General features: G+C 42.5%; 1 protein-coding gene across 1 annotated transcript; it reads left to right on the top strand.

The window, feature by feature from the left end:
• The first annotated feature begins 69,280 nt into the window (after window positions 1-69,280).
• ADTRP (androgen dependent TFPI regulating protein) lies at window positions 69,281-138,737 on the top strand. Its single transcript, XM_067755782.1, has 6 exons — window positions 69,281-69,448; window positions 79,033-79,167; window positions 80,712-80,813; window positions 112,384-112,499; window positions 122,806-122,957; window positions 137,798-138,737. Exons 1-6 carry the CDS (start codon window positions 69,296-69,298, stop codon window positions 137,830-137,832), a joined length of 693 nt encoding a protein of 230 aa, XP_067611883.1. The 5' UTR covers window positions 69,281-69,295; the 3' UTR covers window positions 137,833-138,737.
• The last annotated feature ends 5,442 nt before the right edge of the window (window positions 138,738-144,179 follow it).

The raw sequence follows: 144,179 nt of genomic DNA, 5'->3' as shown, positions 1-144,179 counted from the left end.
AGGCAAATTTCCAAACTTTGTAAGGAAGTATTTTCTGGCCAGTGGAGCTGTTGGTCAGTGGAACGGGTATCCCAAAAGTGGGATGCCTGACTGCAACAGATTTGTTCAGCTGGAGGCTGGGTAGCTGAAGATAGAGTTGGGGGTAGAGGTGAAATTTGGAAGCCTATTCCTGCTGTCACTCTCTCTGGGCCTCAGCTTTCCTACCAGGGGAGCTACCCACACAAGGGAAAACCACCAGAGGAAAGGAGGGATTGATTTGTTAATGGCTGAGCAAGGACACCATCATGCTCTAGGCAGAGTTGCTTTGACAAGTAATCTTAGACCATGAGGCATACAGTAAATGAAGCGGTCAGCTTTCCCTTCTCTTTTCCCCAGTAGATGACCGAGACTGTAGGGCAGGTGCAAAGCATTTAATTAACCAGCCCCACAAAGACCAGAATCGAGAGCACTTCTCTGGAGGCCAGAACCGGTAGGTCTACACATTGAAATGAGGGAAATATAGATCTACCTTATTCTTAACTGTTGCTGCTTAGTGTTCTGGTGTGTGGACGTTTAATCAATCTACAATTGATGAAAGTGCTTTTAAAATATTGAAACAGAATGAAGTAATATTTGCATATAGAAATAAAGCAAATTACAAAAGTGATCCAAAGGGAAATTCCAGATCTTTCATATGAATTTATTTATTGATCTTACTAGGTAATTAGGTAATATATTTACATAGTTCAAAAGGCATAATTTTGAGTAGTGTCACTCTTACCCCTGCACCTTTTACCCAGGCTCTATAGATAGCTATGTTTCATTGTGGTGAATATATGTAACATGGATTTACCATCCTAAGTGTGCAGTTCTGTGGCATTAAGCACATACACGTTGTTTTCAGTAGTGTCACTCTTAGCCCTGCATCTTTTACCCGGGCTCTATAGGTAGCTATGTTTTATCATGGTGAATATATGTAACACGAATTTACCATTCTAAGCGTGCAGGTCTGTGGCATTAAGCACATTCACGCTGTTTTGCGACCATCAGCACCATGTATCTCCAGAACTCTTTCATCACCTCAAACTGAAACTATTCATTAAACCATGAGTCCCCACCCCGCCCCCCGCCCTCAGGCCCTAGCAACTTTCTCAGTCCCTATTCTGCTTTGTGTCTCAATGAGTTTTTGACTATTTTAGGAACCTCGTCAAAGTGGACATGGAATCATGTCCCTTTGTGTCTGGCTTATTTCAGTTAGCATAATATTTTTAAGGTTCATTCAGGTTGCAGCTGTGTCAGAATTTCATTCCTTTTTAAGACTGAATAAATTTCTACTGTGAGAATATACCACATTTTATTTACCCATTTATCCATCAGTGGACTCTGGGTTGTTTCCACCTTTTGGCTACTGTGAATAAGGTTGCTGTGAGCACTGGTGCACAAATAACTGTTCGAGATCCTGCTTTTAATTCTTTAGGGTGTACGCCCAGAAGTGGAATTGCTAGGTCATATGGTAATTCTATGCTGAATTTATCCTCCTCACTGGCAATAAAAGAGTTTCTGTCATTTCACATAGTTACCACGGATTTCAGATTTTTGCTAATCTGCTAGATGAAAACTGATAACTCAGTATTGTTGGAATTTGCATTTCCCTTATTACTAGTGAGGCTAAGCAACGGTTCATGTTTAAAGGCTTTTTTATTTTTCTGCAAACTTCCTATTGATATCCTCTGGCCATTTTTCTACTGATTACTGGCTGTTTCCTTACAGCCATCTAGGAACTCCTTATATACGTGGGAGATTAGCTGTTTGTGAAATGATTTAGAAATGTTTGTCTCAGTTTGTCATTTGTCTTGTGACTTTGCTTACCATTTTTTACACTGAAAAAATACTGACTATTTTTAGAGTTGAAATTGTTTATCTTTTTTTTGGTGCCTGTATTTTGAGTCACAGTTAGAAAGGGCTTCTGAGTTCCAAGGTTATAAAGGATACTGTCTATATTTTCTTTTAGTACTTTAATGGATGATTCTTCTTTTTAACCTTTCACTTCTAGACCCCCTTTTTGGAGTTATCTGGAAAACAGTGAAAGATACAGATTCTCTGTATCATTTCAGATGGCTACTGAGTTGTCCCCAAAACATTTGTTAAAAAGTCCTCCCTTACTCCATCCATTTGAAATATCATCTTTACCGTGTACTAATTTTAGGATGCATTTTGGACTATGTATGAGTCTCTGTTCTTTTCATTTTGTCATTCCGTATTCACACCAGACCACCACACTGTTTTAATTATTGAAGTTTTATACGGTACTTTAATACTTAGCATGAACAATAACTGCTCTTCTTTATCAGAATTTTTCTGGCCGGATGTCATTTTTATTTGTATCATTTTATATCTGTAAATTAACTTTGGTGGAATTGACATCATGATGTTGAGTCTTCTAACTTAACACATTAAGTCTTTGTTTTCACTTTTGTATCCATCAGGAATTATTTAAATTTCCTCATAAAGATTATACATGTTTATAGTTAAGTTTCTTGGTAATTTGACTTGTTATTTTTATAAATATTTATACTTTACACTTTGTCATTTTTATATTTTATTAAGGCAATTTATTTCTGATATTTTCTACTAACTTACTGAGCTAATTTATTGTTTGCAATAGTTTTTTTTTTCTTAGAAGATTCTCTGGGGTTTTACAATTAGATAAACATGAGATCTACAAATACTGATAGTTCTTAGACCTCCTTTCCTATTTACACCTCTAATATATTTGTCATATCAAATTGCACTGTTTAATGCCTCCAGGAAAATATTAACAGTAATAGTTAAAGGGGATCTGTATCAAGTTCTGTAATTCTATATTTCTTGAATTACCTATTTCAGACAGTATCTATTGATTTCTATCATAAAAAATTAAGACTTTTGCTTAAACACACTATCTTGCTTCAATGTACTGTTTCATGACTATCTTTTGATTAGTCATGTTATCTTTTATTGCCAAATAGTAACCTTTAATTAAGTCTTACATACTTTGTTAGATATTTATTCTAAAAGAGCAAGTATTATGAGTATATAAATGCTATGCTATAAATGCTATAAATAGCATTTATAGCTACTATAAATGCTACTATATATAAAATAGCATTTATAGCTACTATAAATGCTATTATATAAATGCTAATAAATGTGCCACTAATTTTTGCTGCTCCAAAGAGAATGTCCAATTAACAACGACTTGATTCTTTTCAAATTTGCCTCCAGCCTCGTTCAACCTCTTCTAGGTCACACTTCATTGTTATTCTGTCTTATGGCTCATGTTATTCTCTTTTGAAAATTCCTTGATGTCTGAAGTAACCCCTCAGATAATATTTTCATATGGGATGTATGAGTAGTGTATTTTTTGTGTCATTGCATAATAGGAAATGTTTCTATTTTATCCTTGTGCTTTACTGATCATTTGGCTGGGTATATAATTCAAGGACCACAGTCAATTTCCATCAGAACTTTGAATGCTTTGCCACCTTGCCTTTTAGAGTTTCCTGTTGCTACTGTAAAATCTGATACCAATTTGATTTTCATCCCTTGGCATGTGGCCAGTTTTTCTTCCTCTCTTGGGAAGTTTTTAGACTTTTCTATTAGTTCTTTGGAATTCTGACATCGTTCATCAATTTGGATCCAGGTGTGGTTTTTGTTGTTGTTGTTCATCCACCTATTTAACCCTCAGCAGATAGTTTTGATATGAAGACTTCTAAATTTTTTCAACTCACAACAACTGTGTAAAGTATGATTATTATTCCCAATTTACAAATAAAGTTTAGAGAGATAAACCGATCTGTCCCAGGTCACTGCCTGGTTTCTCTACTGTGTTATACTCATAGTGACTTAAAATATACCTGAATGCCATACTTGAGATTACTCTTGGCACAAAGTATAAAACACTTTGGTTTTAGATTTAGAAAGCTGAATAGCTGTTGCCTTGAAATTTTGGTGTCCATGACAATAAATGATTAATAAATTGATAAGTTCATATTTGTAAATTCTATTTACTATCTTTAAAAATGAGAAATACTTGAATAGTTACATCCCCATGGGACCCTCCCCTGACTATACTTCAAGAAAATCACTTCTTCTGTAGGGCCTTAAACATGAGAAGGAAGTAGAAGTAGTAGAAATAGGATTTGCTGGAGAAAGCAATAGGATTAATAGAATTTGGGGTTTCTCTTCTAATCAAACCTTCCCTGTTGGTAGAGGGAAAAGGTAGGCTAAAATATATATTATATATGTCAAGAATTCATAGCTGATTTTTAAAAAATGAATTAGAACAAGAAACTGATAGAGGCAAGACCACGTGCTCTCAACATGTGACAGATCATCAAGAATTTATGAGTCATAATGTTTTCAAGCCAGGGAGCTCCCCAAGGTCATGGTGCAAACCAGTGGTAGAGTAAATAATAAGTATTTTTTCTTAAATATCAAATTCCTTTCCCATCATATCAACTGAAGACATTTCCTTGCCTCATTTCTCCATAGGCAGTCAGGAAAGTTGCCATGACTAATAAGGAAAGCACCAAATTCCCTTTCATCATACTGAGCTTTTTGAACCATAAGTAATATGAGCTAGAGTCTCCCACTCCAACTGGTGGTCAGCCCCCTGACTAGACACACGCAGAAAGAGGAGATGTTGTATACTCAGAGCAAAAGGATCATAAATCCAAAGACCACTGGTAGTCATTCTGGTATTATTATGGGCGGAATTCTCTATTGGATGGAATAAAACGTAGTGTCATGATACACAACCAAGATATTCTATACCAGGGTCCCTGAGTCTCGGCACTATTGAAATTTGGGGCCAGGTAATTCTGTTCTGTGGGAGGCTGTCCTGGGCATCGCAGAATGTTTTGCAACACCCCTGGCCTTTATTCACTAGATGACAGTGGTGAGAACGACAAACGTCTTTCAGATGTGCCAAATGTCCCCCCTGGTGGGAAAAACTGCCCCTGGTTGAGGACCACTCATATGCACAGATTCAACAGAAAACGTTTTTTAGTAAATAACTCTGGAAAATACATAATAAGTTCTCTAAAATACATTCTGCTTTTCACACTGAAGTCTTTGAAGAGTATGTGTTAAAACATAAACATTTCAGGCTCTGGAAAGAGGCAAAGAATCTTTATATAAATACAGTGAACTGTTGGGACCATAAGATTGCAATACTGAAATACACAAAATAAAATTCTGTGTGTGGCAGGCAGGAGAAATAATTTTCTGAGCAGATTATTAATCTCAGCCTGTGTTACTAATAACACAAACACGTGATTAATCTTTCTATTCATGCCTTTATGCTACATAATGTCTAAACATGATTTGAAAAAATATACTCTTACTTTGAAAATAGAACAACTATTTGTAAAGATGATTCAGTCAGCAGGATGCTCTGGTTGGCGCTCCCTAAATTCTATTTTTGTTGAGAGGAGCGGCTGCCTTAAAAAAGAGACACTGAACTTTAGAAAGCGTTAAACCAGTTTTGCTGCACATTTTTGCTTGAATAAATTTGCTTAATGGTCATAACTTATGCCCTGAAAAACAATCTTGTGCCAAATGTTTGGAAGGTGAATGAAGGAATTACTCAGTGGAACCAGGAGACTGAAATAGACAACTTCCAGAGAAGCATTTGAAGTTTTTGACTGTTGCCTAATACTGATATTGACAATGGAATGTTGCCTAGGATGCCTATAAAAGGAATTTTCTGTTATTTTAACACTGACCCAATCTATCTTTCCTAGATGGGAGCACAGGGGGGTGGGGTGGTGAGGAAGCAATAAAATGTAAAAGGTTCCTAGTGAAAGAAGGGGAATCTTTAAGTGAAAATGGCTATTTGTTAAGTTCAAAGCTACATCAAGCTTTCTAAGAGCATTAGTTCCTTACACATAAAAAAGTGGATGCATATGCATATAAAAGTATACACATATATAACATACATACATACATATATATATATACATACATATACACACACACGGGTGTGTATATATTTGATCCCTTTAACAATACCTAGTGCTGAAAAACCACCATTACAGAGCACCATGGAAGATGGACATCGTTTAATTTGTGGGGTAATGGGACTGTGAGTAAAACTGTTCTACCTGTTAATTAATACTTCGATAGCACTTCCGTAGTGCTATCTGCTAAGTCAGTGGGTCAGTCAATTCATCAGTCACCCAGTTGGCCTCAGAGGGCCTGCAGGTCTGTAGGAGAACAAGGCTCCTGAGCTTCCTGAAGGAATATGTGTCCAAAGCTTATTTGGGAAAAAAACCCACCAACCCAGGAATCAGGATTAAAAGTCTCTTCTTTGGCCAGCATTTCGGAACATTTATTAGAGACTCCTTTTTAGAGGAGGGATAAACAAGGAATATGTATATTCCCCAAGAGAATGGAGAAACACAAAAGGCACCTTTCTAATAGCAGGACAAAGAAGATGAGAAGCAAAAGTAAGGAAGAAAGCCAGCGCGAAATGAAAGGAAGGGGTGCCTGACAGAAGAAGTTCAAGGCTGTGATAAACTCCAAAGATTCCATTTTCAGTCCTCTGCCCTGCCTAACCTGTTAGAAAGGGAAAGGGCATCCTTTCCCTTCTCTCAGCTCAGAAAACAGAAAATTCAAAAGGAAACTTGAAATGTAGCAGCAGCAAAGGTTATACTCCTTCTTTCATAATATAGTAGCTTCAAGTGAAGCCTTGTGAAGGAAATCCAGAAATGTTCCTAAAAATAAATAAATAACATTTCCTTGAGATGCTATTGCACCAAGGAAAGTAGACAAAGGAAACAGTGTGTTTGATATTGGTCTTTCAAACTACAGCTGTCTGAGAACCCTTCAAGCTGTCTTCTGCAAGCCAGGAAGGGAGAGCACCTCACTTCCCCGCCCCCGGGAGGTGGAGGACAAGGGAGGAAGGTGATTCACCTTCATCTCTTAATCCTGCTCCCGCTTCTCGTTCACACCCACTCAGCACTGCTGCAGCAGAATGCAAGGAATTTGATTCTCTCTGGAAACCCCAACTAAAATGCATCTGTTGGGGCTTCCCTGGTGGCGCAGTGGTTGAGAGTCCGCCTGCCGATGCAGGGGACACGGGTTCGTGCCCCGGTCCGGGAAGATCCCACATGCCGCGGAGCGGCTGGGCCCGTGAGCCATGGCCACTGAGCCTGCACGTCCGGAGCCTGTGCTCCACAACGGGAGAGGCCACAACAGTGAGAGGCCCACGTACCGCAAAAAAAAAAAAAGCATCTGTTTTACACACCTCTAATATCCTAGGTGTGAAATGCTAACTATAAATGTATGAAGGAACGGATGTAAAATGTTTTTTAAACTAAAATGTGCTATGCAAAGTAGAGTTATTAATATCAGGAATAACCCACCTAAAAACCTGATAAATGAAAGTTTAAATCTGCCTCTTATCGTTAGTGGGAAATGCTTCTGAAAGAAACCCAAAGATGCAGCACATTTTCTATGTTCATGTCTTTGGTGATTGTTTTCAGTCATGCAGTCATCTGGATATTCAACCATGTAATCGATTATCCACATCTATAAATAACTTTAAAAAATCTTTAGGTCAACAGAATTCTCGCTGGTCCTCCCATACCTCCTACCATTCCCACCCCATCTCAACCCACCACTTTCTCTACACGATTAGGTTAAGAGTAGATTCCATCTTTGACTAAAAAGAGAACAATGCTCAGATTCCCTCTTGAAAATACTTTGTGAATCAAACAAACAAATATTTCAGGAAAAGCAGAGTATAGCCTATGACCTACCAGTTTTTTACTGTTATAAACCCTCCCCAAACTTAGCGGCTTAAAACAACAATCATTTATTAGCTGATGATTCTGACACAGCAATATGGACTGGGTTCAGCAGAGCAGTTCCGCTAGGCTCATCAGGGCTCACTCATTCACCTTTGGTCAGTGGGCAGGTGGTGTCGGGGCTGCTTGGTCTAGGATGGCCTGACTCACATGTTGCTTATTGGTGCTCACTGTAGGCTGGAGTGAGAAGCTCACTGGGTCAGATGTCTCCAGCAAGATAGCCTAGGCTCACGGCAATTTCTGGATTCCCAGGGCAGCAATAGAGAAAGCCCTGACAGGCAAGTACTCTTCAAGCCTCTACTTTGGTCAAAGGAAGTTCGGTAGCCAAGTCCACATTCAAGAGGTTGAGAAATAAACACTTAATAGGAGATGTTGACAAGTCATAGTGCAAAAGCATGTGCACAAGGAATGAGAAAAGATTTTGGCCATTTTCTGCAATTTACCACATATGGTTACTGGCGTATTTTTTTTAAATGGAGGATAGAAGGCCATTAGAAGTTCTTTCCGGCCAATCTCCCATCAAAAGATTGAATCAACAATATATCCTAAGTGGTGTTCCAATCATTGCTGTGATTATTGTAAATCCCTTACTTATAATAAAATGTGATTGTATCTACATAACGTCCAGCTATTTGTCTCAGTTCTACCTGTGAGACAAGACACGTGGACCAAGCAAGGTCTCACTTTCACATGACATCCCTTCTGACGGGAAAGATGGCTGCCTTGGCCCTTGGGCCATCCCTTTTACAGGCTGTTCATCTCAGGTCCTTCCACTGTTTTAAACTGGATATGGTTGTAACACCTTAAATACTCTACTTGCTCTCCTCCACCTTTGCCTCAGCTTGAAAATCGGATGCCCACCTAAGCCAAAGAAGTAGGCCAGATGTGATCCACCAGCATGCAGAAAAGGGGACTGTCCTTTTCTTCAACCCACATTCTTTACTTCCATTAAGGAAGCCTTCGATCACTCGTTCACTCAGATTGTACGGGCAGCCACAAGTTTCCCCAACCTATATACAGATACTGTTGTGGAAGAAGATACAGATCCGTATATTCTTGTTAAATTTCATTTGACTATATTGACCCCATTTTTCACTACTGCTGATTCCTTTCGGGATCCTTATAATGGCTTGCAAAGTATTTTGATGACACAGATGAAATCCATGAATTCAGTCAATGTGCTTTCTGGATTTTAATTCAAGTGTTGGATAAACTACTGAAGAGAACAGGGTTGAGGACAATATTCTAGGGGAGGCCACTAGGAACTTACTTTGCAACTAACCGGCGCCAAGACAATTGGTCTAATGGTGCCGCCATCTTTTGTCTACCTTTTATGTGTCTACCTCACTCCAGTGTGGAGCAGTGAACACTTTGTCAACTTCATCACTAAAATCTAGTTACATGGTGTCTATCTCATTCTTTCATTCACCAGACTAGTTAACTTGCCCCACAAGAAGTGAGATCAGTGTGATTCCTGGTGAAAACAACTTCTTTTTACCAAATCTCCGTAAGACAGTCCTAATTATTTCTGAGATTGACATTAATCTCACAAGTCTATATTAAAAACCATGGTACTTATCTGATTTCCTTGTACTCTTCCTGTGCTCCACAGTTTATTCCCCAAAGAACACTGACAATGGGTTCAGATGACTCTTCATTAAGCTGGCTCTCTATCTCCTGGGAAATATATTATTCTTCTATGCTAACAGACCCAGTTATTGCTCATTAGGCAGCTATATGTGCTCTTTGCTTAGCTCAGATATCAAAATGCACACACAAATTCATCACTCCATCCAAGTTGCATTTATTAAACACCTACTATGTCTTAGGCACTGGAGCCTTTAGCTAGGGGGCCATTTGTGAATGAGCATGCCTAGAAATAAAGCCAAAGAATTGCTTTTTATGCCATGCTTTGGCGTTTGGAATTCTATACAGAGTGGAGATCTGATGACTAATTTCAAAGTAGGAAAGTGAGATAATCAAATCTTTAGAGATCTTGAAATAGATCTCTCTAGAAAGAGTTCAGAGGATGATGTAAGGATGCAAGTGAGAGGACTCTTGTAGTAAACTAAGAGTCATATAGTGAAGAGCTGAATTAAAGCAGTGGCAGTGGAGACAAAAACGAGACCCATTCAGCAATGGAATACATTTAAGGATGGAAAGATCTTAGCAACTGATTGAATGAGAGTGAGAAACAAGGTTCTAGGATAACTGTCCTTAGCTTCTGGCTCAATTAATTGGATGGATGGTTGGACATTTACTAAGAAAGGGAATAGGTTATTGATTTTATGTTACCATGTTCCGGGTTACACATATTTTATTAAATTTGAATTATTTTGAGAATTTCCTAGGTAGTCACAATAATTTCCTACGTCTCTTTTTTTCTTACTACTTGGCACCTCTTGTGATTGTATAATCAGGTGAAAATATTCTAGAATATCCTAAAACTCTTGAATTATTTGCCCCTTTAGTATCTCACTTGGTTGATATAGCTTAATATTTTTCTTAGAAATTTTAAAGTCTTTCACTTGACCATCTTCTACCTTCCTCATCCTGGTTACCAAGAATTCACTTTCTCTTGAAGTTTCCATCACATTCACTTCACCAGTAGATTGCTCTAAATCTAAAGAAGATACAGATTACCTCCTTCCTAACTTTCTAGGACATGAAAAGCAGCCAGTCTGGAATTTCTCAGATGCTGTGCCTTTTTGCTGAATGAGGTTTAGAGCTGTGCTGATGCTTAAAAGTCCGTCATCACTTGCTTATGCTCCTTGCTTTTATGTCAATTTTATGATTTATTTCAAAAGCACATTATCCATTCCCTACACCTGGCCAAGAAGTCTGTGGGATACAATTCTATCACTTATATATCTGGGGGGAGACACTGGATCAGACTTTTAGAATTTCAGGCTGAGAAAGAACTGGAGATCCCACCTACTGCTCCCTTTGCAGTTAAGTAAACTAAAGTCCAGAAAGATTATGTGATTTGTGTAAGCCTGCACAACTGGTTAGTTAGGGGCATAGCCAGGGCTAGAACATATGTCTCCTGACGTTTAGCCAAAATATGTATTATGTTTTTCCCTTGGCAGAAAGTCAGACACTAGGACTTAAGTAAAGAATTTAGGGTATTCCACGTCCAGCACTGCAGGAGCCCAATGACACACTAAGAATATAACATAGAAGTGTATGATTGTGTGATGCTGTGAAGATGTCCTTATATAGTAATAGGTAGATTCTTGGGTACTGATGTAGCCAGCTACATTTTTCAGTCTAAGGAGCCCACAGCTCTTTGACCCAACAGCTTTCCTAGGGGTTCTCAGAGGTTGCACTGACCACTGGAGAGAACTATGTGAAAACCCATGGTAGCATCGAGAGCTGTGTCCACTCACTGCATCAGTGATCGTGTCCGTTTCTTTTGGCCCTGCTTTATCTGGTTCAGTAGTAAACTAAAAGAAAGTGAACCAAGCCAAGTTTTTATCCTTGTTCATATCTAAACTTGCACCAGTGCTTTGTGGTCAGGTCTGTTTCAGGGGAGTTCCGGAAAGTCCCCTTTTACAAGTGCTCCCTGGAAGCAAGGTACCAACTCTATCTAGCAAAAAAAGAAAAAATAGTAAAGTAAATAAATAAAAATAGCTCCAATAGAGAGAGGGGTCCCATAGAGCCTGTGCCTGGCAAGGCTTTGTGTAGAAGCCATGGAGCCTTCAGCAGGTGGGGGTGACCCACAAGGTGATCCACGTGCCATGCTCCGGCCTGTCACTGGTTGCACTATGAGTATTGCCAAACGAGCTGTCACACCCAACCAGGCTGCAAGGGTGGCTTCCAACCACTGTTCCTGAGGAGAAAGAGCTCCATCTAGAAGATACCAGCCCCCCTGCCTGAAGGAGATGTTGTAACTGACTCTGACAGGAGAGCTATGAGTTGGCCATGCCACTGGAGATCTCGGTCCCCAGAGGGCCAGGAAATAATGTCAGCATCCAGTATCAGGATGTGATGCCAGGAATCATACTGATTGCCCTCTGTTGAAGCTCCCTTGCTCTGGGACATTGGAGTATGCTTGTGGGACCAGGAAACACTATGGCATTTGCATGTGCCCTCTGCGAAACAGACAGCAGCCATTGAGTTTCCATCCTTTAAATGTTACTTCCCCATTAGGACAACTGGAATGAAACAAGCTTGGCTCTCTAATATGAAGAATTATCCAGATTTGGGAAGGGGGGAATGTGACACCTCCACCACTTCCCCCACCCTCATCCCGTCACCTAGGATGTTCTTGCTGTAAGCGATTTGGTATTAGAGCCAGTAATTTGAAAGTGAGAGTGGAAGTGGGAAGCTAGGGTCCTCAACTCTTACTTCCTGCTCTGCTGTTGGCTTATAGCCCCATCAAAGGTTCTCCGACAAAGACATCTGAATCCAGATGCCACAAGCCACCTGCACCATTGGTAAAGGGTTGCAATACAATATTTTTCCTTTTTAAAGTGAATACATCATTTTTTTAATGTTGAAGACGAGAGATAAATGTTTGTTACTCATCCTTCTACCTCACAATAGCGTTTTAGTTCTTTCAAAAGACACAATATGACAATACCATACACACTGCAAATTTATTTCTTCAAGCTTGTTTTAATCTCTAAGGAACTATTGACCACCTCAGGTTTACCAGTAGGCTGCTCCAGGTCTATGTCCACATAACCTGAACTTGTGAAAGTATTGTATTCTTTCATTCTTTCTCAACAGAACTGGTCCTGCCGTTCAAGTTCTTTGAGGCTGTAAGGACAACGCACCCATATATCACATAACTGTAAAATGAAAACTGATTTAGAATATCCACGGAAACATGAGACAGAAGGATAATTTTCCATCCATTGTCACTTTGGGCTTTAGTCCTTTTCATCCTGGGGTCTGCAGTATATTTTAGATTCTACCAAGATAGTATCTCAGGGTTGCTAGTGAAATCAACTTGAGCTCAAGTGGCCAGACCTTTCTTTGCTCACCTTGTACTTGAACTTTCCCCAAAATTAATCAGATTAGATGATCTCAGTGTCAAATACTTTTATTGGCTGGTTGATGCTGACCACCTACCTATAAAGTAGCAGATATCTCTCAAGGCTAGTGACTTTGGCAGCACACTAGTTCTCACCCAATTCTAATCAACTGTGTCCAGAGAACACATGTAACTGATTTTACTTCTCAAGCCAAGGATTTGTGCAAGTCAGAACCACTGAGACAGGACAAAGTATTTAGGGCCATTTGTTCTTAGAAGAGGGTGTGTCATGCAGGCACATCTGACTTCATGAGCTCTTCCATGGTGCATCCACTCTCCCTGCATCCCATGTGATCACCTGCGTCATTCAAGACCAGCTGCTATTTAAAATTCCCCTAAGCCTAGACTCCAGAAGTGATGTCTATGATTGCCAAGTCTGCTCTTGCTATACATTTTGAAAAGAAGGTCATCAAAGGATTTACCTTTTAGAGCACCTCTCTGAAGTCCTGCAGAGAAAGTTTCAAATGGGCTTGTGATTTTCCAGATGAAAGAGATAACAGAAGTGCAAATTATGGCATTAAATGGGAAAGAAGAACACCAGAAGATCAACTGTAGTTTGGGGGGAAATTAAAACTAAGAACAAAGGAAAGGAAATTAAATTCAGGTCTATTCCTTAAAAGGATGGGTTCTGATTTTGATCTTGAAAAAACAAGTTTTCGAGGAAAAGCTGTTTCCAGTACTATCCGTCTTCTCACCTTTTATAACATCTTTCATCTATCGAATGATTTCGAGGGAAAGAGGGAGTTGATGGTGATGCAGCAATCGTTAGACCTAATATTTAAGAATAACAAGCTTGTTTATATAAAATAATGGCAGTTCTACAAATCTAGGTCAGTGTGAACGAAGAGCAAGAAATATAACTTGCAGAAGTATAACGAAATAGCAGCAACAAATTTATCATTATTATTCTAATGTTACTCTTTTGCCTTTTATCTCCTGTCTAATGATATAATGTTTCAATTCAGGTAGAAGATATAAACTGTGTAGGCATCAGGAGCAGTGCTGTCATAACTGAATTATTTCAAGAATTATTCTGTGGCTCTCCCTCCTTTCCTCTTCTTTTCAGCCTCTCTGGGGAATTCCAGGAGGGACCCTGTCAGCCAGGTTGACAGTTATATGTAGTGGAGTGATAGTTTAGGCTGCAGGCTGGCTTTGCAAGAGCGTTAGGAGTCGATGCCCTCATTAATGAAAATCGAGACCATTTCCCTGAAAGCATTTGCCTAGGAAAAATAAAAAAAATTTTAAAAATTCAGGATTGGTCTTAACAAATGGAAGAAAAACACAGTTTGCCCTAGCGGTCAGAGCACAGGGTTGCGAGGCCGAAGACCTGCTCCCCTGCCTCTGTTTTCCCAACAGCAATGCAGATAATATCACCTGCCCCGGGTCTCTCCAAAGTGCAAAGAAATTAAATAAGGTAAAAAAAGTAATGATTCTCTGGAAAATTTTAATTAACATACAGTTAAGAAGGGTGAACAGCCATAAGACTTCTGTGTCTGTAAGACTGCAAGCGATCTGTGAGGAAGAAACCCATTCTGGATGCTGGAATGACTACAAGTGGCGCCAGCCTTAGGCCAAGTGGGAAGCAATGAGGCATTATTTTGGGTGTCACTTCTGGAAGGCCTCCTAGTGAGCGCCGCTCATTCCACTCTGCCCCGCCACACACAGATGCAGCAGAGTATCTCCCACTCATCGGCCACCACTTGTCCCTGTTGCCCTTTAAAGCTGTGTTTTTCTCATGACTCTTCAGAGCAATTTGAAGATGTCGTGATAATGGTTTCACATGTCATTCTCACCCGGCCCTTGTTTTGCATCTTAACATGGAACAGTGTCTTAATCCATAACAATGACTCTAATGACAGAGATCTTGGGTTCCTATTCATTCATTCATTACTGTGTTCTTCAAGTTTTTGATCATTGATTCAACAAATATTTATTGAGTGTTGACTATGTGGCCAGGTAATGTGCTAAAATCGGAAATGGGACTGAGAACGAGAGGAGCATGGTCCGGGCCCCCATTAAGCTGACTTGGAAATAGACGTCCAGATAGAGACGGTCCATCCGTGTGATGCAGGCTTTGCCAGGGCAGCCTGCAATGCTGTGGGAAGCTTCTAGGTCTCGGGACAGTCTGTTGTGGGAGACTCTGGGGGCATTGTGTAGGTTGGATGCCTACTACCTAGGACAGTGATGTATTCATCTATAAATAGGGCTGGTTTTGTTCAGAAGAAACTAACTGGGAAACGAGAAAAAGTAGTGGATTGGGAGTCCAATGCCCTAAGTGGAGTCTCAGTTCTGCTTGACCAATTATGTGTCTCTGGAGAATTCACTCAACTTTTCTGAGCCTCAGTTTCCTCCTCTGCAAAAAAACAAGGGCAGAATAGGTGACTTCTGTGGTCTTTATCAGTTTTATACTTTTACATCAAAGTATTTGTCTAATACCTCAGTTAACCCTTTCAAGTCTAAAGTCCAAAATGCAGTTTTCCCTGAATATTTCCAAAGGGTGAAGTTCATTGCCTACCTATTTTTTCCAGTAAATTTATTTCTTGGCCACTGGTCACTGCTGTACTTGTAATTTTCTTGGGAAATCTGATGTAAGGGCCTTGCTCGAGTGAATATAACCCTGGGTTCTCTGTTGCTGTCCCACAGGCACTGAAGAATAGGCTGATAACCAACCTGGGAAGCTTAACACAGCCAAGCTCTCCCTGTCAGATGTCTTATCATATCAGGATCCGAATGCCTAGGTCCATTGCACATGGCAAATTTAATGAACCTCGCCAAGGGGTGGGAACTGCGAAACATTAAAGGAAATAATTATTCTAAAACAGAAAACCACACTTTGTCATGCAAACTTTCCTTGTTATCCAGCTTTAAAAAACATGATCCTAATAGAACCAAATCCAAATGACAACTCCTCTCAGGCCTATCATTATAAAAAAGGAAAGGCACTTTAGATGTCCTTTGATCCAATGCCTACACTCCAGAGATGAGGAAATTGAGGCTCAGGTAGGATAAAATGTTTTGGCCAAGAACCCTCAGCTGGTTGGAAGCAGGCCAAGACCAGATTTCAGATTCTCTGATTCCCAGGCTCTGGGGCTCTCTGTCTCCATCACCTTGTTACCCACCCCAGATCGCACCATTTGTCTTTAAACTGTACATATTCCAAAGCGACCCCAGTCTCTCTTGCAGTCTGCTCTGGTTCCTCACTTCTGGAGAGGAAGGAGGATTTCCTTACTCATCCTTACATTTACCACCACGTCTTCAGGTCACTTAGCACTCACTCTGTGGGTGCCTCCCTTGCTGGACGGCCTCTGTTCCCGGTCCCTGGAAATCCCATTTCTTTTACTGTCTGGCTTTTTCTTTCTTTCTTTTTTTTTTTTTGGTCTAACAGTGTCCCTGCTTTCAACCAAATGCATCCAAGTTCAACACAAAGCAAGAGTGCTGAAGAACCAGTCAGTTAGGAAAGTTGTTTCCTCACCATAGGTTATTTTTTGTGTTTTCAGGCATCTCTTAAGATTTGGATGCCATCTCTGTGGAACAAATGTCAGAGCCATCAGTGGAGTCATGAAGGCCAGAGACAGTCCCCTGTGCTCAGCTGGTAATGCCTTTGGTTGAGTTGGGGCCTGGCCCAGCCCTTTTAATGTTTCCCTGCCCTTAAGAGGGCATGCTGAAGGCAGGCACGGAAGGTGACCAGCCTGCAGCCTGAGCTACAGCACCAGCTGCCTCCTCTAACAGTGAACGGTCCACCCACAAGAGGGTAAGTGAATGCTGCTCCACCTATCTTTTCCACGTACAAGGGGCACAGATTTTAATTAAAATGATTTCTGGAAAGTCACCCTCATTTTCTGAGAAAGAGAAAATGTGGCCCTGGTTTGCATTCTCTTAAGAAGATGAAGCAGCAAATACTTGGTACATACATTATGGAAAACAAGTCAATAAACTACAACAAGAAGGAGAGAAATGGATGACCATACTGATCCAAACAGAATAAAGACAGTTTCCACCCCCGCCCCCAAAACACGCTTACTTGCAGGAGTTTTTAACTAATTGGGATGCGGACGTTTCTTAAATACCTATTGAATGACGCTACACTAGCAGTTTTTGTGATATCTGAATTCCAAAATTAAGGTGATTTACAAGTAGAAAAATGTGGTGCTATCTAAGCAAGAAGAGAAAGCAAGCAGTAATGTATCCCATGCATGCTGTGACACAGTGTCTCCGAAGGCCAGGCCACCCACCTGTTGGTTATTTTAGGAAGGGGGATTCTGGCAGCAGCTGGGACTCTGCCATAAATAACCTGCACACCAATGTTCTAACATTGAGCCCTTCTCGTCACATCATTCTAAGAGACCTTGAATTTGGAAATGCCTCAGGTGACCATCCTCTCCAGAGCCAAAGAAAATGACGGAGGCTGCTTGGTGGCCACCAGCACTTTCTTCCCATTAGCCCTTGCCACTCACAAGCTGGCTATTGGCTTCAAAGGACTTTCTGCTGTTGGAGGGTCAGAAGAACAGCAACTGCACAAGAATAATCACTGTGACCATCGAGGTCATTTACATAACTCTATTAAACGATTAAACCCACCCACATTTCAAAAATCTTCCAATAGCTCCTCATTACCATTAATTTTAACCTCAAAACTCCTAATCTTGGTATCTGAAGCTCCACCAGAGTTCCCAGCCTCCAGCATCCTGAAGCGGCGTCGCCTCCTTCTTGACTGCACCTGACTCTTGGTCCACCGACCAATGGCTTTCTTATTACCAAGATGAGCTCAGCACTGCCTTCCTCCCCAAAGGCCTCCCTGTCACGCATACTGGAAGAATCTGAACCTGGATGTGCATTATACACCCATATGTTAGGTGTGTATATGTATGCATGTGTTTTCTACGCCATGGCCATTTGTAGGTAGGCTCACCTGCCCAGTGCTAGAGAAAACTCGAGTCATTCAAAACCATGACATGAATGAATCCACCCTTAAGACTAGCATTAAAACAGCAACACAAACACCCATATCCAAGTGAGAGCTTCAACTGCTGCCCCAATGACTTGCCCTGACAAGTCAGCAAAATAAGGTTCTTTCAGAAGGAGGCTCAAGTACCTTTTATTTATCTCTCTCTCTTTTTTTTTTTTTTTTTGCTGTACGCGGGCCTCTCACTGTTGTGGCCTCTCCCATTGCGGAGCACAGGCTCCGGACGCGCAGGCTCAGCGGCCATGGCTCACGGGCCCAGCCGCTCCGCGGCATGTGGGATCTTCCCAGACCGGGGCATGAACCCCTGTCCCCTGCATCGGCAGGCAGACTCTCAACCACTGCACCACCAGGGAAGCCCTATTTATCTGTTTTTTTTTGAGATATAATTGAAATATAACATTATATTAGTTTCAGGTATATAACATAATGATTTGATATTTGTATGTATTCCAAAATGATCACCACAGTAAGTCCAATTAGCATCCATCACCACACACACAGATGTTTTCCTTGTGATGAGAACTTTTAAGATCTACTATTTTAGTAACTTTCAACTACACAATATAGTATTAATAACTGAGTCACCATGATGCACACTGCATCCCCATGACTTACTTAATTTATAACTGGAAATTGGCACCTCTGACCACCTCCAACCATTTCACCCGCCCCGTCTCACACCGCCTGCCTCTGGCAGCCACCGCTTTGTTCCCTGTATCTGAGTTCTTTTTCTTTTTTTTCTTTTTCTTTTTTTTTTTTTATTCCACATATAAGTGAGATCATACGGTATTTGTCTTTCTCAGTCTGATTTATTTCACTTAGCATAATGCCCTCTATATTGTTTAACTCTCGGAGTTGGAAAACTTTGTTGCTAAAACCCTTTTCAGAAAAAGAAAAAATGTGACAGTGTACAACAATTTGGGGGCTTTGACTGGCATGTTTCTCCCAATATGGACATTTGCAGATAAGAAAACCAAAACACAGAAATGCCTTTACATATAAGCTCAGGTACCATTTATACCCCACTTCTGTGAATAAGATTTAATCACTATATATCAAATCTTCAATGAGATTCATATCATCTTTAAATTATCCTAGTACAGAGTCTTGTCCTTAAGAAGGTACTCAATAAATGTTTGTTGAAGCAGTCATGGAGAATTTAGCTCACAGGAAATCTAAGTGATTATCAACAAGCATAGCAGACCTTAGTGGGAACCGTTGCTTGCTATGCTATTTGATTTCCCAGTAGGAAATACAAATTCAACCTTACCTTGGCTTTCTTCTTCCACAGATTTCAGGAAGATCTTAATGGCTTTGGAGTTTCAGGTTCAGCCTTTTTTTAAATTGTTTTTCTTTTATGCTGGACATACATTTACAGCTTTAAAAGATACTAAGCATATTCACACTACCATTCTACTTGACTTTATATAAGAAGAGAATTATGGTCATGGAAGTGTTTTTCCTATTAACAAACTGCAAGGGAGGATTTTCTGATAATTGTCTGGTTAACCAAGGGTCAGTGAAACAGATTAACTGTGCCATTGACTCTTGATATCATAGAAACATGTATACTTCTGAACTGGGGTCCTACATCCTTTCTTTCTAGGAGCAAACAACTAATTTCCAAAACGATTTTTAAGTAGTATTTAACAGTGATAGTCATTATTTCTGGCAGAATTTTTGATGTTGTTTTGCTTTCAATTAGTTCAAATTAAGTGCATCTATTCCTTGAGTAGAAGATGAAAATCCATGAATAAGAGCAATTAGCGTCAGTTTAGTTTGAGCGTTTATGAGGCAATCAACTGAGAATCCCATGAAAATTTGTCATTAGACCGTGAGTACCATATCCCTTGTTTTCGTTATTCCAATGTCTCTTCTAGACACAGACACGTATGTTAATGGGCTTCTACACACCACTTATAGAACGGGATGGTTCCCATGGAGTGTTGGGCTTTCAGCAGTTAAGGAAGGTATAATGTAAATTGCCAGTTTGGCTGCACCAAGTTAACAGTTCTGAGTAGCTGCTATGAAGGTAGTGCAGACCCTCCAAGTACAGAGGAGGAGCTGGGGACCCCGACCACAGCCCTCTGTGACTTCCTGCCACCTGCAGGACTCTTAAGAGGCAGAGACTTCCAAGATACTTTCCCCTTTGTGGCAGCCACACCTGACCTTCACGGAGTAGAGGTCCTTGTCCTTGTGTCTACCTGGATGACAGATCGCCAGCAGGACCAGAGCAAGGGGTACTCAACTCAATGCAATTAAAGAGTCAGTTTACTGAAATGTCCAGATCACCAACTCACATTCTCACAGCACCGATTCTACTGAACTACACAAGGACAGTGTCTTGTCCAGGACAGTACTTTAGCACCCAGTACAATGTCCGCTGCAGACAGGCTCTCAGTAAACAGACTTCAACCGGATGACTTGCACGAGCTGTCGGGGTTAGGAGTAAAGAAACGCCAATATCTTATTTCCACAGCTGCTAAAGTTCCCAGCTGTCAGGTCCTTAAGCTCCAAGGTCAGCCCTGGAAGGGCAGCTGATGGAGGCTGCAGTGTTCACCCAGGCTTATGCTTAATCTTTGGCCATTCCCTCTAAGCCTGTCGCTGAATGGAGCACCTTCTAAAACCTTCCACAGATATCCGTGCACTTAGAATTGTCCAGTGCTTTCTGCTAAAGCTAGTGTTCCTTGGCTAACGCTGCAGCGTACTTTGGCTTGCACTGATGTCTATGCCTAATGTGGTAACATGGTTAAATGTCGGCTCACATCTTCTTTTATGTTAACCTTCTTCAGGACCCTCTTGGGAGTTTACTATTTTATGACTTTGTAAAAGCCACTTGATTTTCCTCTCTTACTAGTGGTGAATAGGGTGAATAGTGGTGAACAGGGGATATTTCCTCATTCACATCACTCAAGCCAGAGTAAATACTCATTTTTAGTTGTGTATTTAAGTTATACTATTGGTGCGAATCCAGAAAAAAATTTTTAAGTTCAAATATGTCTTTAATAGTACATAAAATTATATATGAGGAATTTATATGAGAAATACTATGAAGCATCTATCTAGTGATAAGTCAGACAACAGAAATCAGAGAACCATTCAGTATGTCTATACACACTAGAATAGCGTGTGATCTTTGGCGAATCGGTGTCTCAGTAACTTTTTGTTGCAAAGGTGACTAACCATTTAATCATTCTTATGGTTAGTAGATTAAGACTACCCTTTGCCCACCTGAGAGCTCTGCTCTGAAGAGAAGCCACTGTGCTGGGTCCCAACCCATCGGGCTCTATGAAGACAAGAACACTTCCGTCCTGTTGTTTAGTGGGAACACGGTGCACAATGCCTGGCCCGATGTTCAAGGAGTATCTGTTGAATCAGTTACTGAATGCTGGAGGTGCTCTGTATGCCTGAGAGATCTTCCCTTATTCTACACAGAGTTACACAGTCTGTTCTACTCAGACAAGTTTGTTGTGGATTCTGTGGGAAGGAAAATAATGTCAGCACAACAGATTTTTTTTCCCCAGTGAATAAGGGAACAAAATTTTTTTGTAGTGTAAACAGGCAAATACAGACATCAAACACTATTAAACAAAATTCAATTGTCTAATTTAGTTCAGTCAAATTGTTTCTCACTTTAAAAATCAGAGAACACTTCTTATTCACTTGGCAGTCACTTTCAACACTTCAGAAGAAATGACTGCATTGACAGAAAGAACCTCAGAGAAACGCATAGGGAAATAAAATAATTGAACACCGGCACATCAAACTGACTTAAAGAAACTATTGCCTATTCTTTCCCACACTGTGCTAATTTACTGTTCTAATCGCCTAGAGTATGTATTCAGCAAATATCATAGCTGCGTGTGTCACGAGCTTCATTTTCCCCGACACTGACCTTGGATTAACCCTTCACCTTTCACTCTACAGCTAATTAAATCCAGTGACATTTCGGTGAGACACTCTCCGCTGAAATATTTAATGAGGGTCTTAAATTCCTTCATACTTGTCCCAACCGCTATATGCCTACTTCCCCGTCGTACATCTGCTTCAGTGTCACAATATTGTGTCAAAAAACTGTAGCACTGCCATGGTAACATCATAAACCTGTCCCTCGCCCAACTCTTCAAGGAGTTTATAAAAACGCAGCTGTAAAAGTTGGCCATCGGCTGTGTGAGCTGGGTCTTTTATGTGTGCTAGTTAACTTTTTTTCCCTTTCTTTCTTCACCACTCCCACTCCAAAACCACTCATTTAAAAATATTTACAAAGTAATTTAACATTTATTTAGCCATCAAAGAGGAAATTGACATTGAGCTCAAGTTGACTTTTCTTACTACTGTACTGCTTTCTAAGGTTAAAATTGTCACTTTTTTTTTTTCCTTTTTACCATCTGGGTGAGCTCAGCTGAAATCAGGAGTTCTTTTTTCATCCCCCTCTCATTTCCTCTTTCTTGGAAGTCTTCACTTCCCTGAGTTCCTCGGCGAGAGCCCCATATATAGGAAAAACACAGAGGCATTCAAGGGAAAGGGAGCAGGCATGGGAGGAACAAATCATTCCAGCACATTAATCTGCATTTTACTGAAACCCACTGAAGTCCACTTGAAATAGGGTGAAGTTGTTCCTTTTATTTTTTCTTCACAGCTAGGTTACCTAACGTATCTGTTTCTCCATTATTCCTAATGGTCCCCCGCGCCCCAGCAGTTTGGGCACTTCTGTGGAAATCCCATTCATCCTCAAGTTTTAGATAAGGTTGAGTGAGGTTATGTCACTCATAGTGGACAGAGTTGACACAGGGAACTCTGCATCTCCTAAAGAAAGGAAGATTTTTAAGTGTTTTTTTTCTTTCTTAAATAAAATCAAACTTGTGAGGCAAAGAGAGAAACCAAAAATCCAAGAAACAGTCAACCAATATCTACTGGAACTACTTTGGGTTAGATTCTTTGAAAGAATATAAGTATATAAGTACAGAAATGTTAATTATATGACATTTGATAAGTTTGATGCCTTTGAGCAAAATTCAGTTGGAGGTTTTGATACAATTATCACCTAGGCTAAATTACCTCAGGACAAACATGAACTGAGGGTAATTAAACAGTTCCTGGTGAAAGGAGCTTGAATGGTCAGAATTGCATACCTAAGTCAAAGTGGAGTTAGGCTGCCTTCAGGCAAACATAAGCAGGGTCTATACTGAGGCTGGCAAGGTAAGGTGTGTGTGTGTGTGTGTGTGTGTGTGTGTGTGTGTGTGTGTGTGTGTGTGTGTGTGTGTGTGTGTGTGTGTGTGTGTGTGTGTGTGTGTGTGTGTGTGTGTGTGTGTGTGTGTCTGTGTGTGTGTGTCTGTGTGTGTGTGTCTCCAAGATGCACATGGAGTGATTCTGAGTAGAATAAACAGGCGGCCCAGACACAATCACCTCACTGTTGAGGTCCATGAGCTTGTGTTGGAACTTCCCATCTTCTGTTATCCCTGCCTCTTTCCCTCACTTATAAGCACAACGCTCGATACCTAGTACAGATGCTCAAAGGATGTGTTCTTTGCGAATGATTTGATTTTATCCCTTTCATTTATAATTAGTAATAATTAGTAATGTATTATCTCAGGAACTGTCTAACTACATCTAAAATCTGGAGAGCTGTAATATCTTGAAACTGTTCACCATAGCCCAGCAAATTAACAACTCAGCTCAGACTAAAAAAATCCCCCTTTCACACTGGCAGTGTGTGGTAATAACATCACAGTCTTTAATCATAAAACGACAGAGCCACAGAATGCTTGCAACAGAGATGGTTATCAGTTAACTTTAAAAAATTATTTTCATGCACTCTGCAGCTTGGAATTCCCCCCTTCCCCTCACCACCTTGATGTCAAGAGAAGCTACACATGGGGGTCAGCTCTATAAAGGGCCACACAAGTTAATCTGAGATTACCCTGGAAATTCCCTCCTGTGAGTGTGGTGGTACCGTGGAATGACAGGTGATTTTACGGGGTAAATGTGTTTCAACACAACAAACATTCTAAACAAGAAAAAGAGTAGCACCAAAAAAACAGCAAAAATAGCACTAACAGTTTTTCTCAAGGTCTGTTATATTTCAGACAGTGGCAAGTGCATGGAAAAGGCAAGTCAACACTTCTGAGCTACCGATAAAAAACTGAAGAGTTTCCTGTATATTAGTGGGATGAAGTCCTTTGGGTGGATGAACTCATGAAGAAAGAGAGTACGGAGTGAGAAAGGAAGGAATCAAGGTCAAAGTCTTAAGGAACTCCAACATGTAATTGTTGGAGAGTGAAAGATAAGCTTGAAAATGGGTCTCCAAGAAGTGGTCAGAGGAGTAGGAGAAAAATCAGGAGCATATGGGGTTCCAGAAACCCAGAGAAGAAAGGGTTTCAAGAAGGTAAGTGTGGACAATACTCTTGAATTCGCATGTAAGGTCAAGTAAAATAAGCAAAAGGAGAAAATTACTTAGCATATTATGGACTGAGCTATTCCCCTCCAAATTGAAATGTTGAAGCCTTACTGCCCTATGTAACTGTTTTTGGAGATAGGGTCTTTAAAGAGGTATTTAAGATTAAATGAGGTCATAAGGGTGGGACCTCATCCAAAATGCCTGGTGTCCTTATAAGAAGAGGGAGAGAGTCCAGGGATGCAGGCACATAGAATAAAGACCATGTGAGGACACGGGGAGAAGGTGGCCATCTACAAGCCAAGGAGAGAGGCCTCGGAAGAAAACAAACTTGTTAGAACCTTGATCTCAGACTTCCAGCCTCCAGAAAATAAATTTGGGTTGTTTAAGCCGCTTAGCTATTTTGTTATGGCAGCCCTAGGAGACTAAGACAAGCAACAAGGGTCTTAGATTACCGATGACAAAGTTGCTTTGGGGGGAGATGGAAGTTAAAAACTGGATTGGAGCATGTTGAGAAATAAGCAGGAGATGAATAAAGAGAGACAGAGAGCAGAGTCAACTCTTTTAAGCAGTTTGAATGTGAAAAAAAAAGTAATTTGAATGTGAAGATGAAAAAGAGAGATAGGGTGATAAACTGGGGAAATGTGGGGTTTCAGGATTATGAGGATTAAACTTTAAAATTAGCAAATAATGTATGAGATTATCTATGCAAAAGCCACATTAAAAAGACAAAATATCTCTTAGATTAAAGAGCACAGTTAGAATATGGTGATAACAGCAACAATAATAAAATAGTGATAAAGCAAAAATAATATCATTTATCAAGCAACTTATATAAGCCAAGTTATGAGTGTCATGCTTTATAGACTTTATATAGTTTTATCTTCAGAGCATAGTGCCTGCCACCTACCAGGTATTCAATACACTTTTTCTGACTGAATAAGAAAGACTCTATAAAATAGATATTATTATTATTCCCAATTTAGTCCCCATTTATATTTGAGGAAATTAAGACTCACATAGTTTAAATAACTTATCCAAGGTTTATGTGGCCCTAAAGTCTAATCAATAATGTAGACATATCCAAAGGAAAATACCCTAAGTGAAAATACAAAATGAGACTTTAGAAGGGTAAAAACTGAGTGTGCTTTTATACTGCTGTCTAGGGGAAAGGATACAGGTCAGTGGTGCTATTGGCATTGGAGAGAACAACCAGCTCTTGGGAGAAGGTGCGGGAGGTTTCAGGCTTCTGGTGACTGAGTTCATTCCACCGTTCACCCCCTACCTGGGATCTGGGGATCAGGTTGTGGACCTTGTAGACGCCTGCATGAACTCTCAGGAGGACGGAAAGCAATTGGAGGGTTTTAAGCAGACGAATTTTATCATCTCATAAAAGTCTGCTAGGGCTGCCAAGACAAACTATCACACACTGGATGGCTTAAACAACAGAAACTTATCTTCTTATAGTTCTGGCAGTTGGAAGTCCAAAATCAAGGTGCCAGCTGCGTGGTCATCTCCTGAGACCTCTCCCCTTGGCTCGACAATGGCCGCCTTCTTGCTGTGTCCTCAAGCCGTCATCCCATTGGTCTGGGTATTGTGTGTGTCCTAATCTTGTCTTCTTAGAAGGACACCAGTCATACTGGATTAGGGCCCATGCTCACGACTACATTGTAACTGAATTACCTCTACAGACCCTATCCCCAAATACAGACATTTTCTGAGGTACTGAGGATTAGGGCATCAACACATAAATTTTGAGGGGACATAATTTAGTTCGTAACACTTCAATTGGATTTTTAACATGATCACTGGGCTGATAAGAATAGATAACAAAGCAGTATGGATGCAAGGGGGCAAGAAGGGAGAGCAATGGAGGTGGCTCAGTCCAAGGCGGCAGTATTGTTGAGGTGGTAGTAAGAGTTTGCACTTGGGAAATATTTTAAAAGTTGAGCTGAAAGAAAATGCTCTTGAATTGAGTGTAGGCTACAAAAGAAAGAAGTTAAAGAATAACTCCAGGGCTTTTGGCCTGAGTAGCTGGAAGGATGGAGTTGCCATTGCCAGAGATGGGCAGATTATGGAATAGGCAAACTAGGGTGGGAGGATAGGAATTCTGTTTAGGACATATTAAGTTTGAGATGCTAGTTAGACATCTAAATAGAGATGTCAAGTAGGCATCTGAACACAATTCTGGAATGTGCATAGAGGTGTGGGCTGGACACATAAATTTTGGAGTCATTGTTATATAGACAATATTAAAAGAAACAAGAGGCTGTATGAAACTGCTGAGGGGTGCGGACAGAAAAAAAAGTCCAAGGGTTGAGCTCTGGAGCACAACAACGATAAGAGGTCAAATGCATGAGGAAGAACAAGCAAAAGAGACAAAGAATCAATGGCCACAGAGGTAAGAGGAAACGCAGAAAATTATGGTGCCTGGAAGCCAGGCGATGTCATAGTTTCCAGAGCAGAGAACGTTTGCCAAATGCTATGGATAGTTCAGTAAGACCAGGACTGAGATCTGAGCACTAGATTCAGCAGTGTGGAGGTCACTGGTGACCCAATATTTGTTTGCTTAATGTGAGTCAGTGCTTAAGAGCTTAATCAACTCTGGGGCACTGAAAAGCTGAGTTTGTGGATCAAACTGCAGGGAGGACAACGCCAAGGAAAATATAACCCTCATGGCCTTCCTACCTGTCCAACTGCCCTCTCTAGGTAATCTGCTGCCTCTTTCCCAAACCACAACAATGTCTCTGGTGTCTCAATGATAAGATTGGACGTGCAGTCAACACTTGGCCTTTTAAGGTCTCTGAAATCTCTGCAGACCTCAAATTGTTGTTTCTGTTGTCATTAAGTGCTACCACAGTGCCTGGCACATGCTAGACGACGAATAATTATCAAACGAATGGATTAAAAAAATGAACGCTGTTGAGTAAGTAGACATCAGCCAACAAATGACTAGTTTTCTTCCTCTACTCTGTGTTAATCTGAACCCTCCAATGAGAGACCTCAAGATGAGATTTCCCAAAGGGAAATGCCTTTGGGAGAAAGATAGAGAAAGACACAGCAGAGGTTGGAACAACCATCAGATCTTGCAGAAGAGAAGGAAGGAAGGATGATTGAGAAGAAGCATCTTAGACTGTAGTGCAGTTTTAAGAAAGTATTGGCAAATTTATTGGGCCACGAATGCCCATCAGAAGAGTCCTTGTCTTCCAGGAAAGGGCCTGACTTATAACCCTGCCTCACTCAGTCACTGGCTGGGAGCAGCCCATGGGAAGCATGTCCGTGGTGCCAAAGCGATGGTGTATTTCTGAGCGCAGTAGCTGGGGCTATTCGTCCATTATGCCACCTACAGCCAAGATCTGAGAGGTCCTTTTCACAGCCACCTCACATCCCATGTCTATTTTTGGCTTCCTACTCAATATTTTATATAAATGAGTGAATAGAAATAAAACTCCAAAGAAAATTTGAAAAATTGTCTTTTTCAGAGTTTCTAGTCAACTACCTGAACATCCATAACATTACTTGGTTAAATAAGTCAAGCAACGAAAACAAACCATAATTCAGGCAACTTACAATTGGTATACGATTAATCTTTGGTCATCAACATCTAAAACACTATCACTATCTCATTAAGTGCTGATTTCTTATCTTTTTTTTTTGCAGTACGCGGGCCTCTCACTGTTGTGGCCTCTCCCGTTGCGGAGCACAGGCTCCGGATGCGCAGGCTCAGCGGCCATGGCTCACGGGCCCAGCCGCTCCGCAGCATGTGGGATCTTCCCGGACCGGGGCACGAACCCATGTCCCCTGCATCGGCAGGCGGACTCTCAACCACTGCACCACCAGGGAAGCCCTGATTTCATATCTTTTAATAGAAGACAAGGTAAATGAAAAAGACAGAACATGCTCTCCATTCTGCTTTCCATTTATTCTGTTAGTTACTAACCTTGAATTAGCTCAGACCCCAGCCTGCCTCCTCCTCTTCCATTCCAGTCTTCTCCCCACACACAAGTTCCTGGCAAGGTTACTGCTTGGACTGCTGGTCAGCACCTGCCCCAGAAAGTCAAACAAAGCCAATTGTTCAGAATCTAGTTTTTGAAGGAAACCTTCCACCCATAAACGCACACTTGTGTTTTTATAAAAAGGTGATTCAACAACCATGTACTGAGAACACATTTCTTGTTAAGATTGGAATTGACTAGTCAAAAGTTAATCATTTTTTTAATAAAGGAAAGCCTAAAAGAGAACATCTGGCCTGCTCTTCTCAACACTGTGCGCTAAGATTTTTGTAATATAATGTGTTCATTTTCCAAAGAAGTAAACTGAGTCATGGGATAAAGAATTATTTTATTTTTACATTTTCTTCTGAGTTGATACCGAAATCAGAACCCTTACATTAGATTTTCTACTCCTGCACTACACTCCATCAGGGCACCGAGATCACACTACCTCTATAGGCTGAGCGTGTCAATACCTGAGAATCATGCCTTGTGCACGACAGGATAAATAACTGTACTTTTGAAACTGAATATTGATTTTTCAGTGGTCTGTCATACTAGACATGCCATTTCACTTGAATGAAGCAATTTTTTTTTCACTGTTGCAGAGGAAAAGCACAGGTACAAGACAGATTTTCCCACCTCTATTACTTAAATGAGAACTTCTGTTTTTAATTTACCAGTAACCATATTAGTCCCTGCTTTTGTCATTCTCCCCAGGAATATCTATGCATTTAGGACTTAAGGTGGGGAGGAAAGAGGATCACAGATCCGGGAAAACTCGGTTTTTCTTTTCTTCGAGTGTGAAGGACGTCAGGAATTAATAACTATATAATGGATTTTGTAATTTTCCTTTTTCTTCTAAGAATTGAAAGCTCAATGGTCCCTATCCATGTAGCACTGACACCAACATCTACTGTTTCTACAGATGAAACAAAATCTCTAGAAAACCTCACTCACCTTACTGAAAGTGTTCATTTACTGGGAGCTTACCCCATGCTAAGAAGTTGAGCAATTCAGAGGAGTTAAAACAATTTTCTCAGGTCTTCAAAAAGACCATCCCTATTCTGGAGCCTCAAGGTCAGGAACTCATGGTCCTAGCAAGGTCCCTAAGATGTGTCACCCATTATTTTGTTCAGTAGAGAAATGGTCAAAACACAGCTTGCAGACAGCAATCAGATCATTATGTACAACGCTCTGCAGCAAGTTTGAAAATGGCTACTCTAAATTGTGGTGATTAGATGTCACACTATGTTCTCTAAAAGACCTGACATGAAACTACTACACAGAGATATATGAATACTGAAAATAAATCTGTCAATTTTATTTCATATAATAAATTACTATATTTAAAATGTGGTCTTTGGTCAGTAACACTAGTGAATTCTGGTTCACATCCTTATTTAGTTTGGCCGCACTTACTGGAATCCTATGGGCAGAATTAAATCTAGACTTCCTGTACAGATGAAAATCTGTACAATCTCTTGTCTAGTTTACAAAGACCTCAGAAAGAGAGATTTTTGTTCCAGAAGGTTGTTTCCCTATTTTTTTCTTCTTTTCAGTGATTTTTATTTCCTTGAAGTTTTTGTTTGTTTGTTCTTTCGCTTTTTAACAAATGTACATGAGAACCTTGATTAAGCAGCTTCTCTACCAACTTTCCAGGCTTATGGTTTATTCAATGATCTTATATCCCAAACATAAATAACCTGAAAGGCTCTCTTTCTATTTATTCGTGTAATAAATTATTCGAGTGGCTGCGCCTTGGGCGAGGCGTACACTGGGTGCCGTGGAGAAGGCCTGCACTGATGCAGATTGACAGTCTCTGGGGCAGTGGCACATGGCCTCAGGCTATGCAGGACACTCCTTCTCTGTGCTTGTTTCAGCTTGGTGCTCCTCTCTTTTGTTTGCTTAACCCTCACACTGTTAGCAAAGAAGAGAAAGAGAGGATGCGATGCGGGAAGGACGGCCTCTGCCTCTTTCTTCAGTCCCTCTTTTAAAAATAAAATTGGGGGAGCAAGGAAACTTTTCCTAGAAATCCACCAGAGCTTTCCACTATTTTTTTTCCATTAGCCAGCATTTGGTTCTAAGACCATTGCTAAAACTATCACTAATGAAAGAATGGGACTACAATGTTTGGCTTAGACTAACCCTTTCAGAAGGAGCAGATATTGAGAAATCAGCCAGAAGAGCTGCAGCAGGCATGTAAACAAATCATAAACTGCAAGACAGAGAGTGCTGGACCATGAAAGTGACGTAACTGAAGTGTTTTGGGTGTTAAACCTGGAGAGCTTATTTCCATCTGGGGATTAATAAAGAAAACACTTCTGAACTGAAGCCTGGAATTAGGGACAAGAGAATGAAAAAAACCATTTAAATTTGCCAGTCATGAAACGGCAATGGGGAAGAATGGGACATACGCAAAGTTACAAGATACATGGGGCTGAGACAAAAGGTTTATCAGTTAGGTTTTGCTATGATAACAAATAAACCCCACATTTCAGAAGTTTATAACCACAACAATTTTTGTCTTGCCACAGATCTGCCGGTTGTCTGTAGCTGTGTTTGGCCCTTCTTCAGGTGTCTTCTTCTTCTGGGAACCAGGCTGAAGGAGCATCTCCTACCTGGGATATGCTCCTCTTGTGGAAGAGAGCAGAAACCCAAACCTATGGTGAAGTTTCTAAGGGCCCGGTGGGCTAGGGGATGTTGAGGTATTCCCTCGAGATGCAGCTGAAGTTGCATCATCTTGTGCCTCCTACCACTGCGAGGCACAAGGGCTGATGGGAATCTGGATTCTGGAGGTAGCACATGTCACAGCAAGTGTGCTGTTCTAGTCGGTTTAGTGAGTTATCTTTAAGCCAGACAGTTTTGCCAGGGGTTGAAAACAAGAGAAGGGTCTGTAACATGTCCATGTTTGATCATGGAAACCAAATTACCACCAGTCAGACTGTAACTGCCTCCACAAAATAATGGCCTCTCCTGCTCTCTTCCAAATCTTGAGCAAATAACTTACATTGGCAAATTCTAACCTGGAGCAATACAGAATAAGGGTTTGAGGAAATGCAATCCCTGGCTTCTCTGCAATGCAGAGCCCTAGGAGGGTGGAAGTGATGCCAGATTGGCAAAGGCAAATAAGATTGGAAAGAGAGACTGTGACTCAATCACAGAGGGCCTTACATGCTATACCAAGAAAAAGAAGTAATAGGGAGTCTTCTGAGGATTTAAGCAGAAGAGTGGCACGATCAGGAGTGTGCTCTGAAGCACTTTCAATTTCTCTGTACATAGAAAGGTCACAGGGGGACCCAAGAATCTTAACACTTACCCCTTAACTGTGTTCCTTGGTGCCTGGCACTGAAATATATAATTTTATTTAATCTTCTAGACTTAAATCTTTTTTTTATATAAATTTATTTATTATTTTATTTATCTTTGGCTGTATTGGGTCTTCATTGCTGCGTGCGGGCTTTCTATACTTGTGGCAAGCGGTGGCTACTCTTCCTTGCGGTGCACAGGCTTCTCATTGCAGTGGCTTCTCTTGTTGCATAGCGCAGGCTCTAGGCGTGTGGGCTTCAGCAGTTGTGGCACTCGGGCTCAGGAGTTGTGGCTCACAGGCTCTAGAGCGCAGGCTCAGTAGTTGTGGCACACGGGCTTAGTTGCTCCACGGCATGTGGGATCTTCCCGGACCAGGGCTCGAACCCGTGTCCCCTGCACTGGCAGGCGGATTTTTAACCACTGTGCTACCAGGGAAGCCCTAGACTTAAATCTTTTTAATACTTTATATATTACCCTTACAAGGTTGACCTTATCATCCCTATTTTCAAGATGAGGAAACTGAGACAAAGACAGGTTAAGGAACTTGCTCTTCTTCCCCCAGATAAGCAGATGTAGAACCAGGTACCTAAGTAGGTTTTCCTGATTTCGGTGTCCAAACACTTCCCACTATGTAAAACTCTCTTTCCCTGTGGACTAACATGTGGGGATGGGAGCCCCACAGCCAGAAAAGGTCCAGGGGGGCAGGCAACTCGGAGGGGCTGACATCTCCTCTTTGCATTCATTCGTTTATTTATTCCTCCATTCAACAAATCATTAGGGGTTACAGGTTGGTCAGTTTAGAGGAGATCTGAAGGGCATTATTTTAGCATGCCATCAACTGTGGATCTTCAGATGCTGTATTTAATTGGGGTCCAGGTGACTTACACCCAATTATAACTACTGATTTAACTGTCATTTCCACTACAGTTTAAACTCCAAGAGGGTAGAACTATGTCTACTATATCTCCAGTGTCTATCACATAGCAACTTCTCAATAAAGGTCTGATGAGTAAATGTGGGAGTGCCTGAGTGACTGGCTGAATAAATGGGAAGAACTGCAGAGAATTTACTTCTGCGGTGGTAGTAAGAATTGGCTGGTAGTCTTTCTCTTGCTGATGAGACTGGTTCTTTAAACCCGGAGCATGAGCTCTCCCTCACACACTCTCCAGAATGAGAGAGTTAGTAACAGCCTAATGACTCTCTTGCAGCCTCAGTGTCACTTCCTGCTAATCCCTAGCCACAAGCGAGGTAACGTGTCTAAAACAGACACCTAGTCACCATGTTATTCTCCCAATGACAAACCTCCAGAGATCCTCCACTTGACTCCAAAGTTTGGCATAACATCCAAGGCCCCTTTGGGAGTCTGTCTTCAGCCCATCTTTCCAGCTTCCTTTCCATCACTTACAACCAGCTCCACAACGCAACCCTTCAGACTCTACACTCCATCCATATGGGACTATTTGCAATTCCTTAAGTACTCCAGGTCCGCCTCCATTTTTCCACCAGAACCCCAACCTACCCTTCAAGTCACAGCAGCTCAAAAACTGTCTTGACCATCACACCTCATTTAGAGTGATTCGTGCCTTCTACTGAGATCAACGACACCTTGTTTAAAACTCTCTTCCCATACTGCATTTTGATTAGGTGTTTCCATGTCTATGGCTCCCCAGACGTACAGAGAGCTCAGATGTACAGAGACCTCAGACGTACAGAGAGGCTTTGTCTTTGCACAGGTGGTTCCTAGAGAGGCAGCCAGCACATCATAGGTGTTTCAGCAACTGGTAGTTGGACGAATGAGCTTACAGAGTGAGTGGCTGGAGGTGTCTGCTCGGCCACCAGGCTTTGATCCAAGCTTCTTTGCCTGGGTGTTCATGCTGGTTACAGACAGTTCCATGGCCCTGTGTCTGCCACTGCAAGCAAAGGAGAAACTGTCCATGAATGCTCATTGTATAGGTTATATCTTTTCAGCCACAAAATCGTCCTCTGCTGGTACCAGTAACTTGGAGTAGTAGGTCGGTGACCAGGAGGTCCCCAGGAGATCATCCTCTGCAAAAGACTAAGAGGTTTAAATCTGAGATGCTAGCCTTTGCATCAGCCTCACCCACTGTCACCCTGGCTTTGTCGTTCTGACTAATTTGCCTTGCTGTGCAGGCTAATTTAAGAGAAAACACACAATTGATGATTATATGAAACTGGTGACTGCACACCATTCCATCAAGGCACAGTCCTAAAAGGGGGCAGAAATGATGTTGTTTTGAAAGTCCAGCAATGTTGAGGATACGACCAGACATGTTCCCTCTCAGCTGAGAAATATTCCCCTCTCCTTTGTGGAAAGTAGGAGGATGACAGCAAACGTTCATCTTCCCTGACAAGGTAACTCAGACATTTTCCTCAGGGAATGGCAACTGCTCATTTGGTTCTGCTCAAGGATAATGTAAAGTGTATAAAAGCGCTCACAGGCCCCACTCTATAGCTGCCTCCTCTGAACACATGTGAGAACACACAGGATGTTCTTCATTAGACAAGGAGCCCACTTATGAGTTTTGTTCCTAAAGGCGCTTGAGTCCTGGGAGCTACGACAAGAGGTCATTTCTTCTCTATGACGCAGACCAAAAGAGCTCTTCTCAGGCCCCCAGACATGCCCCCAACCTAACTACTCTGGTCGACATTCCTCTCTACTCTCTGGACTCTTAAAAGCTCTTTCCGCCTGAAGCGTACTGCAGAACATTTATTACGGGTCATGTGCTCTCCTCTTATGTTTCATAGTGTTTCAGGTAGATTTAAAACTTCTGAAGGACAGAGGACCCACCATGTACGTCTTTGGTAACCCCTAGAGTGCCTAGCACAATGCTAAGTACATACATCATGCTCAATAAATAATTCGATTGACACATTTCTAGACACAAGATATAAAAAGGATGTGTGAGAGAAGATTAATCATATTATGTCAACTTCTTTTTAGGCAACTTTATAAGAAGGTATCACCAATTTATAACTTAACAGTATTTCTTTTTGTAACCTAGATAACAAACAATGTTCCGTGATCAATGACAAATGCAGTTTCCCGTCAACCTGAAGCTGGTCCCCTAGCCTGTGCTAACATGGGATTGTTTTTAACAACAGGACTAAAACAGCATCACATTCTTGAACCTAACCAGGATACATCTACCTGAGGAATTCTGTGTGTCATTCTGTTGTCAAACCTTAAGAAAAATAACTGAGAGCTACAGAGACCTGTGGGAAAGCATTTTCCAAGAGTAAAGAGATTGGATGCACTGCTTTAAGAAAACCAGTTGACATACTACAATTCTTTATTCAGACTACAAAAAGGATAATAACATATACAAAGTTGATAAAATCACAAAGACAAAACTTGAGTGACCACAGAATTACCTACCAAAAGCTATAATTCTACCGTCTAAAGACACTTGACAAACAGCAGGCTTGGAAAATCCCTCATTTAGTGATCATGTGATTAAAGACATATATAGACCTTAGAAGGATTGGAATCAATTAATGGTGCACAGAACCACAATATATTATTTAAGGAAATCAGGAACACTTGAGGTTCTCGTGCTGAAAGCCAAATTACCATGTCTTCTCACAAAAATCTTATTTGCTGGCCTCCGCAGACATATAATATTGAGGTAATGAGGGTATTGTGTTTTGCTATTATTATATGTTTTAAAATCTTTACCTCCAGGGGCTTCCCTGGTGGCGCAGTGGTTGAGAATCTGCCTGCCAATGCAGGGGACACAGGTTCGTGCCCCAGTCCGGGAAGATCCCACATGCTGCGGAGCGGCTGGGCCCATGAGCCGTGGCTGCTGAGCCTGCGCGTCTGGAGCCTGTGCTCCGCAACGGGAGAGGCCACAGCAGTGAGAGGCCCGCGTACCGCAAAAAAAAAAAAAAAAAAAAAAAATCTTTACCTCCAGTTTGAATTTTTTTTTTCTTTCCCTGGATTCCTACAGAATTTTATCTGTACCAACAATATAGTAAATAATCCGTGTACTCTGTGCCTTTTATTATATGTGCATGTCATTTGCCCTACAAGGTTTAGAGGTCCTTAATGACAGAAATAATGATGACAAGGATGATGATGATATAATAAAAGCTAACATTTATTATACTTTTACTATGTGCCATGCTTTACTGGGTTTCATTGAATCAGATTCACTTAATCACGATGCACTCATCTTTGTATGTCCATTAGGCCTAATAGTACTAGAATAAAATTATCTGTGAAATCAACAAATAGTAAGCAAGTTCAGTTGTTTATATTCCCTTTGAGTAACCTGGGCATATGGGCAGATTTGATTGAGATCCAAATACGTGACTGGTTTTTCTCCTCCTTTGAAATTTTCAGAAGTCTCTTCTATCAGGCAGGAAGGGTCACATCTTCTGATGACACAGTTTCCTCCAAGTCCCTACTGCAGTGGTAGCTACCTAATAGGTTCTTAGAAAATGCCCTTGACTTACATATTCCACAGCACCAATTATGAAAAGTGACTTAGCATAAGCAATGATGATAGACTGAGCTGCTGTGGGTTATACACAGTGAACATGCTACCACTTCAAATTTATAAGCGTCAGGAAGATCATGAGGGATATATATATATATATATATATATATATATATATATATATATGAAAATTTACATGTTTCAAATAAGCCCTGTAATGAGTTTGAGAGGTCCCTGTGTGTTTCTAACTAATTTGACTACATCATTGTAGTCAATCTAAAATGCTCTAAAATGCCTGGGTGGGCTCTAAAATGCCTGGGTTTGAAACCTTTTAATACCATGAAAATAGTAAAAGAGAAACTGTGTGTGTTATTCTAACACTCTAAAAGGCTTAAAAATAAATCACAAATATCCTAAAGAAACTCCCACTCTTGGGGAAATTACTAACTTGTGAGTAATGTGAAGACATTCTCAATAGATTTCCAGTTACATATCCAGTGGTCTTCATTGTTTACTCTTTAATTAAAGGGGGTCCATCCCTTATGTCTCACGGACTCCCAAATACTCAGCATGGCCCAACAAAAATAATCACTCTTCCTACCCCGCTTTCTGCCCTACCCCTCATCCCTTCTAGCACCTTTTCCTGGGGTTACAGTCTCCTGAGGGAACTTGCCCTGAGCCAATGGAGGTTGGGAGGAGAGGGGTGAGGGAATAGAAAGCAAGGGAACCATGGCAACTCCCTCACTACCCTGAAAAGTTCTGAAATGGCCTATCTTTGTAACAATCTATGGAATTTGCCTCAAAGAGAAAGTTGGAGAGTTTTCTCCTTTTCTGATGAGGGGAATCTTAGATCCTGGTCTCAGAGTTTGCCCGTTTCTTTTTAGTGGTGGGCGGGAAGTCAAGTGGCTGAATTCCCAAGCCTTCTGGATCTATGTGAAAGTTCTCAGCCTCTACCCAAGCCTTTTTCTCTGCCAAGTGATGCGATAAAACTTGTGAGAACAGGTTTGCCTTGCGAGGTAGCTGATGCATCTGCACCCATTTCTGGCAGAAAACCAAAGTAAAAAAGAATTTGGAGAAACCTTCCAAATATCGTAAGGGGCTTGATATGAATTTCCTTTAGAAATTTAATGATTGTTCAAGGGAATGTGATTTTTGTTTGACCTTTATCTAAGCAGTTTCTCCCCAATCCCAGCACTCACACTTAGCTATAATTCAGCTTAATCAGCCAAGACCCAGGCAAACCACTTTTATCTGGATGAATTATAAGACTTTTACCAATTCAACATGATCGGCATGTGGCGTAGGAGTCCTTTTGCAACAATGACCTTCTACAATAATAAAACCTTAGAACTGTATGAGCGTCGGAGATTTCAAAAGACTTCGACATGAGTTATCACTTTTAATCCTAGGAGAGAACGGCTCCAACTGTCCAATAAATTCATGGATTCTAATATCTCAGTAAAAGAAATATTTTCTATTTTCCATCCTTTCCCTTTAATAAGAAAAAGAACCAAAAGGGAAATATGTACTCTTGTCATCCCTTCAGAAATGCAGAGGGGACACAGCTAGCTGTTGCATCCTTCAAAGGGCTGAGGTCTCAACCGGCCCTTGGTGATGTCACCCTGATCAGTTTTCACTTTTGTTCACCCTTCCACTCAGACCCAAGGGAGCAGCCACGAGGACTGTCAGTCACTGAGAAGCGGGGCTCCCTCCACCTGCCTCTTCTTCGTTCTGCTGTGAAAAGCCCACAGTTATCCAACACACACTTGGTGGAGAAACCAAGCAAGCCTCAAGATCACTAGCCAATTCAGACTTATAAAGTGCTTTACTGGTTACCTCACTGAACTCTTAAAACAATGCTTTGGGGCAGACATTATTGTCATTTTACAGATGAAAAGTCAGAATTTTAGCGAGATTGAAAGTAACCTGCGGTCTTCCCTGGTGGCGCAGTGGTTGAGAGTCTGCCTGCCAATGCAGGGGACACGGGTTCAAGCCCTGGTCCGGGAAGATCTCACATGCCATGGAGCAGCTAGGCCTGTGCAGCACAGCTGCTGAACCTCACTCTGGAGCCCGCAAGCCACAACTACTGAGCCCGCGTGCCGCAACTACTGAAGCCCGCGTGCCTAGAGCCCATGCTCCGCAACGAGAGAAGCATTGTAATGAGAAGGCTGCGCACTGCAACGAAGAGTAGCCCCCACTTGCTGCAACTAGAGGAAGCGCACGTGAAGCAAGGAAGACCCAATACAGCCAAAAATAAATAAATAAAATAAATTTATTAAAGAAAAAAAAGTAACTTGCACAAAGTCAGGTAGAACTTGGACTGAACCCATGTCTCATGGCTTGGTGACAATGGAATAAATTCACCACATCCTTCAAAGCATGTTCTGTGGGCCAGCAGCATCAGCATCCCCTGGGAGTTTGCTAGAAATGCAGAGTCTTAGGCACTCCCAGAACTACTGAATCTGCATTTTATCTAGATCCCAGGAAGTTTGTATGCACAGTAAAGTGTAAGAAGTACTGCTCTACAAAATAACTATCTCCAGCCAAGGGGAAGCTCAGCTGAAGCTCCAAATGCAGAGTAACCAAATGAGAGGGATGTGCCGCTAGGAGGAACATTACGGCAAGCTCATGCTAATTTTGTATTATTCATCTGTAGTTAATCCCCAAATTTAAATCCCTCCAGCTCTTCCAAGTCTAGTAAAACAGAATCTCACCCTCTACGGGGCAGATGGACCCCTGCTCAACGCCTCTGCTTGTGATGGGGGGGGGATGGGAAGCCTTGTTTTCATGTGAATCTTTCTGAAGATCCCTAATGAACAGAGGCTCATCACTCCTGCTAATATGGAGTCCTAGTTGATGTCACTTTTAAGAAAACCCATTTACCTTGAATACTGTTGGAGATATTCACAGATAAGCAATAGTGATTTTCTTTTTTTTTTTTTTTTTTTTTTTTTTTGGTACGCGGGCCTCTCACTGCTGTGGCCTCTCCCGTTGCAGAGCACAGGCTCCGGACGCGCAGGCTCAGCGGCCATGGCTCACGGGCCTAGCCACTCCGCGGCATGTGGGATCTTCCCGGACTGGGGCACGAACCTGTGTCCCCTGCATCGGCAGGCGGACTCTCAACCACTGCGCCACCAGGGAAGCCCAACAGTGATTTTTGCTTGAACAAAAGTTAACTGGTAGCTGTAGGGAATGGGAAAGGGTTAGGGGGAGAGGGCTATAAAGACTCCCACGGGAACAAGGACGAAAGCTGCCTCTGACTTCATTCTCCTGCTCACTGAGCATCCCCTACCAGAGAGGGCTGAACAGGCCACTTAGGGCCTGCCATTAAGGTGTCATAATCCAAATAAAAATGTTTCCGGAGTCTTTTCACCTTCTATCCTTCCCACTTTCCCAAAGAAGTAGTCAGGAAACCAAATGGCATGATTTCAGAGATTGGGAAAGTCCAATTATGCAAAATGCACCCCACGCCCCTGCCATCACCTGTCCTCCAATTCCAGGAATTCTATTAATTAGTGTTTCTGCTCAAGGTAATTTTTTTTTTTTTTTTTTTTTTTTTTGCTGTACGCGGGCCTCTCACTGTTGTGGCCTCTCCCATTGCGGAGCACAGGCTCCAGACACGCAGGCTCAGCGGCCATGGCTCACGGGTCCAGCCGCTCCGCGGCATGTGGGATCCTCCCGGACCGGGGCACGAACCCGCGTCCCCTGCATCGGCAGGCGGACCCCCAACCACTGCGCCACCAGGGAAGCCCCAAGGTAATTTTTTTATTTCTCACAATTGGAATAGTTCTCCTTTTCATGATTTTGGGTAGGGTGTTGGGACAGCTAGAAGATTCAAACTGGCCTCAGTCACACGGATGCTAGTTGGTGCTGGTGGCTGCCTGGGAGCTCAACTGGGCTATTAGCTGGGAGCTTCAGTTCTCTTCCATACGGGTTTGTCCACGTGTCTGCTTGGGCTTCCTAACAGTATGGTTCTTGGATTCTAACAAGGCCCCTTCCAAAAAGTAAAGGCAAGTAAAATTTAAGACCTTGCCTTGGAGGTACACAGTGTAATTATGAAACATCATATCAGTCAAAAGAGGTCACTGACACAGCCTAGATCCAAATAGAGAGGGAAATAAGCTCCACCTCTTTATGAGAGAGTAGCAAGATCACAGTGCAAGAGAGCTGCAGAATGAGAGATATTGCTGGAGACACCTTGAAAACATGATCTACCGCAGGCCATTTTAAAAGTCCTCTTGCAGGCTCCCCTGGTGGCGCAGTGGTTGAGAGTCCGCCTGCCGATGCAGGGGACACGGGTTCGTGCCCCGGTCTGGGAAGATCCCACATGCCGCGGAGTGGCTGGGCCCGTGAGCCATGGCCGCTGAGCCTGCGCATCCGGAGCCTGTGCTCCGCAATGGGAGAGGCCACAACAGTGAGAGGCCCACGTACTGCAAAAAAAAAAAGAAAAAAAAGTCCTCTTGCATGACACGAACTGTTTAAAACATCAGGAAAGACGATTATAAGGACAATAGCATTTGAAAACAAAACAAAACAAAACAAAACAACAACAGCAGGATAAAGATTATGATATCACTTTAAAAAAATAGAGGGTGGGATGCCTGAGATTTTGATAGCCCTCAAATGTGTTATAGAGGTACATTCCTACTCAATGGATCCAACACATTCCTAATCAGCGTATGGGGTGAAGAAAGGTCAGGGTTCATTCTCACGACTTGACTGAAATTATCAGTTGGTATTGCCAACTAATGGAGCACTGCAAGTGTATCACCCTATAGCAATACGTGGTGTGCACGCCCCACTGCTAGCACTAGACTAAGTATCGTGGGTTGCGTAGGAAGAAAAGGGCCAGTCCTTGCCCTCTAGCACTTGCCTACTTAGATGTATGTTTGTATGTATGTATGTTTGAGAATCCCATTAGGATGGAGCTCCCAAAAGTCTACCTAGTCACATACTTCTGAGTTTAACAAACTCTTGAATCACTTAAGGAATCACTGCTTGTCTTGGTACAATGCTTTAAAAAGGAATGGTTGGTGGAAGCTGATCTAGGGTGAGGTACAGACCACTCTTCTGGAGGAGCAAATCATAGTAGCATGATCAAATTAAAATTGGAGGCACTATGCGGGTTCAGAGGGAGAAGGCAGAATCTTGAAGATGTTACCCAGGCATGTGACTCCCAATTGCCGGGCTCCTTGTCATTAACAACCTGGTGTAGGATCAGAAGCTTTGTTGGGTGATCTGAATCTGGACAAAAAGAACATCTTCAAGCACCTTATTACAATATACTCTGGCAAGAGTACAGCTGGCACTCTGTAAAGTAATCTGGACATTTTTAGCAGAGTAAGAGACAATAATATGATTTGCTGTTGGCATAATATAAAATCTATTCATTTTTTAAAATTAAAAAGTACATAATTATGTAAGTGCCTTATGGTAAGCATTCTTCCAAGATAGGGAAAGACTCCATGTCTCCAGATTTCTGGGTAGAGTTTATACCTTACATAGATTTATGACAATGATGAGATTTGGTCCCTTGAACTTCCTGACATGGAGTGTCTAGTACAAGCTTCCTACTTGGATTGAATGGTCACCCTTGGGCATCCTAACTTGCGTGGGAACGGCAAACACATAATAGGCATTCAGCAATTGCTACTGAATGGATAATTTCACGATTGGAACAGACACGACTGATTAATTGGATTTCCCAGGTCTCCCCATCTGCCCCCAGCTCCCATCTTACACACATATACCTACCATTTGAGTTGCCTTCAAAGGTCCAAGAGACTATAAGCTGCTTCAGATTCTGAGGCATTTCAAACCGAAAACATAGTAAATATTTTGCTAAATCAAAACCACACAGACCGCATTCATTCAGTCTACTGCTTTGGAACAGTTGCTTTCCAGAGCAAGACGCTCAGTGGTTATAAGTAAGAAATAGGGCTCAAGTGGAAAATATTTATAAAGGGAACACAAAGAAAATGGTGTTGTGTTTGCCAATGACATCTTGGAGAACCAGTGGGTATTAAAAGAGGGAAGACAAAGAGGCCTGATATTATAACATGCCTTTCTTTCAAGCACACACATACACACAATCAAAATAAGGCAAGCCCCTCTCAGGCACTGAAAGGCGGAACACTTCTGGCAGAAATAATTGCCCTATACTTATTGCTGCTGGAGTTGTGGCTCAACAGGGGAACAGAAGGTACAAAGGGCAATGAGGTAGAGCTGCAAGGGAGATCAATGGGCACTGAACAATTCACAAAAGGCTCAGTGTGTTCTACCTGGAGAGAGGAGTGTATATTTTAAAATATCACATTTAATTAACGCTTGAAGAGAGGAACCTAATGGCTCACACCGGTGATTCTAGGCAGCTTTTGTATGAAACAGAGGAAGGGGAAAAACCCTGATTAGGTACTGGCCTTAAGCACAGTTTCCTTGGATTTCCTTTTTCCTCTTTACCATATAATAACATGGCTGAAAATTAGTTCTGACAGCTAATCAGAGTGAGTGGCTTTCTTTTCTTGGAGTGGTTAACACGTACTGTGCACTGTGCCGATACACCTAGTGCTGAATGGCTGTAGGAAGGATGGAACTAATGAGTTATTTCATTGCAGGCAGCTCTGTACCTCCTTTCAGCTGAATCAGAGGACTTCTGTGGTACTTGGGTCCGTTATGTGTCTGAGGGCAACCTAAGAATGTCAGAAGCAGCTCTGCTAGTATGGTAGCTTCCGCTCTGACTTACTGAACCTTATGTACCTGCACTCCCCATGCCCCCATGCCCCACACCCATCCCTCTCCAATGCCTCTCACTCACAATTACTGCTGCTCCTGAGAGCACACTGGAAATGTGTATAAAGATGGAGTGTTGAACTAAACTTAGGCTGTTAAATGATAAAGCAGGAATTAGCTAAAGACAAAAGAACAAGTCAGTAGAAGGAAAGAAATCATAAAGATCAGAGCAGAAATAAATGAAATAGAGATGAAGAAAACAGTAGCAAAGATCAATGAAACGAAAAGTTGGTTCTTTGAGAAGATGAACAAACTTGATAAACCTTTAGCCAGACTCATCAAGAGAAAAAGGGAGAGGATGCAAATCAATAAAATTAGAAATGAAAAAGGAGAAACTACAACTGACACCACCAAAATACAAAGGATTATAAGAGACTACTACAAACAACTATATGCCAATAAAATAGACAACCTGGAAGAAATTGACAAATTCTTGGAAAGGTACAATTTTCCAAGACTGAACCAGGAAGAATTAGAAAATATAAACAGACCTATCACAAGTAATGAAATTGAAACTGTAATTAAAAATCTTCCAACAAATAAAAGTCCAGGACCAGATGGCTTCACAGGTGAATTCTATCAAACATTTAGAGAAGAGCTAACATCTATCCTTCTCAAACTCTTCCAAAAAATTGCAGGAGAAGGAACACTCCCAAATTCGTTCTACAAGGCCAACAACACCCTGATACCAAAACCAGACAAAGATATCACTAAAAAAATAAAATTACAGACCAATATCACTGATGAACATAATCCAAAAATCCTCAACAAAATACTAGCAAACAGAATCCAACAACACATTAAAAGGATCATACACCATGATCAAGTGGGATTTAGCCCAGGAATGCAAGGATTCTTCAATATATGCAAATCAATCAATGTGATACACCATATTAACAAATTGAAGAATAAAAACCATAAGATCATCTCAATAGATGGAGAAAAAGCTTTTGACAAAATTCAACACCCATTTATGATCAAAACTCTCCAGAAAGTGAGCATAGAGGGAAGCTACCTCAACATAATAAAGGCCATATACGACAAACCCACAGCAAACATCATTCTTTTTTTTTTTTTTTTCCAGTACATGGGCCTCTCATTGTTGTGGCCTCTCCCGTTGTGGAGCACAGGCTCTGGACACGCAGGCTCAGCAGCCATGGCTCACAGGCCCAGACACTCCGCGGCATGTGGGATCTTCCCGGACCGGGGCATGAACCCGTGTCCCCTGCATCGGCAGGTGGACTCTCAACCACTGCGCCACCAGGGAAGCCCCAAACATCATCCTTAATGGTGAAAAACTGAAAGCATTTCCACTAAGATCAGGAACAAGACAAGGATGTCCACTCTCGCCACTCTTATTCAACATAGTTTTGGAAGTCCTAGCCATGGCAATCAGAGAAGAAAAAGGAATACAAAAGAAAAAGGAATCCAAATTGGAAAAGAAGAAGTAAAACTGTCACTGTCTGCAGATGACATGATACTATACATAGAAAATCCTAAAGATGGCACCAGAAAACTACTAGAGCTAATCAATGAATTTGTTAAAGTTACAGGATACAAAAGTAATGCACAGAAATCTCTTGCATTCCTATACACTAACAAGGCATGATCAGAAAGAGAAATTAAGGAAACAATCCCAGCTACCATCGCAACAAAAAGAACAAAATGCCTAGGAATAAACCTACCTAAGGAGGCAAAAGACCTGTACTCAAAACACTGATGAAAGAAATCAAAGGACCTGATGAATCAAAACACTGATGAAATCAGTGTTGAAATCAAAACACTGATGAAAGAAATCAAAGGTAGGAATAAACCTACCTAAGGAGGCAAAAGACCTGTAATAAAACACTGATGAAAGAAATCAAAGATGACATAAACAGATGGAGAAATATACCATGTTCTTAGATTGGAAGAATCAATATTATGAAAATGACTATACTACCCAAAGCAATCTACAGATTCAATGCAATCCCTATCAAACTACCAATGGCATTCTTCACAGAATTAGAACAAAAAATTTTACAATTTGTATGGAAACACAAAAGACCCTGAATAGCCAAAGCAATCCTGAGAAAGAAAAACGGAGCTGGAGGAATCAGGCTCCCCAACTTCAAACTATACTACAAAGCTACAGTAATCAAGACAGTATGGTACTGGCACAAAAAGAGAAATATAGATCAATGGTACAGGATAGAAAGCCCAGAGATTACACACACATATATGGCCACCTAATTAATCACAAAGGAGGCAAGAACACACAATAGAGAAAAGACAGCCACTTTAATAAGTGGTGCTGGAAGAACTGGACAGCTATATGTAAAAGAATGAAATTAGAACACTCCATAACACCATACACAAAAATAAACTCAAAATGGATTAAAGACCTAAATGTAAGACTGGACAATATAAAACTCTTAGAGAAAAACATAGGAAAAACACTTGTTGACATAAACCACAGCAAGATCTTTTTCAACCCACCTCCTAGAGAAATGAAAATAAAAACAAAAATAAACAAATGGGACCTAATTAAACTTAAAGGCTTTTGCACAGCAAAGGAAACCATACACAAGACGAAAAGACAACCCACAAAATGGGAGAAAATATTTGCAAACAAAGAAACAGACAAAGGATTAATTTCCAAAATATACAAACAGCTCATGGAGCTCAATATCAAAAAAAACAAACAACCCAACCAAAAAATGGGCAGAAGACCTAAATAGACATCTCTCCAAGGAGGACATACAGATGGCCAAGGGGCACATGAAAGGATGCTCAGCATCACTAAATCATTAGAGAAATGCAAATCAAAACTACAGTGAGGTTATCACCTCACCCTGGTCAGAATGGCCATCATCAAAAAATCTACAAACAATAAATGCTGGAGAGGGTGTGAAGAAAATGGAACCCTCCTGCACTGTTGGTGGGAATGTAAATTGATACAGCCTCTGTGGAGAACAGTATGCAGGTTGCTTAGAAACTACAAATAGAACTACCATACGACCCAGCAATCCCACTACTGGGCATATACCCTGAGAAAACCATAATTCAAAAGGGCACATGTACCCCAATGTTCATTGCAGCACTATTTACAATAGCCAGGACATGGAAACAACCTAAATGTCCAATGACAGATGAATGGATAAAGAATGTGTGGTACATATATACAATGGAATATCAGTCAGCCATAAAAAGGAATGAAATTGGGTCATCTGTAGACATGTGGATGGACCTAGAGTCTGTCATACAGAGCGAAGTTAAGCCAGAAAGAGAAAAGAAATATATCGTATATTAACGCATATATGTGGAATGTAGAAAAATGGTACAGGTGAACCTATTTGCAGGGCAGCAATAAAGATGCAGACGTAGGGAACAGACATGTGGACACGGGGGGAAGGAGAGGGTGGGATGAATTGAGATTAGGATTGACATATATACACTACCATGTATAAAATAGACAGCTAGTGGGAACATGCTATAAAGAACAGGAAGCTCAGCTTGGTGCTCTGTGATGACCTAGGTGGGTGGGATGGGGGGGTGGGGTGGAAGGGAGGTCCAAGAGAGGGGATACAGGTACACATATAGCTGATTTGCTTCATTGTACAGCAGAAACTAACACAACATTGTAAAGCAATTATACTCCAAAAAAAAAAAAAAAAGACAAAAGAACAAAATCAAATCCAACTCTCTCTTAAACAGAAGAGCTTGGGACCCAAGAGATTGGCTCAGAACAGGACCAGCATTTGTGTGTAATGGGCCGATGTGAGTTAAGGTCATCCCAGGTGAGTGGGCAGGAGCTTCCCTCCCCAAAGAATGTCCTTTACTTGGCTGAAGGGAGTTTGTTTGCCTCACCAAGAATTTTGTTTTTATAGTTTGGAATGCAAAAGAATGATCATTGCTAAAAGGGCTGTGATAGAATGGAGTGGAGGTAAAGAGCTTTAATATTCTCCAGATGAAAGCCATGCAAAGGGGTACAGTGATTGCCCAACCAATTAAAAATAATAGCAACAGGGCTTCTCTGGTGGCGCAGTGGTTGAGAGTCCGCCTGCTGATGCAGGGGACGCAGGTTCATGCCCCGGTCCGGGAGGATCCCACATGCCGCAGAGCGGCTGGGCCCGTGAGCCATGGCCGCTGAGCCTGCGCGTCCGGAGCCTGTGCTCCGCTATGGGAGAGGCCACAGCAGTGAGAGGCCTGAGTACCGCAAAAAAAAAATAGCAACAGCAAAAGTGGCCAAAGGGGAGGTATCTGGGCCAAACACAGCCCACAGGATTCCAAAACCTGCCCTAGGGCTGGATCTCACTGGAAATCCCAAAGAATGTCCCTGAGACTACAGTTCCTGATATGTCCCCTTCCTAGGGAAGGAGCCCGGGGAAAGGATTCTGAGTTTAATAGGGCAACGTGACAAGGCAAGACCTGAACTGTGGCAGCTCCCACTAAGCTGAGGCTGGCTATGTCCAAGCAAACAAGCTGGGGTGCTTGGTCATGCCCCAGTCAGGCTCTTGGCTGAGATCCTGGGAAGTTTCCCTTTCAAGTTGTCTTTCGAGGGAGGAATGGGCACTCATATTCTCCAGTACAGTTCTCCTTGGCCCTCTGGAGGGAGATGAGCCCCTGAAAAGAAGGAGCCTTCTTTAGCACAAATGTCCTGGCATTTTAGGGCTGCGTCTTGCTCTGTCTATGCTAGGTCAAAGAAAAAAGGAAAACCAAGCCTTCAAAATCACTTTAAAAATGCACAGGCTGTATTTTGGCCGGATGAACACTAGTCCTATTTTGTTTTTTTATTGTGGTAAAATACACATAACAGAAAACTTAAATTTTAATCATTTTGAAGTGTACAATTCAGTGGCATCAAGTACATTCATAATACTGCTCAACCAACACCACCATCTGGTTTCAGAACTTTTTCGTCACCACGAAAGGAAACTTGTACCCACTGGCAATAACTCCCTCGTTCCTACCTCCCCCACCCCTGGCATTCACTAATCTGAACTCTATTTCTATAGTTTGCCTCTTCCTATGTTTCATATAAATAGAATTACACATATCTGGCCTTTGGTGTCTGGCTTCTTTCACTATGCATAATGTTTTCAAGGCCCATCCACGTTTTGGCATGTACTTTATTCCTTTTATGGATCGCTAATATTCCGTTGTGTGGATAAAGCCTATTTGGTTTATCCACCCATCAGTGGATGGACACTTGGGTTGCTTCCACCTTTTGCATACTGTGAATAATGCTGCTGTGAACATTTGTGTACAAGTTTTTGTTTGAACATTTGTTTTCAATTCCTTTGAGTGTATGCCTACAAGTGGAATTGCTAGGTCCATATGACAATTCTATATTTAACTTTTTAAGGGTCTACTAAACTATTTTCTATAGATGCTGTACCATTTTACATTCCCACCAGCAATACAGGAAGTTTCCAATTTCTCCACATTCTCACAACACTTGTTATTTTCTGTTTTATTATTGCCATCCTTGTGAATCTGAAATGGTGTCTCATCACGGTTTTGATTTGCATTTCCCTAATGACTAAGGATGCTGCGCATGTTTTCACGCACTTGCTGGCCATTTGTACGTCTTCTTTGGAGATACACAAATAACTGCTCAAGTCCTTTGCCTATTTAAAAAACATTTTTTGTTGTTGAGTTGTAGGAGTTTTTTAAAAATATATTCTAAATATTAGACTCATCAGATATGTGATTTACAAGTAATTTTCTCCCATTTAATGGGTTGCTTATGTACCCTCTTCACTGTCCTGTTTTTAAAGAGAAGATACCAAACAAAGCACTCAGATGCTTTGAAGAAAGGAGTACCAAATAAGACAGTAACGGTCACAACAGTTCTGAGCTAAGGAAAGTCTCCATGCTGTCACTTTTTTACTCTCCTGGCTTCCAGTAGGAGGCCTCCGACGTCCCCCTGAAATAACTAGAGCAACAGTAAGTTGTGTAAAGACTGCATGTGCCAGACAGGGTGCCGAGTGCCTTAACTGCACTTTCTCCCATCCTTGTAGCTACCCTGCAACATAAGTGTTATTACTTCCATTTTACAGATGAGGAAACTGAGGTGCAGAGGTATTAATGAATGACCAAAGGTCTCAATGCTCACAAACGACAGAGTCAGACTCCAAAGCCGGGTCTGCCAGACCCCTTCCTGCTCACCCACAGGTTTGTTAAATTTTGTTCTGGGGAGCTTTAGGGCCTCCATGTGGGTGCCTCTGGGGCCTTCCTGGACATAGAGAGGAGGATCAGTAGAGGGTTTGGGTCTCTGGGGCTAGCACCCACTCCAACCAGAGCAGCTCTGCTTTGATCTCTTTTATAATTTGGGGCTCAGGGGTAGAACTTTGATAAAAAAGAGGCTTCCAGTGATTTAAAAAAAATGTTTGAAAACCACTGCTAAATCATGTTGCTTCATGGGAGGAAAACCCAAAGCTCTTGTAGCTTCTTGTAAAACAGAGGTTTAGTTAAAGGAAAATCAGTTCTAAATGGGGAGTTGTTGTTCCATAGGTATAAAGTTTCAGTTATGTTAAATTAATAAGCCCTGGAGATCTGCTGTACTTGCCTATAGTTAACAATATAGTGTCGTGCGCTTAACATTTTGTTAAGAGTACAGATCTCATGTTAAATGTTCTTACCACAAAAAGAAAACAAAAACAATTAAAAAAAAAAGCCTAAGGGATACAAGGAAAAGTTGGAAATGTCTATTACCTTGATTACAGCGATGGTATCATAAGACTTTGCATATGTCTGAACTCATCAATTTGTACACATTAGATATGTGCAGTTCTCTGTATATCGCTTATAATGAAGCAATTTCAAAAAAAAGGAAAACCACTCCTTGGCTTCATTGATAGAAACCTTTTGTGTTGCACTTGCACACACCCACCCCCAAAGATGCACACACTCTCCCTCATCGCCCCATTCCTGTACTTTCCTACTTCAGGTGGGTGATGCCAGCTCCGGGGGGAGTTGCCTCTGAACTCCCACTCACCAAAAAAAAAATAAAAGTGGCTCTTGCTGGCGAGTGCACCCACACTGCCTGGCAGCCACAATTGTCACCAGTCATCAGTCAGGTATGCTGCCTGCTTACCTTTGAGGGCATTCTCACAGCCAAGCAACCAAACCAGAGCCACCTTTCTTGATTTTTATTTTGCAAACTTAGCATGAGGACCGTGTAACTTAGCATGAGGACCGTGTTTAGGAACAGAGCCATCCTGTGGAAACCACACAAGGTGAGGCCAAATCTTAAGAAAAACAGCTTGCAGGTGCCTATCTTCCCAGGCTGACAGCTGGCTTGGATGGACAGGTGGCTGTGTGGCCAGGTAAGGAAGGAGGCGAGGGGACTGCCTTTCCCACACAGCATTTCTGATCTTAGGGGAAGAGGCGGCCAGCAGCAGGCAGAGCTCTGGGCCGGAAATGCCGTGTGCAGGAAGCTGGGCTTGGTCTCGAGCTCCCTGCCTTCCGTTCTTAGGAAACTCGGGCAGCCTGAGGTGAGCTACATGCACATTAGAGCTGGCATTTGAGCTTCACCACTGTGTGAGGATGAAGCGTTGCAGAGAGGGTAAGGGGCCTTGCAGTGGGTGGACAGGGGACATGGGTTTGGGCAGCTTCTCAGAACTGCAGCTTGCGTTTCTGACCATTTATTCTCTGTGCCAATGAAGCGTTGCCAGATGCCTGCTCAATTACAGTTCTAGTGTGAAATCACACGGACAGGTTTAATGCCATTTACTGCTTTGGTCAAAGATAATGGAGGGGTGAGAAGGGGTGATGAGGAACCTTCCTGCCCACGGGTTGAATCGAGATCTAAGAGCAGAATGCCCTTTCATCCTCCACTTTTAGTTTTCTCCACTTAAACACTACGCAGGGCATCTTGTTTCCTTCTGTTCTTAAAAGTTACCCAACTGATAGTGGGTATTAATTATCGTACTCCTATAGGGTAAAGGGTGTCAGCAGGATGTCGGCAAGATGTGTTTTCCAAAACACTGAAAGGCCTCCCTCACCCCCACATCCTCCCAATGCCTTCCTCAAGTACTACCCCCTCTCCTCTAATCTAGCCAAAACTTTCCTAAATTTTAAACCACTGAAGTCACTAGCAGGTTAGCCTACCAATATGGCACGTTTGCTGCCGGAAGGCGCCTGGCAAAGTACACCTGGCATTGCAGACTCAGCTGCTCAGTGGCCCGTCTCTGGAAGATCTAGACCACACGAATCCAATGAGACACAGATAAGAGCAAGGCCAGGTTTGTCCTGCCACTTGCTGTTTGGGTGTGCACACCCTTGCTGGGCAACACCCAACTCACCTACCCAGATAAGCAGCAGCGGGGCGGGGGCCCAGGCACCAGCCATCTGAATACTCAGTGAATCATCTCTGGAACACTGGATGCCTGGAAGTTGAGAAAATGCCCCTTTCCTTCATCCTTCTTTCTTTCAGAGCCTAGGGTTCCAGCTGTAATTTATTCTCTTCTTTACAATCAGAAAAAGTTTTCCCTATACCCTGAGAAAGAATAAAACTAAGAGGAGCTTAGTACTGTCTAGCCGGTGTTATTTCCCAATACCTCAGATATTTATATGCGCTGTGGTGCGGTTCTTTTATTTTTCAATCAGCAAAATAAATTACCACCTACCAGCGAGGGAGACCTTTTGGTGGCCAAGTTTCCAGATGGGAGTGGCAGAGGGGAAGAAAAGGCCATCCCCACACACATTACTGGCCACTGAGTTGCGTCATTCAGTCAAGCCTGATGTGGTCTGCTCTACCCCATCACAGTTCTTTAGCCTCTCCATTTACAAGGGATGAAATTGACAAGCGCTTGGGAAACACTGAAAAACGTTCTGAAGGTATACAAGAGAGCAGGGATGGGATCTCATCGGGTAGCAAGGTGGCTCTGGAGGGAAGGCAGTAAGATGAGGCGCTAAATTCATGTAAACCCTCTATATCCCAGTGTACCCTTGATGGCTAGGGGTGCCTTTGCTGTTAGATCTTCCTTTTGAACTAAACTAGCAAATCTCAGGGATCCTGGATCAGAAATCCCATGGATTTGATTTAGCATGATTTCCAGAATACTCTTCTCTCAGGACTGACATGATTTCAATGAGCAGCAAATAACAGAATTATGCTTGAGGATATGCCTTATGTGAAATAAGAAACAAGAAACCCTCCTTTCTCACACCAGAAGGGTCTCCCTAAAGCCCTCCTGCAACTCTCAACCTTCAAAACATAAACTGTAGGCAGCATTTCAAAGTGATCACAGGGCACAATCGTATACAGAGGGTTAGATACACAGAATATAGTTAGTGCAAACATTCTTGCTAAATTAACCATGGCTTGCCAAATTAATTCCTATAAGCAAAGAAAAAGTTCAATTTTCCGACTAATTATGCTCAATGATTTTTCAAGGTCATGCATGCCTCAAAACAAAGAAAAGAAAATGGTGAAGGTGAAGGTGAATACTGAACATTGCAATAAGGCTTTACGAAGAGACTGAATCTGAAATGATGTTTTATTTCTATTTCAGCAATAACTACCATTCTCTTAATCAGGGAGCATATCTAGAATCCTATCTTCAGAACCACGCCCTGTGTTCATGCTGGCTACAGACAGGTCTGTATACGCTTAGGATCCCGGGAGCAGGCTCACCTATTTAGGGTCTACTTTCTGGGGCTTAAGAGGTTTCTAAGAAGTAAATTATTCGGCTGCCTCTGCCCTCCCGATTACATAACTTGTCTGTGGCAATCAAGAAAGTGTATAGTTGGATGTCATATGATGCTTGTGTTCTTTTGGTGCCCCAGTAATAAGTTTACTTTGGGACCAAGATCCACACCTGACCTAAGTCTCATTGTGAACCATGAATCAAGATGACCAATTTAAACAATTGTTTTCTGAGGGGGTGGGGAATGGCAGAGTTGTTAATGACACATGAATTTACAAATAATTATTTCGAGGTGTAAGACTAAGTGATTTCTGAAGGATTTAGTGTATTGAAAATGGATCCATTCAAAACAAGCTTGCTTCTTGAGAGAGGGAAAGAAAACCAATTCTAAGTGTTTAGCTTCATAGACAGAACCTGGTGTTACATCTGCACACATCTACACCCACATCCACTCCCCCGCCCATTTCCCCATTCCTAGCAATTCTGTGAAAAAGATCATGCTTCTGAGCAGTTGCCACCCAGTAATAAAGTCAAGACTGTTTTACTCACTCCTGAGGGTGCCCTGGTGATCGCCCATTCCCACTGTCTCCTCCAGTACTTCTACAGATATGAGTACAGTCCAGCTGTGGGCTGCCTGCATGGAGGGGGCCCTATTCCAAACACTGATTCTTCCCCAGACCTACTGAAACAGAATCTCTTGGGTTGGAATCAGGAATTCTGTTTTATTTTTTAAAAAAAGATCCCCAGCTAATGCTTATGCACAATAAAGTTTAGTAACCACTGACAGCAAGATGGCAAGGAAATCTGTTGCGGAGCACAGGCTCCGGACGCACAGGCTCAGCGGCCATGGCTCACAGGCCCAGCCGCTCCGCGGCATGTGGGATCTTCCCGGACCGGGGCACGAACCCGCGTCCCCTGCATCGGCAGGCGGACTCCCAACCACTGCGCCACCAGGGAAGCCCTGAAATAGGTAATTTTTAACTCTCTTTAATGACACAAAGACACCCAAGACATCACTACTTCTAAAGTCATCGTGATTCAGGTAACCAATATGACTGAAATTACGTATACATTTTAATATGGATGCTGATTTAGATCAATTGAACTAGAGACATGAGAACAGTAAAGCAAAGCAAAATAAAAAGTGGGCTTCTTCTTCAAAATATAAAAAAAATCCTTTATTAAAATGTATGGATAGACAGTAGTTACCAATAAATATACATATTTTGGGGACAGAGCTCAAAATTTTTGCTGATAAGGAGACATAATCAAAAGCGTTTGGGAACCACTGCTTTATTTCATTCCTTCAGGATCGCGATAGTTGAGATGAATCTGATAAACTTTAAAAATAAAACAGGATACTAATATATGGTCCCATGTGCCCCCTCTTAGAAGATATCTGTATTTTCATAGAGGACAATGCTTACTCCAGAGGAATCCACTCAAGGAGAGCTTCTGGCTCTCTGGTTGGCAGGTAGATGAGATGTTGGGGTACAGAAGCCTTTCCCAGAAGAAGCATATCCAAGAAGAAACTTCTAAGGATTCTTAACCACATCCTTGTCTGGGATGAGGAAATCAAGGCACTTATGATTTTTCAGTGAACTCACTAATTACCTTCTATTTTCCCACCTGAGTGGGATTCAAACTATGGTCAAGTAGGTTACTGGCGGTTTCTTCAGGTAGTCTGAGGATAAATGTCTTGTTGGTGTTTTCCATATTCATATTTTTATTGCAGTTTTACATAGACTACCTCAGTTGTTTTTTTTTTAATTTATTTATTTATGGCTGTGTTGGGTCTTCGTTTCTGTGCGAGGGCTTCCTCTAGTTGTGGCAAGCGGGGGCCACTCTTCATCGCAGTGCGCGGGCCTCTCACTATTGCGGCCTCTCTTATTGCGGAGCACAGGCTCCAGACGCGCAGGCCCAGTAGTTGTGGCTCACGGGCTTAGTTGCTCTGCGGCATGTGGGATCCTCCCAGACCAGGGCTCGAACCCGTGTCCCCTGCATTCGCAGGCGGACTCTCAACCACAGCGCCACCAGGGAAGCCCCACCTCAGTTTTAATAATCAACTCTGTGATCACATCAATTCATTCATTTGAAAGGATATTTTATAGGTGTTCTGCTTGGGAGGGAAAACTCAATCCTTTATCTTGCCTCTGCGTTTCTCTCCCTTTCACTCTACATGTAGCTAGCACATGTCTAATTCTCACTTCCAAACATGCCAAACATATTTTACAAAGGAATCTGCTTTAGAGTGACCAACTATCCTAGTTTGCCTGGGATTGTCTTGTTTTAACACTGAACGTCCTGTATCCCAGGAAGCCCCTCAGTCCTCTTCACCCAGAACCGCTCTATCCAATATGGTAGCCACTAGCCACATGGGGTGAATTAAATCTCTGTAAGTTAAAATAGATAAAACAGTTCCTCAGTTGCACTATCTGTATTTCAAGGGCTTAATAACTACACGTGGCTTCTGGCTACCTTACTGGCCAGAGTAGATGTAAAAATCTCCATCATTGCAGAAAGTTCCGTTGGACAGTGCTGAGCTAGAGGGTTTTTCCAGCAAGTACCTAGAACTAACATCTTTTAAAACAGTACCCTCGTCAAGTGTCACCAGTTGGTTGAGCAAACTCATGTGATGGGGCCTGCCATCTCAGTGAACACACAGAGTATGCTGGCTCATCAAAGCCTCAGTGAAAACTTTTGTTTTTCAGAGTTCACATTTCCTGATGCATCAGGCTTCTGGAACCATGCCCTCAATCTTCCCAGCTCCCAGGGATGTATAAACAGCTGTTCGCATTTAGTGAAAATGGGAATATGGCATTAAGAAACATTTAACATGACAGCAAGAAAAGACAATTTGACTCCTTTTAAATTGTGTCCATGAGGCATGAGGGTCACACTCATTTTGTTCCCATCTGTGGATTTTCCCTTGATGCGCAGCATAGCAGAGAGGATAGCCGGACCTAGCCGAGTTAGAACTGAAGAGGACATGCATAGGAAAACCACCTTAGGAATGGGTGCCTTTAAGTCGGTCGCATCCCTACCCCAAGCATCAGGTGGATGGAGCAACGGGGTTTCTCCTCTTACAAAGTGGCCAGGAGTCACGCAGAGGACAGCACTTTGGCAACACCCCTGTTCCTCCAGGGCAAAGGAGAATTAGAAACAGAAACAGGAACAAATTGCTGTCGGTTTGAAGATTCATTGCTGAAAGAGCTAATTGTGAGCACAGGGCTTTATTTGTTTTATAGAAGTTATTGAGCACCTACTCAATAGGTCCCTACTCGTGGGCCATTCACAGTCTAGTAGGGGAGATTAACAATGTTCACTGATTTTTAAAGTATAATGTAACAAATGGTTACTTGTGAAGATAGTGATGATGATGATGACAACTAACATTTACTGGGAGCTTTCCAGGTGGCAAGCTCTACTCTGAGTGCTTTACATGAAGAAATACAAGAAGAATACTTTAGGAATACAGGTGCTGGAAGGATCCCCAGGTGAAAATATAACACACTATTTTTCAAAATTTCCAGGAAATTTAGCAGATAAACAAAGCAAACCTCTCACAAGCTGCTTGAAAAAGTAGCCCAGTAAAGCAATTTAGATAATGGATTTTATGTTTTAAATAACCTTTTTTATTTTGGAATGACTTTAGATTCATGGAATAGTTTCAAAGAAAGTATGCAGAATCCCCATATGATGACTGGTTTCTGAGTCAGACAGAAATGGCTTCAAGTCCCAAGTTCTGTTATTTATTATTGTGTCCTTGGATAAGTTATTTAACCACTCATACCCTCAGATGTGGCTTCCTCAATTGTAAAATGGCACAACAGAACTTGCTTTAGAGGGTTGTGGGAAAGAAAATAAATGAGAGAATTTGTGTAAAGTGGTTTGTACATGCTTGGGCCACTGTTGTGTTTAATCAACATTAGCACATTATTATTTATGTGGATGACATCTTTAACAAATTAATGAAATTTGTTAAATTTAAATGTTATAATAATTTTAAGTGGCCAATATCTAATAACTATAGTTTTAGCACTTCAAAGGACAAGTTCCATTTCCTTATCTTGTTCCTTTTCTCAGGCAGCTGAAGGGGCTCTCAGTTCTAACCTTCACCCAGGCTCAGTCTATACCAGGCCAGATGGATGCACGACCATTTTGGTCTCACATCGTAAACGTGTCTCTCCCCACCTAAAGAAATGGAGGGAAGGTGGAGTGGGTATACCCACTGTCTTAGACATTTCAGGCTGGTATAACAAAAATACCATAGACTGGGCGGCTGAAACACAGATATTTATTCCTCATTGTCTGGAGGCTGGAAGTCCACGATCAAGGTGCCAGCAGATCCGGTGTCTGGTGAGAGCCCATTCTCTGGCTTGTAGATGGCTGTCTTCTCATTGTATCTTCACAAGGCAGAGAGCAGAGAGAATAAGCAAACTCTCCTGTATATCTTATAAGAGCAGTAATCCCATCTTGAGGGCTCCATCCTCATGACCTAATTACCTGCCAAAGGCTCCCATCTCCAAATACTATCAAATGGGGGATTAGGGTTTCAACATGTGAATTTTGAGAGGACACCAACAGTCCACAGCACCCATCCAGGATGGGAAGCTGAAACATTCTGCTCTGGTCTGTGCAATCGGGGCTCACTGAGGGGGCTCACAGAGCACCTTCTGAGGAGCTCCAGGCATGGGTACAGGGACTCCTTCTTCTGTGGGGTTGGTGAATGATCCGTAACTCAGCGTCCTGTTGTCTCCCTGCTGAGCTGGGGATGGAAGTGGAAGGGCAGAGAAACTGGAGGACCAAGCACCTTCTTCCCCCTTTTCTTCTCGTTCTATGACCTCTGAGGTACTGAAGCCTGTGTCTCTACTTCTCGAACACAGAGAACTCCCAGGATCCTTAGGCCTCTGTGTGGTCCATTAGAGCCATGCACGTTTATCTCCATCTCTGAGAAACAGTCACTCCTGCTGTCTGATTTCTTTAGAAGAAAATACTTTTAACTCGACAATATTTGGGTTATGAATTCAAAATCAGTTTTCTGAGGCTTCAAAATTTGGTAAACAGTTGAACATACTCTAATTTTTCCATATTTCTCTCTGCTATCAGAAGACACTTCTAATCATTGCTTAGCATCCCCTTGATTAAAACAAAGACACCAACTCAACACTGAGTGTTTACTTTTCTTCTTACCCACCCTTGCCCACATGAACCTGCCCCCACTATGTACACACACACACACACACACACACACATACACACTCACACACAAAGAAAGAGGTGATAATAATCCACAAACCTTGGACTTTAGGTCTATTTCAGTTGGTCATTTCAATTTCTAAGAAACTAAGCAGGGGGCATTGGGAAATTCTGAGTTGCAGTCTTAATGGAAAGCCCCAGGTCAAGAGTAACAGCTTTTCTTCAGTTTAAAAGCTAATGTTGACCTTAAGAGAACTCTGAAATATGTGTGAAAATTGTTCCCATCAAATGTTTTCTGGAAAGAATTCAGGCTTTTTGCAATGAAGAACCTATTGATAGATTTAGCACCTCAACATGCCATTCACCAAAGACACACTGCAAAAGTTGTTCCTGTGACCATTCTTTCTAGTGGTGGGGTACTTGTTGTCGGCCAGATGGGCATTCTGATCAGGTGGTGGCTGTGAGGACAGACAGGCTGTGAGTAATTCCTATCATAAAACCTAACACTTATTGAGTACTTACTACCTTACAAGTTCTATCCTTAACACTTCACATGTACTGTCTCATTCAACGTGCATGGCCATACTATGAGTTGGGCACTATTATTATCCCCATTTTACAGCTGAAGAAACCGAGACTCAGAGTTTCATTAACTTGCTCACTGTCACGCAGGTAGAAAGAAGTGAAACTAGGATTTGAAGCAGGGCATGCTGACTTTGGAGCCCACAGTCTTGGCCACTAAGTGACCAGGCTTTGCCTCACTTCACTTTGGAGTCCAGGCTTCTTTGGAAGCCAACATTTAGCTGCAGACCAGCAGCCTCACCAAACAGAAAGCAACCTGAGGACCACTCAAATCATCCAGCATCTTGCAAACATTTCCTTACTCATCCCCTCTTCGTATCCCCATAATGATGTCACTGATGGTAGAAAAATGGCAGTGCCAGGACTGAGCACTGCATTTTCCTAGGTGGCACTTGGCCCAGTGGCTTCTCTCTTAGCTCCTGAACCGGTGCTCACTTTGAAAGCTACAGCCAGATTTATGGAACCAGGGATGCTCATACTAACACCACTAAAGAGCCAATAACTTTGTAAAAACTGTTCTATCGTATTACAGCGGTAGGGGAGGGTGTCATTAGGCCTGCAGTGAAACAATCATTGTTTCCAAGAACACAAAAAAGTCAGCACCTCAGCACTTCAAGTAAGTTCACTGGCAAAGAGGCCTCATGGTTTGAGGACAATCTTGAAGACAACCGACTATGCTTCATCTACTCCCTATGTAGGCCTTTTCCGAATCATTTCAACATTACTCTCTCTGAATTTTGGAAGGGGGACAGAGAAGAGGAAAAGGCAGAATATCATGGAAAAAGTTCTGACATCTTTGAAGACAAGAATGCAAAGGGCTGGTACTTGAGTAGAGGCTCAGGAGGAGACATTCCCTCTAAGCAGCTGAGCAGCAGCTGTACTTCTGTCCCTAGGAGCTTACAATCTGTAAAACATTCTTATCCTGAGAGGCCAGGTTTCAAAGAGATCTATTGTTGTTGAAGGTAAGAGAGAGATGCTGAGTTTATTCTGTATTGCCATGTGATTTATTTTAGGCACCAACAAAAACCAGAATCACTTTGAGTAGCTCCAAAGGCTATGAACCTTCTGGAGGAGAATGGTGGAAACTGCACCCCAACCAACCGGATAAGGTGAAGCAATTCTAGATGAATAATTAGTACGTAGTGATTCAGACGTGCTTGGCAGGAAGAAAATGCCAAGGAGGCTAACAGATTTGACCTTAAACTTCAGCCATTTTGTAAATCAGTGTTCTGTGAGGTTTCATCTCATTTTCATACACGTTGAGGATGGCATTTCTATTCAGAGGTCAGTCAAGTAAAGGATTAGCCAAAGCAACTCCTTTTGACCAAATGAGTCAACTCTGCAATAAACAATCTGGCAGTCTGTGTGTTTTTTGGATTTTGGGGTTTACTTTTTGTGTTAAGGGGATTTTTTTTTTTTTTTAAAGCACAGCAACCTTTTCCTTGCTTTTATGAAACACTGCCTTATGTTTCCAGGCAGAAAAGCAAAAACTTTCAAAAGGTCATGTGATGTCATTTCAGCAATGCAGAAATAACAAGAAAACCAACTAACATGAAGAAAAGGATGTATTTGATAACGACCTTTGGCAGATGTCTTAAAACAGAATATATAAACATGCATGCTATATATGTAAGGCTAAGAGGATTTCACCTTGAAACTTGATAGCTGTAATTCCTTAATAAAGACCACTTGTTTGTCAAGGGCTAGATTAACTTCTGAGCTGGGTTATACAGGAAATCAAATTCTGTTCCATTATAGGAGCCATTATCAATATCCTCCCTGAGTACAAATTTGGGATGTAGTAAGAGGCAAATAAAGTCTTCCCTCATCCCAGGCTGAAGGAGTCAGCGCACGTAAACACAGATGGGATCCTAAAGTGCTTCCACAAAGCTTTAGGGGAGAACATATTCCCATCTCCCTACAGGATCATGGCCTGTTCTATATGGAGTGCATTGAACTCTTCTGGTTTCTATAGAGTAATGGTCTTCACTTGGGGGTGATTTTCTCCCCAGGGACTTTTGGTAATGTCCATAGATATTTCTGGTTGGAATATTGGGACCCCCAGTGATACCAAATAAACAAAGCAAATCAAAGTAGCATCACAAAGGCTCAGGAAATTAAATTGCCATTGGAACCACAGCCTACAAAAGTCAGGCCAGGACCCGTGTGCTAACCCTAAACAGGGTGACTGATTGCTAAAAGATTTAAATAAAACTCAGAGACTCTTAAGATAATAATCGAAATCTCTAGGATACAACTGAAAATCCCAGCCATACCAGGAACCAGAAAAAGCACAGCTTGAATAAAAAAGGACAATCAACCAGCACAAAGATGAGTCATATACTGGAATTATCTGACAAAGACTGCAAAGCACTTATTATAAAAATGCTTTAATGAACAATGAAAAATTCTCTTGAAACACATGAAAAACAGAATTAGATTGAAAGAATATTCTTTTAAAATGGCTGAAAATTTCTCAAATTTGGTGAAAGGTGTAAATCTGCAGATTTAAGAAATTGCACAATCTCCAAATATGATAAGCCCAAAGAAATTCAAGCCACAACACATCATAAATAAACTTCTGAATACTAAAGATAGTCTTCAAAGCAACCAGAGAGAAACGACACATTAACCGTAAGGGAGCACAAATTCAAATAAAAGCATATTTCTTATCTGAAACCATGGAGGCCAGAAGGAAGTTGCACAGTATTTTTCAAGTGCTGAAAGAAAAGAACTGTCAACAGTGAATTCTATATCTTACAAAGCTATTCTTCAGGAATGAAAGGGAAATAAAAGACATTCTCAGATGAAGGAAAACTTAAAGAATTTTGTTACTAGCAGAATCACCCTTAAAAAATGGCTAAAGGAAATACAGTCAGCCCTCCATATCTCCACATCCACAGATTCAACCAACTGCAGATCAAAGATATTCCAAGAAGAAATTCCAGAAAGTTCCAAAAAGCAAAACTTGAATTTGCCACACAGCAACTATTTACATAACATTTATACTGTATTTACAACTATTCACAGGCATACCTCATTTTATTGCACTTTGCTTCATTGCACTTCACAGATATTGCACTTTTTTACAAGTTGAAGGTTTGTGGCAACCCTGCATCAAGCAAGTCTATCAGTGCCATTTTTCCAACAGCACTTGCTCACTGTGTGTCTCTGCATTACATTTTGATAATTCTCACAATATTTCAAACTTTTTCATTATTTTATTTGTTTGGTGTCCTGTGATCAGTTATCTTTGATGTTTCTACAACTCACTGAAGGTTCAGATGATGGTTAGCATTTTTTAGCAATAACGTATTTTTTAATTAAGTTATGTACATTTTAGAAATAACGCTATTGCACACTAAATAAACTATAGAATACTGTAAATATAACTTTTTTTTTTTTTTGCGGTACGCGGGCCTCTCACTGCTGTGGCCTCTCCTGTTGCAGAGCACACAGGCCCCGGATGCGCAGGCTCAGCGGCCATGGCTCATGGGCCCAGCTGCTCTGCGGCATGTGGGATCCCCCCGGACCGGGGCACGAACCCGCATTCCCTGCATCAGCAGGCAGACTCTCAACCACTGCGCCACCAGGGAAGCCCTAAATATAACTTTTATATGCACTGGAAAACCAAAAAATCGCAAGTGACTCACTTTATTATGATATTTGCTTTATTGTGGTGGCCTGAAACTGAACCTGCAATATCTTCGAGGTCTGCCTGTACATAGCATTTACATTGTTTTAGGTATTGTAAGTAATCTAGAGATCTAAAATACACAGCAGGATGTACCTAGGTTATAGGCAAATACAACACCATTTTATATAAGGGACTTGAGCATCTTTGGATTTTGGTATCTGCAAGAGGTCTTGGAACCAATCCCCCAAGGATCCTGAAGGATGACTTAATTCAAACTGGAAGACAATGACAAAAGGATGAAACTTGAAGCATCAGAAAGGATGAAAGAACAAATGTAAAGAGCAGAAATATGGTATATACAATACACTACCTCTTCCCATGAGTTTTATAAATCATTTAATAAGTAGAACAAAAATTGCAACACTATCTGATTTCCAAGACTATGATATTTAAAAATGGGAAAAGTAAAGGGACTAAAATGGAAGTAAGGAGTCCAAGCGGTAAACTGTAATGCCAGTAGGCTGTAATAAGTCACATATGTATATTGTCATACCCAGAGCAACTGTTAAGAAAACTACACAAAGAGATACACTCAAAAATACTATAATTAAATCAAGATGGAATCCTAAGTGTTTAATTAATACATGGGAGGCAAGAAAGGAGGAACAGAGGTGTAAAAAACAAAACAAAACAAAACAAAAAACACCAGAGGAAACAAGGAGAAAGCAAACAACTAAATGGAAGAACTTAAGTCCTAACATACCAACAACTACCTTAAATGTAAGTGTCTAAACACGACTATTGGGTTTCCCTGGTGGCGCAGTGGTTGAGAGTCCGCCTGCCGATGCAGGGGACACGGGTTCATGCCCCAGTCCGGGAAGATCCCACATGCCACGGAGCGGCTGGGCCCGTGAGCCATGGCCGCTGAGCCTGTGCGTCCGGAGCCTGTGCTCCGCAACGGGAGCGGCCACAACAGTAAGAGGCCCGCGTACCGAAAAAATATATAACTAACTAACTAACTAAATAAGTAAACACAACTATTAAAAGGCAGAGATTGGCACAGTGGGTTAAGAAAAACCTCACAACTCATCTATGCTGTTTACAAGAAACTTGCTTTAATTTCAACAAAATAGCTAGATTGACCGTAAAAAGATTAAAAATATGTACCATGTAAGCATTAATTTAAAAAAGAAGAAATAATAATATTAGTATCAGATAAGGTAGACTTTATCTGAGCAAAGAAACTTACTAGAGACAATGAGAGACATTACATAATGTGAAAAGGATGAATCACCAGGAAGACGTAGCGATCCTAAAGATACATGTACCAAATAACAGAGTCTCAAACACATAAAGCAAAAGCTGATAGAGCTGAAAGGAGAAACAGACTAATCCATAATTATTGTTAGCGACTTCAATACTGCTCTTTCAGCAAATGACGTAATTATTAGATAGAAAATCAGCAAAGTGCAGTTTAGGTATATGAATATACATGATTCACACATGGTACTACATAGACTACTGAAACAAGATAACCAGAGCTTAACTGCTGATCTTCTTGTGGTGAATTTCCCAAGAAAACAGGCATTTACATTAGAGTTTTAAAAGACTGAAACTGGAATTGCTGATTGGTCAGCACTGACTCTGTTTTTTAACTTTGCTGATTAGTTCAGCATATAAAATTCTATCTGAAATATCTGAGTTCTTTCATGAGAAAACTCATGTATTTCTCATTAACACAATTTTGCAAAATATGAAATCTGACATGGCATCTAAAAAAGTCATTTCTAGGTAGAGTTTCTCTTTAATAACTTCATCAGACCTCACATAATGAAGTGACACACAAACTAATTAAAGCAAGAGAAATTCACCTGAAAATTTCAGAGCTTGGGTACAAAACAAAGCAATTCAAGAAACAGTGAAAGCTCACTGGTCTGATTGTTAAGACACTTGTGTTCTGGTCATTGCTCCCCCATTAACAGCTGTGTGATTTGGGGCAAGTCCTTTAACCTCTCTGAGCTTTAATTTTCTCATCTGAAAGATGAAGAGGTTGATTTAACTGACCTCAAACTCTTCTCTCCTGCTCTAAACTTTTAAGACAATGTGAGTCAATTTCATGCTTGTAAACAGGTAGAGTTGTTTGGCCTCCCAATTGAAAATGCACCATCAAAACTACCAACAGAGAACTCTGCTGCTCTAAGTGAGTCTGAGAAGATTAACACAGACATTGCATTCCACTACAAAAGCAGAACTGGAGATCAAAAAGTAAGGCAGATCTGAATCAGGTTTCCCAATGCAACCGGCAAAGTGATGGGCCAGGAAAGTTTTCATAGACTGAAAAAAACAGGTTCCAATGCCTTTCTGAGCTGGCTTGGTTTGGTGGCTGGAAACCCACACATGGTCTCACCAAGCAGACTTCAGATGCGAGCCTTTAATAAATGTTCTAGTTTTTGAAAAGCAGGGCAGTCACAGTGGCCTCTGAGAAAATCAAGTGCTGTTAGATGTGGTATAAATAACCCAATGGGTGAAACGCTTCATTCTAACTCAGTTTTCAGCCACATGTACGGCAAATGGACAAAGGATCCTAGGGATGCAAAGTCCCCTGGAAGGAAGATCCTAGTCTCCCTGAACCTTGACTTCAACTGGGCATCTCACACATTTAATTATTTCCAGAATAAAAGGTAGGTACCTTTTACTGGGGAGAGGGCCTTTAGAAGACAGTGGGGGTGATATTGGTTCAGAGGCAGCAGTGCTTCCAGGGATATACAAACAGCACTGGGTTATGAGAGTGGTAATAATCTGGAAACCCAACAGTTAGAGAACCTTCCCCCGCCCCAGGTAGATATTAAGAATACCACGATACCAGAATTGATCCATGCAAACAAATCTTCATTAGCATCTAGAATTTACCCGCTACCATAAACAGTGCTGAGGGCCCAGAATTGCATCAGATACTCCTGGAGGGGCACACAGTCTGACTGGCTCCATCAGTTAGAGTTCCAGCAGCAAAAGGTAGCCCCACCCAGCTGGGAATTTAATAATGGGACTATTTACCAAAGGGTGGGTGAAGCTAAGGGAGCCTGTAAGGGCTGGGGAGGTATATATCAACTTTAAAGGGAAGGAGCCGTCTCAACATGGTTCTCTGTAGGTTAAGAAGGTAAGTGGAATACAGGTAAGTCCCACCAACACGTCTTGTCTTGAAGCTTAAAATGACTGGGATTTACCGGTTAGTTTGTTCAGCACCATCAGTGGGAGGGGTCTCTCCCTTGTGCCAGAATGAAACCACACTCCCTCAACCTTTTCACCATAACCTCAAGAATTCTGGGCTCCATCATCCTTAATTCCTTCTCTCCACTGTGCTACCTGCAGTCATCACTGTGAAGGGTCTTCCAACACCTTCCACTATGGTTGGCTCTACAGTATGTGCTGGAGTGGGTGTGTATCGGTGTGGGCTTGGGACTCCCGGCCAATCTCTTCAGAGGCTAGCCCACATCAATTACTCCTTTAGCCCAACAGATGTCCTGGCGTTAGGAAGTGAGACAATCACCATTCCAGATTCCCTGAGCCCCATTTCACACCTGAGGGAACTAACTAACATCCCAATGAGGCTGATGTCTGACCAGCTCAAGGTCATGCAGCAGACTCAAGCCCAGGTTTGAGCCCCTGCTCTTTGTACCTCATCATTCTGTGACTGGCCAAAGAAGGAATGGGTTACAATCTCCATCAGACAAAACTGTTACCTGTGCTGGTGGTTACCACAACTTTACTCAGTGAGATTACATTAATTCTTACCTTCTCCTACATGCCATCGAGAGTCTCCTATGATTTACTCAATGCATTCATCTTTAACTCCATCTTCTGCATATTTAGAATGACAGAACAATTTGCAGGATAATTTAGGCTCCATTAGTATGTTATACATGCCTCTATTACAGTACTTATCACATTGTGCTGTAATTTTTGTTTACATATCTGTCTCTGCCACTTGACTGCGAGTTCCTACGGGGATTAGCCTATGTCTTACTCATGTTAGTATTCCACCTCCTCCCCAGAACCCAGCAGCTGAACATTTTGAACGTCGTAGGTTTTTAATGAATGAGGCAGCTATTTATAGTAAGGCTCAGTAGACGACCACACCTGGTTTGCACACATTCATTTATTCAACAGATATTTATGAAGTTCTTACTGTGTGCCTAGCAATATGCTAAGCTCTAGGAATCCAAACATACCACCTCTGTGTGTTTGGGATATAATGGGAGATAATGGCACATAAAAAAAGATAAAATCCTAATGGCTACAGACTGTGTTTCTCCAAAATTCATGAATTGAAATCTTAATCCCCAAAGTATTGATATTAGGAGGAGGGAAGGTGATTAGGTCATGAGGCTGGAGCATTCTTGATGGGATTAGTGTCATTACAAAAAAGGTCCCAGGGAGATCTCTGGCCCCTTCCCACATGTGAGGACATAGCAAGAAGATGACTGTCTAGGAAGCAGGCTCTCACCAGACAGAATCTACCAGCAACTTGATCCTGGACTTCCAGCCTCCAAAACTGGGACAAATAAGTTTCTGTTGTTTACAAGCTACTCAATCTATGGCGTTTTTGTTATAGCACCCTGAATGGACTAAGACACTAATCATCATGCAATTTGCAGAGACGCACAGGGTATTATGGGAGACTAGAAGTGGCTAATTAATATGGCCTGGTTGAGGAGAGGTTCAGGTAAGGGTTTCTAGAGAAGGAAACTGCTGAGCTGCATTTTTGAACATGGTTATGAAATAACCAGTCAAAGACATGCTGTGAGGAGGCCATCAGGGAGAGGAAATAATAAGAGTAAAGGCACTAGGACATGACATAGCCAGTTGTGACTGGAAAACTATGCCAATTTGGTGCTGTAGGACGAACATCAACTATGAGACAAGAGTAAGGCAGGAAAGACTATCAAAGCTAGCTGAGAGTGGCCAGTTCACCAAGTTATGGAACTTGGATGTCATTCTGTTAATGATACTGATGCAGTAAAGGGACTTAAGCGGGGGAGAGATGTGGTAAGACTGGCATTTTAGGTAGAATCACTCCCTGACCTTGTGAAGAACAGAGTTGGGGGATAAGACTAGAATTAGGAAAACCAGTTAGAAGATAGTTACTAAAGTACTGGAAAGAGATGAAGAAGACCTGAACTAGGTCAGTTGTAGAAGGAATGGAAAGAAGAGCACTGACTTGAGCTTGACTTGGGAGATGAACTTATGAACTTAGCAGGATCTGGTGGTTAGTTGGATTTGAGGAGTAAGGGAGAGAGAGGAAACAAGGAAGACTCCCAGTTAGAAGACAGGGCCATACTCACAGACGGAGAATAGAGGTAAATAGTCAGGTTTGGGGCAAGGTGCTGAATTCATTTTAAACATCTTGAGTTTGAGGTGCATCTAACTAATTGAGGAAATGTCTAACAAGCAGTCAAAGATATGTTTGAAGCTTGATGGAGATGGGGAGAGGGCTGGGATTAGAGGTATAAAGTTTTGGGTCCTAAACTAGAAAGCAGTGGTAGAAATCATGAGAGTCAGCAAAATCGCTATGGTGAATATGTAGTGTGCGATGGACAAACAGCTGGGCCAGGTCCCTGGGAAACACCAGGGAGATTTAGGTCTTTGTCTCCTCTCCTTTCCCAATATTTCCTCAATTCTTTACCCATCTGCAGACCTATGCTTGGGATTTTGTATAAAGGGATACAAATCCCTAAATCTATAATGATGCTTACCATGAAAACACCCTGGGAGACATATAGCACAGTACCTCATATATGCACCAAGTTTTAAAACATATCTGATCCTTTCCTGAGAGAATTTTCTGATGGGAGAGGTAGAGGAATAAAAGGGGCTCGGCAGGGAGTGGAGACACATTGCAAAGGGAGTCTGAGGGTGTGTTTCTTTGTGGCCAGGCGCACTGGTTATGAGTGCAGCCTGCAGCTCTGCCTGCCTCTTACAGCTTTTGAATGCATCCAGCTTGGGCTTCAATTTCCTCATCTAAATGAGGATTACAATAGTACTTACTTCATAGTAGTGTTTAGAGCGTTAACTGAGTTCATATGCGCAAAGCATCTGGAACATCGCCTGCCTCATAGTAAGTACTGTAAAAGTATCAGCCGCTATTGTTATTTACCATTTTAACTTAGGCCGTGGAGTTGTGTACAGCATTTTCCGTCTCTCATTTCCCAGACCATCCTCTCCTTTGGGAATGGTTACAATGCAGACCCTATATTGTTGGCTCAGGCTTGCTCTACCCCCGTTTACAGTTCCTGATGTTTGGGATCCAGTGACTTAGGAGGTAGGTTTGTTTTTGTTTTGTACTCCATGTGTAGCCTGCAGTTCTTTCTCCCAGTACTTGTAAACCCTGATTAAATCACTGAACAGCACCACCTACAGACTTACATAACTGCATCAGGAGCATTTCCCTTGGGGATCTGCTCAAAACCCTCTGAGTCAGTTGCCCAGGGAAACAAGCTGGTGATGTCACAAGGTCCCTTCTGTCGAGCCTGAGGCAGGGCCCGGTTCTGACAACTTTGCCCAGCCTAAGCATACTCTTGTCCTCTCCAAGGCAATGCAGAGACCCTCATCCTCTCTCAGCAGTGTCTGAACTCAGGTATATTGGGGTAGTGACCACACACCTCTTCCTGATTCTTTGGCCACAGACCACTTGCTATGCTTCTTCCCTCCAAGGCAACAGAAATGCCTGTTTAAATGGAGTGTCTGGGACAGCTCTCAGTAACTCTTGGCTCTCTAGAGTATAGATAAAAAACTGCGGGGGGTGGGGGTGGGTGGGGAAACAACTAACTGAAACCCTGGGGCTGCTCCCTAGAGGATCAAAGGTTGTTTCAGATTTGATAGGGCCTCAGAGACCTTAGGAGCAAGATTACAACACCCTTCCCCTTTCTAAATATTTACTTCCCTCCATGCGATAAACACGCCCACAATCTCTCCCTCCTGGTCTGTCAACCTGCTTCTCATTCTCTCAAGATATATTATGGCAACTTCCTTATTCTGCCCCCAAGAAAAGAAAATACGACCATGACGGTAGGTATTTTCATTAGAGTTCTCTGGTACTTAACGATTAGGTCATTTAATCATGCCCCGACCCAGTCAAATAGTGCAAAGTGCACTTCTTACATTGCTCCCTGCCCTCTTCAAAGCCTAAATACTGAAACCTATGCAAATTTGCGGATTACCTGCTATTATCTAAGTGAAGGCATCTGAAAATCAGCAATAATCCTGTCTCCCACGTTTATCAGGAAAGGAGCCTATGAGAGAAGCAAAATTCAGCCATGTTGGAACTCTCAATCCCAGAGGGGTGTGTTACACAGTTCTCCTTCTCTGGCCGGCCTGCCATAGGACTTCCGCTGTCACCTGCGGAAGTACGCCAGAGGGAAGCTACTTTGAGGCCGTTACAGTCCCCTGGTCAGAGCTAGCCATGACGAGGACTTCTACGTGCATATACCACTTTTTTGTTTTGAGCTGGTATATTTTCCTCAATTTTTATATCTCACAACAAGGAGAGGATCCGCGGAAACCCAAAGTCTTTCTAAATGGTGGACAATGGAAGTACTTAACATTCCTTAACCTGGTAAGTCCATTCGGCTGTATCAGGAAGCAAGCTATTTGCCTGTAATATCAGTGCCTCTACACATAACACCTTTGGATTTTATCAAGTACAACATTCCAATATTTGTCTTTCTTCTTCACTGTTTGTTTGTGAGTTTTGGCATTCTCTTTCACTTGACAATTTGCTCTGAGAAACCCCATCTGGGAGTTATCCATAGCTACCTTTTGTGCTACTTGTTAAATGCTCTTTTGAAAAGAATCTTGTCTTGAAGTTCTTCTCAGATGAGCCCAAGTGGGGAACTAAACTAATGGTTTCACCATGGGACTGACTACATATGCAGGAGGAATTTTGAACTTTGCTTGGGGAAGTCTGTGAGGGAAGGCAGAGTGGTGCATGTTGCGTGGGAAGTGCAGTTTCCAGTGGAGGAATAATGCCCTTTTACAGCACACACAGACTAACATATTTATCTAAGAAAAGCAAATACATTTTGCCATGTTCGGATCCCACTTCAATTTTTTATAGGCTCAGGCTCCATCTTAAAGGACAAATCACCCAACCAAATGGCAAATACACATTTTCAACTATTTACAAACCAATCACATCACTTGATCCTTTCTTGTCTCCCTAGCCCAGCTGACCACAATCTGATGAATGAAGTGATGAAGTGTGAATGAATGGGAGAAAAATAGGTTTTTAAAAAATGTTTTGGAAATATGTAAAATTATTTTTAGAGTTAAAAGCTAAACATGCTGCAGCCTTTGGGGATGCTAATTAAAGTTTTGAGATTTTTAACCTAAATGCAGGGTACCGTATAAACATCTGATTTCAGAAACTAGACAAAATATTCCAGTTCTTTGGCATCATAATCCTAGGCAGAGGTAATGCATGGCAAAAAAAAAAAAAAAAAAGAAGATGACTCTCTGTAATGCTAAGGAGAGGAAATTTAGAAGGTTCAAATCAAAGCAGCCTGGAAGCTCAGCTTCCTCCTCTCTGGTAACTTGCTGGCTTTTGATTTTGAGATTTGAGCCCTGAATACAGTTCTACTGTGCCTGAAAAATATCAAGGTGATGGCTTGTTTCAATAATAGAATTTTATGAGAAAACAAGTAAATAGAAAATAACAAAAAATGATTTTGTGGAATTAGAATCACACAGTAAAAGTCTCAGCTTGATGTATCTATTAGCTTCACATTAAGAATAGTCAAGGTAAAGAGAGCAGTGTCAGCCAGGACTGATGATCTAATCAAATCCAAATTCTAGTATGGTTGTCCTCCCTCACACTAAGCATGGCTAAGAGCAGATTCATCACTGACTCCCAAACCCCATCACCCTGGCTTCTTAATTATAGCTCGGTTACATGTCCCAGAGGCACCATATTTCCAAGAATGGAAAAAGACACTCATCTGTCCAGGATACTTATTTCCTAGTGTTAACTCCCTGACTAATAGCCACCAAATCCTATGTCTTCCCTCTTACTAGGTTCATCCCTTCTTCCCCAATCTTACTGCCCCTCTCATTGTAGGTGTTTATTAGTTGGTACCTAGATGACCAGATCACCTCTTCACTGTCCTCCCATTATCAGTCCATCCATCACTCAGATTTCAGATTAATCTTCCCAAAGAACTGTTCTGGGTTTTGTTTCGCTTCAAACATCATAAGCCTGCTTGAGAAGTGTGGTCAGCTACTCAAGAAACCACAGGGGCTCCCTCCTACCTTACAGGACCAATCTAAACTCCTGATTTAAGAGCTCACCTGCCTACTTGGCCGTCGGGCGCTCGCCTCCCTAGGAAGGTTGGTCTGTTCTCCAGGAAGGCCTGTGTCTTCTCCAGTGTTGGTCCCTAGGCTTTTGCTGTCACTGTTCTACCCATATTCACACTATCCTTGAATGAAAGGCCTACCTGCTTCTACACCACCTTGCTGCTTTCACAGACCACCTGAAATCCCATATTCTCCTTAAAATCTCTGCTGAGCAACTCTAGCCCAAATTCGTTTTTTCCTTTCCCTGAATTTTTACGGCTTCTCTCAGTCTCCGCTTATTTATGTATAGTATTGTTTTCTCATTTCCACCCACATGTGATTCTCAACATTTCAATCAAATTGTAAGTGGCTCCCAAACAGCAGTTTTGTCTCCTAAGTCTTTGCCAGCCCTGACGTTCTAGGATTCTACACTGTATTTGCCACAGTGGCTGGCGCAGATTATCCTCATAATAAAAGCTGGGTGCCTTGGTATGTTGACTGGACTTGACCTCACTTTTCTGTATTCCTCAGCAGTATAGTCTCTTCTGACATCTTCTGGCCCTTGAAATGGGCAGAGAGGGGCTTCCCTATGGCTGTTTCCTTTCTGCTGTTAGGTGTCATCCTGAAATTGTGACTTAATGCAACGTTTTCCAACTGGTGAAGATGGGTTGAATGTGTTTTAGAGGATCGATTTAAGGTCAGACTTCAAATACGTGACATCACGTGAAATACTGCGCCTTAAAATTTCTAGCTCTTGAGGTCTTGTGGGCTGATTAATGGTTGTGTTTCCTAATGACTAATTAGTGTTAACTAACGAATAATTAGTTAATGGTTGCGTTTATAAAGTCACAGAGGTCTCATAACTTGCTATAACACTCTTAAATTTATTTTATGTAAACATGTTGAAGTCAGTACCCCATCCTGCTTTCCAGGAAATTTACATCCTGCCCCTTTAAACAGCTTTCATTTCTAGTTGGCTGAATATCTGTCATGGCCCCTAAGAACAAAGTCCAACTTAATCCAAGTCAGCATTCTAAGTGGGCCCCATTTCCTCCTGAAGCTACCCCAGGGGCTTCAAAGGATTGATGCCTGGGGCATGAGGTGAGTTAGTGGGGGTGCCACTGAGGAATGGCGACCAATTCCTGCCTAGTGCCTAAGGAGAGTAAAGGAAGAAGAGGAGAGAGGTGAGTCTCTGTCTAATGAGGGAGTAAACTGACCCCAGGGAAGAGGCAGCCAATTTCCTGCTGGGAGGGAAGGCAGTATAGCTTAGCAGGCATAAGCAGGAGCTCTAGGGTCATGAGCTCTCTGGGATGGTTCCTCAGTTCCACCTCCTACTGACCCTGGTCTGGGTATTTCTTTGTCTTCTATTTACAAATCTGTCAAATAGTGCATAACCACAGAGTGACCGTAAGGGACAAAAGGACGTAAGGGAAGCACTCAGAATGGTGTAAGAAGTGGAAAATGGAATGAGGAGATAGGAGAGTGCTGGTGAGCTTCTAGCCATCTCATCTTTCAGTACAGAAGGGATGGTGCAGAGGGGAGGGTAATTTTGGGGGACATCAGTCCCCTCACTGAGCACCATGGGTGGTGGGTCATGGATTCAGGCAAGGGTCACCCAACTGCCTCACTGCTCAAGTACTTCCCTCCACAGGCTTCACACTTCAGCTTCCCAGCTAGAGGAGGACCACTGTGCAGTCAATGCTTTCCCTATATAATAGTTGCCTAGGTGGATGCCCTAGGCACTGGGGAAGCCCTAGAGCTAGAGTCTGCAAGCTCAGGCGGAGGGCAGTGAATCCTGCTGAATGCGGTAGCCCCCAGGAGCTGGGCAAGGAGACAAGGCAGTGCTGTGGACATCCTCGGGTGCTCACGTTGGCTCAGGCTTCCAGTGCCTGGGTCTTCCACAATGTTGTGTTCCCTCCTCTCCATCCACTCCACCTCCACCCAGGGGCTGTCCCTGACCCCAGGGAATGCAAGCTGGGGAGAGGGGACAGAGGAATTTTTCAGCTACAATTGAAATCGGCTTGCAGAATTCATAAGAGTTTGCTGGGTTTTCCTCTTTTTAAAAATAAACTTCCTTCTGAAACATGGTTAAAGGTGGTGCCTCATAACTGGGATCTCCAGGGGAGATTCTGGGCGGGCCCCTCCCTGTTTCCCGCCCCCCACTTCACCAACAGAGGCATGACATTGCCCTCCCCTCTTCATATAAAGTTGCCCAAGCCGCAGGCAGCTCTGACCTTATTATCGTCAAGCTCTCAGGATGACAACAGCCCCTTCATTACATAGGTCCTCAGGGATGGCAAAGCAGGGCCAGGGGAAGAGAGATCCTTGGGGACGTTCCATCGTTCAAACTCCAAGGTAGCCCATGAACAGTGAGAAGACAGAGATCCATTTATAGTATATAGAACCCACTGCGATACTTGGGGCCAACCTTTAATTTCCATCATCGGGTTAATATATTCATCTGTGGAACTCCTAAGCTCAGCAGACTCAGAAATACACTTAACTGTCTATTCCACAAAAATGCTTAAGATCACTGTTTTTACCTCTCAGATAGTTGAAAGGATGAGGGCTGAGAGAAGGGAAGAGTCACCACCAGCACCCGAAATAAAACAGCTGTGGTTTACTGAGTAACCATGACAGCATTTTGGTAGGTTCATTGTGCACAGTATAAAGATTAGTGATCGAAGGCCTAGCTTCTGGAGCCAGACTGCCTGGGTGCCACTCACTTGCCATGTGCTCTTGAGTGAGTTACCTAACTCCTCTGTGCCTCATATGTAGTGGATCTGTGGTGTGGCACACAGGTTCCCCTACCTCCTCAGCATCAAGGTACTCATTCCCCAGCTCCTGGGAGAAGGGGTGCTGGCTGCTGGTGACTCATAGCTGAGCCCTCATCCCACAACTGTCCTCAGCAGAAGGGAGCTACCTGGACCAAGGCTTGAGACCTCCCTGAGGTTGCTGCGTGCAAAGACTGGTTGACCTGGGCTACAAAGGCTGGGCTCCAGGACAACTCTGAAGGGACAGCTCAACTCCAGGGCTCCTTCGGGGATTAGCTGATCCCATGCAACTGTACTGCCCTTCCGGTTTTCCTGGTGCTCAGTCCTTCTCCCTCCCTCCCTCCCTCTTCTCATGGATGTTCTGAGAGCACTCCTCCATGAACACCCTTCAGGCAGATCTCAGCATCTCAGATTCTGTTTCCCAAGGAACCTGGCCTACAAAACGTAAAATGGTAAATGTACCGAAAAGGTTCCTCCTCTTCTGCTGCCTCTTCTTCTTCCTAATAAAGACATATTAACATAGAACCTGCCCTGGTCTGTATTATGCCTAACTTCTGGCACCTAAGAGACATTCTGTGAATATTGGCTGCATGAATAAATGATCAGAACATAACTCTTAACTGGTAAGAGCCACTTTCTAGAGAACCCCATCCCACCCGTAAGACAGCCTACCGCACGGCCATCCTACTGCTACACTGAAGCCAGCTGTTATCAGCTATACAACACTGGCTAAGCATTCTTACAAATCTTCCTTCCAACCTGTCCCTCAATGTTCTTAGTTTCTTCTCTTTATTTTCTTGTGTTCTTCATATCAGTTCTTCTCCCATGTTCTTGATCTCATTCTTTCATCTGTTTCATAAGCTCAATGCACGTGAATAATGTCTGAAATATAATATTACATATAATACAGATATATTTGACAAACTTCCTCTACCTGTCCCAGATGCCACCACCCTTACCACCACAGTTATACAAAATGCTCATCACAATGAGTCCCCATTTGCTATTTTATTCTGAATTAATCTCCACTGCAAGTGTTGCATCATTCTGAAGGCGAGACCTGAGAAAGTCCCGGCCTGTCTGAGTCAGGCCCAGAGAGCTGAGCTGGGCGTTGGATTACTTGACTCATTCAGTCAGAGTTGTAATGTCTTGCTCAGGAAACTTGTGGAATCTCCCTCTCTGGAATTATTTTTAAATGAAGAAATTCTCATTTCCTGGGATAGTTTAAGAGGATTCTGGCTTAGAGCAAGGAAAATAAACTTGACGACTTAGAAAGGTTAAGCTTCTGTGTTTTCAAGATTGTTGTGAATTTTGTGAAGACATATGAATGTAAAAACGAAACATCCTTTAGCTATGGTTTCTCAAGTTGCACTAGTTATTAAAAAAATGTAAATTAAGCTCTCCCAGGTGGGAAGTTTGTCAGCTAGCAACAAAAATGGAAGACAGCTAACAATCTTAGATCAGCAGTATTTCAGAAGAAAGGACAGATGGAATTAGGGAAGAACTGGTAGAAAAAAATTAAATTAGACAGCAGCAACTCTGAAGTAAACCCTGACCAAGAAGATACCGTTAACTCTGCTTTTCTGAGCGGCCCAAATAGTTGAGAAATGTAAACAGTAATTTTGCTGTAAGAGTCGTAAAAGAAGGCCAGTTGTTGCTATCTTCTTTCAATGCTACTCTATTAGTTTGCTGGGGCTGCCATAAAAACGTACCACAGACTGGGGAGCTTACACAACAGAAACTTCCTCAGAGTTCTAGAGGCCAGCAGTCCAAGATCAAGTTGTTAGCAGGGTTGGTTTCTACAAGCCTCTCTCCTTGGCTTGTGGATGGCTGCCTTCTCCCTGTGTCTTCACGTGGTCTACCCTCTGTGTGGGTCTGGGTCCTAATCTCCTCTTCTTCTAAGGACACCAGTCCTACTGGATTAGGGCCCACCCTACTGTCCTCATTTTAACTTAATCACCTCTTTAAAGATCCTGTCTCCAAATACAGCCACTTCCTGAGGTACTGAGGGTTATAACTTCAAATATGAATTTTGGGGGCATACAATTCAGTCCCTAACAGCTGCCATTTTCCCCCTTGACTATTCCTTCTGTGAGTGTCTTATAAACATCCCCGTGTACTGTCCTTAGAGAATGAGCAGACCAGTGTCTGGTTTTGTGAGCTGATGCAAACCTGCCCTTGAGGCCCTGCAGGAGGCCTCCCCATTAAGCCCATGCCACCTCCCTCTCCTTGCTCGCCAGATCTGCTGTGTGGATCCTCTATGCCCTAGTTCTCGCCTGTTTATTTCTTTTGGCAACACCCTAGCGCCCCCCCCCGGGCTCCTATGCAGGGGCTCATAAATATTCCTTGTTGACACAGATGATGGCGCATCAACATTGGTTAACATCGATGGAGACAAGGCTGCCTCACGCACACAGCTGGCATCTCTCCAAAGTGACATATGCCTGTGAAATAACGTGTGAGCTGAGGGGAGAGGGGGAGAAGTGATTGGCAAGTTTGTGGTGTGGAGCAAATTTTTATCGGTGAAGGAGAAGCCACGGAGGCTCTGAGTAATGTGTTCTTTCCCCAGTCCATTTCCACATTCTGCGACTGGGAAAGGCAAGAGAAAGTCAGGACGAGCTTGACTCATGCTGACGCTAGGAAGCTCTCGCTAAGGAAAGCGGTCACAGGGACTTCACATGCTGGGTGGAGGCGGCCTCTCCCCAAGGAGGGAAAACCTGGCAGGCACTCAGCGCTCAGTGGGAGATTAATTGCTGTGTGGATTAATTGCTGTGTTGATAGAAAGGTGCAGGCCTCCTCACCGGGGCCCAGGCCCCTCGTCTGCCCTTCCTAACTCCAGCAGCTGCCTGCTATGGCCTCAGGGGTGAGCTGAGAGCTGCTGGGGAAGAAGGGGAGAGAAGGAGACTTCTCCTAGCATTCAGTGCAAAGACTGCACTCCAATTCTGCAGTGCTCAGCGCTCAACGGCAAAAGTAAACGACGAGTATTGGGGTGGCAGCCTCTTCATGGCATTTAAAACTGTAGCCCACCCTCCCTGGAATGGCCCCTTCTGGCTTGAAGCTTCCTCCTCCCTCAGGGCCATGGGGTTCTTGCACATTCCTGATTTTCTACCATCTGATCATTCTTTGCTACTTTGCTTCCCCCTTAGCCCTTCTGTCCCTTAGAGGAGGGCATTTCCTCAGCATTCGCTTCCCACTTCTCTCCTCTTCCCTTTGTCCTCTCTTTAGAAACCTCATCCCACCATGTGGGCTCATCTCCGCAGCCCCGCCTCCCTGGAGGCTACCAGGTCTGCATTTCCAAATGGAAGTTCCTCTAGGCAAGTGGTTCTCAACCTTGGCTGCCCTGATTACAATCACCTGGGAGAATGTTTTAAGATCCTGAAGGCTAGGCTGCACCCCCAGACTCATTAAATTAGAATCTTTGGGAGTGAGAATCAGGCATCGGTATTTTTTGAAGTCATTTTTAATTCTCCCACCTGGAGATAATGGTCTCTTTTTCTGAACTCCCACAGTGCTTTATCCTTATTCTTAGAAACCTGACACGTCACATGGTGTGTGTGGTTTTTTTAAAGTCTGGCTCAAGAAGCAGACTTTGGGTTTCAAATCCTGGCCTTGATATTTATCAACCATTAGACTTTAGACAAGTTTATTTATCTCTCTGTGCCTCAGTTTCCTCATCTGTAAAATGGGAAGTGGGGAAGGAATAATAGGACTTACCTCATAAGGTTGTTATAAGAAATTAAAAGCTTAGATCAGTGGCCAGCACATAACAAGAAACCAATAAAAGCCAGCTATTACAAAAAAAAAAAGTCAGCTATTATAGTTTTGAGTAGTCAGTAAGATTTTTAAGTGATAAATTTATGTCTAATCCAGTGGTTCTAGAACTTTAGCATATACACAGAGCACCTGGGAGTTTATTGAAAAACAAATTCCTGGGCCCCATTCCCAGAGATTCTGATTCCATAGTCTGGGGTGGGGCTGAGGGCCTGCATTTCTAACAAGCTTTGGGGTGATGCTGGTACTGCTGGTCTGAGGACCCCCGTGGGGACATCGTTGGCCTAATCCACCTCTATGTCCTCTCCTGCCCACCCTTCAGCCTGAGGAGTGGCAGGAGGCCAACCCTGCGAGAGGTTTCCTAGGGTTCAGAGCTCAGAGCTTGTTCCCCAAAAGCCGACTTGGTTGATCATTAGTCCAGATGCCCAGGTTCCAGAACTTGTCTGACTCAGACTCACAGCAGAGTCCAGGCTGTTCCTTTTGTACCAGTCAGAGCTTTCAAGGAATAGGATTGATTCTGAAGCAGTAACTCAAAACCAACTCCAACTCTGTACTCTTGTGACCCTTAAATTAGAAGCCGTGGGTTTGTGGAACACTGTAAGAATGCACAAAGTCTGTTCTGATTGTGATCTTGTGTCCTTGAAAAAGGCCCTGCTTCTTTTTTACCTGCAAGGCCCTCAGGTACCTAGAGATGCACCCGAGCCCACGGCTTGCTGTGTAGCCCTGTGGATTTAAATCACTCCCTCACACAGACTGTCTCTGTGAGGTCCTCAGAGGCCTTCTCCTCTGGCTTCTCCCTCAGCAAGGCAAGGTGCCATGTTGTGGGTCTCCCTCAGGAGAGCACAGAGCTCCTTCATGGGGCTCTTGACGCTGATTCTGGCTTCTCTAATGAGATTGCAACACTAGGCACTTAAACATTTTTTTCTTCCTAGGAAGAGGCCAGAATATATCTACCATTGTGTCTGGTGCTCTGCCCTTGTGCTGTTTATCTGGCTTTTCCCACCTCTGGGCAGCCAAGCTATCTATCTCATTACATTCTCCTTTTAAGCTGACTCTATTCTGTTTCCATTTTAGCTCAAGTCCATTATGCTAAATACTGTACACATTATTATCCCCTAAACAACTTTACACAATCGGTTTTAGTGATCAAGGTCAGGGCCCAGCAAGTTGCAAGACCAACCTTCGAACTGGCTCCCAACCGAAACAGCCAGCGGCCCCTCCTTCTCAAATCAACACTGCTCCCAGAGGGATGGTGCTTCATGTCAGTGAAGAATGTATTAATTGAAGGAAATGAAAAGGTCCTCATTTGTTGTAATGAATTTAGCTCTTGCAGGCCCTTTTCTACGGGGTGGCCTGTCTGGAAGATGTGCTGAAAAGAGCTAAAGGGAAAAAAGACATTAAGTTCATAACAGCCTTCAGAGACCTGCTTTTCACCACGCTGGCTTTTCCGATATCTGCAGTAAGTTTACAAAGATGTGCAGGTAATATAATACACATGTCATATGGACTGACACTTCTCCTGGGCAGCGAGGAGCCCATTATTATAATCCAGGGCAACTGCATTTGCATAAATGGCCTGAGGACTGCATAGCACTGCCCAGTGTCTTCGGGAAATAAGGCACATTAACTGACAAGATTTATCATTAGCTTTTTGTACCTTTGTGAACGTTTGATACAAGATCCTTATTACTGCCTAACAGGGAAGTCTGAAGGACTTTTCTTAACCAAAATACAACTGCGATGACCTTGGCTCCATCAGGGTGATGGGAATGGAGGCTGCTGAGGAGGCAGATGACTAATATCCCTTTCATACATCTTGTTTCACTTGCTGCAATAAGCATTTGTTACTTCTGCAAGTGGAAACCATTAAAAAAAAAGGTATGAAAACTTTCAAAGTTGACACTTTGAAATGGAGGAGAGAGAGGCTGTTTGAAATATCTGGTGTGGGACACATGGCGGGTGACTCACGCATTTTGTGGAACGAATGGACATTGGGAAGAAGCAAGACATATATATGCAAGGGACAGTCGGCTTGTTGCTGATACTGTCCACATTTCTACAACATTGCGCATGTTTTCATTCATTAGTTAGAATGGAAACAAACTGAGACCAGGCACACGGGCTGCCCAGCAGGGCCTATAATTAGAAATGATTACCTCTTTCTACCCGTCATCATTCCACTTCCTATGGTATTGAGACCTCAAACTTAAATCCAAAATGAAACTCTCCAAACACTAATAATGAGCTCTCAGATAACGGAGTGAGTACTGGCATTCCAGTTTTACTCTGCAGGACACCTCCTCCTCCACCCCCAAAAATCTTCTAAAGAGGCTAAGTTTTTTTTGTATCAGTGGAGTTTATTCATTGTTTAAGACTTAGAAATTGAGCCTTTGGAATTTAAGAAGATCGTTAGAAGATTAATAGTTATTTTTTCCCATCTCTCCATTGATTTTGTAGCATGGAAGACAGACACTTTGAAAAGACAGCCAAGGGGTACAAGAGGATGGGGATCAATCCAAAGTTCTGAGCAATAAGGAGATCCAACTCTCTGTTAACTAGCTTGTGAATTACCCTGGGAGCTTGTCACCTATCCTCGCCCCAGCCTTCCTGCTTCCCCTTGCCATGCCTATTTAGAGAGGGCGCAACGCAAGTGGAAGACTCAAGCCATGCCATGTGGCTGCTCTCAGCACTCCTGGTAAAGCTCAGAGAAGAGAGAAGTCATTGGTTAAAATGAAATGGTCTGCGAATCCTATTTATCTACATCCTCTCTGCCTGCCACAATGACAAATAATTGATCCCTAACTCTCTGAAATCCCCAGAGACTGGGTATTGTAATTCTACAATAAATAATTTTTTCCTTCATTTAGTATTTCATTATGTATATATAGGAATGTATCTTTAAAACTGGTATCTATTTTTATTTTGCTACGTTTCCTTGATTATCTTAGGAAGCACTCACTGAAGATAAACCTAATGATACTATTGTTGTGTTCTATTTTCCAGTTTGTATTTTTGTCATTCTGGATCCTCTTTCTCTACGATCGAGAACTCGTTTACCCTAAGGCCCTAGATGGTATCTTTCCAGTGTGGTTGAATCATGCAATGGTGAGTGAAAGGAAAATTTAGTGAATACAGAACGGCAATAACCTCTGTTCTGAGAACTCCAAGTGCCTTATTTATGTTTCCAAACTGCTCCTCAACCCCCAAAATCCCGTTCACTCCTCCCTCTTCATCCCGTCGCTATTTATTTAAAGAACACTTTGAGAATACGAAATGAACAAAAAGCGGTGCTGTAACTGGAGATACAGAGAGCAGATGGGATGTCCAGGCAAGACTCTTTGCCAAGTTGCTTATGAAGTTATTGAAAAGACATGAAACCATAAGGGCAAGCAAACTCTTGGAGCCTGCAGTCCTGAAAGAGAAGTAACTTCAGCAAATAACATGTAATGAATTCCTATCTAGGAATGGAATCAAGCAAGCTTTAAAAATAATCCACCCTGGATGTTAACTAGACTTGTGGTGGTGAACATTTTGCAATACATACAAATATCAAATCATTATGTTGTACACCTGAAACTAATATGCTATACGTGTCAATTATAGCTCAAAAAAATCCACCCAAATGTCCAAAGAATAACTCACGGCTCAGAAGCAGCTTCTTAGCTAACACTTGATCACAACTATTTATCACAGATGATTTACACATTTCTGTTTCCCATTTGGGTTTTTATTCATGTATTTATTTTTGAGGGGCTGAAGAGTAACCAGAACCTGTTCTGAGTTATTCAGGGCACTGTATCTGAATACCAGTAACAGTGGCCTGGACAAGCAGAGCTGGAGCAGGATTGTCCAGGCCTTGGATGAAGGAGGTCTGAGTCATCAGCACCACACGCACAGAGTAATCAAAGTACTTGCTCCGCTTCTCAATATTTACAAATGTATTTCCACATTAGTCAGGAATTCAGAAGGAGGTCTGAGAGTCTGTGAAGCCAATGACATTTAAAAACCAGGGGGGGGCTTCCCTGGTGGCGCAGTGGTTGAGGATCCGCCTGCCGATGCAGGGGACACGGGTCCGTGCCCCGGTCCGGGAAGATCCCACATGCCGCGGAGCGGCTGGGCCCATGAGCCATGGCCGCTGAGCCTGCGCGTCCGGAGCCTGTGCTCTGCAACGGGGGAGGCCACAGCAGTGAGAGGCCCGCGTACCGCAAAAAAAAAAAAAAAAAAAAAAACAAACCAGGGGGAAGTCACAAGGGAGTAGCATATCAAGGCTCCTCAGGTTCACAGACTTTCTTCTACCTCCAACTTTTCCACTGTCTTAAAACTCACATTGTTACCAAGTTGGAAAAGCAGCTCAGTCCACCATGTGCCCTGCCCCCCACCCCTCAGAAAAACGTACTTTCACTTTAAATATGTGCTCAGTGAGATACTAATTAACTAACTAAGGTATACAAGTTCCGATCTCATTTAGAGTTCAGGACCAAAAACTATATATTTAATAAGTCCTACCTCCCCGAGACCCGTCCTACCAGCTTCTTTTTGTCAGATCACCTCCTCATCTTCTCAGTTTCCCATTAACGTTGATCTGAAACCCCTACACAGGGAATATTGTGGCTTTTTATGGCACTTAGACTATATTAAGTATGTTCCTCAAATAGGAGCCCATTTAATTCATACAACTTTCTTTAGATAACAATTACAATCCTGAATTTTTCCAAATTAAAAAAATAAAAACTCTAAAAGGTTAAGTGATTTGCCTGGGGCCACTGAGCTCATAATTCACTCTTCCTTGCCTTGTACTATAGTAAGTGCAGAACTTGTGGTTCAGTCTAGTTTCATAATTCACCAGGCAATCAAAAAGGATGTCACTGCTTGATTAACAAAGCAAAGTGAGAATTCTCACTTAAAAAAATCCAAAATCCCCATCTGTATGCTAATAAGCCAAAACTCTACTTAAGAAAATGAAGCGATTTGGGACAACTGACTGAGCTGGATGTTACTAAAATAAAAAGGCAGAGTATTGAAAGTGTCTTTTATTTGGAGCCAAACACATATATCAAATACCTTTTCAAGGTTTTGTTAGCTCAGCTAGTAGTTTTCCTACAACTATTACAAGCTTCCTACCTCTTTGGGGTACCATTTTCCACATGGAAGTAAGATTAGATTTCTTCCAAATAGTTGTGATGGTGATGCCCAGCATTTGTGACCTTGCTAAACAGCCATATGGACTTTTGGTAATTTTGGAAGCAGATAGCTTGATAATGTATGTCATATCTATCAGTTAATTAGCAAGGCAGATAATATACAACAGAGAACATAAAATATTCGTGTGCCTTCACAACCTGGGGGTTTCTTTTGACCCTGCTCTCTGCCTTTTGGTCAATCAAGTAACCTGAATCCCTTAGAGAGAAGGGGCTAGGGTCCAAAAATGTGGAACGACAGTGAAAAAGAGAAAAGAAGAGGCAACCTGTGTTGGGTCAGACACAGACTCTTCTGTGATTCTGTTAATTTAACTGGAGAAGCTCCCAATGGAGCCATTTCTAGTGAAAATGTTGGCATCAGCAAAACCAGCATTGGGTGCTCCTAACGGGGTCATCCCCAAACGTCCATGCTTCCTTATGGTGTCTGCTCCAAATCCAGTGTGCTCGTGACTGCATCTCATCTCTCTTCCCCAAACTGTGTCCCTTACTCTGGACATTTTCTGTCCTCACTATCAAATACTCCTGGGCTATTACCTCAAGGAATGCTCTCTGTTGACTTTTTAAATACTAGTATAAAAGAATATGGAAATGGCTGTTACTGGGTTAATTTGTTGACACTTTCTGCATTTTAACAGTGTCCTTCCATGACAACTCAAATGAGTAAATACCCAGAAACCACCACTGTGGCAGCCAAAGTGAGGATGGGAGGTCACTGGTACTAGTTGCTTCCATGTAGGGCTGGGCCTGATCTTAAAATGAATCACTTCCTGTATTGCTCCTTTTTTTCTTCCACAATATAAGAATTATTGCTGTACACAGCCAGCGTCATACTTTCCTGAAGGTTCTTTCATTTCACAACAGTCTTTATGTTTACTATTCTAGCCTTAGCTCTGGAATATTCTCCCTGTTGCCATTTGCATTGCTGCCCTGGGTTTTATGAGTAGGATTTGTCAGATTAAGAAATACCACTCTCCCCTTTGACACAGTGTAGTTCTAAAACCTTCATGATTCATCAAGTCTTTGGGCTCCTCCCAACCCAACCCTTCTAGCTCATTCTAGACTTGCCGTTGCAGTAGATCGTTCAAAGCTGACTATCAACTCTAATGGACATTTTTCTATCCTTGTTATATATTCAAACCAAACAGTAACATCAGTGTAATATTTGCATCAACCGTGGGCAGGCTGCCTTATTTAAAGTAGATCAACCGGACTGTTTTATTGCTAAGCTGTTCTCCAGTCTTCAAGAAAGAAGGGAAAGAATAGCAAAGTACTCCTCCAGGTTTTGCCAGGAAAACATTAACTCCTCAGGCATTATCTAAATGACTACTCAAGATAGAACCAGAACAGATAGATTCAAACAGCAGGAAGAGGACTCAGTAACTGAGGAAACGCTCAGATCCTAACCTGAAGGGAGCTGGGGGAACTTATTTCTCCGGAAGTCAACCTAAACCATTCAGGTTTCCCTAAAGGAGAGGGAAGAGATCAGAGAACCCCCCCAGAGGCCCTCTACATTTGAGATCAGTACACGATTATTGAGCAAGTGCATACAAGCACCTTATAAATTACCGAGGACTGCATAAATAGTTACGATCACGTAAGACTCTCAATCCATGATCACAGAGCTTTAGAACTGGAAAGGCTTCATTTATATTAATGGAGATTTCAAAACAATCTGCTCTTAAGAGATAGGCCTTGGCTCTTTAAATCGGAGCAAATACCAAATCCAGCCACCTAGTTATTGAATGTGTTGTCATTTATTCACTTGAAATAAAATAATGATTAAGTACCGGCTATAAGGGTTAACACCAAGATGGACATTTGACAAGGGTTTTGACTTCTGGCAACCTTAAATCTGGTGGAGCCTAGTTTACACACACAACGTTGAAATAATACAAATAACAGTTAATGCTAATACAAGACATTGACATAGATGGTGTCATGCAGCGGTATGTTATTATTGCCAAGTGAATGACATAGACAGGAGGGCTGCTATGCCCCTTGTGTCCCAGCCTGGCTGTGACAGGCATGTGGGTCACGATTGGACAACCTGGAAGGCCTTTTAGCCCTCTCTGGGGGCTTGCTGGGGAGTCAAAATGTCAAGGGAAACTCTAAACCTTCCAGTTTCTTCCTCACTCACAGTATGCCACATGTTGTCCATCACTAAATTCAGGCCCCAGTCTCAGATTTTTCTCTCCCACCCGTAAGCTTGGTGTGAAACTGTTGGGTGGCTAGGCAGAGGTAGGTGAGTCCTAATGAGTAAAGAAGGTCACCTGTGGGGACATCAGCATCAAAAGGCCCCCCTTTGTCCTCAACGTTACAAACCCCTCGCCCATGCCTCCTTGGTTCTTTACCCCAGCGCTCCTGGGCAGAGAGGACCCACAGTCTAGATATCTCTGGATAGCTCAGTGGTTTTCAGCCTTTAGGAAACAGAACACTTTGTGAATCTGAGGAAATCTATGAACACTTTCCCAAGGAAAGCACAAATAACCATAAAATTTTGTGTACAATCTTAGAAGGTTCACAGACCCTCAAAATTCCATTTATGGACCACAGGTTAAAATCTCCTGACATAACTGAACATATACTTGAAAACTGGGCCCCCAGATGAGTTCTAATGCTGAGTTCAAATAAAAAATACACAATCAAGAATTATTCATGGGGTGACAAGAGAAATTTGAGATATGATTCCCAACCTCAAGAAGCTTAAATTATAGTTTTATCTATATACATACTCCCACCCAGTCTTTTAACTTGCTGTAAGTAGAGGCTGTGTTCTGAAGGAACTCTGGCAGAACATTTGCCACAGTTAAAAACAGCCCCCCGCCCCTCCAGTATTATTCCCCAGAAAGTCCATGTCTGAAAAGGAAGAGGGTCCTGGTCAGGGTTCCTATGGGGAACTCCACCTCCCATCTACTTCTGTTTCCACATGATATAAGACAACAGCCAGAGTATGTTCTGCTGATACAGCAGCGTCCCGGCCCATGTCACTCACAGGGTGGTAAGTGAAATCCTTTGGAGGCTTGGTTTAAGTCTGCAGACATGCTGTGCTTGTGCTCAGTATAGATCTGGAATGTAGAGCCATCAGGATTTACTGAATATCTGGCAAGAAAAAAAAGGGAGATAAGATTATTAGCTTAAGACACAGGGGAGGTATGGATAGAGATGGCAGGGGAGGTGCAAGGATTGTGGAGAAGGAAATTGTTTTGTCTGGACATGTTTGAGATGTCAATTAGACAACAAACTTTAGATGCAGAATAGGCAGCTGGACATATAAGCCTAGGGGAGATTGCTGGACTGGTGACATAAATTTGGCTGTCTTCATTATAAAGATTGTTTTTAAAGTTAAATAAGATCACCTAGGGAGTAAGTATGGTTAGAGAAGATATCCCAGAGCTAAGCCTTAGAACATTCCAACTTTCAGTACTTGGGAGGAAAAACAGGAGAATTCAACAGAGGAGATTGAAAAGGAGATGCCAGTGAGTTAGGAGGAAACCCAGTGCAGCTTAGTCTCCTGGAAGTCAAGTATACAAATGTTTCAAGAGGAAGTCTTCTACGTCAAAAGCTGCTGAGAGGTCAAGTAAGAACGACACTGTAAGATGATCATTACATTTGCAGTAATGAACTCTCTGGTGACTTGTACAAGAGCAGTTTGTTTGTTTGTTTGTTTTGCTGTACGCGGGCCTCTCACTGTTGTGGCCTCTCCTGCCGCGGAGCACAGGCTCCAGACACGCAGGCTCAGCGGCCATGGCTCACGGGCCCAGCCGCTCTGCGGCATGTGGGATCTTCCCGGACCGGGGCATGAACCCGTGTCCCCTGCATCGGCAGGCGGACCCTCAACCACTGCGCCACCAGGGAAGCCCAACAAGAGCAGTCTGACTGGGGGGAGGGGAGAGCCTTGGTAGTGCTGTATGTATTAGTTTCCTGCTGCTACTGTAACAAATAAACGCAAACTTAAATGGCTTAAAGCAATATAAATTATCTTACAGTTGTAGATGTCAGAAGTTCAAAATGGGTCTCATGGGATAAAATCAAGGTGTCAGCAGAGCAGCATTCCTTCTGGAAGCTCTAGAGGAGAATCTGTTTCCTTCCCTCTTCCATCTACAGTCTGTCTGCCTTCTTTGATTCACGGTCTCTTCCTCCTTCGTATCTGTTGTACCATTAAATTCTAAAATCTTCTCTGGCCGTTTTCTACCCTAGACCAAGTCCACATTAGAAAGAGAAATGATGACTGCCAACAATGACCAGAAAATGGTGCTGGGAAATAACTTGTCACGTGACTCTAGAGAGGGAAGAGCTGCCCTAGCTAAGCCGACCGCGTGCCACAGGAAAGATCCTTTCTCAGAGCATTGCTCTAAATCTCTGAGCAAGAATGAAGATAGAATCATTTATCAGACCTTGATATTTACTTGGATTTTTTTTTCAGGTTTAATCACTACAGTGTTATAAAGAGTTGCCCTCTTGTTTTAAAACACTTTATTCATTCCATTCGCTTCCTAATCTAAGGTAGGTTAGACTCTCCAGTGGCACTGGAGAAACACTGGGTTAAATGAATGCTTAAAGCTCAGCAGAGAAGTCAGAAGCTAAGCTGGATTAGGAAGCAGAGTTAGCTGGGTAAGGACAATAAAGCCATCTTGCCCCTCAGGAAGTCTTAAGGTAAACACAGGAGATTCTGATAATGAACTGCCAAAGGATTACCAGTCCACTTAAGGTTTTATGTAAGTAGAACCAAGCAATCACAGTGCCCGCTTTCTTCATCTCTTGAGGGCAGAAACCAGAATGGTGGAAGTATATCTTTTTTAAAAAAAAAATCCCAGTTCTGAGAATTTCCAGTGTGTGCTGAAGAGCAGCTTGCTTTTACGATTCCATTATCCAGTAAATACACCCCAATTTCAAAATCAAAGTCAAAGGTTTTTAATGATCAAAACCTATACATGTCTTCTAAGAAGTTACTGGGAATTTGAATAATTGAAATCATTCGGTGTCCTTGAGGGTTCCCTAGCAGGTCTCCCCTCCTGTGTGATGTAATTAGTCCCCACTTCCATGGCAACCACGGGTAATACTACCAACAGGAAGAATGACTTTATGCTGGAGAATAACCAAGGTGGAGAAACTCACAAGAGAAGATCCTAAACCTCTCTGATATACCAAAAGAAATAAAATCTAAGTGGGTAGGAGAGGGCAAAAGTCCCATGATCTCAGAGCAGAAGTGAAAATGCCCACGAGAAGCCTGGTGGAGGGTGTGAGAGCCTTCTCCACAGATTTGAATGGACATCCCCTTCCTGATTAGGGAGCCAGCACAGAAAAGCCCCCTTCATGCTTCTAGTTACTTCATAACCCCACAGGCAGACACTCTGACAGCTGCAGAGTCCCGTCCTTGAACAGGGAGCTGCTGACAGGCTCTCAACCAGCTCCACATCTTTTTCCCTGGTCTCTTTTATCTTCTCTGCCTACAGAGCAACCACTTGTGCCTAATTGGGAATTGAGCTTTTCCAAGTCCTCTAATCTTACTCTCACCTCCAGGTCCTTGGATTATCAGCCAGTAGATGATTTCTAGTCTGCTTTATTCCACTTGCCCACATATTATCCACCCATCACATGGATTCCTAGCTCTCACATGCTTATGTCCTAAGTTTTGAATTCTCAGCCCTGCCCTTCATTCCTCTCAATCCGATGGGCACAGTCATTAATATATAGGTACCTGCGTTCCCAACTGCTTCCTAAATCTCAACAACTCTTCCTACCCACCACCAGCCTTACTTATCAGCTTCATCCTTTTTCTATCACCTTCATGTATTCACTAGACTCATTTATTTTCTCTAAAAGTTTATAATTAGAGCAAAGCTAAAGAAGAGTGAGAACATGGGAACAAGAATGAGCTCTTTCTCTAGGGACTTCATGCATGCTGAGCCATGTGAGACAGGGGCCACTGCCAGGGTCTGTGAGCGTGTGAGCAAAAGGTTTGCTCAAAGTGGAGCTCCTGCTTTTATGCTCAGTGATTCTACACTGAGTGTATACTTGCAGTCTTTTAACAGTGGTCTGATAAAAGGGCCCAGATGCCATTTAAAGAGCATCTCCATGAATACAAAAATCTATAGGCATGTTGGTGCACACTCCATGTACTCACTCAAAGAATCAGCTATCTCATTCTGAATGCTGAGAAACAGTAAAAACCTGATGTTAGAAACAAGCTTGCTGATCAGGGCGCAAGAGGGCATGGCCATTGCTTGAAAATGCTGTTCTTGCTATTGCCTTAGTACATATGACTAACAGACAATAATATAGTGATATTTCCCTTTTTACCCAATTCATGTTTGACGATAAATATTCTTTTGTAGCAATGATTGGCAGAGACACTAAAATACTTAACTTATCAAATAGTATTTAATAAAAGTCTTTTGTCTCCTATCAACCCAGGGACTTCAGTTTAAGCCTTATATGTGGGAACATTTTAATTAATATGCATACTTTTTCTGACATATTTTAAAATACTTTGCTAACCTAATAATGTCAGAGTTAGCGGCATTAAAATATCATGATGATCACAGAAATTGTAAGCCTAGAAAAAAAGGTGCTTAAGAAATATTTGTTGAATGATATTTGACAACTGGAATATTAAGCTGCATATCCACAGGGAATGACACAATCTTAGTGGTATCTTTTGAGGTGGTGACTTTTAGAGCATGGTGCAGACAGTCCAAGACATCTCCAGGTACAGGTCATCAGGAAATGGACCATCTAGTGAATCATAGTCTATCTTCACAAAAGTCCTTTCACATCTGTTAAGGTTCTTCTTGGGCTAAAAAGTTGGACGGGATAAATTATTAGGAAGAAAAGTGCTGCAGCTTGATGCCTAAGAGTTGGTTTGGGATGAGTGGAAGCAAAATGTCTTAGCCCTGTGTCTCAGTTGCAAAAATAATTGATCTCAGATGTTTTCTACAAGTTAATTTTTGATTTCATGAAAACAATTGACAAGTGCCAGAAAACCTCAATTCTGGTCCCATTTCTGCCATTGTCTTGCTGTGTGATTTTTGGAAAAGCTAACAGACCTACACTGGGTATTGGTTCCTTGAAATAGGTGTGTTTACTGTTCTTAATTCTCAGTGATGCTATTAGGAGCACATAAAATAATATGTGTGCAACATAAAGTGCTATCCGTGATCCGTAACAACCTATGCCAAATTGTTGTCAACTTGGAATCACCGTCACCCCTCCTCCATTCTCCTCTGCATAGCAAGGGATAAGCCTGGAATCACACACAAGGTCCTAGAATCCCTTTCTCCATATGGTTCCAGGTGAGAGTCAGCCAATGACAGGCACTCTCATGAGACGTGAAAGTGAGGACGCCTTTTTCTCTAGTGGCAGTTGAGAGCAGATGTGCAGACACGAGGTTAGCATCAACTTCTGGACAAGCACCCAGGAATCACAGGCTTTATACTACAGGCAGCGAGGGGGCAGAGACTTCTGAGATTTACCATTTCTGAGCCAGCTCCCTCAAAGCATCCCCTTGTAGTAGAAGTTTCCCTCACTTTTACTGCTTTGACCTTTCCAATAACTGCCAAAGCCTCTAAAACCTTCATCCTTGGAATCCCTCAGTGGGCTTCCCTGTTCCTGATGGGATCCCGACTGATAATGACCATAAATTCCTGCATCCTTCCCAATCATGCCCACAACCCTTAGCAGGAGGAGAAAGTTATCCACCCAAAGGAAACAAGGTCCCGAGTGCCGTCCATTTCTGGCCATAGAGAGCAACAGTAGCCTGAAACAAACAAACATACAAACATCACAAGACACCTCAAACGCTGAAAAAAATATTTTAAAAATATTTGTAAACATTTGACTTACGAACAAGAAAATAATGGAAATTCCCCAAAGTTAAAATAAAACAGAAGAGGAGCTAAAAAAGAGAGTGAGATAGATGCAGGCAATATCTGAAGAGAGCATCACTGATTATTTCTTGGAATTTATGAAAAATTAATCCTCAGAGTCAAGAAGTGCCAAAAAAAAAAAAAAAAGACACACAGGACACAGGGCAGACATCTAGTCACTTGTATGACATCACAGACACCTTAGACAAAAAGATCCTAGAACCAGCCAGATTAATAAAATGGATTTCCCAAAAAGTAACCACTGTTACACTGATAGCTGATTTCTCAATACCAACAAAGAAGCCAGAAGAAGTGGAATAACAGCTTCAAAGTACTGAAGAAAAAAAGAGCCAACCTATTTACTCTCCGAAAGTATCTTGTGAAACAGGGACAAAGTAAAGACATTTTCAGACACACGAAAACAGACGTTATCACCCACAGACCCTCAGTAATGGAAAATGCTAAAGGTCGTACTTCAGGAAGAAGGAAAATGATCTCAGAAGGGAGGTACGAGATACCAAAAACAATGGCAAGCAATGTGTTCAGTTTATGGTGACTTTAAAAAAGTATGAATTAAAATCCTGGATGCAAACAGAATGTAAGTTGAGAGAGGGCTGATTAGAATTAAGGCACGCTAAGCCCCCCTGGATTGCTGGTGGGGAGGGGCTAGAAATAATGACTTACATTTGCCGTTACTACATTAAATACACGTGTTTTAATGTCTAGAATAGCCACATACAAATGGAGTGTATGACTTATGCATCAGTAGAAAAGGAAAAAATAAACAGAAAAAAAAAATAAACTGATGAGAGTTCGAATCCATGGTCAGAGACTGTTCTAAGGTGTGGAGAAAAGCATGTGAACAGGACCTGGTATGAGGTAGATTCAAACCCATGAATATGGGAAGTGGCTTATGGTGGAAAGGCCTTTCCTGCAGGAGTAAGTTACCATCCCCCGAGAATCATTTCTACTGTTCCTGCAGGCACAGATCTCTATTATGCAACCAACCCCTAATTGAGCTGTTCCAGTTAATAAAGTAGGTGATATGATGGGGGTTGGGGTGCAGGATGGGAAGGTCAGAACATATTTGAGAGTAAAATGCTAAGCTGCTGAAGTACTCATTTTAAAGGGGTAGGCAAAAGAAAAGGGAGTTAATGATTAAATCATCCTTTTTGTTCATCCCTTTAGTAGGAACAAGAGCCCTGTTCCCGAAGGCTTATTCCACAGGCCACTATTTAAAAATACTAAATTGTGATGATAGATGAATTTGGTGCAGTGTTCTCCTTTCTAATCCCGGCAGCTGTCCCTGGAGAGGAGGCCCGTAGAGTTCTCTGGCAATTAAGAAGAGGCTCTCGGGCTTCCCTGGTGGCGCAGTGGTTGAGAGTCCGCCTGCCGATGCAGGGGACACGGGTCCGTGCCCCGGTCCGGGAAGATCCCACATGCCCCGGAGCGGCTGGGCCCATGAGCCATGGCCGCTGAGCCTGCGCGTCCGGAGCCTGTGCTCCGCAACGGGAGAGGCCACAACAGTGAGAGGCCCGCGTACCGCAAAAAAAAAAAAAGAAAAGAAAAGGCTCTTGATCATAAAGTGATCTCTGGAGGTGATCAAATTGCCTGCCTTCCATGCTAGGCAATGTAACCATTAAGCACAAGGTTTGTATCTTTTTTATATTGTGGTGCATGCTGTGTACACGTTTGTATATAAAGTTTCAGGGCTGGGTTTTAAGGTCTCAGGATTGTCTGATTTACTTTCCTGTTAATGTCAACATGGGCGTTCTGCACACAAATCTACAGAACCAGCTGGACCTACTAGTGAGGGGAGGGGTGAAATGCAAGTTCTATTTGTTACCCCAGATTTCCCCCACTGAGAGATCCAACTGGAAACCAAGTTCTCAGCTCTCCCCAGCTCAGCAATGCCCCAAAATGGAGACTTTGCCAACACAGGCACTGCTTTTCTTTTCCCCAATTTCCCAATCCCTTCTGTTCTTCTATTCTATTCTATTCTGGTGGTTGTGGGGTTGGCTGATTAGGAGTTTCCTTCAGGGCAGAAGGTGCTATTTGCGCCACACGCAAAACAAGCAGGTATGCCTTTCCGAACGGAACAAAGTCCAAGAGCATTGCCCCAGACCCATACGGAATTATCTATACATTCTGCTCATTCCTCTTTTTCTAGCCACCAACTATCTCCAAACTGCCAAACCCAGGGCTCCTGTTTCTGCCCCCATCTTACTCTCAGCAGCATTCAGCACACTACACTTCTCTCTCCCTGAAACTGTGCTTTTTTTGGTTCTGTTGATAGCAGACAGACTAGTTTTCCTCCTACCTCAGTCTCTGGCTGTGTCCTCTACCTGCCCTCTAAGTGATGCCCTCTTTAAGGCTTGTCCTGGACCATCTTTGCCAGTACTCTTTTCCCAGTAACTACTCACATCCATCCCCATGGGTTTAATTCTATCCATGTGCTGGGTCTATAGCTCAGATAGCGTTTGAGTTCCAGACTTGTTTCTCAACTGCCTACCTGACACCGCTGTTACAGGCACACCTATAGGCATGCCACAGACATCTCTGAATCAACGTGTCCAGAAGTGGACCTGTTATACTCACTGCCAAACCTGTCCTGGGCACCTCCATCTCAGAAAATGGAGTCACCATCCTCCCAACTGCTCAAGACAGAAACCAGCATTGACCTTCCCACCTCCCTCCATCCCACCACCCTCACATCCCATCTATGAACTAATGTCGTCGATGCTACCTCCAAAATATGTAGCAAATCTGTTTGCTTTCTAGTTTGCTTTCTGTTCACTGCCAACACCCTGGTGTCCACCTTCACTTCTCCTCTAAACCACACAATACCTCCAAACTGGTCTTCCTGCTTCCATTCTCAACCTTTTCCATACAGCAGCACGATACACAGGAAATAGTGTCCCCCTTCCCAGTGCTCTGCAGTGGCTCTCCACTACACTTAGAATAAGTGTAGTGGAAACTACACTTATGGGAACTCCTTCCCATGGCCTACAGGCCAGATGAACCTGGCCCCTGCTTAATGCTCCAGACCCCAGTGGAGCCTGTCTCCCCATTACACTATGTTACAGCTCTTCCGGCCTCTGCTTTGTTTCTGTAACTATGAGAGCTCCTTCCCACACCAGGACCTCTGCATATGGTGTCCCCTTTGCCTGGAATGTTCTCCTTTTGCTCTTCCCTGCCTTTGCTTGTACATTTAGGTCCCAGCTTAAAAATGACCTCCTCAGAATGACCTTCCCTGACTGCCTTACGTAAAGCATGTGCCTCCGCGTTCCTTCCGATGAGTAGATTCCTGTTTGTTTCCTTTATAGCCCATATCGTGACTGGTATCTATGTGGCTGTTTACTTGTTTATAGAAAATCTTGCTGATTAGACTGTAAGGTCTACAAGGGCAGGGCCCATATTTGTTTACTGTTTAATCCCCAGCACCTCACACAGCACCTGGCATGGGGTAGGCGCCTAATGAAGATGGCTGCATGGAAGAATGAAGTCTTTTCCTCTTGCTCTGGTAGCTTCTCTGTGCCCTAGACTGACCCCAGAGTTCCTCCTCAGGGGTAGAGTGAGGTGTGCTGGGACCAAAGGGCATTGGAGGCAGAGAGAAAGCCTTTAGCAGCCCTGCCTTTACAATCTGTGGATGACATGATATGTTTGAAACGTTGAGGTGTTCTTTTGTACAGAAAGTTACAAGTGAGGAAAATTCTAGAGAGATTATTGGTACCTTGAAATATCTATGGGGCTTTTCGTTGTTGTATCTGAGACATATGCTATATTAGTGACTGATTTATGTTCAAAGAGACGCACAGAGTCATAGTAATTACATATATTTTGTTAAAGGAGAGATGATGTTTATTCTGATTTGGACTGGACTGTGGCTCAAAAGCGGTTCTGGAAAAACCATTTCCAGGCTTACACGTTCCTCTGTTATCACCATTCTCAGATGTTAATTAGGGAACTGAGTATTCATGTAGCCAAAGAGAGTTCAAACAACCATCAAATCAAGGAAGAAGGGTGGCAGAGGCTGAATTTAAGAAAAGGAATGAAGACATGACCACAGAAAAAACCAGATGAAAGAAAAGTGGTCAAAAGAAAGAGGAGAAGAATTGGTTGGAAAACCAGCCTCCTTTTATCTCTGTGAAAGTGTGTGGAAGGCCAATTTCCCCCATTTTTGTTGGTGGGCTAGCAGTGGCTCTGAAAGAGATTCTCTCTCGTTTTTTTTTTTTTAACGACTGAACCGAGCTGCAAAAGGAGGCCCGACTGCGACCCGGTGGCCCTAGGCGGCCCTTTTTTAAGACCATTTTTTTCAAAGTCTTTATTGAATTTGTTACAATATTGCTTCTGTTTTATGTTTTAGTTTTTTGGCCCCAAGGCATGTGGGATCTTAGTTCCCCAACCAGGGATCGAACCCACACCCCCTGCATTGGAAGGTGAAGTCTTAACCACTGGACCACCAGGGAAATCCCTCTGAGAGAGATTCTTGATAACACAACCAAGGATTCCTACTGATGAGCAGAAGCTAGTAATGGGGTGCATTAGTATTTGTGAAAAGTGAACCCACGAATGTGGAATTCCACCAATAGAAAGAGAATAACTACTTCGGTGGCTACCACTGAACCTAATGTTTTTTCTTTCCTTTAACATCTTTATTGGAGTATAACTGCTTTACAATGTTGTGTTAGTTCCTGCTATATAACAAAGTGAATCAGCCGTATGTATATATATATATCCATTCCCATATCTCCTCCCTCTTGCGTCTCCCTCCCACGTTCCCTATCCCACCCCTCTAGGTGGTCACAAAGCACTGAGCTGATCTCCCTGTGCTATGCAGCTGCTTCCCACTAGCTATCTATTCTTCATTTGGTGGTGTATATATGTACATGCTACTCTCTCACTTCATCCCAGCTTACCCTTCCCTCTCCCCGTGTCATCAAGACCATTCTCTCTGTCTCTGTCTTTATTCCTGTCCTGCCCCTAGGTTCTTCATGACCATTTTTTTTCTTTTTTTTAGATTCCATGTATATGTGTTAGCATACGGTATTTGTTTTTCTCTTTCTGACTTACTTCACTCTGTATGACAGACTCTAGGTCCATGCACCTCACTACAAATAACTCAATTTTGTTTCTTTTTATGGCTGAGTAATATTCCATTGTATATATGTGCTGCATCTTCTTTATCCATTCATCTGTCAATGGACACTTAGGTTGCTTCCATGTTCTGGCTATTGTAAATAGAGCTGCAATGAACATTGGGGTACATGTGTCTTTTTGAATTATGGTTTTCTCAGGGTATATGCCCAGTAGTGGGATTGCTGGATCATATGGTAGTTCAATTTCTAGTTTTTTAAGGAACCTCCATACTGTTCTCCATAGTGGCTGTATCAATTTACATTCCCACCAACAGTGGGAACTCTCAAAACAGAGTTCCCTTTTCTCCACACCCACTCCAGCATTTGTTTGTAGATTTTGTGATGATGGCCATTCTGACTGGTTTGAGGTGATAACTCATTGTGGTTTTGATTTGCATTTCTCTAATGATTATCGATGTTGAGCATCCTTTCATGTGTTTGTTGGCAATCTGTACGTCTTCTTCGGAGAAATGCCTATTTAGGTCTTCTGCCCATTTTTGGATTGGGTTGTTTGTTTTTTTGATGTTGAGCTGTATGAGCTGCTTGTATATTTTGGAGATTAATGCTTTGTCAGTTGCTTCATTTGCAAATATTTTCTCCCATTTTGTGGGTTGTCTTTTCGTCTTGTGTATGGTTTCCTTTGCTATGCAAAAGCTTTTAAGTTTAATTAGGTCCCATTTGTTAATTTTTGTTTTTATTTCCATTTCTCTAGTAGGTAGGTCAAAAAGGATCTTGCTGTGATTTATGTCATACAGTGTTCTGCCTATGTTTTCCTCTAAGAGTTTTATAGTGTCTGGCCTTAAATTTAGGTCTTTAATCCGTTTTGAGTTTATTTTTGTGTATGGTGTTAGGAAGTGTTCTAATTTCATTCTTTTATAGGTAGCTGTCCGGTTTTCCCAGCGTCACTTATTGAAGAGGCTGTCTTTTCTCCATTGTATATTCTTGTCTCCTTTATCAAAGATAAGGTGACCATATATGTGTGGATTTACCTCGGGGCTTTCGACCCTGTTCCACTGATCTGTATTCTGGTTTTTGTGCCAGTACCATACTGTCTTGGTTACTGTAGCTTTGTAGTAGAGTCTGAAGTCCTGGAGCCTGATTCCTCCAGCTCCATTTTTCTTTCTCAAGATTGCTTTGGCTATTCGGGGTCTTTTGTGTTTCCATACAAATTGTGAAATTTTTTGTTCTAGTTCTGTGAAAAATGCCACTGGTAGCTTGATAGGGATTGCACCGAATCTGTAGATTGCCTTGGGTAGTACAGTCATTTTCACAATGTTGAGTCTTTCAATCCAAGAACATGGTATATCTCTCCATCTGTTTGTATCATCTTTAATTTTTTCCATCAGTGTCTTATAATTTTCTGCATACATGTCTTTTGTCTCCTTAGGTAGGTTTATTCCTAGGTATTTTATTCTTTTTGTTGCAATGGTAAAAGGAAGTGTTTCCTTAATTTCTCTTTCAGAATTTTTGCCATTAGTGTATAGGAATGCAAGAGATTTCTGTGCATTAATTTTATACCCTGCTACTCTACCAAATTCATTGATTAGCTCTAGTAGTTTTCTGATAGCATCTTTAGGATTCTCTATGTATAGCATCATGTCATCTGCAAACAGTGACAGTTTTACTTCTTCTTTTCCAATTTGCATTCCTTTTATTTCTTTTTCTTCTCTGATTGCTGTGGCTAAAACATCCAAAAAAGTATTGTATAATTGTGGTGAGAGTGGGCAACCTTGACTTCTTCCTGATCTTAGAGGAAATGGTTTCAGTTTTTCACCATTGAGCACGATGTTGGCGGTGGGTTTGTCATATATGGCCTTTATTATGTTGAGGTAGGTTCCATCTATGCCTACCTTCTGGAGAGTTTTTACCATAAATGGGTGTTGAATTATTTTTTCTTTTTTCTTTTTTTGTGGTACACGGGCCTCTCACTGTTGTGGCCTCTCCCGCTGCGGAGCACAGGCTCCGGACACGCACGCTCAGCGGCCATGGCTTATGGGCCTAGCCACTCCGCAGCATGTGGGATCTTCCCGGACCGGGGCACGAACCCATGTCCCCTGCATTGGCAGGCGGACTCTCAACCACTGCGCCACCAGGGAAGCCCCATGGGTGTTGAATTTTGTTGAAAGCTTTTCCGGCATCTACTGAGATTACCATGTGGTTTTTATCCTTCAATTTGTTAATATGGTGTATCACATTGACTGATTTGCGTACACTGAAGAATCCTTGCATTCCTGGGATAAACCCCACTTGATCCTGGTGTATGATCTTTTTAATGTGCTGTTGGGTTCTGTTTGCTAGTATTTTGTTGAGGATTTTTGCATCTATGTTCATCAGTGATATTAACCTGTAGTTTTCTTTCTTTGTGACATCTTTGTCTGGTTTTGGTATCAGGGTGATGGTGGCCTTGCAGAATGAGTTTGGGACTGTTTCTCCCTCTGCTATATTTTGGCATAGTTTGAGAAAGGTAGGTGTTAGCTCTTCTCTAAAGGTTTGATAGAATTCACCTGTGAAGCCATCTGGTCCTGGGCTTTTGTTTGTTGGAAGATTTTTAATCACAGTTTCAATTTCAGTGCTTGTGATTGGTCTGTTCATATTTACTCTTTCTTCCTGGTTCAGTCTTGGAAGGTTGTACTTTTCTAAGAATTTGTCCATTTCTTCCAGGTTGTCCATTTTATTGGCATAGAGTTGCTTGTAGTAATCTCTCATGATCTTTTGTATTTCTGCAGTGTCAGTTGTTACTTCTCCTTTTTCATTTCTAATTCTATTGATTTGAGTCTTCTCCCTTTTTTTCTTGATGAGTATGGCTAATGGTTTATCAATTTTGTTTATCCTTTCAAAGAACCAGCTTTTAGTTTTATTGATCTTTGCTATCATTTCCTTCATTTCTTTTTCATTTATTTCTGATTTGATCTTTATGATTTCTTTCCTTCTGCTAACTTTGGGGGATTATTTGTTCTTCTTTCTCTAATTGTTTTAGGTGTAAGGTTAGGTCATTTATTTGAGATTTTTCTTGTTTCTTGAGGTAGGATTGTATTGCTATAAACTTCCCTCTTATGACTGCTTTTGCTGCATCCCACAGATTTTGGATCATCGTGTTTTCGTTGTCATTTGTCTCTAGGTATTTTTTGTTTTCCTCTTTGATTTCTTCAGTGATCTCTTGGTTATTTAGTATCGTATTATTTAGCCTCCATGTGTTTGTAATTTTTACAGTTTTTTTCCCGTAATTGATATCTAGTATCATAGTGCTGTGGTTGGAAAAGATACTTGATACGATTTCTATTTTCTTAAATTTACCGAGGCTTGATTTGTGACCCAAGATATTATCTATCCTGGAGAAAGTTCCATGAGCACTTGAGAAGAAAGTGTATTCTGTTGTTTTTGGATGGAATGTCCTATAAATATCAATTAAGTCCATCTGGTCTAATGTGTCATTTAAAGCTTGTTTTTCTTTATTTATTTTCATTTTGGATGATCTGTCCATTGGTGAAAGTGGGGTGTTAAAAGTCCCCTACTATTATTGTGTTACTGTCAATTTCCCCTTTTATGGCTGTTAGCATTTGTCTTATGTATTGAGGTGCTCCTATGTTGAGTGCATAAATATTTTCAATTGTTATATCTTCTTCTTGGACTGATCCCTTGATCATTATGTAGTGTCCTTCTTTGTCTCTTGTAATAGTCTTTATTTTAAAGTCTGTTTTGTCTGATATGAGTATTGCTATTCCAGCTTTCTTTTGATGTCCATTTGCATGGAATATCTTTTTCCATCCCCTCACTTTCAGTCTGTGCATGTCCCTAGGTCTGAAGTGAGTCTCTTGTAGACAGCACATATATGGGTCCTGTTTTTGTATCCACTCAGCCAGTCTGTGTCTTTTAGTTGGAGCATTTAATCCATTTACATTTAAGGTAATTATCAATACGTATGTTCCTATTACTATTTTCTTAATTGTTTTGGGTTTGTTTTTGTAGGTCTTTTACCTCTCTGTGTCTCCTGCTTAGAGAAGTTCCTTTAGTATTTGTTGTAATGCTGGTTTGGTGGTGCTGAATTCTCTTAACTTTTGCTTGTCTGTAAAGGTTTTAATTTCTCTGTGGAATCTGAATGAGATCCTTGCTGGGCAGAGTAATCTTGGTTGTAGGTTTTTCCCCTTCATCACTTTAAATATGTCCTGCTACTCCCTTCTGGCTTGCAGAGTTTTCGCTGAAAGATCAGCTGTTAACCTTATGGGCATTCCCTTGCATGTTATTCATTGCTTTTCCCTTACTGCTCTTAATATTTTTTCTTTGTATTTAATTTTTGATAGTTTGATTAATATGTGCCTTCATGTGTTTCTCCTTGGATTTATCCTGTATGGGACTCTCTGTGCTTTCTGGACTTGACTCTTTCCTTTCCCGTGTTATGGAAGTTTTCAACTATTATCTCTTCAAATATTTTCTCAGACCCTTTCTTTTTCTCTCCTTCTTCTGGGACCCCTATTATTTGAATGTTGGTGCATTTAATGTTGTCCCAGAGGTCTCTGAGACTGTCTTCAATTCTTTTCATTCTTTTTTCTTTATTCTGCTCTGCGGCAGTTATTTCCACTATTTTATCTTCCAGGTCACTTATCCGTTCTTCTGCCTCAGTTATTCTGCTACTGATTCCTTCTAGAGAATTTTTAATTTCATTTATTGTGTTGTTCGTCACTGTTTGTTTGCTCTTTAGTTCTTCTAGGTCCTTGTTAAACATTTCTTGCATTTTCTCCATTCTACTTCCAAGATTTTGGATCATCTTTACTATCATTACTCCGAATTCTTTTTCAGGTAGACTGCCTATTTCCTCTTCATTTGTTTGGTCTGGTGGGTTTTTACCTTACTCCTTCATCTGCTGCATATTTCTCTGTCTTTTTTTTAACTTACTGTGTTTTGTTTAACTTACTGTGTTTGGGGTCTCCTTTTCGCAGGCTGCAGGTTTGTAGTTCCTGTTGTTTTTGGTGTTTGCCTCCAGTGGGTTAGGTTGGTTCAGTGGCTTGTGTAGTCTTCCTGGTGGAGTGAACTTGTGTCTGTGTTCTGGTGGGTGGGGCTGGATCTTGTCCTTCTGTTGGGCCTGCACCACGTCCAGTGGTGTGTTTTGGGGTGTCTGTGAACTTAGTATGACTTTAGGCAGCCTCTCTGCTAATAGGTGGGGCTGTGTTCCTATCTTGCTAGTTGTTTGGCATGGGGTGTCCAGTGCTGGAGCTTGCTGCCCATTGGGTGGAGCTGGGTCTTAGCACTGAGACGGAGATCTCTGGGCGAGCTCTCACTGATTGATATTACATGGGGCCAGAAGGTCTCTGGTGGTCCAATGTCCTGGACTCGGCTCTCCCACCTCGGAGTCTCAGGCCTGACAGCTGGCCAGAGCACCAAGACCCTGCCAGTCACAAGGCTTGGAAGAAAAGGAAGGAAAAAAAGGAAAAAAAAAAAGAAAACAAAAAGATAGAACCCCAAGCCAAATGGTAAAAGCAAAATCAAACAGAAAAAAAAAATCACACAAAGAAATATACATACACACACTCATAAAAAGAAAACAAACAAACAACAACAAAAAACCACCAGTCAGAACCCTAGGACAAATGGTAAAAGCAAACCTTTCTACCTTGTCAGACTGGCTTCTGTTCAGGATTTCCAGGCTGCTATAATTCTGAGAGTCATTCTAATCTCTGCTCTTCTCCAGTCCTTCTGAAAATTATGAACCAGGAACTAATGTAGATCCGTGGATTTCAGTACTAAAAAGCAGTCAAGAATGTGTGGCTTCATGGCATTTATACTGGTCTTCCTAAAGCCAGGCCACCTGCAGAAGCAACTTCTTGTAGCCCCGCTTCCATAAAGCCAGAACCTAATGTTTTAAGAGTTCAGTAGTAATCAGGAGTCTTATGTTGAGGGCAGAATTGGAAAACAAACAAACAAAAAACCAAAAAAAAACCCTCATAAAGCCAGGGGAGATTTCAGCATTTCACTTCCCTTAATCAGAAGAGATTTTACCAGTGAAAATTCAGATCTGAAAGCTATAAAAACCAAACTAAAACAAAACAAAAACCTTTGTGCTTTTCCCCCGAGTTTGGAGACCAAAAAATGCACAATCATTTCAGAGGGGTATTCTGGAGAGCTCTCCTAGTACAAACTGCTTGGGAATAAAAGCTTGTGTGTTTTTGACATCTCTCTCCAAACACATCTAGGAACTCATAAAAGCCACGTTTTTACTATTCTCTGGTGAGACGGAATTTTGTGACCTTTTGAGAAATTCTGTTTTATTTCTCCTAAGAGGACCACGATAAGGAAGTAAGCCAAATTTCTTGGCAATGGGAGAATTTCAATGCCACAGGCTTGCATTCCCAGGAGTGTAGAGGGCTCTGAGCAAGTGGACTTGTAATCAACTTGTGCCACATGTAGGTTCCCAAATTTTACACTTAAAAACTTGTCTAGATATCCACCCAACTCTTGGGGTTTGGAGCTCCAGGGGCTCCAAGGTCCAGGTCTAAAAATACTACGAACAGGAGGTTGAAACCCAGAGATGCAGGAGACTGGACAAGGAACACGGGAGTCAGCCTAGAAGGAAGAAGGAGCAATCGGGGACACAAGGAGCAAGCTCCTCTCTGCTCACCACACATTCTCGTCCCTAAAACCAGGGATGCTGGTGCTCACGTCTTAATACCTTTCCTTGATCTTTGACACAAATTTACCACATCTTTTTCTCAAAATATTATCTTCCTTTACCTCCGGACTCTCTGACACTCCTTGTCAACTACCTTTGCAAGATGTTCTTTTTTTGTCCATCACTTAAATCAGGGATTTTCAACTGGGATTGCTTTTGCTCTCCAGGGAACACACGGCAATATCTGGAGACAGTTTTGATTGTCACAACTGTGGGTGGGTAGGTGCTCCTGGCTTCTAGTGAGTAGAAGCCAAGGATGATGCCACGCATCCTACAAGGCAGAGGCAGCCCTCCACAACAAAGAATTATCTATTCTTCAACATCAATCGTTCAGAGACTGAGAAACCCTGCCTTTCACAGTGTTTACTTCTAGATCCTTTATTATTCTTCTCACTCACACACTCCCTTTGGGTCATCTCATCTACTACCACTAAAAAAAGTTCTGCACTCTGCTCCCATATCTCTCTCTCCAGCTAGATTTCTCTTCTGAGCACCAAACTTGTGTACCTACTATCTTACAGAACTTCGTCTTTGATATCCTACAGATGCCCTTTTGTTTTCATTTTGTTTTGCTTTTTGATTCTCAGCAAGAAAAATAATTGTTCATAATTGAAAAAGTAGTCTGTGATTATAGCTACCTGCTTTTAATAAAAGGGAATTAAAATTGACTTTTATTTTGAAAGAACAAAACACAGCTTAGTGACTGCCTATGAGATATTAAGACAGTTTGGGATGCCACAAAAGCTGATGAGGAGAAACCCTTGAGTCTCCTAGGTGTGAAGGATTTTTATGAAGTGCGTGAAGGAGAAGCAGGTCTTTGCAGTAAATGAGAACTTGTTCTCTTTGGTTGTGGACTTCAAGGGCTCAACCCAGTGCTGCCTACTGCTGTCTAACACTTTCAGAGCCTCCACTACATAATGCTTTAGAACTAGCCCAGGCGTAGTGTGAAACCTGTAGGGTTACAGTAAATGTAAGTTGAAATGCATTAATATTTTTTTGAGTTCCAAGACCATATCTTATGGACCTTTTAATTGCCTGGAGTGCTGAAACATAACTGCTTTTCATAAGATATTTGATGGATAGCAAATGAGGTCATTTCCCAAGCAAACTTTTCTTTTACCTCTAGGCGCCACTCCCATCCATCTCCTCCCTCTACTGGGAAGACCCCCCACCACCACCAAAACCCCACAGTGAGCTCACGTGCCCCTCATGCAGACAAACCCTAACTCAACCAAGTACACACATCTGGGAAAATCACCAGTGGGCAACTGCCATTCTTGCAGAACAGCTGGTGAGTCCTTCTAGGAGTACCCTGATGGGTCAGCAAGGGAAAGCCAGAGGCAGGAAGGAGAAAGTGTGGAAACTGGTCCATCATGGGATCCATCACATGGAGAATCTGGAACTCTGCCCTGGTGCTTGTGCTTACAGGGTACTTTCCTGATTCACTGCTTTATCTCCCAGGGAAAGCAGCTGCCTACCTATTGAGTCCTTTATTGACATGGAGACAAGATAGCTGAGAGGAGCGGAAGGTGCCCTGAGAGGTGGTGGCTCTAAAGCAGGAGCAGATTCCTGTGCTTCTGAAACTTTCTCTTTCTTGAAAAGAACAGTCCCCTTTCTCCAACTCAGAGCAGCTTTCTAGAGAGCTGCCCATCTGTCTATGTCTTAAAAACAAGTCTCCATGTGTGCTCTGTGGAGCCAGGCACAGAAGCACGGAGGAAGCGTGGATTACAGATTGATATAGAGGAGGGGGTACAAAGAAGATACCGAACAAAACCTGGGGAGTTTGTTTACACCTGTCCCAATCTCAGAATGGAGGGCCACAGGCCAGTGCGTCCCAAAGAACAGCCTTTGCTGGATAAAAATTTCCTGACTTCTTCTTCCAGGGCTGCCAACTCCTGCAGGGCTGCAGGGCTGGTGACACCCCTTTATTGAGTCTATAGTTTAGTTGCTGTAATGTTGGCACCCAGAGATTGTTCCCAGGAGTCACATTTTCTCACAGGTTTCCCCGTGACCCACAACACCCATTTTCAGGATTTGGGGAGCCATCTATAGCCATGACAAAGGGTATAGGTGACTAGCCTGAAGTGGGATTGACTCTGTGGCCCTGCTAACCACGGGCACAGCCCGACATGTGGCTGCCAAGCCAGGTGAGTCTGGCCTGCAGCTGTTGTCTTCTCACTCTGGGACACTGATTATCTTCCCAGGCTATGCAGAGGAACTCTTCTTCCTCTTCTGCTCCACTCCACTGTTTCACTGATTCATTCATTAACGCCACAGACAGTAAGTGGCCAGAGAGGTTAAGCACCGTTCTAAGCACTGGAGATGAAATGGTGACAGCCCTAGCCTCGAGTTGCTTCCATCTGTGGAAGGTTTGGCCGGTGCTGGGTGAACACAATAATGTGACGCTGGGATGGGGACGAGCAAAGGGAGATCCCGCCGTGCCAAGGAAGGGCACCTGCCGGAGGTCCAGATTCTGCCCTGGAGGCAGGGATATCTACCTTGAGCCCTGTAAGGTGAGAAGAAGGTGGAGGGGGCTGAGGAAGGGGAGACATAAGTGTGTGTAATGTACCAGTGGTGGGGAAGGGAACTGTGGGTGGAGGACAGCGTAATCAGGGGCTGAGGGCTGGGTGAAGGCCACAGGATGCGGAGCAGGGCATGGAAATGAAGATGGGACAGGTAACCAGATCACCAGGGGCTTTGCAGGCCATATTAAGGGCTTAATTCTATAATACTTTGTAACACTTAGGTTTGAATGAAGAAGATGGGTCGAAAAGTAGTTATTAATCAGAGGGTGGAGGGGAGTCCTGAAAAAAATAGGAGGTGAAAGCTTTGACCTCAACTTGTTTATAATTTAACTGAGAACAGAAGAAAAAGTACACGAAATTGACAGTGTAAAAGTGAAAACTGAACATAATTAAGCACAGAAGAGTCTAATGCAAACCAAAAGAGCTGCAGGAAGGAAAGGGGAGAGTCAGCATCTAATGCAAAGGCAGGATGTGACACGGGTGTGCCATGCATGTGACACGGGCCCCAGAGGTTGCAGAAAGCGCTGGGTGCTCAGCTCCTGGAGGCAGGATGGTTTTCTTGGTGACGCTTCTGATCTGCAGTGAAAGGGTGTCAACATCACCACTGACTCTCTGAATTCCTGCAAGCTTTTATATCTCCGTGTCATCAACAGCATATAATACCTACACTCTAGGCTCTCAACACAGAATAAAATACTGGCTGTTTTATGACGCACAATTAGAGTAAAAACAAACAAAAACTCTCACGGGGGGAAATGTTATTTCTGGAGTCCCTCTACTGCTCTGATCAGCAGAAGCCTACATAATCATACAATGTTATCTCCTTACTGGCAGAATCCCCTTCAAAATATGTTTTATTATTTTGCCTTCAAATTTTATCAGATATTATCATTTTATGGAACTTAGATCTCTGAAATGTTTTGCTATGGGGACACTGGTGAGAGCACTGCCTACTATTACTGAGTGTTCCCTAAATGAGATGCAACGGTGAAAATTTCTTTGAGGCCTACTTACTAGTGGAAAAACTTAATTTCCCCTTTAAAAAAAACAAAAAAAACAGGAACTGTATACATTCCATCTCTCTCTTTTCACTTTGGCTGTCTGGAAAGAAATTGCTAAAATTAAATCTCGACAGCAGCAACCCAGCAAGTCTCTGGTTGGCGTGTTTCTGTTTCAGTGTTCTCCTGGGTCCTGATGTTCTTTCACGTCTCCTCATGTTAATGTGTGCGCTTTTGGTTGGAAGGCATCTCAAAAGTGTGTGGGTCTGACTGGGAGAGAAAAATTAAAGAAGAGAGTTAGGTGTATGAAAAGAGGGAGGAGTTCTAGGGAAGGAAACAGAATGAAACACAGGAATAATGAGGAGACTGGATTGAGTGGAAGGGGTGGAGCCTGTGGAGATATTGTGGAAAATGGGAGAGAGATAAGATTAGAGGAGTAGACAGCGGACTGAGGCAACAGGGAGCCACAGAAGGTTTTGGGGGGAGTACTAACATGAAACTTGTTTGAAGAAGGTTGGTCTAATTGCAATGTTGAGTATGGACCAAAATAGAAGAAAGCTAGGGAGGTGATGCTGGGGACGATAAAAGAATAGACGGCTATGGGAAGCATCTGAGGAGGAAAGTGAATCAAGTTTGGATTGAGAAGGAAAGAAATGAGTCACTGATTACAGCTGGTGTCTAGGGTGTTATTATTGCTGGAGAGAGTTAAATTAGAGGAAGGGGTTTGGTGCTTTGGAGAGGCAGGGACAGAGAGGAGAAGAATGGGAAGAGGCGGATATATTCCAGACTGCAGGCTCTCAAGAGCCCAGATCTTTCTTTTGTCTTACCCTTAAGTGAATAGAATCTAACTCACTTCTTCACCAGGCTGGACACCGTCAAAGCCGACTAGCTTCCTGGAAGAATGCTGCTTTGAAATGTTGGCTAAACTACATATTAACCCAAAGGACAATAGTGTAGCAAGTAAAAAATCACATAGAAAGTTCAGAGATTCAGAAAGTTATCATTTAACCATAAAAGATTCAGAAAGTTATCATTTAACCACCTGTTCGTTTCACATACAAGTTCATAAATAATGGCATGCTTTTCTTCCTCAGCCCAATGGAGCATTCGTCTCTCTTGCCAGGTCAGTAAGACTATTCATATTTCTCCCAACATTTTATTATGAACATTTTCAAACATGAAGCACAGTTGAAAGAATTTTACAGTGAACACCTGTATTGCCTGCCACTTAGGTTCTGCTATTAATAGTTTACTGTATTTGCTTTATCACAAATCTATGCATCTATCCATCCAACAACTCATCTTATTTGTGGTGCGTATCAGAGTAAGTTGCAAACATTACTACTCTTCTGCAATAAATAAAACTATTGGTTTTTGACTTCTGTCCTCTGAACTTTTACCTGACTGGGCTGTGTCAGCCCACCTAGGCAGACTGGAGATCAAAGAGAAGCCTTTGGCTCTTTCTATGGGTGCTTTATCCTCTCAATCCCTCATCCCCAGGTGCTGACTCTTTAATTACAGTGATGCTTAGTCTGTGCACTTAAGTTCCTAGAAAGTAGAAAAGGAAGTTTTTACAAATCCAGTTATCTTCTAAACTCTAGAATTTGAGATGGAAAAGACTCCTGCAGGTAGTGCAGGTGGAAGAGTGAAAAAACAAGTCCCCTAGACATGTAAGCAATATAACCTGTGTCTACATATCCAGATTACCATATATTGGGCTGACTTAAAGCAAAACTGCACCTTTAGTAACATAGTGGGGGCCATAGGGAATACAGACGGTCTCTGCTTTTGGATACAAAATATTCCCAGAAAGACCATCACCACTGTCCCAAACTGTAAGAGTTAGAGGCAGAAACTGCAGTGGGGGAAGTTGGTGAGGAGTGAGGTAAAGTTTTTTGGCTGGTAAATGGATATTATCAAAACCAGAGACTGCCTTACTAGGATTTACAAAACAACTATTACTGCATCTTTTTACTGTGTGTAGTTTTCAAGCTTAAGGAACATGATCCGCCATTGTAATAACAAGCCTGGGTACAATGGCGTGCTATTAAGGTTTGTTTTGCCTCCATTTTCATGTCTGTTGTTGTATTTATGTTTAAGTTTTAATTGATGTTTTGACCATGTGTTTGCCCCGAGGAGGTTTTGTGAAGGCCTTCATTTTTAAATAAATTTTTAAAATGATATATTTAATGTACAGTAAGCAAAAATATCCTCCTTAATGTACCCAGAAGTAAACTCTTGTCCGTGCACTAAAACTTCATGTTAAAATATCTACCCAGTAGCACCATAAACGAACCAAAGACGTTATCTTAGAGACTTGACAGAAGGAAACTCAGCTTGGGAAGAGCCAGTGTAAGGAGTGAATTCTCAGATCCAGGCATTGCCTGAACAGTGGAAGGAAGGAGAAGACTGAAGCAGCTGTGAAGTGGGCAATACTACATAAGCTCATGATTAGGAACAGCACGTGAAGGAGAAAGCCTTGCAATGACCAGCCCGAGAAGGCAAAAGTTGACCTATTTATATCGCTCCACTCAACATAAGAGCTGGTGCAATAAGGAAATGAATCAGAGGAGAGAGGCAGAGAAGTTACTTTAAAGTGCTATCGTCTGATTTTTACAATGTGGAGGCTCTCTGAATTTCTTTCACTGAAGACAATTAAGTGCTTTTGGACCTCCAAGGATCTTAGAGATAAGAGTGTGACCGTCCTCGCCTTCTGGAGTCAGTCTCTGGAGGCTGCACAGCAAGGATGGAAGACTGTCGGCTCCGTGGGTTACCTGAGTGATGGAGGCTTGCCTCTTTCTCAAGAGTCAGGCAAATGCATCTCATTTTAATTTGAGCCTCAGACACAGGGAAGCTGTTTAGAGCAGCTACTTATCTACTGGCATGAGGCTAGTAAAAATAAGTGCTCATTATTTTCTATGTTGCCACTCATATAACCTTATAGGAATTCTCTATGGGCTGGTAAATTGTAGTACTTATCTATAAGGCTGTTTTGCAACCAAGGAATCTACAGGGCAACTATTATACTAACACTTAAATCAATCTTTCATGCTTATAGTTCTCTCTCCAAGATATTCCGATGGAAGTAGGCATCACACAAAGGACAGGAGGAAAGGTGTAATTTAGTAGAAAAGGATGAAAAAAGAACAACACTTTTCCTTTTAACCAATGCTTTCGGAATGAGGTATTTAAAGAAAAATCTACCAAAACGATGGCTCAGTTAACAAGGAAAGATAGCTTCCTTCCATCCCCTCTGTTTACACATACTATTGTTTCAGTCCCTGATGTTTTGTTTACTTTGGAAGGAAATATTTTACCCCCTCTGAGATAATTAATTTTTGTCAGCTTCACTGTTTATAAGGGAAACTGAAAAACTGTTAACTGAAATACAGAATGAGTCACTGTTTTCAGTAATTTTTGGCAGCATTCTAATTTGTGTCAATCCCAGCCTAATTATTAGATTTTTTGGAAGCAGAAAGCATATTTGATTTTCCTCTTACTAAATTTTTCCTCCTCTTTTGAAAAATATGTGCTGCCTGACAAAGGTTATATAATTTATATCAACGTGAGGTGAAATGCCAGGGGGTTTACTGTGTCACGCTTGGCTCTTCACAGTAGCTCAACATTTAGAAACCTCACAGAATACAATCTTCCTCCTTTCCTCATTCATACCCCCAGTCCCGGCCAAAACAATGTGATTCTTTTAGAGACCTTTTAGCTGGTATTAAGCCACAGTATATGGCCCATCACTAATGACATCACTGAAGTAAACTTCCCAGAAGCCATCAGGGAGAATTCGTTTGGAAACGCAACTGAATGTCACTTGCAAAGGGCAGGCTCCTACAAGAGGTGACCCGTCATGCATTCCTGAGTTATTTGTTATAAAAGCATTAATCACTGTGAACTCATTTGCTCCTAATGCAAACGCGCTACACTATTCCACAGGAATTCTGTTCCAAATGATCATTAATGTAGAGGACGGAAGCCGCTGTGAGCAGGGATAATAGAGTCTGTCAGGTCAATGGCCAGCATAATGGGGCTGTTAGTGGTTCCTGACAGAAGTCGGACCTTCCTGATAGAGCGACGGTGGGCAGAAAGGCAGGCAACTGTACTGGGTAGACAGCCCCCTCCCTGGCCTCCTGAAGTGGCCTCTGGATTAAAGGAGCATCAGTGTCTATCACAGGGTATTGCTAGGGCTCTGAGGTGGCCACCACTGGGAGCGTAGGCACCAGCTGTGGGCGGGAGAGGGACCCATGGGACGGCCACGGGGATGGCCCTGCTCCCACACTCCAGCCGCCTGCAGGCCACAGGCAAGGGTGCAAACAGACACCTGGTGCTGTGGACACCCCAGCCGCTTGCCTCACCCCACTCCACACTGGGCCACCAATGAGGGGAAGGATGAGAATCAAGAACAACAGTGATCATCACAGCTAATGCTCACTGGACGCTCTCCTGGGCTAAGCATTAAGCCCTTTACATGCACTAATCCCAATCCTCGGGGTAGTACCTCTGTGACATGTGTACTATTTACTGCCACGTTTTACAACCGAGGAGGCTGAAGTTCAGACAGATTGAGTAACTAGTCCAGGGTCAGATTCAAAAATACGTGCCCTTACACACCAAGCTCCTTTACTGGAGGGAGAGACAGAGAAACTGGAGACTTTGATCCCTAAAATTAGGCCAAAGAAAGATGCAGGATATGACAGTGGGCCTGGAAGTCTTTCCATTGTGTGGTCAACCAGTCAGTATATTCAGGACCAACCTTGTAGAAAGTCTGTAAAAGCTGTGGTTTGTCCACAATGCTCTTCCTCCGAGCTTTGCTTCTAAAATGTGGGTACCCAGGGCCTTCAAGAAGCCTGACTGCTCTGTGCCACTGAACTGCAGGCTCCCTCTGCCCAGTACTGCCCTATATTTAAGACCTGTGCTTCCTCATCCCACCCCTGCTCCATTAAAACTTGTCGCATTTCTTGTCATCAGAGGGTTCTGATCTCCTGACTGGACCCAAGCTAGCACAGGTAGAGCAAGAAGAAGCTTCCACCTCCTTGGATGCCTCTGAGCACCAGACTGGTATGACTGACAGCAAAGGCCAGCCAGAGTCAGTACCCAGGGCTCCAGCAGCACAGCTGGGCATGGGAGCATGGTGACGTGGGCACTGTGACATTCCTAAGCCCCAGCCCCTACTGTAATTGAGGTGCTGACACAGCTGTCTCGGGGCTCAAGAATGGGACTGGGAAGGAGCTTGCAAGTGGAAGCTACGGATGCAAGAGGCTTCCAAGAGCTAAGGAAACTGGGGAGCAGGGATGAAAGAGGAATGATGTAAACGTAAAAAGTATAAAATACTAACACTATGAGATGTTACCAATAAGCACAGAGTGTGGCAGAGGAACTTAATAAATGTGTTTAAGAAAGGAAAGGACATTGCAAAGAGACTCAGTTCACCTTTGCCAGATCAGTTCCCATAACCAAGAGAGGAGTGGGACTCAGAAGTCTTCACACCCAAAAACACCACTATTCCTTGATTATGTCATTTGAAAAAAATCTAGTGTTAAGAGTCTGAAAGATGTGAGAAAACAGATGGTTATAAAGAAGGAGGTGAAGCAGGGAAGGAAGTGGGGGAGAACACAGAGGTTTCAGAGGGAGACTCTCACAGCCCCTACAGCACCCATCACCTGTCGACAGGACAGTTCCACGGTGCCAAGTGCACTGCTAAATGTGTCCTCGGCCTCTCCCCGCACCGAGCTTACCAATACGCACCGTAAGTGTTAGACTACATGGCACAGGATATAAATGCAGCAGAACTGAGTGGGAGAAATTAGCAAGAGGAAAATACAGAGACAGCATCATGGAAGATTGTACTGGCTGTGAACACCATGGACCATGTGAATACAGGGAGAAAAGACACACTCCATACAGTCGAAGCATGAACAGAAGTGTGAAGGGGGAGCAAACATGCCAAGTGCAAAGAATGAAGGAGACAGCCTTGTTCTATGAAGGAGTGTGTGTGTGTGTGTGTGTGTGTGTGAGTGTGTGAGTGTGTGTGTGTTAGGAAGGGGGTGATAGCATATTATAAAGAGCCTTGGTAGCCAGACAAAGGAGTCTGGATCAATATGGTAGGCAGTAGGGACCTGCTGTAGGTCCTTGGCATCCAAGGAGTACGATCCAAGCCAGGTTTTGGAAAGTTTCATCTGGTATTTGTGTAAGAAGGTAGACTGGAGGGGAAGAGAGAATTAGGGGTGCTGGAGGCAGCCGGGGCACCTTGGATTGATGATTTGTCGTCTTTTCTCCTGCAGCACACATCTATATTGCCCTTCTCTCTGGCTGAAGTCATCCTCAGGCCACACTGCTATCCACTGAAGAAGAAAGGACTCACCTTGTTGGCTGTTGCTAGCCTTGCTTATGTCAGCAGGTAAGAGTTGCAGAGAGAAAATCAACTTAGACTTGTCATTCCAGACTCTGAGGAATATTCCAGAAGAAGCGCACTGCTCTATAAGAGTGCCTTTATCTTGGGTTAACAGGGATTTTGCCATCTTTAAATTTCAGGAAAAAAGGAACCTTAGTGTTTCCTTTTGATACTCATGGAAACATCAAATGCCCAAGAATACACAGGTATGCGTGCACACACAGAGCAAGTCATGAGTTCCCCCTCCCTCTCATGAAGAATTAATCGTTGTAAAGCTACACATGTTACTTTCCCTAGGAAAACATTAATCTTTGGTTTCATTTGTAATTAACATGTTTGAATGGCTGAATGATCTAAGGCATCTAAATATATTCCATCTAAAAGGGCACTTGACAGGCTGATCAGGCAAGGTTTGGTCCATTCCTGTTGCCTGTATTATTATGGGCTTAGTTGCATCAACATCTGGCACTGGAGCCCTGAAAGGGCATTTGGGCAATTGCCCAGGGGCCTGTAGAACAGCCTAACTGGAGGCATGACAGAGAATTTAAGTAGCTGGCCTAGATTTCATCATTCAACCACCTGGTGACACTAATTCTCTGGAATTGTGCCCAATGTCTGTAATCAAGGGAAAGTGCTTGGCCTTCCACCTAGCAACTGGAGAACCCCCCCTTTCTACTCTACAGCCTTCACCCCTACAGCATGCTCTTGCTCTACTGGGAGGGGCATGCCAAGCATAATACCTGCAGTTGGAAGCGAATCATGATGTTCCTACTCTAGCCTAGCCTCACATAAGCTTTTCACATCTGCCAATCCGGATAATCCCCCACTCCCTATGTGAGGGGTAGTTTCACTCAGGGCAGTGCTCTGCAGGAGACAGAACCCAGGAAAAGAACGCATTCCAAAGGACTGGTCTCCAGCGGTGCCTGCTTCATGTGCTTCAGCAGCCTCTGTCTTAGAGCCAGTAACCTTTGTGCCCAGAGCTCAGGTGATGGTTCCTGCCTAGCCTTTCCTTCCCTTTTGCAAGGTATGTTCCTCCCACCCTTCTGCACCCTTCTTTCCCCGAGTGCCTAAAGTCGTTTGTGTTTCACCTGTCTTAAAAGAAAGCACTTGTTCAGTAAATCCACCCCAAGACTCAATTGATTTACACTGTTCACTAGCCTGGGGCCTTTGCATTTTAACAAAGGACACTTTTAGAGAATAAGGCATAAATTGGGGACCTACTGGTAGTTGAGGTCTGGAGCACTGTGTTGAGAAGATTCTGAGGCCCTACCAAAAGAGTTGTGCTATCATTTAGCAATATCTGCCTTTAGCATGTGAATGGAGAGTGGTGGGACATGCGCCATGTATATTCCAAGTCTGGCTTAACCCAAAGGAATAAATCCCTAAAGACAGAATATCTAGGACCTGGGGTCGGGTAAGATATACACAAAAGATATATTTTTTTTCTCTTGTATGTGTTGAGGAGAAGCAGGGTGGTAGCTGGTTGATTATGCACATGAATTTCCATACTCTGTGTTTTTGGTGGGCTTTAATCTGATTTATTCTTTCTTGCCAAGTATAACTTTCAGAGTTCATATATGAGATAGCACTTTTGGTCTATTAATTTTCTTCTACCTAAGGACTTGGAAGTTGATCATCAATCCTCATATCTACCCTTGCTCTTTTCCTCCTCAGAAACCAAGAAGGTAACAGAGCACCTAAGGTGACTGGTATTGGGGGAAAATTGTGGTACCCATAAGGATGAAAAGTAGTGGTCGAGAGGGTCTGGCTCATTGGTGCCTGGGCGTGAGCTCTGACAATGCAGGGAACTGGGGTGCTGGAGAAAGGAAGTGCAGCAAGATGGTCAGGAGTGAACACATCACACGTCCAGTCAATTATTCCTCAGTGCCAGGCACTGTGCTAAGGTATGAGGATATAGAGATGTACAAGACACCATGCTGCCTTTAGGGACTGCCTGGGAGAGAGGAAAGTACAGAAACAATGGGAAGACAGGGTGGTGAGACTCTAACGGGGATAAGCGCAGGGTGCTGGGCGATGTGGAGGACTGGCTTCTTAAAGGAAGTGGTGTCTAAGCTGAGATGCAAAGAATAAGTAGAAATAAGTCAAAAGAGATATGGAAAAGACCTTCAGGCAGAGGGAATAGCATCTGTGAAAGGCTGGAGGAGCTGAGGGCGTGGCTGAACTGTAGGACGGGGAGAAGTTAGTGAATTTGGACTTTGAAAATGAGGGCTTTTCTATGCAAAAGTTATAAGCAGAGAAGTGAAATAACATGGCTTATGTAAGAAAGATGATTAGAAAGATGATGCTGGCTGAAGTACGGAAATTAAAGAGGAATCAGACAGGGAGATCAGTTGGTGGCATTTGTGGTAACTCAAGAGAGTTGATGTTGGCCCACAGATGACAATATCAATCAATCTGCAAAGAGTCAGAGAGGGTGGGTGGTGGTAGGCAACTCAGAGGTCATCCAGCTTCGGAGACCTGAAGCCCCACTGGGCTAAATGACGTGTCCAAGGTCACGTGGCCGGGGAAAATGAAAGCTGAGACTTAACTCAAGGACTTCTATTTCCAAATCCAGTTCTCTTTTCCATGTATTCAGATGGTCAGGTATTTGTTCAGCTCCCTGTTTGTGTAAAACACACTCTGCTGAATGCTGAAGGGGTGAGAACGCAAAACAGCTTTACCATGATCTCTACAGTCTAAATGCTTTCACCATGTTGCTCCTTCCAGCTCTGTGCTCTGATTGTATGTTACAGTGATGTAATGGGGCAAATGAAGGGAAGGGATGGAGACCTATCACTAGCAGGAATGTGACTGGGTAGACCCTGGCAGGGAGCTGAAGTGGTTTGGGATTTGGACTTTCTTATCACTAGTGAAGTACAGAGTCAGCGTTCTGTCCAGTAGGGCCTCATGTTTGCTGGAGTGAAGCAAAGACACCTGTACGCAGGCGTTTTATGCTGCCCTATTGATTGAAGCTTCCCTCCCTGTCCGTTGCCTAATTAGGGGAGCTCAGACTCCTTGCTGCCAGCTGCCTCTACCCTTACACAATACTCTGGGGGCACAGGCACCTTCATGGCCACGGATGGTCAGCAACAAGTTCCACAAGCTGGGGATGTCCATGGAGATATTTTAGGGAAGCGGCTATAGGTCAGCTGTTAGGCGTGCCAGTTTGGATGCTCAAATGGGGAAACAGCATAGCAGGAATGAGGTAAAGAATACAGTCCCGGGCCATAGAGAGCGTGAGAAACAAACATGAGTCAAAAAAACGGCAATAACCCTGAGCTGGAGAAGTACTTCACTGCTGGAACCATGTTACAGTGACCTAAAAATATCCACCGAGACCATGGGGACCGCCTCATATGTGGCACTTGCTTTTTATTATTTATCAGATTGCAAAATTGGAGGGCTGGCCCCTAAGCGGGAAAATAAAGCTTTGCAAAGTAGTAATAACTGTAAATAACTGTAAATCTTTCGTTTCCTTTGGAAAGCATTAGTCATCTATATATATGGTAGCTCACTTACTCCCCGCTTCTCTCTCACCCCAAAACACATCGCCTAGCTCTTCCTAAGGAGCAGGAAAATAGAAACGTTCCTACTGCTGGCTCTTACTCATTCTTTTATTGAACAAATATTTCCCCTAACACAGGGCTGGTCCTGCTGGGAAAAGCAAAGTTATATAAGGCCAAGCCCCAGCCCGTAGGGGGTTTGTACCTCGTAAGTGGAGATGAGCCATGCATACAAATTATAAGAACACGAGATGGGAAGGAATAAAATGTCATAACAAATACGAGGTGCCAAAGGGAACACAAGGAGGAAGCAGTTACATCTGACTGGGCAGCGTGGGAAGGACTTCATGAAAGGTGTCACTGGATCTGGGCCCTGAAGGACTGGCTGGATTGGAGCAGCAAAAACTGGGAGAAAGCGAACACTGCACAATCGCAAAGCCAAGGGGGCACACATCACGTTGAAGCAATGGCTAGCAATTCACTTTAGCTGGACCTACTAGTGAAAGAGACGAACAGGAAATCACCCTGAAACTGCCCGCTCACAGAGTCCTGCAGGCAGCAGGCTGGAGGAGGCTGGACATGGTACAGACAATGTGAGATGTGTTTGCTGCTGTTGTTTGTTTGCCATGGAGGTAGGAGTGAGAATTCTTAGTAACATGGCCAGACAATTATGCTTTAAAATGACTATCTTGACAATAGTGCTTAAAATAGATTGAAGTGGCAAGACATGGGAAGCACAACAGAATAAAGCAACACACGAATAAAGGTTAGCCGGGATGCTCGTAAGTCATCTAGTTCAATCACAATGGTTTATTCTTCATCCACGGATATTTCATAGCCCCAGTGTCATCCCATATCTGGATGCTTGGAACACCCTTCTGCAGGTGGTCCAGTCCGCCAGGACCTCCATCTCTAAAATATTCTAATAATCCAGTGAGTGCTCACACATGCCCATGTAGTACACAGTCCTGAGAATCACTCTCCCACACAGACTGTAAAGCCACAATACCCAGTCTCCTGGATCCAGCACCTCCACGGGGCTTGCTTTAAGGTTAGCATGCCTCCCCCGCTGCTGTCACTGCCAACAATGCCACTGCCCATTAGTCTCCTATGTTGGTGCAAGTAGAACAATGCTACTGGCTATTGCAACAGCCCCAGTTGGCCTGCAGTGCACCACCGCCTTGCTCTTGGTAGACCAGAAATCAGCTGATGCTGTATTTGTCTCTGCTAGTGTGTAAGGTATTGCATGCCAAGTGCAAGTATCATACAGATATACAGCTGTAACCCAGCCTGGGGAAAGATATTTTTAAAGTCACCTCTCGATAGCAGTTCCTGTGGGGCAAGAGAGATGATTTCTTTCTTCTATTCTATGCTCACTCAGGTGAGGCCCCAGAGCAAAGCTGCCTGGACACCCCAAGTGTAATAACCCTCTAAATTCGTGCACCCGTTTACACATGCACACTTACACATATAGACATCTTACGCCCAGAAGCCATTAGAAACTGCCAGAGGGGCAGATTCAGCTGAGTTCCAGGACCAGCCTCCTTGTTACACGCGGTACCAACAATCCTCTCCTATTACCGCTAGCGCACTATGTGAATTCACTCCCAGAGCCACTGTTGCCCTTTCCTGAAATATGACCTTAGTCTGGGACCATCTAGATGGCACCACTGTCTTACAACCTAAAATCTTAGTGGGGATCAGAACCCCAGCCTCATTTTCCACAGAAGGACTCCCTAGCCCTCATATAAATTAATATATGAAAATAAATATGAAGATGCCACACAACTTCCCCTATTATCAGCATCTGGGGTCCAGGCCAGCCAGCATGCAAACTGAAGAGGGGTGGAGGTGGAGGGCTAAGAATGGAAATGCTTATCTACACTTTTCATCCTTCCTGCCCAAATCTCAGCTACCCAAAATGCCTGTTACACAAGTTAGAAATAAGAAGAGCCTGAAGAGGGATATAGCTGTACAATTAGGAATGAGGGACATACCTGAGACACATTGTTGGTGTAACAGAATAGGTTTTATGGATTAATTGGTGTGTAGTGGGCAAATGAAAAGGGAACATCAAGGATAATTCTCAGAATTTTCAGCTGGTGGATTGGGAAGATGGTGATTCCATTAATGTGAGCATCCAATTAACTACAGTTTGGAAGGCTACTGGTTACACGTTCCAGTTTTCAGAGGCTGCAGTGTTCTTGGCGGGTCAGGCAGCTGAGACCTGTCTATAGAAGCCACAGCTAACAGCAGTTAAAAGGAACCATAGGTACTGGTAGTGCCACCTAAACAGACGTTTATTTAAAACTAAAGAACCTGCCATGTTCCTAGCATTTGGGAAACAGATGCACATAATAGATAAAATCCCAGTCCTTACAGAGCTTCCAGAAGCTCTGAAGAAAGACAGTCAAATATGCAACAAGGGTAAACTCATGGTAGGGGAAGCACATAACAACCTAACCAAATGTGGGTTGTGGGAAGAATGGTCAGGAAATGTTTTCTGGAGAAATTAACTTTTAAGCTGAAATTCAAAGCATGAGTAAGATTCAGCCAGGGACAGAGCAGGAAGTATGTCCTAGGAAGGGTAAAGGCAGAGGTGTTTCAAGCAGAGACAACAGCATGGGTGAAGACCAGAAGCTGCAGAGCTGGGTTCATTCAAGAAACAGAAAGGGTTAGACTGCAGATCTGAGACTGGAAGGGTGGATGGGTGGGCAGGGCAGGGCCAGGTAGGCCAGGGGAAGGAGCTAGGGTATTTTCTAAAGCAACGTGGATCCACTGGAAGCAGGGGAGCACCATGAACGATTTTTTTCTTTTAGAGAGATTATTGGGTTACTGCATTGTGGAAAGTGGATTGATGTGAGCAAGAAAGCCCAGTGAGCAGACGATTATAGAAACCTATAGGAGATGAAGGAGCCTGGATTGAGATCATGAAATGAGTGCACTGCAGAAATTTTTTTTTTTTTTTTGCTGTACGCAGGCCTCTCACTGTTGTGGCCTCTCCCGCTGCGGAGCACAGGCTCCGGACGCGCAGGCTCAGCGGCCATGGCTCACGGGCCCAGCTGCTCCACGGCACGTGGGATCTTCCCGGACCGGGGCACGAACCCGTGTCCCCTGTGTCCGCAGGCGGACTCTCAACCACTGCGCCACCAGGGAAGCCCCCACTGCAGAAATATTTAAATATGATTCCATGGGATCATATATGGCAGCTAGGGAAGAGCTGACATTGACTGAGATGGAGGACAAGGACAGTTCAGCTGCACACGTGCTGAGTGCCTTTCCCTCTCTCCCTCCCCCACTCCCTTCCTTCTTTCCCCCCCTCCTTCCTTCTCCCCTTCCCTCTCTCTCTCTCTCCCCTTTTAACATATATTCCAGAAGCCGTAAAGAGGTGATAGCACCTGACCATGACTATCTCTGCACTCAGGCCTCTCTGCTGACTGCCCTTCATTAAATGACTGCAATCATGCCTCACGCTCTAATTGTATTTGCAGTAATTTTCCCACTGTCAGTTAACACACCTATAACTTTCTTTGCACCTTCTCTGTGAAAGTGCAGACTTCATTAGCTTACTTCAGGAACTTCCCTTTACAAACCTTACGCTGGAGGAAACAAAAATGAAGCAAATAAACAGAAACTTTCCAGGCTTCCAGAGAAATGTCCTTATTTGTAGACTATCTTACATAAATGTGCATGGAAACTAGGAAGCCCTAATTTCAAGTATATAAAGAAAACAAAGTGAACTAATTAACGCCACCCGTTTGGAGCGTATTTAGATCTCCTCGCTGACCCCAAACTCCTGGCCTTAGCTACCTGAGGATATTTACTTTCTGTCCCTTATACTTCCTCCGGCCTGTCATGAGAGACAGCCATGCAGGAAAGAAGTGCTGTGGACATCCTTCTAAAATGCACCCATGGATGCACATCTCACAGAACTCTAATATTAGTAACCATGATAACAATCATTACTTGTTTTCAGTCTAGTGCAGTTTTGAGTACATGAGAGTAGCATCTAGACAAGTCTGGGGCAGCAGAGTGATACCAGCAGGGCCAGGACTAGGGCCCAAGGGACAATAAATACTACACATGCAGAACCCTGAGACTGACGCCTCCTTAAATTTTCTTTTTTATTGTGGTAAAATACACGTAACATAAAATTTACAGTTTTTAAGTGTACAGTTTAGTGGCATTAAGGATGTTAACACTGTTGTGCAGCCATCACCACTATCCTTCTCCAGAATGTTTTTCTTCCCAAACTCCCCACTTGCCCCTTCACCCCAGCTCCATTCTACTTTGTCTCTATGAATCTGATGAGTCTAAGTACTTCATATAAGTGAAATCATACAGTATTTGTCCTTTTGTGACTGGCTTATTTTACCTAACATAATATCCTCAAGTTTCATTCAAGTTATAGCATATGTCAGGATTTCCTTCCTTTTTTTTTTTTTTTTTTTAATTTATTTTTGGCTGCGTTGGGTCTCCGTTGCTGTGCATGGGCTATCTCTAGTTGCGGCGAGCAGGGGCTACTCTTCGTTGAGGTGTGCTGGCTTCTCTTGCTGCTGAGCACGGGCTCTAGGCGTGCAGGCTTCAGTAGTTGCAGCATGTGGGCTCAGGAGTTGTGGCATACAGGTCCTAGAGCACAGGCTCAGTAGTTGTGGCGCACGGGCTTAGTTGCTCCGTGGCATGTGGGATCTTCCCGGACCAGGGCTCAAACCCATGTCCCCTGCATTGGCAGGCGATTCTTAACCACTGCACCACCAGGGAAGTCCCAGGAGTTCCTTCCTTTTAAAGGTTGCATAATATTCCATTGTGTGTATATAACTGTACCACATTTTATTTATCTGTTCGTCCTTAAATGGACACTTGGGTTGCTCTCATATTTTAACTACTGTGAATAATGCTGCTATGAACATGAGAGTACAAATATCTCTTTGAGTCTTTGCTTTTAATTCTTTGGAGTATGTACCCAGAAATGGAATTGCTGGACCATATGGTAATTCTAGGTTTAATTTTTTGAGGAACTGCTATACTGTTTCCCACAGCAGTTACACCATCTTACATTCCTACCAACAGTGCACAGGGGTTCCAATTTCTCCACACCCTCTTCAACACTTGATATTCTCTGGGGGTTTTTTGATAGAAGATACCCTAATAGGTGTGAAGTGGTATCTCATTATAGTTTTGAATCACATTTCCCTAACGATTAGTGACACTAAGTATCTTTTCATGTGTTTGTTGGTCACTTGTATATCTTCTTCATAGAAATGTCTCTTCAAGTCTTGTGTCCATTTTTAATTGGATTGTTTATTTTTTGTTGTTGAGCTCTAGGAGTTCTTTATATATTCTGGATAATAATCCCATATCAGATGCATGATTTGCAAATATTTTCCCCATTCTATAAGTTGCCTTTTTATTCTGTTGATGGTGTCCTTTGATGCACAGAGATGACTTCTTAAATTTTATGCCATAGGTGCCTCCCTTGCCTCACCCTAGTCCTGGCCCTGACGTTAGCCCCTCTCTTCCAACAAAGCATTTGACAAACTTAAAGGATCTGAAACAACCAAGATTGCACTTGGGTTCTGAAAGTTTCATTAAGCACAGAATTTCATTCTTCCATCTGAACTCCTTTGACAACCTGGGATATCCAAATATGAACGTTGTTTCTGAAGCATAACCTAGGCTATCCTAATTTTTATAAGAGATGAATAGCCTCAAAGAAAGATTGCTGAGGCGACACCCACTGTGTATTCCCTCAGAGGAGAGAAGCTTTTAAACTCTTATAAAATGATTACAATCTGCCAGGCACTGTTCTATGTAATTTACATGTGCTAAATTAACTCCCTTAATCTTTACAATAGCCTTATAAGCTGTATGCTGTTTGTACCCCTATTTTATACATGAGGGTAGGGGGAGAGAAAAGTTGAATAAATTAGTGAAGGTAACACAGCTAGTAGGTAGCACAACTAGGATTCAAATCACAGAAGCCTGGTTCCATATTCCATACTCTTAACCGATTATAAACTGTAGCTGATACATCATCTTCCCCGTATTTAATTTTAAAAGTTATTTCAGACTTTGGCATCTTCCGGTGCAGTTTGTTTCCAGCAAACTGCATTTTTAGGCTTCACTTAGACATTGTGGCTCCTCTCCTAGCATTTCTTTTCCTTCTCTTGGCTGACAGAAATGATTTATATTCTATCCTCACATGAGAAGGATCTGAGCCTCCCGGAGATCCATCTATTCCTACTTAATACTCTATCCGTGGCTATTTCCACGAGCTGAAATCTAGGCCCATAATTAAACCCCAGGTCTACTGTATTATAGTAATAATGCTCAGTCTCTGCCTCTCCTACCCCAACAGGCTTGGAGAGCTAATGGAAAGCTATACTTAACACTTAGGCACAGAAAAGCAAACCCCACTTGTCTGGCTGAGAGTGAGCAAATGGGCACCACCTTAGCAAGTTCAATGTCTCAGCAGGTCATGTCTTTCAGGGAAAGAAATAATTCACGTTCTTATACATTTTGTTTGGTTAATGATGTGTTCAGTGTTCTCCCATATTCTTTTACCATCACTGAGTTTTAATGGATTAGGTAAAATAGCCAAGCCCAGCGCCTGAAACAGAATGTCTCAATGAATCAGTCTATTTATCCAGAAAATCCTCACTTCTGTAGGTTGGGGAAACACCTCGGCTGTTAAGCATCCCCTGTGGCTTCTCTTCCTCTGCCTGGACTCCAGAACCGCCGTGACCTTGAAGGGACTATGGCTTTTCTCCCCTGCTGTCCTAATCACTGTGATTTGTCATTTTCTGCAGGGTTCTATGGATCTACTCTGAGACGGGTACATGGGTGTATCCCGTGTTTGCCAAACTCAGCCCAGTGGGTCTAGCAGCCTTCTTCTCTCTCAGCTACATCTTTAGCGTCGGCATCTACCTATTTGGAGAGAAGCTCAACCACTGGAAATGGGGTCAGTTCATTTCTCTTACCTACAGAAACACTTCTTCGTTATGCTCTCTTGACTCCTCCTGGAAACAGAAGGAGAAACCAGGAAAGCAGAAGGCAGTGATGTTTGATGCTTTTGTCCAGAGCAGGCAAAGGAAAAGCCTGGGGGAAGTTCATACTTTCTCAAAGGACCCCATCAAATTATCTCCCCGCCTCCTCCAAACAACACCTCATTTAGCTTTAAGGCTAAAAATCATCTTGTGTAGAGAGCTTAGGACCCAGAGAGCACGGGTATCACCAACCCCTGCATGAAAAAGCGGACTCAAGGTCTCTGCCTCCCTTAAGTGAGGACTTGAGGTTCACAAGTTATTAAATGCCAAGAATTCCTCTTTGAAAGAAATGGATCCAGATGACCCTCTCAGCTCTTCCACCCTCAGCAGTGCCTTCCCTGATGTGTTCCCATCCCTCTCTCATGAGGTTGCTTCTCAACCTTTAGTAAAGTGTTCACCAGGTGGAATCACACCCTGTACTTGAGACTGAAATTCTCACTTGGGGTTTTAGGCAACATGAATATGCCAGTAAGCTAAGCTTTCTAATTATAGGTAGGCAGAACCACATCTCTTCTTCATAGAAAAAAAGCAATCTTAACTTAGTTGATTTCAAAGTGGAAGATTTTATTCTCTCCCTGCTTCTCCTACTGCCCTCACCCCCAGAATATTTTCTGTCAGAAAAGTAACCACGAAAAAGTCAGGTTGCAAAATATCCAGGATTTTTTTACCTATCCAAGGAGAAGTGCAGGAACTCCACTCTGATTTTGTATATAAGGAAGGCAAGAGTCACACACAGTCCCCCACATCACACACCCACATGCCATTCTGTTCTATTAAAATAGAAGTGGCATCTTCCGCCCAATCTATGAACTGGTGTGAAAACATAAGCCTGTGTATGCAAAAAAAACGACAGTTTCAGAAGGTTCAGTAAAAGAGTCTGTATTTCTGAGAGAAGACTGAGACCCTGGAGAAATAAGCATGCAACTTGGCTTTTTCACATATTTTCTGCTCTTGGAGAATTTAACTGGTTGAGAAAGCCTCAGAGGCAATATCCTCCTTGAAAGCAAACACTTAAAAAATGGAATACTAAAAATGACTCAAAAAATCAGGATTTCAAATCACAGGAAATTATCCAGAAAAAAATGTGTTGACATTTCAGATGTGCTGACATCTAATTCTAACTAGTTTTGGCTCCTTGAAGTTCTGGGTAGATTGTTGATGCCGTCCCCAAGTCTATATTAAAAAAAAAAAAAAGAAAGAAAGAAAGCAAGACACTAATCCATTTAAAACTTGGCAGAAAGTGTGCAGAGAAAAAAAGTGATTACTCAGTGCTTAGAGAACAATAACTTTTTAAATCAATACTATTTTCAACACAAAGCTCTTTTTAATAAGCTTCATTGTTTAAGTGCTATATCCAATTTTCCACTACAGTTGGATCTCAATGAGCAAACAGGCTGGCATCAGCATGTGGACCCTCATTTGCATCATGCATATGTGAATGTTCATGTGAACGACGGACACTACCGTCAGTGGCTATGCGTCTCTCTCTTCTCTCTAGATTTTTAACACCTTAAGAATAGAATGGGTAAAAAGTTCTATATAGCATCAGAATAGGATCATAAACGTGTTAAATTCTGAACTGATCTTAATTATAGATGGTTAACTAAGAAATTAAAAAGAGAAATTAGATCATTTAAAATTCCAGTGGCAGTGAACACTTAAATCACCTAAAACCAAACAGAGCTATATATGTGAGCACATTATCCCGTGTCCTATTCTGCTGAAAGCACTGTAAGGCTTCCCTCGTCAGATGAAAATCCAAGCCCTTGGAATGGCACACTGTGACCCAGTCCCTGCCTTGACTCTTACTCTCCTTCTTCTAAACTTGTGTCCCAGCAGCACAGAACCGCTTGTTTTCCGTACACATTGATGTTTCTCACCTCCAAGGGCTCTCTCACTTCCCCCAGTCTTTGCCTGTCTCACACCCACTCATTCATTTCAACTCACCTCTTCTAGGAAGCCTCCCCTGGTCTGCCCCGAGATTTGTTTTTACACTAGACCCTGAGTTTCTTAAGGGGTAGAAGTATGTCTTATCCATCTTTGAATCCCCCATTTCCATTAGCTTCCCCAATATTAAATGGATCAATCAACACAAATAGAGAATATTCAAGGCCTCTTCTCTCTAGGCATTAAATGGGACTTTGTGCAAAGTTGTTCTGGAGACAGTGGTCAAGGAGTGACTCTACTGGTTGGTTTTAAAGTGTTGGACAGGGAGTTTAGGAGCATAGGAGGGTATGATATGGTACACTGGTGAGAGAGTTGTCGAAAAAGAGATGAAAATTAGGGCAGGCAATACAAAACAGGAGAAGGGCATCGGAACAGGAATCAAGAAAACTAGGGTGTGTCCTTCACCCGGCCACAAACCAACCATGTATCCTGTACTAATGGACTTCAACTCCTCGCTGATGAGACGACCTATAAGAAAGGCAATTGCACAGCTCAGTTTGCCTAGGACAGCCCTGGTTAATGCCTGCTGTGCCAGTGTGAACAGAATTTTACATTGCCTAGGCTTGGACAACACATTGTGCGGTCCCTCTATCTCTGAGTCCCTCTCTAAACCCTCTGTTCTGGATCTATGGAAACATGTAAGTAGCCACCTACTCTGTCCAGATTCAGGGCTAATTCTACTTTCTCACCTTTTCCCACAGCCTGAGCTTCCTTGGATGAGAGCAGAAATTCAAAGGAGTGCTTTAGTGATGCAGTGGGCGGCCGCGGTTGGGAGAAAAGTTCTGTGCCTGATTGCCTGGGTTCCTACCTTGGCCTTACCACTTATAGACCTGTTTCACTGGGCGAGGCACTCAATGTCTTCGTGTTCCAGTTTTCTCTTACACTTCATGGAGACAATATTAGCACCCTCCTCCTGGGATTCTGGAGGATCATAAATGACTTAGGAAGTGTCAACTGCCAAGTATAGAGTCTGGCACACAGGGTTAGTCACTACTGCTGTTAATTTCATTCTTTCCAAGGAAAAATCACTAACCTTCTTTTCTATGTGGATATTCCAATCATCCCCTTCAACTTCACGCATAAATTACCAGTTTCCCCAGCCGAAGGTGATTAAAAGTAACAACCACCTAACTGAGTGCAAACTGACAGAGATGGTGTAGTTCCTGAAGGACTTACAGAGTGAAATAGGTTAGGCTAATTGAGATTAGAACTGATCAGAATCTCTGCTTCTGAAATTTCTGAGCCACACTGTGGCCCGGTTGGGAGTCACCAGCCAACTAACCAAGTGATCAAGAAGTATCAGTCAAGACCCAGGTAATATGCAAGTATCTCTCCAGCAGTAATGCTCGATCTTGACTGCACATTACAAAATCACTAGGGGAACTTTAAGAATACTAACTCCCAGGTCCACCCCAGACCAATTAAATCTATCTATGGAGATGGGGACTCGGCACGGGTGTTTTTAAAAGCTTCCCAGTTATTTGAATTTGCAGTCAGGGTCAAGAACCACTGTCACAGAACAGCGCTTCTCAAACTTGTATGTGCCTGCAAACCTTGTTAAAATCAGGATCTTGTTAAAATGTAGATTCTCATTCAGTAGATCTGGAGGACAGCTTGGGATTCTGCCCTTCCAACATGTGCCCCAGAGAGACTGACACTGCTAGTCTGAGAGCAAGGCCCTATGTGCCACAGGACCCTGGACTCCTTTCAGTTTAAATAGTTTTGCCTACAAGCATCCTTGTCCGATGTGGTGTTCTCCCAAGTCAGCTGCTTGGCTGAGAAGGGTGTTGGAAATGATGGTCACATCTACCCACTTTCTGCCTCCTCGTGTGTCATGTCAGTGGGTGAAGGTGAAGAAGAGATTGAGAAGGGCAATAATAAGGAGTGATACCAGGAATCAGATGTAGACTTGGAAAGTGTGTGACATTCTCCAGGGGTATACAGATGCAGAGAGCTGACCCTGTGCGCCAGGGAGACAACTGTGGTCAAGCCCTCAGGAAGGTCCTTCTGGCCTTCAAAAAGCTCTCAAGAGGTTCCAGAGGGCCACCCTGCTTGACCTGACAGCATCTCATTTCCTGACCTGTGCTAGCTTTTCGGTGTCACGGAACAGAAGGGTGGGCAAGCACTGAGTCAGTTACTGGGACCAGATACCCACCAGGAAAGAGCCCATTTCTACTTTTCAGGCAGAGCTATAGGTGAAACACTGATTTCAAACAATGATGGAAGCTGGCAGGGGGAAGCAGTATTTGGTAGATCACTGAAAACTTGGCTCACCATGTCTGAGCATCTAGGGATACTCCGGACAGATTATTTCCACTCTGAATGGGAGAAAGGGGCTGTCAGGGGGTCCCAGTATAGGCCTCCTTCTCTGTCACTTAACTACTTAATTTTCTCTTTTTTTTTTTTCCTTCTTGATAAGACATAAGGATGCCGACACCAGGACACAAGTCCATCAGGAAGAGAAACCCAATCTACAAGATCTACCAGGCACTGAAAGGGGCTAAGTGCCTCCAGGACAAAATGGAGGGCCTCTTATATGTAGGTGTAGCTGGAGAGGCAGTCAGCTTACCTGTGGCCCATGGCCCCTCTCCTTACATTCACTGAGGGATATATGCCAGGGATATCCTTTGTCAGGGCCCAAGACCACAGATCCTTTTCACCCAGGATAGTTTATAAGCTGAAAATTCCAACCTGGCCAAGTGACCTTGTGACAGTGCCTTGGACAGAATGATATCAAAACTTTCCTTTAACACTATTTCCTACAGATCAGATTTATTTAAAGGAGATTTTATTGTTGAAAGCTGCTTAGAGGCCATCTAGTTTACCTCCTTAGTTTTACCCATGAAGAAATTTATTATAAGGTCTGTCTATCTTCCATGTTGTCCCTAATCATTTCATAAAAAAAAAAATCTTACCATGAGTTGACTCCACGGGTATTTATAAAGCATGGCCTCACTGGGCACCATTTAGTCCATTAGAAAAATACATCTCCTTTTTGCATTTCTTGTCCTAACTTCATCTCCCTAAGCTCCAACAGAGTCCACGAGGGATTATCACTTCTCCCTCTTCCTCAGCCTCTTTTCCCACTAGGGTTTCTCTGGCCAGCTCTCAACTCCATCTCCTTCCACTACTTCTGCACTGTGACTTGTACTCATGTTCTTGTACTCAACTACATTCAAATCTTGTACTCACTTGTACTCACTATGTTTAAATCTCATTCTTCTAACACCTTATGTCCCCCCCACAATCTGCCTTCTCACCCTTTTCCAAGCCAAGCCTCTAAAACCAGGCAAATGTTCTTCAAATTTTCAGTTCAAAGTCTAGCAGTAGCTTTTGTGATGGTAGATACATAGGTGTAAATCTTTTTTTTTAATAATATGCTTTTATTTATCCTGTGTCCCAACTATTGGAATAATAAGGTATAATTACATATGTATCCATAGTGATGTGGACTAAAGGAATGGTTTCCCTTACCATGCCAGCAGAAAACGTTTGAACCTTGTCCGAGACGAACATTAAGTGTTTGGCCTAAAATACCTCTACTCCTTGGTACTAACATAGGATAAAGAAAGGACTAAAATAAGCCAGGGTGGGAGGAGATCAAAATGGTGTAGTAGGACGACACTGGGCTCACCTTCCCTCATGAACACATCAAAACTACAACTGCATATAGAGCTTCTCTCACTGAAACTGACCCGGGGACTAGCAGAATAGCTATTCTACAGCCAAGGCTGTGAAGGAAGATCCACACGGAGCTGAGCAGGCAGGGAGAAGAAGCGATCTGGTCAGCAGGGCTGTGAGGAACTGAGCAGGGCTCAGGCAGGGAGAAGAAGCGATCTGGTCAGCAGGGCTGTGAGGAACTGAGACTCCACTCTTGAAGAGCACACGCACAGATCTGCTTACTCCCGATGACAGCAAAGAGGCAGCTGACTGAAAAATGCCTAGGGACCATCCCAGTGTGACCCCAGCCTTCCCCAGGCTCCTGCTGCAGCCCCTCTTGCTCCAGCACTGCTCTCCACTAAGGCAGAGGCTGCCACTGCCCACGAGAATGTGCACACTTGGAGGGAACGGAGCTGGCTTGAACCCTGGCCCTGCCTCTGACCAGGGTAGAGGCAACCATTACCAGCTCACGAATCCCTGCTCACACTCGGATGGAGAATGCCATCGCTGGAGCACAGATGTCTGTGCACACTTGGGGGAGGAGGGGTAGGGGCAGCTCAGTGGCATGGCACTAACCCCTCCAGCCCTGACCCAGCCTCTAACTGAGGGCACACACTGGGGAAAAAGTGAAACCAGCACAGGAGTGCAGCCCCAAGACCTTAGGCCCTGACCTTGTCCCAAACCAAGATAGAGACTGCCATCATACCCAAGAGAAACCCAGCTCCCTCAGGGCTCCGGCTCCAGCCCCTCTGCCCTCACTCCCACCCCCAACAGAGCAGTGACAGTCATCGAGCACAGCAACAACCCTGGCTTGCATCCGGCTCTGGCTCTAGCCCCTCCAACTCCAGGCCTACCTCCCACCAAGGCAGTGGCTACCAGCACACCCTGGGGGAAGATGCAGATCACGCTCACCCCAAATCCAGCTCTCCCACCAAAGCCACTGGGCTTACGCAGACTGCACAGGAATGGTCCCACACGAGGACGTGACATCAAGACTAGGACAGGCAACTGTTTCACCTGATTTCACACAGGTGAAGAAAGTTAAACAAAATGGGAAGACAAAATGAAACAAGAAAAAAATACCTGAAAAATGCTAATGAAACAGAGATAAATAATTTATCTGACAAAGAGGGCTTCCCTGGTGGCGCAGTGGTTGAGAATCTGCCTGCCAATGCAGGGGACACAGGTTTGAGCCCTGGTCTGGGAGGATCCCACATGTCGCAGAGCAACTAGGCCCGTGAGCCACAACTACTGAGCCTGTGCTCTAGAGCCCACGAGCCACAACTACTGAGCCCGTATGCCTAGAGCCCGTGCTCTGCAACAAGAGAAGCCCCCGTTTGCCACAACTAGAGAAAGCCCACGTGCAGCAACAAAGACCCAATGCAGCCAAAAATAATAAATAAAAAAAAGGTGTTTAAAAAAGAAAAGCTGGGGGCTTCCCCGGTGGCGCAGTGGTTGAGAATCCACCTGCCAATGCAGGGGACACGGGTTCGAGCCCTGGTCTGGGACGATCCCACATGACACGGAGCAACTGGGCCCATGAGCCACAACTACTGAGTCTGCACGTCTGGAGCCTGTGCTCTGCAACAAGAGAGGCCACGATAGTGAGAGGCCCGCGCACCGCGAATAAGAGTGGCCCCCGCTTGCCACAACTAGAGAAAGCCCTCGCACAGAAATGAAGACCCAACACAGCAAAAATAAATAAATTAATAAACTCCTACCCCCAACATCTTAAAAAAAAAAAGAGTACAAAGAAATAGTAATGAAAATATTAACTGAACTGGGGAAAAGAATAGATGAACACGATGAGAATTCAACAGAGAACTAGAAAATACAGGAAAGAACCAGTCAGAGTTGAAGAATACAATAACTGAAATGAAAAATACACTAGATGTCATGAACAGGAGATTAGGTGATATAGAACAATGCATAAGCAATCTGAAAGACAGAATAATAGAAGTCACCCAATCAGAACAGTAAAAAGGAAAACAAATTTTAAAAAATGAGAATGGTCTAAGGGACCTCTGGGACAACATCAATCGTACTAACATTTGACTTATAGGGTTCCCAAAAGCAGAAGAGAGAGAATAAAGGGTAGAAAATGTATTTGATAAAACTGTGACTCAAAACTTCCCAAACCTGAAGAAGGAAACAGATATCCAGGTACAAGAAGCACAGAGAGTTCCAAACAAGATGAACTCAAAGAGACCCACACCAAGACATAATCATAATTAAAATGGCAAAAGTTAAAGATAAAAAGAGAATTCTAAAGGCGGCAAGAGAAAAACAAAGAGTCACATACAAGGGAACCCCCATAAGGCTATCAACTGATTTTGCAGCAGAAACTTTGCAGGCTAGAAGGGAGTGGCATGATATAGATAAAGTGCTGAAAGGAAAAAATTTACAACCTGGGATACTCCTCCCAGCAAGGTTATCATTTAGAACTGAAGGAGAGATAAAGAGTTTCTCAGACAAGCAAAAACTAACATTCATCAATACTAAACCAATCTTACAAGAAGTGTTAAGGAGTCTTTAAATGAAAATGAAAAGGCTATATCAAGAGATAAATTATAGGAAGGGGAAAATCCTACTAGTAAAGACAAATATCCCACTAGTAAAGACTAGACAAAAATCCTACTAGTAAAGACTGTGGATCAACCACTGAAATAAGTTCATATGAAGGTTAAAAGACAAAAATATAAAATCAACTGTAACTACAATAAACAGGTAAGGGACAGACATGAAGATGTAAAATATTACATCAAAAATACAAAACATGGGGGGGGGGCGGAGAAAAAATGTAGACCTTTTAGAATGTGTTTGAACTTAAAGGACTACCAGTTAAAAATAAATAGATATACTTATAGATCAATATATATGAACTGCATGATAACCACAAGTCAAAAAACTACAATATATATACAAAAACTAGAAAGGAACATAAACATAACATTAAAGAAAATCATCAAATCCCAAGGGAAGAGACCATAAGAAGAAGAAAAGAATAGAGAAGAACTATAAAAACAATCAGAAAACAAATAACAAAATGGCATTAAGTACATACCTATTAACAATCACTTTAAATAAAAATGCACTAAATGCTCCAATCAAGACGTAGGGTGGCTGACTGAATAAAAAAACATGCTGCCTCCAGGAGACTCACTTCAGAGCTAAGGACACACAGACTGCAAGTTAGGGGATGGAAAAAGATATTGCATGCAAATGGAAATGAATAGAAAGCTGGGGTAGCAATGCTCATATCAGACAAAGTAGACTTTAAAACAAAGTCTGTAATAAAAGACAAAGAAGAGCATTACGTAATGATAAAGGGATCAATACAAGAAGAAGCTATAATGTTCATAAACAAATATGCATCTAGTATAGGAGCACCTAAATTTATAAAGCAAATATTAACAGACATAAAAAGAGAAATTGACAATATTACAATAATAGGGGACTTCAACACCCCATGTACATCAATGGACAGATCATCCAGAAAAAAAATCAATGAGGAAACAGTAGACTTAAGTGACATATTAGAGTAGTTGGACTTATAGCTACAGGACATTCCATCCAAAAAAGCAGAATACACATTCCTTTTAAGTGCACATAGAGTATACTCCAGGATAGATCACATTCCAGGTCACAAAACGAGTCTCAAAAAAATTTAAGAGGGTAGAAATTGTATCAAGCATCCTTTCTGACCACAGCAGTATGAAACTAGACACCAATTACAGGAAGAAAACTTAGAAAAACACAAACACATGGAGGCTAAACAACATGCTGCTGAAAACCCAAGGGGTCAACAAAAAAATTGAAGAGGAAATCAGAAAATACCTGGAGACAAATGAAAATAAAAACACAACTTTCCAAAATCTATGGGACACAGCAAAAGCAGTCCTAAGAGGAAAGTTAACAGTGATACAGGCATACCTCAAGAAAGAAACAAACAAAAAATCTCAAACAACCTAATCTACCATCTGAAGGGATCAGACAAAGAACAAAGAGCCCAAAATCAGCAGAAGGAAAGAAATAATAAAGATCAGAGAGAAAATAAAATAGAGATTAAAAAATAGAAAAGATCGATAAAAGCAAAAGACGCTTTTTGAAAAGATAAACAAAATTTATAAGCTTTTAGCTAGACTCATCAAGAAAATAGAAAAGACCCAAATAAAATAAGAAATGAAAGAGGAGAAATAACAAACTATATCACAGAGATACAAAAAACCAGAAGAAATCACTACAAACAGTTGTATGCCAACAAACTGGACAATGTAGAAGAAATGGATAAATTCCTAGAAACATACAATCTTCCAAGACAAAATCAGGAAGAAATAGATCATCTGAACAGACTGATTACTAGTACTGTAACTGAATCAGGAATCAAAATACTCCCCAAACAAACAAAAGTCCAGGACTGGACAACTTCACAGTGGAATTCTACCAAACATATAAACAAGAGTTAGTACCTATCCTTCTCAAACTATTCCAGAAAATTGAAGAGGAGGGAACACTCCCAAATTCATTCTATGAGGCCACCATTACTCTGATACCAAAACTAGACAAAGACACTACACAAAAAGAAAATTACAGGCCAATACTCCTGATAAATATAGACACAAAAACTCTCAACAAAATATTAGCAAACTGAATTCAATAACATATACAAAGGATCATACACCATAATCAGGTGGGATTTATTCCAGGGATGCAAGAATGATTCAATATCTGCAAATCAATCAATGTGATATACCACATTAACAAAATGAAGGATAAAAATCACATGATAACCTCAATAGATGCAAAAACAAAAGCATCTGACAAAATTCAACACTCATTCACAAATAAAACTCTCAACAAAGTTGATACAGAGGGAACATATCTCAACATAATAAAGGCCCACAGCTAACATCATATACAACAGTGGAAAGCAAAGTTTTTCCTCTACAATTAGGATCAAGACAAGGATGCCCACTCTCACCATTTCTATTTAACATAGTATTGGAAGTCCTAGCCACAGCACTCAGACAAGAAAAAGAATTAAAAGGCATTCAAATTGGAATGGAAGAAGTCAAACTGTTACTATCTGCAGATGACATGATACTATATATAGAAAACACTACAGTCTCCACCAAAAAAAACCTGTTAGAACAAATAAATGAATTCACTAAAGTTTCAGGATACAAGATTAATACAGAAATCTGTTGCTTTTCTATACACAAATAATGAACTATCAGACAGAGAAAGTAAGAAATCATCCCATTTACAATCACATCAAAAACAATAAAATATCTAGGAATAAGCTCACCCAGTGAAGTGAAAGACCTATACCCTAAAAACATAAGGCACTGATAAAAGAAACTGAAGATGATACTATTAAATGGAAAGATTCTGTGTTCATGGATTAATATTGTTAAAATGTCCATACTGCCCAAAGCAATCTACAGATTCAATACAATCCCTATCGAAACACTCACATGACATTTTCACAGAACTAGAACAAAAATTCCCAAAATTTGTATGGAAGAACAAAAGTCCCTGAAGAGCCAAAGTAATCGTTGAGAAAAAAAGAACAAATCTGGAAGCATAATGCTCCCAGACTTCAGACTATACTACAAAACTACAGTCATCAAAACAGTATGATACTGGCACAAAAACAGACACACAGATCAATGGAACAGAATAAAGAGCCCAGAAATAAGCCCATGCACATATGGCCAATTAATCTACAACAAAGGAGCAAAAATATAAAGCGGGAAAAAGACAGTCTCTTCAGTAAGTGGTGTTGCGAAAACTGGACAGGTATATGTGAAAGAATGAAATTAGAACATTTTCTCACACCATACAGAAAAATAAACTCAAAATGGATTAAAGACCTAAATGTAAGACCGGAAACCATAAAATTCCTAGAAGAAAACACAGGCAGTACATTCCTTGACATAAATCTTAGCAATATTTTTTTTGGATCTGTCTCTGCAGGCAAGAGAAACAAAAGCAAAAATAGATAAATAAGACTACATCAAATTAAACTTGAAAGCTTTTGCACAGTGAAGGAAACCAACAACAACATGAAAAGACAACCTACTGAATGAGTGAAGATAATTGCAAATGATATGTCTGATAACAGGTTAATATCCAAAATATTAAAGAGCTCATACGACTCAATGTCAAGAAAACAAACAATCCAATTAAAAAATGGGCAGAAGACCTGAATAGACTTTTTTCCAAAGAAGTTATACAGATGGCCAACCAGCACATGAAAAGATGCTCAGCATCACTAATCATCAGGGAAATGCTAATCAAAACCATAGTGAGATATCACCTCACGCCTGTTAGAACAGCTATTATTGTCAAAAAGACAAATAATAATAAATGCTGGCAAGGATAGAGAGAAAAGGCAACCCTAGTACACACTGGTGGGAATGTAAATTGGTTCCTCAAAAAATTAAAAATAGAACTACCGTATGACCCAGCAATTCCACTCCTAGGTATACATCCAAAGAAAAGGAAAACACTAATTTGAAAAGATATATGCACCCCAAAATTTATAGAAGCACTATTTACAATAGCCAAGAAATGGAAGCAACCTAAGTGTCCATCATCAGACGAATGGATAAAGAAGACAACATATGACTATTACTCGGCCAGAGAAAAGAATGAAATTTTTCCATTTACAGCAACATGGATGGACCTGGAGGGTATTACAATTAGTGAAGTAAGTCAGACAAAGAAGACAAATACTGTATATTTTTACTTATATGTGGACTCTGAAAAATAAAATGAATGAATATAATAAAACAGAAAAAGACTCATAGATACACAAGACAAACTAGTGGTTACCAGTGGGGAAGGGGTGGGGGAGGAGAAAGGGGAAGGAGATTAAGAGGTACAAACTACTATGTATAAAATAAATAAGATACAAGGATGTAGTGTACAGCACAGGAAATATAACCAATATTTCATAATAATTTTGAATGAAGTATAATCTATAAAAATATTGAGTCACTATGTTGTATACCTAAAACTAATATAACATTGTAAATCAAATATACTTCAGTAAAACAAAAACTAAAACAAACGAAATCAGGGTGGACCTAACCCCCTAACCACCAACTAGGAGGTATTCCACTGGGAAAGACTCCCTTCAATGAGGAAAAGAGTGATAACAAGGAACATTATTTCTCAACCAGTTTGAAATGCATCTTGTGAACTCTGGTAAGATAATATGCTCTATTACGAAGTCAACAATTCCCTCATCTCCAGCCATGCACTGTGGAAACACGGTCAGAGATAAATTCTGAAGACTCGAAGAAGTCTACAGACTGCGCAGCCTCATAAGAATTTAGGACTAAGGAACCATCCCCACCTGCTAGAAACAAAAAGAAAAACGTGATTTCTGTGATAGTCACACTGTGTAAGTCTCTACAGAATGAAATGACTGTTAGAGCTCCACACAGAGACACATCTGGGGATGGTGCCTTCTCTAGCACACGGGTGGGCATGTGGGAATTTCTTGGTGCTCTATCTAGCTTCATGGTGTTGGACAGGGGAGACCTGGATCCACTGGAAGGAGCCATCTGCTCTCCTCCCCCAGGGGAACTTTCCACCACCACTTCTCCTCCTGCTTCTGCTGTTTCTCTCTAAGCCATCATGTTCTGTTGTGTTTCCTAACTGGAGAAGGAATCTCCAATCCTTGGAACCCTGGGTTGAAGAAGTGAGGTTTTGATTACAGTTAGATTCGAAGTGTTGAGGGTTGGTAGCAACATGGATAAACAAAGTTTTAGGTGCCCTCAGAGTGACCACAGAGGGAACAACTTTGAGAAGTTATACTGACCAAGCTCTTGAACACAGGAGAATTAATGTGTTATTTATCTGAAAACTGATTCATTAAAAGCCCTAAGTGTATACTTAGAAAAGAGAAGATACTGTGTTTGTCCTTATAGACCCAATGTAGAAAAGACCTAACTGGGGAAAAATGAAAAACAAGTGGAAGCATAAATGAAAAGAACACGAAGCATGTAAAGCTGGATAAATCAGCTAGGCTTCACTGGAGTGACTGGATATAGTATGGATTGATGAGGAGTAGAAGGAAGGAGAGGACTGTGCCTAAAAACGTTGAGAGACATGAATTCAAGTGTGGCCACGGGGGCCGTGTGATTAGGAGCTGTCTGCCCTAGAAAATCAGTGTGATGAGGGGGCCACAGGAGGACTTCAAGTCATCAGTCACTAAAGCCTCTGAGAAGGGGAGTTCCAGCAAATAAAATTATAAGATATTTAAAATTTACTATTGAAGATATAAGTGATGGAGGGGGCAGGGTCTGAAGCATAGAGCATGGCCTTGGGAGCTGAGATTGCTATGGTAATACCGAGCCAGAAGTAATAGGGCTGTAACTTCCAGAATGGATGAGAAGAGGCTGAGCTGAAAAAAGACTGCATTTGGCAACAGACAGGAAGGACAGTGAGTTAATGAAGTTTTCAAAGTGTCAAAGTTTATGTAAAGATTTGTGATCATTAAATATGGAGGTACCCATGGTTGGCTAAACGGAAGTCATTCTAGAAATCTAATGCTACAATTAGATGGGTAATTAGTAATTCCTAATTAGTAATAAGCTTATTACTTATGACAATTAGTAATAAACTTACTAAAAACTAAATCAATATGCCAGTACTTTTCTTTATTGGGCCAGTACCCAGCCCAATAAACTGATATGGTGAGAGGTCACAGAACGGCCCCTAGTTAGGTGAATATCCATTCTTCTCCTTCCTCTCTCATTTGATGCGGTTTGTTCATCTCCATCTGCAAAGTCTCAAAGTTTGTTGACGAACGGTGTGCAGCCTACAAACACATGGCCAAAAGCAACAGCCATCAGTGGTCCACAGGACATATTCAGAGCCACGCGATATGAACTGCACCACTGGTCAGCCGGGTGGCTGTGAGCCAGGCACCAAGTAGGACAGCAAGATGCCCCTTCTTGCCCTTGTGGCGGTGCTGGTGGTTTTCCAGAACTCTTTAAAATACATCATCTGGCCTTCGGAAAAGCTTCCTCAACTTTCCACTGTCCCAAGTCAGGGTGAATGGCCACCCACAGAAGAATACCCATTAGGGAAACCTGAAGGCTAAGGTCTCTTTCTGTTCTTATTTGTGCAGGTGACACGATGCAGCCAAGGAAGAAGAGGAAGTGATTAGACACCATTTTCCAAGAACTAAGGAAGAAGAAAACAGGAGAGTTTTTTTCATCTTTTTTTCTTCCTGGAGCAGGGAGGTGGTGGAGCAAGACAGGAAGGTAAAAAGGACAGGGAATGATATTTAAATTTCATAAGAGAGTTATGAAGGTAGCTGAATTTGAGGACTCTTGTCTTTTTAAAACTTTTACTGGACACACCCAAAACAATTCCTGCTGTCACAGAATTTGTTACATCCATCTGACCTCTGTGGAGGATAGTCTGTGGTCAACACCTGGCCAAAAGCAAAAACAACTCACGTAAATGTGATGTTAGAGAATGTTTAGAGAGAGAAAGGAACTTAGGATCACTCAAACTATTCACTTTGCAGAGGAGGATGCTAAGGACCTAGATGAGAAGTTACCTGCATGAGGCCAAAGAATTAACGTCAGAACCAAAATAAAAGCTTTTGTCTCCCATATCTTCTAACTCCCAGTCCTGGGCCATTTTTGAAAAATCCCAATTTTCCTAAAAAGAGGCACTTTCATAAGCTAGTTATTTTCATGGATTTCTCATCTATTTTTTTCTCAGTCTAAATGGAAATGTAGGGAGATGGCTGCTTCTGAAGTTGTCTGTCTACCTAGTATAATAGCAAATTAACTGGGGCAATGAGAAAATAAGTTATAAAAAATATTGGTAAATCTGTCCCTCTTGTGAGCAAGCATTTGGGGCAGGTAGACATTGAACACAGTGATATTGTCAAAATCTCTTCCATTGGTATATTGATTAATTTGTCAAATAAATGTACATTTCACTTGGGGAATAATCTGGATGGGAGGTGATATGATTATGATGACTGCTGAGACTGCTGTAAGTACTAAGCGCTTTGCTGTGATAGTTTACGGTTTAACAAAGCTGACCGTCAGATGATTAACAAGCACATTCATGAACCTGCTTTAATTTTCCTAGAGGAATTTTCTCGGTCTTTATTTACAGACACATTCTGTAAAGAACACAAATGACTGGTAGTAGGTAAACATGTTCAAGTCCATCGATGGGTCAACAGGCCCATGTGGGTTGGGTGTGGGCACCAGAGTAAATTGTACTTGGGCTTCCCAACCTAACATTATGGAGGAGAAATCTGGTTGAAATGGACACCAAGGGCAGTCTGATAGGCGTAGAGAAGAGAGCAGACTATCCCAACAGGGCAGGTAGTCCAAGGCAAGACTAGGACAGGCACCAAGCAAACTGCTTGAAACCTACTCCTCTACAGTTATACAAATATGAGCCTCAAGTCTTTGGATTGAGCTGGGAACACCACCTCTTTTCCCACACCTGCTGCTTCTTGACTGCTCCTAGCACCTATCTCAGCAGGATCCCAGAAGCAGTTGTCACAGTGGAAATTCTCCAAATGTGAAGCCCGCAGGGGATCACCCAAATTTTCCACACCCCAAAGATGACTCGGGCTGCCTACTTCTCGGAGTCATAGTAAGCTCTTGGCTGTGATGAGCCTGCAGATTTCTATCTGTGGTTTCACTATCCCCAGGACCAAATTAAACTGTGGTTGCTGCATGACTGGCCACAGTGCAATATCTATTCCAACACCAGAAACACCTCAGAACCATTCCCCATTGAGCGTATACGTAAGCACACAGTGCTTCCTTGGTGCTGGTATAGCTTAAGAAAGGAGAAGCAACAAAACACCTGTAATGAACACTGACTAAACATTCATTAAAAGGGAGACAGTATTACCTGCCTACATAAGGCTGTGTTTGGCCCTTAGTGGTTAGAAAACAACAATACAAACCAAATGATGAGAAAACCAGCAATAATACTTGTACAGTGTCATGTAATTTAGAGCCACTCTCACCTCCATGACCTCGTTTTATCTTCACAAAAGTCTTAAAAGTAGAAAATATATTATGTCCTCATTTTACAAATTAGCAAACTGAGTTTCTGATGTTGGTGTGCTGTAAACATTTAAAATCCAACTCTCTGGAAAAAAGAAAACTTTAAGGCCCTGATTTATAGTTTGCCCATTGCCATGGTGTAAACACTCCAACATGACCTTTTTCAAGCTACCAACATGTCAGTGAACGCAGAGTTGGGAAGAGAGACACAGAACCACCGAATCCTTGTGAGCCTGTACAAACTCTCTCCAGCACACTACTGGGTTCAGAGAAAGGGAAAAAAAGCGATCCAAGTTCACACAGATGGTTGATTCCCAAGCCCACCTTCCTTCCTCTTTATTACAGAACAAAGCAGGAACTGAGCATCTGGAAGCCCTTATTTTCAAAAGCAAAAATGTATGTACATCTGCAAGGTTACACAAAAGAAGGGGTTAGGGACCCCAACTTGGTGGAAACTCTCACCCATACAGGCAGGGGGAGCTACACTACTGCTTCATGGACTGGTCCATACCTGTGCTTATATTCTGGAGTTGCTATCTCACATGTGACACCAATTTTGAGTTTGGAGAGAAGACTTACCTTGTTTGCCTAAACAATACATTAGCCCCATGTTCCCTGCAAATGGGTCATACATTTCTCAAGCTATTTTTGGGTCCTCTGCACCTACTCGCTTGCAATACTTGTCATAACAGGAAGTCAGTTTCATATACTGTAATCCCCAAACACGCTACGCCTGCACATGGGGAGTGTGAGGCGGGGCAAGGAAAGAGTGGGGAGGCTGGGCCTGCCAGAAGGCTGCCTGGATGAGCGCTGAACCCATCCCAAGTCTGGGTATCCCCCCTGCGAGGGCACAAGTATCAGCAACCAGATTCCATATCCAGATATTATTTCCCATTCTCATGCAGTTGGTGCTTCCTTTTTTTTTTTTTTTTAATAAAGCATTTGAGTAGGCAGCAAAGCCAGTCAGAACTGTTTATTTATAGCTGTGGATTTTCAATGCTGTATAAATTAGAAATCATTGCTGAATGAGGCCCACGCCCACTCACACACCCAGGGCCGCTATCTATGAGTCCTTTCACACAGTTTGACTGTACACAGTCTAAAATGGGAGAAAATGACATGCTCCAAGTCAAATGATGGAGTCACAGCTAAACTGCAAAGCAGAAAACCAGCAATTATTTTTCTTCAGCACAATATGGGGAGTACGACAGGTGCAATTATCCAATATTATTTAACAGTACTGGTTTGTGGTGTAGGGAGAAAATAAAGGTTTCTGTGTCTTGGAGAGAAGAAAAAAAAAAGAGAGAGAGAGAGAGAGAGAGAGAAAGAACCAGCCTCTGGCTCCTGTTTCTGTGGATTAAGCTGTGTAATGTAAATTGAAACTGGCCTGGATTCCAAAAAAGGGAAGAAAGAAACACCTGGCTCCCTTGCCCTGGCTCCCTGGAAGCTCACCACTTGCATCATCAGGGACTTTAGAGAAAGGCCCCTCTCCTTGGGGACCCGGAACATCCTTCTCAGAGGCAGTGGTTCCAGGTAAGACTGTGTGGAAGGCTGAGCTTCCTGAGCTCCTGTCCTTTAGAGGGAAACCATCTCCCACGATGACTCCCCCTCACTCAACTGAATTAAGATACAGTAAAAGAGAAGGCAGCCCACATGAATAATTTTCATTCCCTTAATCAGATCTCCCCCGCTTCTGTTCTTCAGCACATTCTTATTCCTACTCCCAAGCCTTTCCTTTATTGGTCATCCTACCTGGAAAGACCTCTCTTCTTCCAGCTACTATCAAATAAGCTGTCCTTCATGGCTTCTGGCCCTATCTGAGTGCCACTTCCCAGTTCTCCTAAAAAGTTTTCTCTTACTGGTCCAGGGCATTGGGCTCTTCCTCCTCTAAACTCCCATAGGAGGCCACATCCACCCCACACAGACTTCTATTGCTCTCTTCACCTCTCCCTCTTGGCTTCTGTGTCCATAACAATGTGGAATGCTGAAAAGAACACAGGCATCAGAACCAGACCAGATCTGAATTTAAATCCTGACTCCACCACTCACTATTTACATAGAACCTGGGGAAAACAGTTTACGTTTCTTAGCCTTGGTTCCTTAAAGTCATAAGATAATCCCTACTGCGATTAAATAATATTATTTAAAGTGATGGATGCAAGTGCTTGGCATCCAAGATTCCCCATTCCACTTGCTTAACTGCAAACTCCTTGAGGCCAGGTAGTTGTCTGTATCCCCAATAACGCCTAACTCCATACCATTAGGAAGCAATGAAAATACATACAGGCTGACTTGAGAATTACTAACAACTTATTAATTTTACAGGCGTAATCACCAAATAGCTTCCTCCTTTCCCAGAAGCTGAGATTCCCAACATGAGACTCACTGTTTCATTTAAGATACTCTCTCCATCTTAAATCCCAGGATCCTACTGACAATGATGATCATATTATAATTTCATGTGATCCAGCAGTGGAAAGCATACTGATAGAATGGGACACAGGAAAAATAAATTTTGATTAAAAAAAAAAGATGAGGGAAGGCCTGCAGAATAAAGACTGCATGCAGGTGACACTCCAGATTGGACTGTTAGAATGACCCTGATTACCCCAAGGAGAGCCTATAGGCCACTAGGGTCTAAATCAGGGAGACTGATCTTTAAAATCTCGTTTAGACCTGAATTTATTTTCCTTTAGGTGCCTGCTAACCCCTTCCTCACAGATGATACCTGTTATTTGATTATTTAAAAGCAAGTATTAATATGGGAGGAAGCATGCTTGGAAGAATAAAAATGGGGATATTGTGAGAAAAGCAACGGTACAGAAAGGGTCAGCTGCAGACTTGGAGGACAAACCTTACCGAGTTCACAGTGTTTTACCACGTGGCTGCCAAGAAATGGCTAGGTATGTGTGTCTTGACTCTCACCCCTCCCTAAGAGAGCTAATCTATGGTTAGAGTACCGCAATATAGAATCGACAGTGATCTTAGCCACTGATGGGTCAGCAAAATTCTGCATCCCTTTATAGGAGTGGAAAGAGGAGGCACAGCTGTGACATGCCACACTTTATGATTCCAGTCTTGACTAACTAGCTGGCACTACAAGAATTTAAACCTGCTTTATGGCTGGGGAGAGAAGTTACTGTTGGGTTGTCACCATACCTAAGAAGAGAGGAGACAGCAAAGAGAAAAATAGATTCCATTGGCTCCTGAAGAGCTTCTGATGCCTTCAGAGATACATTTTACATCATGGCTCAGCAGAAACACACACACACACACACACACACACACACACACACACCATACACACACACACACACTTTTAACACGTGTGATAGACCACTTTATTTTCTATCCTATTATTTTCTATCCTATTGTTTGAAAGATATTGTGGGACTTCCCTGGTGGCGCAGAGGTTAAGAATCCGCCTGCCAACGCAGGGGACACGGGTTCGGGCCCTGGTCCGGGAAGATCCCACATGCCGTGGAGCAACTAAGCCCGTGCGCCACAACTACTGAGCCTGCGCTCTAGAGCCCGCGAGCCACACCAACTGAGCCCGTGTGCCACAACTACTGAAGCCCGTGCACCTAGAGCCCATGCTCCGCAACAGAGAAGCCACCACAATGGGAAGCCTGCGCACCGCAACGAAGAGTAGCCCCCGCTCGCTGCAACTTAGGAAGACCCAACACAGCCAAAAATAAATAGATAAATAAAATTTTAAAAAAAGAAAGATATTGTGACCATTAAATTGATTTTCTTTTTTTGGCTGCAGTGGGTCTTCCTTTCTGCACGTGGGCTTTCTCTAGTTGCAGCGAGCGGGGGCTACTCTTCGTTGCGGTGCGCAGGCTTCCCATTGCGGTGGCTTCTCTGTTGCGGAGCATGGGCTCTAGGTGCACGGGCTTCAGTAGTTGTGGCACACGGGCTCAGGTGGTGTGGCTCGCGGGCTCTAGAGCGCAGGCTCAGTAGTTGTGGCGCATGGGCTTAGTTGCTCCACGGCATGTGGGATCTTCCCGGACCAGGGCTCGAACCCGTGTCCCCTGCGTTGGCAGGCGGATTCTTAACCGCTGCGCCACCAGGGAAGTCCTTTAAACTGATTTCTTAATACAACAATAGGGTTGCAACCAATAAGCTGATCAACGCTGCACTCCACTGTACTGTAGGATTCATTCACTCACTGAACAAGTAATGGTAAAGTGCCTACTACGTGTATGGCCCTGGCCATATGCACGTCATGGCCTGAGGACAGGAACATGGTGGCCATCACCCAGGCCCTTGCATTAGGGTTTGGGATTTGTATCCTTTCATCCTGCAGCACCTTTGGGAAAGCAGAACCAAGCCTTGTTTTTCCAGCTCATTCTGTTAGCAGCTGCCCTGCCAGACTCAGCTCCTCTGAGATGCTGACAGGAAGAAGAGAAAAAACACTTCCACTACGAGAGCTTACAAAACCTTCCGCTGAGGCTT

Source organism: Pseudorca crassidens, chromosome 10 (assembly GCF_039906515.1).
Source record: "Pseudorca crassidens isolate mPseCra1 chromosome 10, mPseCra1.hap1, whole genome shotgun sequence".
Taxonomy (NCBI): domain Eukaryota; kingdom Metazoa; phylum Chordata; class Mammalia; order Artiodactyla; family Delphinidae; genus Pseudorca; species Pseudorca crassidens.
The sequence above is the reverse complement of the archived record's forward strand: the minus strand, read 5'-3'. Positions and strand labels throughout refer to the sequence as shown.

What these genes read in the sequence shown, in the direction of transcription:
- ADTRP (XM_067755782.1), top strand. Translation starts at nt 69,296, where the DNA reads ATGACGAGGACTTCTACGTGCATATACCACTTTTTTGTTTTGAGCTGG. An exon ending in TGTGGTTGAATCATGCAATG is followed by an intron (nt 80,814 to 112,383) that starts GTGAGTGAAAGG and finishes TTTCTCCTGCAG; the next exon opens with CACACATCTATATTGCCCTT. An exon ending in AGCCTTGCTTATGTCAGCAG is followed by an intron (nt 112,500 to 122,805) that starts GTAAGAGTTGCA and finishes CATTTTCTGCAG; the next exon opens with GGTTCTATGGATCTACTCTG.